This window comes from Glycine soja, chromosome 13 (assembly GCF_004193775.1).
Source record: "Glycine soja cultivar W05 chromosome 13, ASM419377v2, whole genome shotgun sequence".
Classification (NCBI taxonomy): Eukaryota; Viridiplantae; Streptophyta; class Magnoliopsida; order Fabales; family Fabaceae; genus Glycine; species Glycine soja.
Window position 1 is genome coordinate 18,082,073 of NC_041014.1, and position 144,179 is coordinate 18,226,251.

The following is a 144,179-nucleotide window of genomic DNA, read 5'->3' on the forward strand; positions in this document are numbered from 1 at the left end:
ACAACGATGCTCTATTTCCTTCTTCTTTTGACTTTATTTTGTGTTTCCCTTTACAAAATGTTTGATAAGATTAATCTTTTGTTTCATCACAAAGGTTGAATTGTTTGAAATGATGAAGGGGTGTTGGAGTATCTGGAGGGTGAAGAATGTTACTATAGTCAGTGGAGACTAAATTGATGAATGTTTGGATTGTCCATGACCTGTATAAGCTTGCAGTGGATATAATCATTCTCGAAAGGTGTTAAGCTACATTATTAGTGTGGATCATTTTATCATTAAGTAATCTTTGTTGGGGACCATTTTGTTGTTGCAGAACAAAGTATCATCACAAAATTAAAAAGAAGAGTCTTCTCTCAAAATAGTTGTTATCTTTTGTAAATTTTAAAATCAAAGTTTTCAAAAAATAACATTTTAGTATGAAACACTATTGGCTACAACAACCCATGCACACGTGGATTTGCTACATTATCAAAAGATGTGTTGCGTTATTACTTAACTTTAATGAAAATAGATGATACTTGAAATTAGGATTAAATTGCTGATATATTTAGATAATTGTAGACTAAATTGATTATTTCTATGATATAAAGACAAAATTTTCAACAAATATAAAGTAAAAAAAATGAAATTTCTCATTTATCTATTTTTAAGGTAGGAAGTTAGAAAACGATCTACAAATATTGATATTTAACAACAAAGTATTTCTGGACGATTGGTTTAGGTACCTATACGACCAACCGACTTCATGAGTTGGTTAGTGATAAAGTTTAAAATCATAAAAAAGATTTTGCCTAGATTTCTGTAATAACTAAGAAGATTACCAACATTGTTAATGACTTGACAGATAACTTTGTTCTCTGAAAAAATCAACTCACTTAAATAGATATCAAAATCTTAGGTTGTATTTATCTTTTTAGAGATAAATAATATAACCGAGAAATTTTATATTCTATTTTATGGAATTTATATATTTTATATTCTACTTTAATTTTAAAAAATTCTTCTATTTCTTTTCTCAAAACTAAACATAACCTTAAAGAATTAGCCATCATGACTATTTTAATTTCACCCAACAAAAATTGAGAAGTTAATTGTAAAATAAATTAATTCAAAATATCTAACTTATGATAGAGCAATTTCTGTTATCAAATACCTAACCGCAAGAAAGATATTCATGTTATAAACTTACAATACACCATGTAAGGTTAAGAGAGCCCATTATACTATTAGTACTGAAAATTTGGAAAAAGATTATTCATATTGTTCGTAATTCGTATTGTTTGTTCCTTGTTAAAATTATTGACTTTTTGTATTTATTTTAAAATACTATGTGATGCAAATTCCACTTAGAATAGCATCTTGCAGACTGACACTTTAGTTACATTTTGGAACTTAGTGACGAGATGATTTGTTTCATAGCACTTTTATAAAAAAGGTTGCACTTATATGTTGTTCGTTCATCGTGGGTGGTTGGATGGTTGGCTTTGTGTATATTTTGTATACTCTGTCGTTTGTGTTCTGAATAATTAGTTTCACAAAAATATAATAATCATATTTCTTTTTACCAAATAGTAATAATTAGAGTATTTTTTTAATTTTAAAGTTTAATTGTTTATCTTAACCATAGTTTTTCTTGTGTGATTTCACTGCAAGGGCTTCTCCCCTTTCTTTCATTATAAGTATTGAACTTCACACAAGGGGTTAACTTCTTAAATTGAAGGCTGAAAACTATAATTTACATTACAAAAGCTAATAAGATATGCAGCTAAACGTAATCTGAATTTTGATAAATCGACTCAATAGTGGTTATTGCATAAAGATGGAAGAAATCCCACTCTGTTCCCATACTCAAAATTATGATGAAAATTAAATGTGGAAGTGTACCTCAATTAGTCATAATGGAATGATGAAAGGTTGATAAGGATCAAGATTGATTTTATGATCTTTGAAATGTAAAGAGTTTTATGTTCTCCTATGAATTTTCTCTTTTGATGGGGATAAAGAGAAAGAGAATTCAAATTGTACGTGTTGTTACTTCTTTCCACAAATGGGGACCATAACCTCTTGTATTGATAACTATCATCGGTTATCCCAAATTTGATCATTATAATTTGACCCCTTATCAAATTATAATATCACTAATGGTATCTACACAATTAACCTTTCATAACATACATGTGGTATGTTATGAAAGGTTAACAAGGGGTTAACTTCTTAAATTGAAGGCTGAAAACTATAATTTACATTACAAAAGCTAATAAGATATGCAGCTAAACGTAATCTGAATTTTGATAAATCGACTCAATAGTGGTTATTGCATAAAGATGGAAGAAATCCCACTCTGTTCCCATACTCAAAATTATGATGAAAATTAAATGCGGAAGTGTACCTCAATTAGCCATAATGGAATGATGAAAGGTTGATGAGGATCAAGATTGATTTTATGATCTTTGAAATGTAAAGAGTTTTATGTTCTCCTATGAATTTTCTCTTTTGATGGGGATAAAGAGAAAGAGAATTCAAATTGTACGTGTTGTTACTTCTTTCCACAAATGGGGACCATAACCTCTTGTATTGATAACTATCATCGGTTATCCCAAACCTTTCATAACATATGCTATCATGAAGTTTTTCTCTAAGTGTTCTATGGAAATTTGTTCACTCCGTACCTTTTCCTTAACAACTAGGAATTTGATGTCAATATTCTTCGACTTGGTCGAGCTCCTATTGTTGTTAGAATACAATACAATTGATTTGTTGTCACAATATAACTTAAGTGGTCTTTCAATTCCTTCCACAATTTGCAGCCCTATGACAAAATTTCTCAGTCATATCCCATGATTTGATGCCTCATAGCATGCCACAAATTCTGCCGCCATAGTGGATGAAGTAGTAAGGGTTTGCTTGGCACTGCGCCAAGAAACCGCACCACCAGCTAACATGAAAATGTAACCTGAAGTGGATCTCAAACTATCTAGGCATCCTACAAAATCCAAGTCAGAATATCGAGTGATCTCCAACTGATCTGACCTCTTGTATGTGAGCATATAATACTTTGTTCTCTTCAAATACCTCATAACTCTTTTGGTTGCTTTCCAATGATCCATTCTTGGATTGCTTAAATATCTGCCTAATACCCCAACTATGTATGCTATATCCGGACACGTACATACTTGGGCATACATCAAACTCCCTACAGTTGATGCATAGGGAATCTTCTGCATTTTCTGAATTTCCAAATTTCCTTTTGGGCACTTTTTGAGACTGAACTTGTCTCCCTTAGCAACTAGAGTATCCTCGGATTTACATTCCTGCATGCCAAACTGATGTAAGCTCCATTAGAGCTTGTAGGCCTAGGATCTTCTTCATCAATGGATTCCTTTGCTTCTTGGAAGACGAATGGCAGTGGAATGGAGAAGGAAGATAGAAAGGAGACGCCACTTCAAGGAGAAGATGAGTCTAGAAGAAGCTCACCACCATAGGGGGCCATGGATAAGAGCTTGGAGGAAGAAGGAGATGAATGAAGGGAGAGGAAGAGAAGCGCACGAAATTTTGTGCTCTAAAAGAGCTCTGAAATCTTAAGTTTAATATTCAAATGATCAAAGTTGAAAAAATGCACACACATGACATCTATTTATAGCCTAAGTGTCACACAAAATTGGAGGAAAATTTGAATTTCAATTCAAATTTCACTTGAATTTGAAATTGAATTTGTGGAGCCAAACTTTGGAGCCAAAATTTCACTAATTATGATTAGTGAATTTTAGTTATGGTTCAGCCCACTAATCCAAGATCAATTCCAAGATTCTCCACTAAGTGTGCTTAGGTGTCATGAGGCATGTAAAGCATGAAGGACATGCACAAAGTGTGACTATATGATGTGACAATCGGGTGTAGTAAGCAAATGCTCACCTCCCCCTCTAAAATTTAATTGGATTGGGCTTCTACCAATTCAATTAAATTTTATTTCCCAACATACACATCAAATATTCACTTAGTGCATGTGAATTTACAAAATTATCCCTAATACAAAAACTAGTCTAGGTGCCCTAAAATACAAGGGCTGAAAAATCCTATATTTCTAGAGTACCCTACCTACATTATGGAGTCCTAAATACAAGGATCAAATAGAATGACATCCTAGTCTAATATGTACAAAGATAATTGAACCCAACCTTGGCCCATGGGCTCAGAAATCTACCCTGAGGTTCATGAGAACCCTAGGGCCTTCTTCAGCAGCTCTAGCCCAATCCTCTTAGAGCCTTTTGCTCATGGCTCTAGTGACTAGTCACTTCCTTGGGAGGATTGCATCACAAACCTTTTAATTACCTTTTCGATATAGCTCCTTTGTGATAATCCTAGAATACCTCGAGATTGATCTCGGTGTATCTGAATTCCTAATACAAAGGAGGCATCACCAAGATCTTTCATTTGAAGTTTCTTGATAGAAATCTCTTAGTTTTATGCAACATGCCTATATCATTAGGGGCAAGCAGTATGCCCATATCATTAGTGGCAAGCAGTATGTACGTGCAACATGCCTATATCATATAAGACCATGAAAATGTATTTGCTCCCACTGAATTTGTGATACACACAATCATCAACAAGATTCATTTCAAAACCAAATGAGACAATTACATGATGAAATTGGTGGTACCATTGACGAGAGATGTCTGTTTTAGCCCGTAAATGGATTTTGTCAGTTTGTAAACCATATTCTTTAGGTCTCCTGACACAAAGTTTTCTGGTTGCACCATATAACTTGTCTCATCAATGTTGCCATTGAGAAATTCAGTCTTGACATCCATTTGTTGATGAAGCTCTAAATCATAATGTGCAACAAGAGCCAGAATTGTTCTAAAAAAGTCTTTCGATGAAACTAGAGAGAAAGTCTCTTTAAAGTCAATCCCTTCCTTTTAGGTATAGCCCTTTGCCACAAGACAAGCCTTATACCTCTCCATATTACCTTTGGAATCCTGTTTGGTCTTAAATATCCATTTGCAACCAATGGGTTTCACACCTTTGGTAATTGGACAAGTTCCCAAACTTGTTGTCTTGCATGGACTTATACTCCTCATTCATTGCTTCAATCCACTTTTCTGAGTTGGAATCTTGCATGGCTTGATGGAAGTTGACTGGGTCATCTTCCATCATACCATTATTTTTCTCATGTTCCTGGAGAAATACCACATAATCATCTAGAATAGCACTTCTCCTTTCTCTTGTAGATATCCGCAAAGGTACTGACTCATGAAGCATAGGTTCTTGAGGATCTTGAGTTTTTTCTTTCATGAACGATCAAATTATCTTGAGTGGGAGATTCAATAACAATATATTGTAAAGGTTCTGAATTTGTTTTATCAAAAGCAATTGTATGAATCAGTTCTGGAATTGTTTCTGATTCTTCCTCTAAGACAAAGTCTCTAACCTTATTCTTCCCCCCCAAACTCAATATCCTCAATGAATGTGGTAGTTCCCGTCTCAAAAATTGTCTTTAATTTGGGATCATAAAATTTATAGCTCCTGGATCTTTTAGAATAACCAATAAAGTAGTTGCTCATTGTTCGGGAGTCCAATTTCCTTTCATTTGGCTTATAAGGCCTTTCCTCAGCTGAACATCCCCATACATGAAAATGTTTTAGACTAGGTTTTCGCTCAACCCAAAGCTCATAAGGTATTTTGGCAGCTGCCTTGGTTGGCACTCTATTTAGAATGTAAGCTACAATCTTTAGTGCCTCTCCCTAGAGTGACTTTGATAAGTTAGAATGACAAATCATGCTTTTTACCATATCCTTAAGAGTTCTGTTTCATCTTTTAGGCACACCATTCATGCTAGGTGACCCTGACATGGTGTACTGTGCGACGATTCCACATTCCTCCAGGTACCTAGCAAAAGGCCCCGGATGTTGTTCACCTAAACCATCATATCTGCCATAGTATTCACCACCATGGTCAGATCTGATACTCTTGATTCTTTTGTTGAGTTGATTTTCAACTTCAACTTTAAATGTTTTGAACACATCCAGAGATTGTGACTTTTCATGTATAAGAAACAAGTATGCATATCTGAGTAATCATCTACGAATGATATAAAATATTGTTGAGCATTCCATGAAGTTGTATGAAAGGGCCCACAAATGTCTGTATGTATCAATTGCAAGACATCTGTAGCTCTATATGCACCTAATTTCTTGATTTTGGTCTGTTTACCTTTAATGCATTCAACACAAACATCAAAGCTTGTGAAATCAATGGAATCCAAGATTCCGTTTGACACAAGTTGTTCAATTCTGTTCTTAGAAATGTGACCTAAGCGCTTATGGCATAATGCTTTTGAGTTTGCATTATCAATTCTACGCTTAGTACCACGTAATTCCGCATTAAAGGATTCATCATAGGAAGCTATAGTATCAAGTAAATATAGATTATCATAAGCCAAGAGTGAACTAGTTCCAACAATATCTGAATTAAAAGACAACCTAAACACATTGTTTCCAAATGAACACAAATAACACAATTTGTCCAAATAAGAAATTGAAACCAAATTCCTTCTAAATGACGATACAACAAATATGTATTTCAAATCCAAATAAAAACCAGTACATAATAATAATCTAAAATGCCCTATAGCTTCCACCTCCACCAATTTACCATCTCCAACATATATCTATATTTCACAATCAATTGGCTTCCGGTAGCTTAGGTAACCCTACATTGAAACACTGATGTTTGTAGTGACACCAGAATCTAACCACCAAGTGTTTCTAGGTACTGAAGCTAAATTGACCTCATAATAGATCAAAGAAAGAAACATATCTTTCTTTGCATGCCAAGCATGATATTTGGTGCATTTCTTCATTACATGTCTAGGCTTACTGCAAAAGAAACAGTTCTCACCTTGATTTTGTTTCTTTTGTGTTGGACCCTTAGTAGCTTTATTCTTGGGCTCCTCGGTTCTTTTTCTTTTGCTCTTGTCTTTAGAGGTACTTACAACATGAGCACTTTCAGTCCTTTCTTGCTTCAACCTTTCCTCTTCTTGCACACAGTATGAAATGATCTCATTAAGAGATCTTAAATTGACTAAATTGTGAAGGTAGAGAAGTTAGCACTAAATGAATAAGCAAGTCTTCTGATAGCTTAAGCTTTAGTGCCCTTAATTTTGAAGCAATATTTGATTCCCATAATGTATTCCCTGACATTTCCTTTGCCTTGATACTTCATGGAAATTAATTTCCGAAGAAGAGTATTTGCCGCCTTATTGCTTTTTGCAAAACGATTTTCAATTTCAGCAAGGAATTCTTTGGCACTAGTTATATCATCTGAAACAGTACCCCTAGAGACCTCAGGAATGTCACACTTAATGATCATAAGACTCATGTGATTTGAGTGATCCCACTTCTCATGAAGTTTCCTCCGTTAAGAGGTACTGAAATTCGTAGGAGAAGGGGGTTTCTCAATCCTTAATGCAAGGTCTAGATCCATGTAGCCAAGAACAATTTGCATGCTCTCTTTCTAGTCCTAAAAATTTGTACCATTAAGAACCGGAACCGAATTCAGATTAGTAGATATAGAAACAACAATTGAAAAGATCAAAACAAATAATACAATAAGTTCATAGAACAGTCATTAGTGCATTTAAATAATGGTATAATCCATCTCAAGATATCTATTGCACCATTAATATCAAGTCTTTGGACAGTGGTATTAATTGTTAGTGAAATCCTTGTTGTAATGTTCAAACATTGATAATAAAAACATATCAAATAACAAACCCATCTTTTGATGTGATTTATCATTCACATGCAAAACCTCATAATTATCATACATTTAATGTAACAACCGTCCCTTTACTTCCTTTAAATAAATAAATAAATAAAATAAAATTAGGTCATCAATTCCCTCATTATATAAATTCACTTTTAACCCAGAGAAGCCTTTACAAAAACACATTCTCTTCTTTTCTTTCTTCTTCTGACGCACAATAACCCTAACAGAGCAACTGGAGGAGGAGCTCTAGAGAGCACTAGAAATGCCATCATTGCTAACAGAGAACGGTTGAGCGACTATCTCGAGGTAAGGGATGAGTTACTCACGCTTGAGGATTAGAATGAACATGTATAGGGATCCCTAGAGGATTAATTTTGGGTTATTTTGGTTTTTTTAAAAAAATTAAACTCTATTTTTCCTAAATTTTTTCACTTGTCATTGTGATTGAATTTCACTTGTGCAAATTTGATTTATTTACATAGATTGCAAGTTTTGATTTTCATGTGAATTATTTGCCTGTTTCAATGCTTTGATTTCAAATTGAATTATACAATAATGATCATATATGTAGGCAATCAGATTATATGAATTGTTTGCAGATGTTTCCTGAATGCGTATATGGCTTGTTTTGAATGATATCTAATCACCACGTGAAATCATATTTCTTTTTAATATATATATATATATATATATATATATATATATATATATATATATATATTCCTAAATATTAATGTGCATAGTTATTATTATTATTATTATTATTATATCATTGTTCATGGATAAAATACTGATGCGTTTTGTTTCTTTTCTTTTATTTTATTTTTAATAAACCAATGTTAAAATGACATACAACATCAATTTTATTTAAAAACCAATGTTGTTTTTAGGATTTTTTAATATATTGTCTGTTTTTTCAATAATCCCAAAATTAACCTGCAAATTTTAAAAACAGGCCACACTACATATAATTTTCATTCTGTTTTGAAAAATTACTATGAATGAAAAGAATATTTAATGTTAAGGAGACATAAATTGTAAAAAATCTAAAGTAACTAAACTACAATTACTAAATTGCCTAAACATCCTAGGTTTCATTTTTAACTTTCATACAATACTTTTCCCACTGGATGTGAAGCGCCTTCAATCTCTTTGGTTCCAATGGTTTAGCATTATTGAAATACTGCATGATATAATAAAACATAAGTTAATAATATAATACGTACCAATCATAACAAAATGAAATTTTTTTGAATTAAACAATTATCATTTCCCAATTATTCTTGAAATTTCCTAAGATTATAGTTGACATCCAATGCATGATGTAATACCCACACCCAATGCTTCCTTTCTGTCTATTACACTAAATACATTATGAAAGTTAGATATTCAACATTAAGTACAAATTAGTCTACACAGAAGCATTGTTTAAATGACTTACTTTAACAACAATCCACCTAGCAACAGCCTTGGATTTACTTTGTGGAGTATCGTCAAGTCCTTTCAAAGAACTGTTGAATTCAAACATGGATGCTTATTGTACAATTAAAATATTGATGTTTCCAACTAATGCTAATGCAAATGCATTGAAAAACAACACTAACCTGTTAATTATTCCTTTGAGGTAGTTGTCTGGCCTATTATGCAACAAACAAAACCAAATGATAACATTTTCCTTAGGCAAAATGACAACCATTTGCCAATGTGCACTACAGTAGAGACGAATATAGGTTATTATACTATTATACATTATTTAAATTCATTTGTTCAGTTTAACTTACCCATTCAAGTAGGCTCTTAGGTACACATCCAGTTTTGAATTCTGCATCCAATTCTTAAAGTAACTTTCTGATTCAAATTGTGATTGCCCAGGTCTCTGGATAGACTATGGCTCGAGGAATCCATACACATTGGCATTCCCCACTCATATACTTGTCTCAGTCATATGCCTATTGTTGTTAACATAAAGTAAATTATGTATGAATTTAAAACAATAAGTTAGGTAATAAAAAATAATGTAAATTGACTTACAGAATCTACAATTGTATAAAAGAGATACTGAGACATTGACCACCATGTTCTATTTCAGACAAATTTTCATGCTTTATGTACAAGGGTAAGTTCTCATTAACATGCAAAGGCTTCAAAAAAAGTTGTGGGATGGTCAATGTCATCAGATATAGGGGATCGTCAACATCATGATCCAGCCTATCTGCAGGTTTCGCCGGTCCCACAACTCCCTGTTTATCCAACATAGTTAATTAACATAATTTAATAATGGTCCAGCTAGGATCATATGTCCAAGGATCAGTAGTATAGCCTTAACACCGTAATTTAATAAAATCAACTCCTTCATAGCATAAAACAAGAAAAAAAAGAACAGTTACATTGATGCCAATCTTCTAAAATTCCTTAAGCTTATATAGAAAGCCAGACCAACAAAAATCCTTAGGAATTCAGCAGAAGAAGTAAGATCAAAGGAAAATTATTTTCCAAAAAATCACCTTTACATTGAAATCCTATTGCAACCCATTAAAATTCAGACTAGATAGTGCTTCATGAACAACAAGACAAATAATAATCACTAAGAACAAAGGGGTCACTGCCGATAGGCTTACTCACCTCTGATATAGCGCAGATCAAAGGGCCTGAGCCTAGTCTTATGGTATTTGAATCTTAAAACAGTAAAGGTTTCACCTTCACCAATGCCCACTTCATTATTTGCAGAGAAAAGGCAAAAGGAACAGGAAAAGAACACCAAAACCCTGAGAACTAGATTAGGATGATGACACCACATAATCAAATTCAAATCCATGTTGGAGTGATTTTGAGGCAATTCTCACTCTCAGATCATGCAGATGCCAGAAAGTGAGTGACAAAAAAGGGTGTTAGTGGATGATTAATTAATTAGATAATAATGAGAAATCTTTGTTAATGGGGAATGTGGTAGAAGACAACTAAAGAGTGGGAATTATGAGTCAGGGGTTATGTACTTAAAAAAAATAACCACACAATTGACACAAAATCTATGATTTGTTATGTATTTTAACATTAACAATGCATTAAGTGCTAGAAATCAATAATAGTAGAGAGAACTGGTCTACTGTAGGAGATGAATTTAGAGGCAAAGCAGCCTTGCAAGGATAATTTGGGTACATAAACTATTCCTGATTGTTTGTGTATTTTGATGTTAGATTGTTTTGAGTTTGGTTGTAACTTATAACAAAACTTGATTAAAAATTTGTTCATACTACTGATTTGGTTTAAGAAATCAGATTCGGGTTATTAAACTGTTTAAAAAGTTTGGTTATTTTGTGGTGTGCTTCACACCAATGATCAAAGGCCTTTTTGTTTCATCATGCATATACACACTTCTATACTTTGGTATCAAGACCTGTACATTGTGTGTTTTATTTCTTATCGTTTCCTTCCTTGAGTGTACACTATGTGTTGCCACACGGTCTCATATCTCAATGTCCACACTCCACACTCCACACCTCTTTATCTCTATCTGTTACTATATTTTTATTATACCCTTATAAAGCACAATGACCACTTCAAACCTTAGCATATCCTAGCATATTGGCACAACCCCATCATCATCATCCATGGACTGGTTCTCTTGGTTATCCAGAACCACTCTTGAGCCTTCCTTAATCTATGACTATGGCCTCACCTTTTGAGCCATTAGCCAGAATAACAACTTGAATCACATCAACTATGAAGGCATTTGTTTAAATGGAAGCATATAGTACATATGATATAGGTTAACAAAAAATAATTAAATAATGTGGTAATATGCATACTAGTAACTGCTTTGGTGATTGCATCTTTGTCAAATTTGAAGTCATAAATAACTAAAGAAATGGGCAACAGTGTCAAGAGTCTAGACATGCAAGTTAAATATACAATTAAGTTATGCAACATAGTCTCTAATATATTATTGATTGAAGTTTGTTGAAAAGCATAAAATAAATCATGATTGAGAGTCATTAAAAAAGATATTGCGATTTTTGGTAAAGGAATGAAGCATTGATAGTAGTATGGATAGGAATACCTCAAGCAGCCTTCAAAGAATAGGGAAGTCCTGATGGTCTTGTTCTATAGCTTGGGATTGAGAATGACCTAGTGAAACAATAACAAGAGTAATAGAATTGTGTAAAACCCTAATTATAGCATAGCAAACTCTCTGGGTGATTGGAATTAAAGGGGAAATAGTGAAACACCATCGCAAAGAGGTAGAACTGCTTTTTCTTCCTATAATTATTATTCTTTTAACACAATACTAGTGTTTATAAAACTGAATCAGACCAACAATGACCTTGAACCAGAGTTGGTTTGAAGTTTTCAAACAGATCATATGATAGATAATAATAACATAGCATGCCACCAAGCGAATGTATTATAACAGTGAAAGTACAACTTTCCTAAATAAATCACACACCAGTTGCGACCAATTAAGGGAAGTTAAAATCCCAATTTAAGGAGATAAAAAACTTGTTCACATAATGGCAAGCACAAGAAAATCTTACCATGTGATTGCAAGTACAAAGAAGAGCAAAGAGTGCTTTGGTGCCAATGGAATGATTGCAAGGAAAGCAACGAACGTCATTCAAAGACAATGGCAATGACAACATGAATTTTTCCGAAGCAACAAAATTTACCAAGACATGGCGATGAACGTCACAATAGACACAACCAGAGTGTGATGACGACCTGAGGGTGGGTTTGCGAGACTGAGCGTGGGGGGTAATGGACAATGGCAGTGACGAGGGTGGGTTTGCGAGACTGTGCGGGCAAAAAAGGTTTTGGGTTTTTAATTTAAGTATAAGCACAACATCGGTTTTTTAAAAAAAACTGATGTTAATGGGGTCATGTTAACATCGGTTTTGTCAAAACCGATGTTAATAAACTCATCTTATTTACAAGTATGCCAACACATTTTTGTTAACATCGGTTAGCAATGTTAAATGTATAATTTCTAGTAGATGACTTACCCATTGTGAGGCATGTCCCGTCATGTACTCCTAGGCGCTCGACGAGGTTTTTCACTAAAAAATGGTACCACATTGCATGTAGGCTTGAGTCTAGTATATTTGTTGCATAACGCTTGCGTTTGACTTTCATTGAGTTAACAATTGTGATTTGATGTTATTTTCTGGAGTGTGTGAACTTGAGTGAGTGTGATTTTGTGAAGTGAGGTTGTTTATATAAATTAAGCTCTAAGTATTATATGTTTCATATGCTCTAGTGCTTTATTATATACAAATGTGATGACTCACTCCTTATGTGTGTTTGTGTTTGAGCTGATTGCCATTTTGTTTCAGGTGAGCCAACATATGATGAGTTCCATGCTGGAGATGGAGAGACTTAGCCTGTGATAGGGATATGCTCTGATAAGTGTGACATTGGGGCATAGGATTTTACTTCATGTGTTATATTTTGTGAATGATATAATTGTGTTATGTTTTCTATTTTTTTATTTATTCAGAATGAATGACCTTGTTTTGAACCGAGATAACTTTATCTTTTATTCGAACAATTTCTACTATGATTTTTCTAAGTGGATGCGAAACTTTACCCTTTAAATTGATTTAAATTAAACGTGTTTTAAAAAATAATTAATCCCGCATGGTTTTGTTTCCTTTTATTATTATGTGTTTAAAAACTTTTAAATAAATTTTGTATGATTTTATTTCCTTTTATTATTTATTTATATTTGTGAGGGTAGAGGGTGAAACATTTAACATCACAGGTGTGTATGTAAATTAGTTAAATGGTAACTTTCCTTTGGACCAATCATCACTCATATGAATAATCATACACGTTAACATTTCTTATGAATCATCTACACAAGAGAGGTCACTTTGGTGATATCTTGATTCAATTAGCTCATTTAAATGCTAAACAATTAAAATGATATGTTATAGCTAAATTTTGAACATTGATGCACCAAATCCAAAAATAAAACATTTCTAGAGTAAATTATTTTAACTATTTATTTATTTTAAAATTTAGAACCCATGATTGTTATTTTAATTTACTGTAGTGGCCTCTAAAAGTAAGAACAAGCACAAAGTTATATTATATTATATTATATTATATATATATATATATATATATATATATATATATATATATATTAATGGGTGGCTCTGATACCAATTTGTAGGGATTCAATCAATCAACCTAATTTGATTCTAACAGTCGATAATCAATCTTAACCACATGCTTTTTATCTATGTAGAGAGAAATTATTGCATAAAGATGGATGAAACCCCATTGTGTTCCTATACTCAAAATCATGATGAAAACAAAATGCGGAAGCACACCTGGATTAACCATAATGGAATGATGAAAGGTTGATGAGGATCAAGATTGGTTTTATGATCTTCCAAATGTAGAGATAAGGAGAAAGAGAATTCAAATTGTATGTGATGTTACTTCTCTCTACAAATGGGGACCATAACCTCTTGTATTGGTAACTGTCATATCCTAATTTCGTCCGGGGACTGCCATTCATTGATGTTTTTGATTCTTGCTAGTCAAACTACGTGGTCCGACACCTGTTACCGCACAAAACGAAGGATCATTCAATGTTTTGATCAAGAATACGAAATATACCAAAAGAAGGGGGCAAAAGGGTCTTTTCATTGAATTTCCTGGCCCCTAGCTCGCCCATGCTAGCCTCTAGCTCACCTAGGCTACCCAAAGACTTCCATGTTAAGTAACTAGCACGCTTGGGCAAGCCAGTTGCTTCATGGCTAAGTCTCAGCTCGCCTGGGTGAGTTGCCATGGTCCCAAATGCTTGTTTTTCCTATAAATAGGCGTGAAGGGAGGCTGATCAAGGGGTTCGAAGGTCCAAAAGGTCAAGAATTGGGAGAAGAGAGAAAGAAGAAGAATAAAGAAAAGGAAACGAGGCTGAAGCGCTACCGAATTGCGACCACGCTCATTCCTTACTTCGTTTCTTGTTCGATGTTCTTCGTGCGATCGCCAGCTAGTTTTTATTTTTGAGGATTGAATGTGATCTATGTACCCTTAGGGGTTCCCCTTGTTGTTTTGTGCATATTCATCTTCTCCATCTATCATCGTCAATCTCATTTTTTTGTAAAGTTCAATCTTAAACCGATCGCTAAGTGTTGTGAAGTTGTCTTTGAAAAGATTGAAAGTTAATAAACAAAACCAAGATAAAACCAATGCATACCTAACTTCTTTTTTTATCAATTGTCACTTGAGATCATTTCAAAGTCCAACGCCTTAACGATTCTCTCTGCTTTTCATCAAAGATCACTTGAGATCATTTTCAAGGCCCAACGCCTTAACGATTCTATCCGCTTTTCAAAATTTAAAACATTGTTTCAAGGTCCAACGCCTTAAACGACTTTTTGTTTGCAATTAAAATAAATTTTTCAAAAACATAAAATCAATTTAACACACAAACTTTCAGACTTAAAAAACTACATATGTCTGAATTCCTCATCGCACCTAAGGATATGTAGGAGCAAGGACAACACCCTTGTCGACCCCCAAAAAAATAAAAAAATATATAAAAAGGGAAAAATACATAATTATGAGGTCACGTTACACATACTCTATTAAAGGCTGTCGTTCCTTGTGATGCACACGTGAGGTGCTAATACCTTCCCCCATTCGTAAACAACTCTTGAACCCTTATTTTCAAAATTCTCAGACCTATTTGTTTGGTTTTTCTTTTTGGAAGACGCATCATTGGCTTTTTGCCCGTACTCCCGTCGTAGGGTAGGTTGCGACAGTAACTGTCATCAGTTACTCCAAATTTGATAATTATAATTTGGCCCCTTATCAAATTATGATGTCACTAATGGTATCTACACAATTAACCTTTCATAACATATATGTCCTTAGCTATAATTTTATATTGATTAGACCACTTTAATATTTTGACTAATAAAATAATGGGTCTAACTCATTCAGTTATGTAATTTATATATGTATGACCCAAAATTGCTAGCAGGTAGATGACGAGAAGTCATGATCGATGAAGGCAAATGGCAAAATAATACTCTGACTCTCCACTTATAGTGTGTTTGGAAATCTTTTAGAATCAATTCTGAGTGCGTGTTTGGAAACGTTTTGACAACGCACGTAATTGTATTTTTCCATTTCCAAACTTTACGCCTAAGCAAACACATGGGTGTCAAAATTATGATGAAAAATTGAAAAAAATTTAAAACAACTATTTAGGATGTGCTTGAATTAGCATTGAAATATCAACATCCACAGTCCGCATGCTAATTGTCTATACAATTTGGCCATGTGAATTGGGTTTGATCTTGATACAAAAGCATACATCACCACTGAATTAACATTGAAATCATGTTGAACAAAGAAATTGTGTGTTTCAATGAAAAAATTTCAAAGCAACTATCTTGTAACTTTTAGCTTAAAGTCTGTTGTTAGATTCAACTATTTCTCAAACGCAATCTAATGTATTGGTCTAAACGTGACTTTAGAATTAACTTTGATTAATTGAAAGCTAATCTAAACACATTATAATATATGTATAGGAGAGTATAATTTAGAATGGATATCCACCATTTAGCAGTGTAATTACCGTTACGTAAATGTGTCATGACGCCTTATTTAATTAAGGTCCTGTTTAGATAAAAAAAAATTATAAACTCTTTTCACAAGTTATTTAGCTTATACACAAGTTAAAATTAACGTTTTGTTAGGAAAGTTGGACAAATTGTTGAACTAATGAACTTCGCCGACTAACTCTGTGCCATTATTGGACTTCAATTGGGCCAAAATTTGGTTGAACAAAAATAGACTATGGCTAGATAGACTTTACTTGCAATGCCAGGACTGAAGTCCTAAAGTTGCCAATTTAGAGGAAAATTTACTTGACATTAACATCTATCCTTGACTCAAGTATTATTAATTTCACAGCTACATAACAAATGGTCAAGAAAGACCAAAATATTTTATAAATGTGTGCATCAAGGACATGCTCTTGTTCTCAACCCTAAAGGGCATTTAGGGCAACCCGTTTGGTCTTCCAGATATTGTAAAAGACAAACTGTTTTATGGACATGAGTCCTACACCTATGTATGCTTCAAAAATAGTTCTAACAAAAGAACATGCCGGGTTCTTACTTCTTGGTAATCCTTTCTAAGCATATGTAGGTGCAAGCACCTGGACACTCTTCAACATATTGTTTTTCTTTCTGTTTGTTTTTCAATTCCAAATCGAAGCAAACACCATATGTTTGTCCACAAACATGCATGACGATATATTAAACAAATTGAAAGTACTTAAGAATAAAACTAAAGTTTAAATATAAATAAATAAAAAATCAAGTACAGAGTGACATCTTTCCGTTGCTTCTTGGAGTGATTGCTTAACTTCAAATAGCTAGAATATATATATATATATATATATATATATATATATATATATAAATAAAAGAGATAAGAGAATTGACAATCATTCACTAAAGACTTATTAACTCAATGATTTAGAGAAACGTTGCCTTTTTTTTTTAGTAGATATCTTCAGATTAGTTAGTAGCGAAACTGAAATGGCGTCATTGATTACTATTAATTAAGAAAAAACACAGAATTTGGCACATTATTGAAAAGCAAACTTTCAATATAAACTTATACTTCTTTCATCACAATTCTCTTAGTTAAACGGAAAGTCTTTCTCAAACCCTCCTAACAGAGCCTCTATACCTTATTGCTTTTGTTTACTTTATTTCATTCTCATAGCAAAATTGAACATGTGACTCCATCTAAATTTATCATCTTAAACACATAATTTAGTCCCAATGCGTTTAGTGGATTTTCAATTTGGTTTACATACGAAAAAACATATTAAATTGGTTCTTATACCTATAAATATTGCTGATTTAGTCCTTATCATCATGACGTTATTTCTAACCGTGCTACAATAACCTCTTTATTCATTCTTATTTTAGTCCTTATATATATAGCACAATTTTAATTTTGTCTATATACAATACATTCTTAATTAATTTGTAGCATGTTTTTAATGTTGTTCATATATGTGTAACGTACACATTCTTAGCTTACATATATAAAGATCAGCTTAATAATTTTTTAGATGTAGAACCAAATTAAGAATGTGCGACATCAGTAAATTATATGTTTAACCAATTTATCATAAGTTGAAAGAGGTCGTACTTTATCTGTTCTTCAAAATTGTGAGCAACTTTCTCTTTCAGCATTGCAAAATCATAATTTCATTTTAACATTGAGTTTTACGGCGGTTATAACTATTTCTTTTCCCCTTTCACCTAAATTATCTCTTTTCATTAAAAAAAAAAGGTATTACAAGATGAAATAGTAATTCTAAAAGCGTGAAATGTCAAATTTCTGAAGTGACTACTTTGTTGATGTTAATTGCTTATAAGATTAATAGAAAGATTGGCCAGTAGATGGCTTCAAACGATGTAACCCGACAACCCTTTCTGCCAACACGAAAAGGTGAGTTGTTTTTTTGGTGCAAATAAAAAAGGTGGTTTAATTTTGCCACATTACTTAAAGGTATGCAGGAAAATGGTAAAGAAATTGAAAGAAAGGAAACAGAAAAAGTAAGATGTCATATACGAAAATAAAAGTAATTGAAATTTGAATTCTAATTTACCAGTGCTTTGGGTCCTTATTATAAAGACACTTTAGACATAAATCATGCAGACCAATAAAAAGAGTTCATGTAATTGGTTTTTTTTTTTTGAAAAAAGTTACTAATTTACCAATTTTATCCTTATTAATAATCATTAATTTGTTATTGATAATGTGAAAATGTTCAAGTCTAGGCCAAATGATCTATTTGGTCTTTATCTTTATCTTTAAAAAAAAAATTAAAATGATTCTGCTGTCAATGTAAACTTATCGTCGTTAATATAATTAAGATAATGATAATTTTTAGCCGTCACTATAACATTTACAAATTTGAAAAACGCAACCATGTATCCTCCATATTGACAAATGCATCCTCCCATCCCCACCTTTTAACAACACTCTCACACCAAATCTCATATCTCACAAATTGCATAACAAAGAACCTCCTAAACCCAATAAATCATAAAAACCTTCAAAAACCCTTTCGATACAAGAGGAGCAAAAATTTGACACCAACCAACTGATATAGCTTGAGTAGAGGTTAAAAATCTAAATCTTCCTCAGACCCATGCGCAACATCAGCATCCTCCTACACACATCAACAACATGAAGTTTTGCCTCAAATGAACAAATTTTTGGTGTGGATAGTTCGCCTTTCAACTCAACAGAGATTTGCACACACATGTGCAAAGCCCTTCCAAATGACATCGTTCTCTTTCAATCCGCGGTTGAAGCACATCCATCGCAAATCTATACAGGCGGCCATGTCGATGAGATTTGGTTGGGGTAGAGCTCTACTACTTGTCTCATCAACAACCTCACGTGCCATGGTGAGGCCAAGCTTTGTAAGTGAGAGTTCACATTGTGCTAAGGTTTGTGAATGTGAATCTTGCACGTGAGGAATTCCTCACAGATGTAAGGGAGGACAAGGATGTAGTGGTTGTTAGAGGATTAAGAATCAAAGGGCTTCAAAAATGAAATTAGATTGAAACCAAATTGAGGAAATCATGGTTTTTGTTTTGAGTTAGTTTTCTACCATTTTGAGATCATTCATTCTCAATTTTTGGATTGTGGGTGTCATTGATATTCTCACTACATGAAAAGCCTAATTACTGACGACCAAAAGCTGTTGGTAACAACAAAATTTTGGTTGTATGTTGTTGAGTTGGAGATGAAGATGGTAGAAGATGAGGGACGAGGAAGGAGAAGAAGATAAGGAAGATGAAGGGAAAAACATTTTATTGTGAATTTTAGTCGTCAATATCTTTTTTCATTAACACGGTTAAATTTAGATGGATGGAAAGACCATTATAAAAAAATTTAAAAAGATGAGGGTCAAATAGCTGAATCGATGAAGGGCTCTTCCACCACCACAGCCGCTGCTGGCCATTGACGCCACAGACCATCTGAAGCACCCACAGCACCAGTTCCTCCTTCATTGTCATCTCTGTTAGTGCTTAGCTCTACTGAGTTTTAAAAGATTGGCTAAGATTTTGTTAAAACATAAGCACTTAGACAATGAAGGAAAGCTGGAGTTGCTGCACATGATGTCCAACGTTGTGTCAAGGAATAAGATCGGGCTGCACAATGCACAAGGCAAGATAAAATGTCAAATGAAGAATTGAAGCTGCAGGATCCACGATGTCGGATACAATGTCCAGGACATCCTGCCCGAAAATACTAGAGTTGCTGTACAATGCACAAGGCAAGATAAAAGAATTGAAGCTGCAAGATCCACGATGTCGGATACGATGTCCAGGACATCTTGCCCGAAAATACTGGACACATAAATCTGTTATATCTTTAACAGATTATTGTGCAGTTAGCAACAGATTAGATGATCTATCTTTAGGAACGAATTAAAAGATAATTAAAGTTCGAATTACAAACTAGAAGAGTTCGTTCAGGGAATAAAGATTAAAGATAAAAACTAAAAGATCAAACTGTATCTTTTAGATCTTTAAGTGCAGATTTTTCAGGAGAATGATAGATCTCATCCAGCACAAGTTGTTGCAGCCCAGATACGCACACTGCTATATAAACATGAAGGCTGCACGAGTTTTCTACCAAGTCCGGGATTGAAGAGTTATTTTGTGAGTTTTGGGACTTGAGTGTTTTGTGAGCCACCTTGATGGTACCCTAACATCAAGTGTTGGACCTGAGTGTGTAGAGTTGATCTCTAGTGTGTAGAGTTGATCTCTTTTGTTCAGAGAGCAATCTCTGGTGTGTCTTTGATTTATTTGTAAACACGGGAGAGTGTTTGAGAGGGAGTGAGAGGGGTTCTCATATCTAAGAGTGGCTCTTAGGTAGAGGTTGCACGGGTAGTGGTTAGGTGAGAAGGTTGTAAACAGTGGCTGTTAGACCTTGAACTAACACTATTTTAGTGGATTTCCTCCCTGGCTTGGTAGCCCCCAGATGTAGGTGAGGTTGCACCGAACTGGGTTAACAATTCTCTTGTGTTATTTACTTGTTTAATCTGTTCATACAGTCAAATATAATCTGCATGTTCTGAAGCGTGATGTCGTGACATCCGGTACGACATCTGTCATTGGTATCAGAATTTCAATTGGTATCAGAGCAGGCACTCGAAATCACTGAGTGAGATCTAGGGAGATAAATTCTGATGAACATGGAGAAAGAAGGAGGACCAGTGAACAGACCACCAATTCTGGATGGAACCAATTATGAATACTGGAAAGCAAGGATGGTGGCCTTCCTCAAATCACTGGATAGCAAAACCTGGAAAGCTGTCATCAAAGGCTGGGAACATCCCAAGATGTTGGACACAGAAGGAAAGCCCACTGATGAATTAAAGCCAGAAGAAGACTGGACAAAAGAAGAAGACGAATTGGCACTTGGAAACTCCAAAGCCATGAATGCTCTATTCAATGGAGTTGACAAGAATATCTTTAGACTGATCAACACATGCACAGTGGCCAAGGATGCATGGGAGATCCTGAAAACCACTCATGAAGGAACCTCCAAAGTGAAGATGTCCAGATTGCAACTGTTGGCTACAAAATTCGAAAATCTGAAGATGAAGGAGGAAGAATGTATTCATGACTTCCACATGAACATTCTTGAAATTGCCAATGCTTGCACTGCCTTGGGAGAGAGGATGACAGATGAAAAGCTGGTGAGAAAGATCCTCAGATCCTTGCCTAAGAGATTTGACATGAAAGTCACTGCAATAGAGGAGGCCCAAGACATTTGCAACATGAGAGTAGATGAACTCATTGGTTCCCTTCAAACCTTTGAGCTAGGACTCTCGGATAGGGCTGAAAAGAAGAGCAAGAATCTGGCTTTCGTGTCCAATGATGAAGGAGAAGAAGATGAGTATGACCTGGATACTGATGAAGGTCTGACTAACGCAGTTGTGCTCCTTGGAAAACAGTTCAACAAAGTGATGAACAGAATGGACAGGAGGCAGAAACCACATGTCCGGAACATCCCTTTCGACATCAGGAAAGGTAGTGAATACCAGAAAAGGTCAGATGAAAAGCCCAGTCACAGCAAAGGAGTTCAATGCCATGGGTGTGAAGGCTATGGACACATCAAAGCTGAATGTCCCACTCATCTCAAGAAGCAGAGGAAAGGACTTTCTGTATGTCGGTCTGATGATACAGAGAGTGAACAAGAAAGTGATTCTGACAGAGATGTGAATGCACTCACTGGGAGATTTGAATCTGCTGAAGATTCAAGTGATACAGACAGTGAAATCACTTTTGATGAGCTTGCTACATCCTATAGAGAACTATGCATCAAAAGTGAGAAGATTCTTCAGCAAGAAGCACAACTGAAGAAGGTCATTGCAAATCTGGAGGCTGAGAAGGAGGCACATGAAGAGGAGATCTCTGAGCTTAAAGGAGAAGTTGGTTTTCTGAACTCTAAACTGGAAAACATGACAAAATCAATAAAGATGCTGAATAAAGGCTCAGATATGCTTGATGAGGTGCTACAGCTTGGGAAGAATATTGGCAACCAGAGAGGACTTGGGTTTAATCATAAATCTGCTGGCAGAATAACCTTGACAGAATTTGTTCCTGCCAAAAACAACACTGGAGCCACGATGTCACAACATCGGTCTCGACATCATGGAACGCAGCAGAAAAAGAGCAAAAGAAAGAAGTGGAGGTGTCACTACTGTGGCAAGTATGGTCACATAAAGCCCTTTTGCTATCATTTACATGGCCATCCACATCATGGAACTCAAAGTAGCAGCAGTGGAAGGAAGATGATGTGGGTTCCAAAACACAAGACTGTTAGTCTTGTTGTTCATACTTCACTTAGAGCATCAGCTAAGGAAGATTGGTACCTAGATAGCGGCTGTTCCAGACACATGACAGGAGTTAAAGAATTCCTGGTGAACATTGAACCTTGCTCCTCTAGCTATGTGACATTTGGAGATGGCTCTAAAGGAAAGATCACTGGAATGGGAAAGCTAGTCCATGATGGACTTCCTAGTCTGAACAAAGTACTGCTGGTGAAGGGACTGACTGCAAACTTGATCAGCATCAGTCAGTTGTGTGATGAAGGATTCAATGTAAACTTCACAAAGTCAGAATGCTTGGTGACAAATGAGAAGAGTGAAGTCCTAATGAAGGGCAGCAGATCAAAGGACAACTGTTACCTATGGACACCTCAAGAAACCAGTTATTCCTCCACATGTCTATTCTCCAAAGAAGATGAAGTCAAAATATGGCATCAAAGATTTGGACATCTGCACTTAAGAGGCATGAAGAAAATTATTGACAAAGATGCTGTTAGAGGCATTCCCAATCTGAAAATAGAAGAAGGCAGAATCTGTGGTGAATGTCAGATTGGAAAGCAAGTCAAGATGTCCCACCAGAAGCTTCAACATCAGACCACTTCCAGGGTGCTGGAACTACTTCACATGGACTTGATGGGGCCTATGCAAGTTGAAAGCCTTGGAGGAAAGAGGTATGCCTATGTTGTTGTGGATGATTTCTCCAGATTTACCTGGGTCAACTTTATCAGAGAGAAATCAGACACCTTTGAAGTATTCAAGGAGTTGAGTCTAAGACTTCAAAGAGAAAAAGACTGTGTCATCAAGAGAATCAGGAGTGACCATGGCAGAGAGTTTGAAAACAGCAAGTTTACTGAATACTGCACATCTGAAGGCATCACTCATGAGTTCTCTGCAGCCATTACACCACAACAAAATGGCATAGTTGAAAGGAAAAACAGGACTTTGCAAGAAGCTGCTAGGGTCATGCTTCATGCCAAAGAACTTCCCTATAATCTCTGGGCTGAAGCCATGAACACAGCATGCTACATCCACAACAGAGTCACACTTAGAAGAGGGACTCCAACCACACTGTATGAAATCTGGAAAGGGAGGAAGCCAACTGTCAAGCACTTTCACATCTTTGGAAGCCCATGTTACATTTTGGCAGATAGAGAGCAAAGGAGAAAGATGGATCCCAAGAGTGATGCAGGGATATTCTTGGGATACTCTACAAACAGCAGAGCATATAGAGTATTCAATTCCAGAACCAGAACTGTGATGGAATCCATCAATGTGGTTGTTGATGATCTAACTCCAGCAAGAAAGAAGGATGTCGAAGAAGATGTCAGAACATCGGGAGACAATGTAGCAGATACAGCTATAAGTGGAGAAAATGCAGAAAACTCTGATTCTGCTACAGATGAACCAAACATCAATCAACCTGACAAGAGACCCTCCATTAGAATCCAGAAGATGCACCCCAAGGAGCTGATCATAGGAGATCCAAACAGAGGGGTCACTACAAGATCAAGGGAGATTGAGATTGTCTCCAATTCATGCTTTGTCTCCAAAATTGAGCCCAAGAATGTGAAAGAGGCACTGACTGATGAGTTCTGGATCAATGCTATGCAAGAAGAATTGGAGCAATTCAAAAGGAATGAAGTTTGGGAGCTAGTTCCTAGACCCGAGGGAACTAATGTGATTGGCACCAAGTGGATCTTCAAGAACAAAACCAATGAAGAAGGTGTTATAACCAGAAACAAGGCCAGACTTGTTGCTCAAGGCTACACTCAGATTGAAGGTGTAGACTTTGATGAAACTTTCGCTCCAGTTGCTAGACTTGAGTCCATCAGATTGTTACTTGGTGTAGCTTGCATCCTCAAATTCAAGCTGTACCAAATGGATGTGAAGAGCGCGTTTCTGAATGGATACCTGAATGAAGAAGCCTATGTGGAGCAGCCAAAGGGATTTGTAGATCCAACTCATCCAGATCATGTATACAGGCTCAAGAAGGCTCTCTATGGATTGAAGCAAGCTCCAAGAGCTTGGTATGAAAGGCTAACAGAGTTCCTTACTCAGCAAGGGTATAGGAAGGGAGGAATTGACAAGACTCTCTTTGTCAAACAAGATGCTGAAAACTTGATGATAGCACAGATATATGTTGATGACATTGTGTTTGGAGGGATGTCGAATGAGATGCTTCGACATTTTGTCCAACAGATGCAATCTGAATTTGAGATGAGTCTTGTTGGAGAGCTGACTTATTTTCTGGGACTCCAAGTGAAGCAGATGGAAGACTCCATATTCCTCTCACAAAGCAAGTATGCAAAGAACATTGTCAAGAAGTTTGGGATGGAAAATGCCAGCCATAAAAGAACACCTGCACCTACCCACTTGAAGCTGTCAAAAGATGAAGCTGGTACCAGTGTTGATCAAAGTCTGTACAGAAGCATGATTGGGAGCTTACTATATTTAACAGCTAGCAGACCTGACATCACCTATGCAGTAGGTGTTTGTGCAAGATATCAAGCCAATCCCAAGATAAGTCACTTGAATCAAGTAAAGAGAATTCTGAAATATGTAAATGGCACCAGTGACTATGGGATTATGTACTGTCATTGTTCAGGTTCAATGCTGGTTGGGTATTGTGATGCTGATTGGGCTGGAAGTGCAGATGACAGAAAAAGCACTTCTGGTGGATGCTTCTATTTGGGCAACAATCTTATTTCATGGTTCAGCAAGAAGCAGAATTGTGTGTCCCTATCTACTGCAGAAGCAGAGTATATTGCAGCAGGAAGCAGCTGTTCACAACTAGTTTGGATGAAGCAGATGCTGAAGGAGTACAATGTCGAACAAGATGTCATGACATTGTACTGTGACAACTTGAGTGCTATTAATATTTCTAAAAATCCTGTTCAACACAGCAGAACCAAGCACATTGACATTAGACATCACTATATTAGAGAGCTTGTTGATGATAAAGTTATCACACTGGAGCATGTTGACACTGAGGAACAAATAGCAGATATTTTCACAAAGGCATTGGATACAAAACAGTTTGAAAAACTGAGGGGCAAGCTGGGCATTTGTCTGCTAGAGGAATTATAGCAGCTACAGCTATCTGAACATGCTCAAACGTCTCACTTAACATTAATAGCACGTTCACTACTGAGCCAAAACAAATTCGACCGTTGCTTCACACGTCCCTCTACATTCCTCATTCAAACTTATATTTTCGTGGTAATCTCGTTTTCAGCATTCCCCAACAGCTCTCAGAGATTTACGAAATCATTCCTAAGGCTCTGCATTTCCATGGCTACCTCACCAAAAGAAACTTCAGCTCCTGGTTCACCCTCTGTACCATCATCTCCTCCATCCACCAAAGCACCATCAAACCAGGAACGACCTGAATTCAATATCCAGCCCATGCAAATGATTCCTGGTTCAGCCCCTGTTCCTGAAAAACTGGTTCCCAAACGACAACAAGGTGTGAAGATTTCTGAAAACCCTAGCCTTGCAACAAGTCCTAGGGAAGTAGACACGGAGATGGACAAGAAGATCCGCAGTATTGTGAGTAACATTCTGAAAAATGCTTCTGTCCCTGATGCTGATGAAGATGTTCCAACATCTTCCACCCCAGATGTTGCTGTTCCTGATGCTGAGAAAGATGTTCCAACATCTTCCACTCCAAATGCTGAAGTCGTCTCTTCACCCAGCAAAGAGGAATCAACAGAGAAAGAGGAACAAGCCACAGAGGAAACCCCTGCACCAAGGGCACCAGAACCTGCTCCAGGTGACCTCATTGACCTAGAAGAAGTAGAATCTGATGAGGAACCCATTGCCAACAGGTTGGCACCTGGCATTGCAGAAAGGTTACAAAGCAGAAAGGGAAAAACCCCCATTAAGAGGTCTGGACGAATCAAAACTATGGCACAGAAGAAGAGTACTCCAATCACTCCTACCACATCCAGACGGAGCAAAATTGCAATCCCTTCCAAGAAGAGGAAAGAAATTTCCTCATCTGATTCTGATGATGATGTCGAACTAGATGTTCCCGACATCAAGAAGGCCAAGACTTCAGGGAAAAAGGTGCCTGGAAATGTCCCTGATGCACCATTGGACAACATCTCATTCCACTCCATTGGCAATGCTGAAAGGTGGAAATTTGTGTATCAACGCAGACTTGCCTTGGAAAGAGAACTGGGAAGAGATGCCTTGGATTGCAAGGAGATCATGGACCTCATCAAGGCTGCTGGACTGCTGAAAACAGTCACCAAGTTGGGAGATTGTTATGAAAGCCTAGTCAGGGAATTCATTGTCAACATTCCCTCTGACATAACAAACAGAAAGAGTGATGAGCATCAAAAAGTATTTGTCAGAGGAAAATGTGTTAAATTCTCCCCTGCTGTGATCAACAAATACCTGGGCAGACCAACAGATGGAGTGGTGGACATTACTGCTTCTGAGCATCGAATTGCCAAGGAAATCACTGCCAAACAAGTTCAGCATTGGCCAAAGAAAGGGAAGCTCTCTGCAGGGAAGCTAAGTGTGAAGTATGCAATCCTGCACAGGATTGGCGCTGCAAACTGGGTACCCACCAACCATACCTCCACTGTTGCCACAGGTTTGGGTAAATTTCTGTATGCTGTTGGAACCAAGTCCAAATTTAATTTTGGAAACTATATTTTTGATCAAACTGTTAAGCATTCAGAATCTTTTGCTGTCAAATTACCCATTGCCTTCCCAACTGTATTGTGTGGCATTATGTTGAGTCAACATCCCAATATTTTAAACTACACTGACTCTGTGATGAAGAGAGAATCTCCTCTATCCCTGCATTACAAACTGTTTGAGGGGACACATGTCCCAGACATTGTCTCGACATCAGGGAAAGCTGCTGCTTCAGGTGCTGTGTCCAAGGATGCTCTGATTGCTGAACTCAAGGACACATGCAAGGTGCTGGAAGCCACCATCAAAGCCAACACAGAGAAGAAGATGGAGCTGGAACGACTGATCAAGAGACTCTCAGACAGTGGCATTGATGATGGTGAAGCAGCTGAGGAAGAAGAAGAAGCAGCTGAGGAAGAAGAAGAAGCAGCTGAGGAAGAGGAAGATGCAGCAGAGGATACTGAATCAGATGATGATGATTCTGAAGCCACCCCATGACCATCAGACCTTTATTTTTGCTTTTACTAGCTATAGGGGCATGTCCCTTTGAACAATGATTTACTATTGGTCTGTAATATTTGCACCTTAAGATTCATGCATTCTACTTTTGTCAAATTCTGTCTAAAAAGGGGGAGTAATAGTATTATATGCATGATTTTGAGTAGTAAGATAGTAGTAGGATACGATGTATGCATGATTCATGATTTTGAGGGGGAGTTGTATGTATATATTTTGAGGGGGAGTTGTATGTATATGATTTTGAGGGGGAGACTGCTGCTGCTGATGATGACTGATGTAAGCTACTGTAACTACTAGTAGCTGATAGAAGATGCTGCAGTAAGAGCATGGAGACAGGGGGAGCAGAAAGTTGATGTCACGCGAGATGTCTTGACATCCTGGAAACGACTTGCAACTTGCAGAATTCCGCTGTGCTTGATTACTCTGATAATGAAAGTTGCTGATCCCACTTGCATAACTGCTCGTACCTGCTCAGGAAGTGTCTAAGTATGTTTTAGACAAAATTTGCCAAAGGGGGAGATTGTTAGTGCTTAGCTCTACTGAGTTTTAAAAGATTGGCTAAGATTTTGTTAAAACATAAGCACTTAGACAATGAAGGAAAGCTGGAGTTGCTGCACATGATGTCCAACGTTGTGTCAAGGAATAAGATCGGGCTGCACAATGCACAAGGCAAGATAAAATGTCAAATGAAGAATTGAAGCTGCAGGATCCACGATGTCGGATACAATGTCCAGGACATCCTGCCCGAAAATACTGGAGTTGCTGTACAATGCACAAGGCAAGATAAAGGAATTGAAGCTGCAGGATCCACGATGTCGGATACGATGTCCAGGACATCTTGCCCGAAAATACTGGACACATAAATCTGTTATATCTTTAACAGATTATTGTGCAGTTAGCAACAGATTAGATGATCTATCTTTAGGAACGAATTAAAAGATAATTAAAGTTCGAATTACAAACTAGAAGAGTTCGTTCAGGGAATAAAGATTAAAGATAAAAACTAAAAGATCAAACTGTATCTTTTAGATCTTTAAGTGCAGATTTTTCAGGAGAATGATAGATCTCATCCAGCACAAGTTGTTGCAGCCCAGATACGCACACTGCTATATAAACATGAAGGCTGCACGAGTTTTCTACCAAGTCCGGGATTGAAGAGTTATTTTGTGAGTTTTGGGACTTGAGTGTTTTGTGAGCCACCTTGATGGTACCCTAACATCAAGTGTTGGACCTGAGTGTGTAGAGTTGATCTCTAGTGTGTAGAGTTGATCTCTTTTGTTCAGAGAGCAATCTCTGGTGTGTCTTTGATTTATTTGTAAACACGGGAGAGTGTTTGAGAGGGAGTGAGAGGGGTTCTCATATCTAAGAGTGGCTCTTAGGTAGAGGTTGCACGGGTAGTGGTTAGGTGAGAAGGTTGTAAACAGTGGCTGTTAGACCTTGAACTAACACTATTTTAGTGGATTTCCTCCCTGGCTTGGTAGCCCCCAGATGTAGGTGAGGTTGCACCGAACTGGGTTAACAATTCTCTTGTGTTATTTACTTGTTTAATCTGTTCATACAGTCAAATATAATCTGCATGTTCTGAAGCGTGATGTCGTGACATCCGGTACGACATCTGTCATTGGTATCAGAATTTCAATCTCCATGATCATTTACTCTATTTTCTTCAGATGATCAACGTCTACGGTACTCTTCTCAATTTTCTACTAGAATCATATTAGACCCTAAGTACCTAGACATAGCTTTCTTTGATGATGAGACATTTGACTGCTATCAAGTATTTCAAAACTCTGGCTTAGTTGATTTTATGTCTTTAAAGTTGCCTCATTATCCTAAACTAGTTAGAGTCTTTTACAAAATTTTATATTTGTTCTTCTATTTACTTATTTATTAAATTTTAAATAGGCATAAGAGTTTGTTTTGAATACCATAGTTCTCCTCTTTAATTTAGAATTTTCCTTAAAAATATGAGTCTCGTGATATTATGGATTGTTGTTGTATGAGGTTTATGCTGCTTGAAGACCTGGGGATGTGAATCCCAGGCATGAATTTATATGTATGTATGTGGAATGTGATTGATTGTGATGTTGATGATGATGTTGAGATGAGATGATGTTGATGTTGATAATGATACTGAGATGAGATGGTGTTGATGTTGATAATGACATTGAGATGAGATGATGTTATTGTGATGATGTATGTTGTGTATGTACATGAAGGATGTGGTGACCATGTTGGATATCCCTAGAGGGGGAAATAGAGTGTTTTAAAGAGTTTTAAGCATCCCTAGAGAAAGAAGGGGATGGCTTAGAATCCCTAACTATCCATGGTTAGTGCATTGATGATGCTCATGTGATGATCTCGAACTTTCATTCGCGGGAGCAGATGAGCAGCAGTAGGTGACTTGGAGGGAAGTCTTTTGTTGGAGCCGCCAAGCCGACATGATAACATTGGAATTTATTTTGGGGGAAAGTTGTGTTTTTTTATGAACTCTTCCTTAGTTGGTTCCTTGACCCTTTTGATTGGGCATGTAAGTCTCAAGTTTAGATATATGTAAAAATTAAATTTATGTTCTGACATTTGAAAGATGCGTAGTGGTGTAATATATATGTGTGTGTGTGTATTTGTTCACGTGTTTGTGTGTTGTTTGATGAATGTACATCGTAAAAAATTTACCATCGTTTTCATAATCAAATTAATGGAGCTTTCACTTAAAAATTGAAATGTCACATTTTATAGTAAGTGATATCGTAGCGACGAGGCAGGTTGTTACACTCTACCTTGACATACATATTTATATACATGAAAATGTGGAATTAATTAAAGAGATTTTATTCAATAAACATTAAAGAGTTCACGTGGGTAAAAGGTTCACATCCTCGTTAATCATCAAATTAAAAACTTATCAAATAATCATATGAAAACATTTCCGACTCAAAACAAGGCCATTCAAGTTTGCGAAAGAACTCAAGTTAAGTAGCAGAATAAAATAAAGTGAAATGACATGTTTGGAACATCATGTAATTAAAATAAAAACTCATGCCCCAATGTCACATCCTATCAGAGCATTGTGTCTCGACATCCTCTAGCACGAGATTCCTTAAAGCAATCCACCTAGCCATTTGTTTCCACGAACACAAGGTTTGAGATCATCACAAGATCCAAACACAAACAACGCAAGAGGGATGAGTCATCACATTCTTAAACAGATAGAGATAAACGAAGACACATATATATAGTATAAGTATAACAAGCTCAACTTAGCACAATTCACACCATTTTACCACTCATTGTGTAACATCAGTTGTTCCAAGGATTTAATGACAAAATTACATTCCATACCTTCACATTAATCACGTGTTCATAATAACAAATTTCAAGTACAACACAATATCTCACACTCACATAATTCATTACCCACCATCACGTAGCAAGTCACAATGATCATTACACGAGCGTTATGCAATAGATACACTAAGACTCAATCCTATATGCAATGTGGTACCATGTTAGTAAAAAACCTCGTCGGGCACCTAGGAGTACATCACAAGACAAACCACACACTGGTAAGTCAGATCACTCTCACTAGGTAAAATCATAAGGAGACCAGTCAGGGTCACATTGTTTTGCGAGAATTCTCCAACCATATGGGATTGGCACATGCTAAAAAGAGCACTCAAATCGGGTGTATTTACCCCCAAGGCCTAGACTCCAAAGAGTCCATCAGGGTCTCTACCTTCTAATTTAGGTTCAGCCCATAAAACATTTTAGCATGCCAACTTTATCTACGAACTGTACAAAACACATGACTCCTCAATTATTCTCGAAAGAATTTTAACTTGTCGCGCCTCAAAGTGATTAAACTCGTCGGGTTCCCACAGTGGATCTCATCATAATACTCATCATGCATTAACTCGCCACCCTTAAAGGTCTTACATCATGTAATTGTACGATTCATAGCTCACAACTCAATGCTCAATGCACACAACATCTCAATATATATGTATCTTACAATTCAACACATACTTAATATATCACATACACCAAATCTGAATCACAATGTTATAATCCCAAAGCAACATGTTATCACACCTCATGAATCATATACATTTCACACAGTATTAATATATACATGATACAAACACAGACTTCACCTATGAATATGCAATGCACACAACTACTCAATTGTTTTCAAAATCATTTTAACTCATTGCGCCTCAAAGTGATTAAATTCGTCGAATTCCCACAGTGGATCCTATCACAATACTCATCATGCATTAACTCATCGCCCTTAAAGGATCTTATAGTTGTGTCATTGTGTGATTTCACAGTTCATAGCTCACAACTCAATACATACAATATCTCAAAACACGTGTATCTCACAATTCATCACTTACACACAATCTCAATCACAATTTCATGATTCCAATATAACAATTTATCACGCTAATCTAGTAAATCTTGTCCAAAACACAAAATTTTATACAAAAATGCTTCTCACAACATAGGGATTAAACCCCTCAAATGATTTCACATAATCATATCAAAATCAAATGAATTTAAATCATAGGCTCAAAAACACAAAAAAAACACCAAGAGCACTCAATTTTATCAACCGATTTGCATTAGGACATCAATTGGCATGTCAAACATAAAAATCTCGTCATTATAATCATAAAGGCAGAATTATAATCATAAACATCCCAAAATAGACCCCTATTTGATCCTCTAAGGATTCCTACACATGTCCATTCTAACCCCAATTGCGATAAATTCATTCCTTACCTCTAAGCAGGCTCGGGTATGTAGATCGGTAGTAGTAGTCACATCTCTAGCAGTTTCCTAAGATTCCTCAAGCTTTTCCTCTGGTTATTCTACTAGGGTTTCCAAGTGTTAGATAGAAGGAGAAGGAATTGGCGCCTCAATTTTACTCTTCCTGTGTGAGGGGCATTTCTCTTTCCACATACATTATTTCACAAATCCCAACGGTGAGGATATGTGATAATGAGTTTTGAACCTGATGTTCAAATTTCACAATGATTCAATGGTTAACGAGTCCAGAATCGTAGTTTTACCAGGACTGATTTGGGTGTATGCGGGAAAAAGAGAAGGTTTTGGAGAGGAAAAAGGGAAAATGAATTTGAGAGGAAGAGAAAGTTTAAACACATGTCATAAATATAAAAACTGACCTAATATGTCTTTATTTATAGCTAGGGTACTTTCAGCCTATTGTTTACTCTATTTTCTTTATTTTATTATTTTATAAAAAGGAACTCTATTTTACTCCCTCTCAAATGAATAAATAAAACATCCTTTTACATATATTTATTTTATTTATCTTAAAACCATTATTTTAATTAATAAAACTATTTTTCCTTATTTATTTAATTACAAAAACCTTATTATTTTCATAAAACTCTATTTATTTTTAAATAAAATATATTTTAATTTATTTTATGAAAAATGAGGTCTTACACAATTGAAGTAGAACTTCATATGGGAAGTGTTCCATGTTCTTGGAATCACTTTCCCATCTAGTTTGTGTAGTTTGTACGGGCTTGTTGTGACCCTGAATGGGCCTTCCAATTGGGACCAAGCTTTCCCATTTGGAGATCTTTCGAGCTTCGCCTCAAAATCTCCACATGAGGTCACCGAGTTGGAAGGCTTGTGGTTAAACCTGGGATCCACTCGAATTCATCAAAGAAAGAATGGATCCCGGGTGAGTTATTAATAATTCTAATCTTTTTTTATTTATAAATTGGACTCTAGGAAAAGACAAAAAATCCCCCCTAGAGCACCTTTTCCATATTTAAATTGATTTTGTTTCAAATTATCTATCTATATAGATATCTATTTTATGTTTAGTATCAAATCCAATTTTATTGTATTTTACAATTGAAATTTAAATTCCTTGGTTCAGACCGAAGAAGCAATGTCACTCAATCCTTATCAGACCAACTTCAATCTTTTTCTGTACGTGAGGATCCCATCAGTGCGCCTTCTACTTCTAACAGGCCTTGTCTCACTCCGCTCACTTCGACATGATCAACCTCTTTGCACCCTTCTCACTTCGTATGTGTCACTCCTCCTCTATCAGCATTGCCATCGTAGGCTGGACCATGGCTCTGTCACCTTTGAAGTCGTCGTTGTCGTCGTCATTGTCGTGAGGGCATATTGATGTTACTACATTTGGTATGTGTCTATTTCTGTTTAATTCATTTTTCACTTTTTATTGTCCAATAAAATCACTCCAACAAAAGCTTGCTTAGATTCACTTGCACAATCTAAGGATACAAAGGAGGATACAATGACAAATTGTTGGAGGTTGATAAGTTATTAGTGAAAAGTTATGCAAAGAAGCCATGTTAACAATAGAACTTTATTAAAATTGATATAAATTTAACTTCCAAATAGGAAATGTAACTAGCAAAACTTACCCACAAGCCACAATAGGTGTTGTGTCTTCACAATTCTAATCAAGACAATGCTAATAACTTTCTTTGTCGTAAAATTTATCTAACATGATATATTTAGAGTCCGAGGAGATTTCATCCTCACAGATACCAAGAGATTCTGAAGGATTATATCGATCTGAAAATGCATTATTTGGGAAAGAATCTGAAATGTGACTCCCGTGAGTGTCCTTTTGCTACCCATCCCTAATTCTAGATGAGTTATCATTCTTCTTTCTATTTGAGTAGTAATTTTGTTTGTTATGATGACTAGTATGCTCATGAGACCGGCTCTGACCTGAGTGCTTTTTTGGACTTATAGAAGGATGGTCTCTATGAAATTTCCATCTTTGAATACTTGAAAACGATGATGGTTTTCCTAAATAGCATCGTCGTTTTGAGGTTTCAACTACATTTTAGCATAAACCATCGTTGAAATATTGGCTGGATTTACAAAATTGCCACTGCTATTCAAATGGCGATGGGTTTTGGAGAATTGTCGTTGAGCTCGCGTCGTAAAAAATATTTTTTTTAGTAGTGGTTATTACTATTATTGCCATAATAATACAATTTATTTGTACATTTATTATACACTCCAATTAAGGATTAATTCATATGAAATATTACAAAATATTATTTTATACAATGACTAACTACGAAATTGCCATGAAAATGAGCAGGGAAAAAATTATTTGCATCTATTATTCCAACTCACCTCTCTTTTTATATATAAAGATATAAAACTATTTTACACAGTTAATTCATCGCTACTAAGGCTATGTTCGACAAAAATAAATAAAAAATTAGCTAGAAATTGAAAACCTAGTTAGTAGTTGAAAGCTGAAAGGTAGTAACTGAAAGCTATAAAGCTAGCTTATTAAGTTATAAGTGTTTAGGAAAACTAATTATCAAAGTAGTTAAAAAGTATAAAATGACAAAAAATAATAAAATAACGATTATTTAAAAATGGTAACTAGGAAATTGGATAAATATATTGAGGATAAAAATAGAAGAAAATATATTAAAAAAAAAAACTAGAAGTTAGAAGCTAACATTTTAAAAAATGTTACTTCAAGTACCATTTTAAAAAACGTTATAAACTAGTAAAAAAACTTGTTTACTAAACAATCAAACAAGTTTTTCAGCTAGCAAAAAAAAAAACTTAGAAACTAGCTAAAATGTCTTGATGAAAGATTCAACAAAACGAGCTGAAAAACTAGCTGGAGGCTGAAAAGTTAGTTGAAAGCTGAAAAACTAGTTGATAACTGAAAGGTGAAAAGCTAGCTTTCTTCAGCTAATTCAACAACTAATTTTTCAGCTAGTTTCTATCTTTCTTTATTAACTGAAAAGTTTGCTTGACTGTTCAGTTAGCAAGTTTTTTTAGTAGTTGTTTAATAGCTTCTAGCGTTTTCTAGCTTTTTATATTTTCTTTCATTTTTACCCTCAATATATTTATCCAATTTCCTAGTTACTCTTTTTAAATAAATCATTTTTCTATTATTTTAAACTTTTTAATTACTTCAACGGCTAGTTTTACCGAACACTTATAATTTAATAAGTTAGTTTCTCAGTTTCTAGCTTTCAGTTATTAGTTAGCTTTCTAGCTTCCAACTAGATTTTTAGCTTATTTTGCTGAACATAGCCAAAAATAAAAAAATATATAAAAAAAGCTAGAAACTAGAAGCTAAATTTTTTAAAAAAATACTATTAAAGTAGCATTTCAAATAACACTAGAAGCTACTGAAAAAGTTTGTTTACTGAACAGTCAAACAAAATTTTCAACTAGTAACAAAAAATAGAATCTGATTGAAATATCTTGTCGAAAATAACTTAAACTCTTAATGTATTTTTGCCTTTATACAATTAAAAAACAAACAAAAAAAAAACTAACCACTGATGTCGGATACACTAACAATAAATATATCTCCACTTAGAAGTTTGAATGATAAATTGTTGTCATTTGTAGATGTATTAGCTGGACGAAAATTTTAATTCCAATTGTGAAATATATTTTTGTAAATAAATATTATTAACATTCATAGTTGAATAAATAAAATATTTGTCAAAATGAAATTTAATTTTATTTTAATATTTAGATATGGATTTGCTAATGTAGACCCACTGGTTTTTAGAAGGAATATGTTAGCCGCTTGCACCTTGATGTATTTAAAGAATAATTGTAATTATAGTTTGTCATACACTAAATCCCACAAGTATCGGTAAACTTACACTTGTTTTTTCAAAGGTAAACGCTAGCAATTTGCACTTAGAAGTATATTAAGAACAATTGTAGTTATAGTTTGTTAACATACACTTTCAAAAAAAAAAAAAGATAGGTCTACATTAACAAATTCTCCACACACACACATATATATATATATATATATATATAAAATTTAAAAATGTAAAATTAAAACATAATATCAATTCAACATTCAAATTTTAATCAAATAAACACTATTCAACATTCTTTTGATGTGTGTATTGTGGCTAGTTTCAATAGTGTCTATTTCCTAGCATCTTTCCTGTAAGCCCGCAAGTTAGTGCATCTCTTGGGATTTTCCCAACTTTTTGAACAGCCTCAGCAAAAATCACACCCATTCCCATGTGCAAATGGGGTTCAATGTGGCAATGGAAAGCCCAAACTCCTGGGTTATCAGCCTTAAACCTCAAAGCAGTCCAACCATATGGAAATATTACTGCAGTGTTTCTCAGCGGTGCATGTGTCAAATTAAATTTCTTCTCATCACCTGATTTGAATTTCCCTTCTCCATACCCCAAAATCCAAAAGTCATGCCCATGCAAGTGCCAAGGGTGAATCTCACTACCACTCCCAGATAATTGGTTTGCATTTTGCAAGATCACATCAACAACTTCATTAAGGTTGAACATGTACACCCCATTGCCAATAGATGCATTAGGGTTCACGGGAGGGTTAAAGATGTCATAATCTTGTGGGAAGGTAACTGGTGGGGGTGTTTTGTCAAAGGCATTCTTTATTTTGAACTTGATAGAACCCAAGTAAGGGGTTGGTGGCAATGTTAGGGACACATTGTTAATGGCCCATTTGGTGAACCCATCAACCCGATTTTGGGTGTTAAGGAGGAAAATTGTACGGTCGGACCGTTTTGGAGGTTGTGGGGTCCCCATTTTGGCAATGATTTTCTTGGTGAATGCTTTGCTACGCTCAAAATCATTCCAAAGAGGTGTGATGGGTGGTGGAAAAGTTGGAAAAACTGAAGCAGATATAGGCTTATAGTTTAGAATCGTTAGGCCTTGAGGGGTATTGGGCTTTCTTCCTCTCACCCCAATTGAAAGCCAATAATTTTTGTTTGGATCTTGGTCCGTGCGAAGGAGCACTGAGTAGCTCTCACCAGAGTAGATGTCAATATCATCAACCGCAAATGGTGTAACATAATTTCCATCAGCTTCCACAACTACAAGTTTGTGATTCTGCATCACATAAAGAAATTACTTGGTAATATTAATTGATGCATGAAAATGAACAGTGATTTAATTTCTTGTTAAGCAAATTTATAATCGAAGAAACAATATTTATATAAGAATGTGTTAAAGTAAAAAATTATAAGATTAACTTGATGGTAAAAAAAAAGTTCATGGGTTTTCTCTAAGAATAAGAATGCGTATTTGCCATAAGTTGTAAAAGAAGGAAAATAAGATTTGATTAAATTGGTGAGGACTTTCTCAAAGCGCTTATTTGATTCAGATGATTTATAAAGAAATAATATTGTTTATTTCCAAAGAATTTACATTTTTCATCCTTTTTTTCTATTTTATCTTCTTTTTATCTCTTTTCTTCTTCTCATCATATCAGTCACTTAGGATTTATTATATACATACGCTTACTTTCTTTTCCTTTTTACTTTTAGGTTATTCTATTTCTATCTTTCTTTTTTATATCATTTATCACATTTGCAATTTTCTCTTTCTACTATTACTTTTTTTTTCTATTTCTCTCTTTTCTCTAGGCTAATCATTTCAAAATAAAATAATATTTAATTATTTCTCATTATTTAATATATTTATCATTTTTTTGCAATTTCTTTTTTTTTATTCTTGTTCATACATCTCAAAAATTGAGGTATATACGAAAATAAGTGCTCAATTTCAAATGTCAACTGAGTTGGCCAGATAATTGACGTGCCAATGTGCGAAACTTGACTAATACCTTATTACCATGATAGCATTGGGTACGTAATCATCAAATCACTGGCCACAACCCTTTCGTCCTTTCATTCAGAAAAAAAAAAAAAACCTTTCGTCCTTTCACGACGTGCTGGGTCCTACCATTACCAAGCCAGTGGAATCTCAATGAGTGATAATTTTGTTTTCGTTTTCCTATTATTTTTATATTAGCCATTTATTTCAAATATTATACTGACACATTTCATTTTATCTTTATGTTACATCTTAAATTCTATAATATCTATATTTTTTTTCTATTTTTTCTTCTTCTCTCACCTAAGTGTCTAATAATATTTAGAGTGTCTATTTATTTTCTTGATTTAAATATGTTTTAAATCTTTTAAATTTAAATAATTTATTTCTTTAAAATTAATCCATAACGGATTGGATAATAGATTTTAGTTTTTTTTAACTCCATTTAACTCAATTCATATCATATAATTTAATTTATTATATACAAATTTATTATTAAATACAAAATAAATTTTTAATTTTAACTCACATAATTTATTAAATAATTAAATTAAATCACTAATTATTTTTTTAAAGTTATTTTAATCTTTATTTTAACTTTATTTATATTTTCACACATCAATATCATATTTTATTATTATCTAAAATAAAAATATCATATTAATATTGAAATTATCAATTATATTAGTCAAATATTTTTACAAATAAATTTCTTTTGAGTATATTTAATCATATATACTTCAGAGCTTTAAACCAAAACAAATTATTATTCTAAAAAATATCTTTAAAAAATAAAAATATTTTTAAATATTCATATCTAATTAATTTAACCCGATCCAACATATCTATATTTAAATTAAATCAGGTTGAATTTGTAAAAAAAAATACTTAAACCCAATCTAATCTAATCTATAAAATTTTAATTAGATTGAGTATCGGGGTCTAGCAAACCCCCTAAACCCTCCGATTTTGCAAGCGTTCTGGAGAACGACAACGCAGTGAGTCCACTTAGATACATTGTGATTCAAATATCCAAACAACGTTAATTATTTCGAGAGCAAATCATTGCCGCTATTTTGTAACATTATCTATAATTATCTCTACTTTTACATTTTCTGCAAGTATTTAATATATGTTTCTTCATAATTAAGATAGTTTCCTTTCTAGCTACCATCCCGATTTTAATGTCATTGGCACTTTCTTTTTTAAGTTTTTTTTCTGTCATTACCTTAACAATACTTTAATATAAAAGACTAAGGTATGTAGAGCAGTTATTTTTCGACAATAATACTACTTCATATTTTTTAGTGTATATTTAAGATTTAATCCATTTTTAAAAAAATATAATTTTTTATTTTTCTACATATATAAATAAAATAAATAAGAGTGCAACTATATTTTATCAAATTTCTAGTTTTTATGTCCTCAATCAGAGTCTTCGGATATATACTTTAAAAAAAAAAGTCTTCTTACATACAACGGTCTAATTGGGCTAACACAAAAAAGTCACGGATTTCCACATCTATTATATATATATATATATATATATATATATATATATATAAGGCTAACATGAGAAATTTACTAATTTACTTACTTTTAAGAATAGTTCTTTTAAGTTATTTTTTTATCATTTATTTTCTTAAGATATAATAATTAAAATTAATTTCTTACTACATTATATAAAAAAATAAAATAAAAAACTTAAAAAATTTACTTTTAAAGTAAGTGAGTCTATATATATATATATATATATATATATATATATATATATATATATGAAAGATATATACCGTTGAAACCATCTTTCTTTATTATATGAAAGATATATGAAATATCATTTTCCAACTTTGTTGACGCATTAGTCATGTTTTCCATACATTAATTAACACCTAAATTATTCTATTGTTAGTAAACAACCAATTAATAATAGATGTAATAAATCACCGTGGATTTCTCCAATAGGTTTCTTTTTGGTTTTAAGCGGGAAGTGATAGCAATACAATATTTTAGATTAACCACATCACACAGCTAAGGGTCACTAAGATGCACATACGCGTATAAGTGATGACACTTCCACAATGGCATGCTGAATGGACACACAATAGATTTGGAACAAAACCGAAATGATAACAAAAAAATAAGGATTAATTACATACTTTGTCACTCAACTATTATTGTTTTACAAATTTTCCTATCCAGGCCAAGTTTTTTTTTGCCAATTTTAAAATTTCCAATTTTTACACATTTTATTATTATATTATTAACAAAATGATGTTGTTTCTTAAAAAATGATGATTTTTTTTAGTAACATGTAAATACCAATAAAATGCACACAAAATAAAAACTTAAATAGTAAAGTTCAAAAGTGATAAAATTTATAAAATAATAAAAATTAAGTGATAAAATGTGAAATAGGGCCAAAAAGTTAAAAAACAGAGGAGTAAAATAACACATAGATAATTAATGAAATGCAACCTGCTATATATAGGGTCATATAGAACTTACCGAAATGGCTAAGTTGAGTGAAGCTAGGGCAGTGGTGCTAGCAATCCTGATCCTGTATGTCTTGTTTGGCTCCACATGAAGAATCTGAGGGGCACACTCTTCACCACCTTTAAGTTGGCACTGGGGTAGGGTTGTGTTGATGAATTTAGATGCAAGAGAACAATTGAATTGCCCTCTTCCATTGATGAGCAGAGTCTACAAATTGGAAAAATGAGTAAAGGGTGAGAAAAAGGTGAAAGTGAGATGCTAAAAGCTACCCGACAATTAAGGAAAATTAGTTAAGTGTGTATGCTACTTTTCCTTTGTATCAATGTATGTTTCTTTTCTTTCTCTCTTTACAATCAATAAAAAGCTACTATTAACGCGTAATGCACCAGAAAATTCCACACTTAAAGATAGTCCTTTAGATTTCTTTTTTTCAAAGTAATCATGGTCATTGCATGCTATCAGTTATTTTAGATTTTGTCATGTAATCAATTAATAATTTAAAAGTTTGACATATCAAGAAACGACTTTAAAAAAGTTTGATAACTTTTGTATATTTTGTAGAATCTAGTTATAAAATAAAATCATTAAGAATTAATTCGACAACACATCAACTTTTTTTTACAACACATAAACTTAAAGCTTACTTTTCTTTTAGGTGAAATACTTAAAGCTTAATTGTAAAACAAAATATTGTAACATGACTATATGTTCCTGTCCATTTTTTACTGACAATACAATAGTAAGGAAAAGTTGAACTATTTTTGTTATAATTGAGTTATTGTACGGAAAATATTTTCTTTTAATAATTAAAACCAGGCAACTTTTAATTTTCGTTTTTTTAAATATAGAAAAAAAAATACAATATTAAATATGACATTAATTATTCAATATTTAAATAATGAAACAGTAAATATATAGAGTCGATATGTGTAAGTAGAAAAAGGATATCTTAATGTCTATACCTTTATAAGTGATTTTTGAAAATTTGAAAGCCTAAGTTAACTTCCAAGCCTAAACTCATTTTATTATAGTATAAAAAAAAATTTCACACTATCCCGAAAGACAAAAGAGTAACAATGTTAAATACTGACTAAATAACGAGTTTGAATTTATTTATTCTTGCTTGTGATTTTTTTTTAAGATTAAAAACTAACAAAATTCTTACTGTAAACTTAATTGAGATTTAATTTTAAAACACAAATTAGATTATTTCTCTTGGTGGCAATTACAAATTTTTTTTAAGGGAATTACAAACAGCTAAGCCATGGAGTATTATCATTCAAACACTGAAGTTTTATTTAAAACAAAGAGACAGGCAAATGCGTTTCATACTAAAATATAGACATTACAACAGAAAAATAAAAAATGATTAATTACTTTTTAAGTAAACTTATAATATGCTTGAACGAGATGAAAATATTAAAAAGAGAAAAAATAAATAGGTGAATTTTTATTTAATTATTAAAATGAAAGAAGAAAGAAAAAAATCTTTTAAAATAAAAATCTTTTTTTTAATTTATAATTGAAAATTTTCTCAGTCTTCCTGTTTTCTTTTTCCTGAATCAAGCATAGGGTTAAACTCGATTGTCTTGAAATATGTGTTAGAAAAGAAAAGAAAAAAGTAGTAGATTGAAGATTTCAAAGATGCCCCTATTATAAAAATCCAACACCACTTGCCCAGATGGGACACGTGTGCAGGCTTTTCTAAGCTACTTTGCAGAATTTGATATGATTTCAATCTGGAAAATGTATCTTTTATATCCCAATATACTATTTTTATTTCTGTCACATGTGGGAGGTAAGTCAAAAAGTTAAGATGAGTTGTTTCAATTGGTTCATTCCTAAACCTTGAGATCGAATGCCTCTTAAAAAATGGAAAATAATACTTGTGTGAAGGTTATCTTTTACATTTTGTCTAGTGTTAAAGTTAAGATAACCTTGAAAATAACACAAAAGTAAAAGATAACATTTTTTATTGAAAAAAAATTGCTGACAGCGTGGAAATAAACATACTCTACATACATATAAATATTTTTCAACACATCATGTAAGTAATATTATTCAAAACAAAATTAATGTCTAGTGTGAAGGTTATTTTTTATTTTCTCTTTAATTATTGAAAAAGTAATAGTGACATTTCTGTTTAATGAAATTACCTGAGCTTCACCAATCCACTTGAATGGTTTGGAAGAGAGGCCAACTTCTTGTTCATGTGAGCTGGTGTGCCACAAATCACTAAGAAGGAGGTTAAATTCACCATCGTAAGGAAACGGTTCGTTTTGTCCCTTTGGCAAATCTACTATCAATGAACCATATAACCCAGCTGATCTTTGCATACCATGGTGTCCATGATAGAAATATGTACCAGGCTGCACCATAGAAAAACCCATGAATACATCATTACACGAGAGAACAACAAATGCATAAAACACACACAGAAACCACCAAAAGAGAAATCATTGCCGGACATGCCTCTTGTGGTCTCTATTTAGACGAGAGAAAAGAAAATAATAAGAAATAGCAGGGATAATGTTTTCATGTACACCAATTAAAGAATTTCACATTACTTAAAAATCAAAGTAAAAAACAGTTTATAATATTCTTCTCGATTAACCAACAGACACCTTTTAAGAACAAATATGCAAAGACTCACAGAAAACTAAAGCAGACAATATTTCAAATGTGATAAGTTGCAGAAAATTTTAGATCCCAATAGATATATATTTCTATTTGATAAAAATATATAAAAAAACAACAAAAGTAAATTTTTAGAAATATTCTTTTCTTCTTATTTTTTGTTCAATTCAAATTTTAAAATCTTTTCTCCCTTCTTATTTTCATTTCTTTGAAACAAACAAAACTCTGGACTCAAATATCAAAGGATAGGACACGGGAAATCAATCAGCACTGTTTTTTCTCTATAACTGAAAATAGAAATGACAAATGCCTTGATTCAAGTGAAAAGGAGATTATAAAATTTGTAATTTGATTTTTTTTTCTTTGACTCAACCAATCTTACATGACTTGAAGCCTATTGTGTCTTCTTAACAAGGATTAAAATTTAAAAAACAAAATGAGAGAGAAATGTAATTACCCTGTCAACTGTAAACCTGTACTGAAAAGTCTCTCCTGGGTTTATTGCACACTGTGAGATGGCAGCAGTACCATCTGCCCAAGGAGTTCCAACCTGCATAACCAAAAGAACAAAAATCAATAATAAGGCATTTTAGGTCGTCAGCACTAGGCATAGTAAAACTATATTTTTCTTGATATATTTGATATTACATTGATTAACTGAGCTGGACCCTTATATGATAATACAATGTAAACACTAATATTTGATATTTCTACACAAAAAGCGAGTGAAGAAAAGAACCTGTCTGATTCCATGCCAGTGAATAACAGTTCCCTCGGTGAAAAGCTTGTTGGTGAGAGCAATGTCAAGGATGTCACCAACTTCAGCCCTAATAGTTGGGCCTGGAAACTGGCCGTTGATTCCCATCACAACGTGTTCCAAGCAATCTGGCTTTCTGATCATGTACTCCACATCAAACTTGTAATGCCTCACTCTTCCTCCTAGTGACAACTGTGCAAACGCCAACCATATTATGCACCAAACAAAAAGTGCTTTCAAACCCATTGTTACCATGCTAAGAGAGAACCTTTGCAGCAAGGTCTCTAAAGTAGCAGAAGAAATTATTGGAGAACAAAATGAACTGAAATATAGATATAAGAATAAAGGAATTAGTAGAAGATGGTGGCACCATTGCCTAGGTGTGCTTATATAGAGAGAGGGAGGGAGGGAAAAGGTGATTTGTGATTTCACATCGTGCTTGCTGAGTTGTTTTTTGATTATATTAATCTTCCAAAATACCGCGTGCAACTTATTTTTTTAATGTATCGACTAGTTTCTTCGTATAATTATTTGTTTAAACTAAAAAATTATTAGGTTTGGATTTTTATCAAAAGCGCTTGAACCATAATACATAATTGCTGGCCATCTCTCGCAAAAGCAAGTTGACAAAGCAATAATACAAGGAAGTCATTGTTTATAATCTCAGGGAACTGATTTCTTTAAATATAAAAAGGTTAAAATACGTTTTTATCTCTCATAAATTTTATATTTGTTTTCTGTATTAAATTTATAATAAAATAATAATTCATTTTTATTTTTGTTACTTTTTTTAGTCTCTAAAAAATTAATGAATTTTATGTTTTTTCCTTGACATCTGTTATTAGTCTTTTTTAAAAATACTAATAACAAATAAAATTATTTTATCAGGAACTAAAAAATTTATTAACGACCGAAAATAAATTTTTTACTTTACCATAAAGCAAAAATATTCTTTTTATTAAGAAGCAAATATAAAATTTAAGCATTTATTAGAATATTTAAGCCATATAAAAACTATAAACTAAACTTATTTCATAAAAGTATTTTTGAAAAATTAGTTTGTGTATATAAATTAAAAAATATTTATTTTTCAATTTGTAAATAAATTTATTAAATATATATCAATAATGTAGATGTTTTAAAGCAAACATAAAACAAAGTACGTATCACTCGCAACTTGTAATATCACAATTATTGGAAAAAAATAGAATAAATAAAAATACTTATTAAAGAATTAAAAATACTTATTGAAGTACGTATCATTCTATTTTCGGCTGCTTAGTGCATTTTTAGTTTACTATTAGATATATTAGTTGTGTTCTGTGTTGCACAGAGTTTTATTTGAAAATGATGAAAAAAAATGTTAAAGAATAAAGATTTTATAAATTTATAATTTTTTCTTATTAATAACATTTTTCTGATACTATAGGTATTTTTATATTAAAATTAATTCATTTAATAATATATATTTTATGCATATATCATCTTTTAAAATATAATATTTAATAAAATTATAGAAGATAATTGTATATTTACTTAATAAAAAATAAATGACATTATATATAGAAAAAAGATGTTTTTATATATTAATATAAATATATTACATTAATACCTTCAGTCAAATATATGTTTTTTAATTTGACCAATTTTTTTACGAACAATAATAATTTTTTTCTCATATAATTAAATTTAAAATAATTTTTATTTATTTATAAAATGTTTTTAAAATAATGACAGAATAAAAAAATTAACGTACATTTTATTATAGATGTATATTTTGGTACTAATTTAAGCAATAATTATTTTATTTTAATATAAATTTAATATAATAATTTTATTAAATATATATTTTTGATAAATATATTATGTTATATAATATAATATTTAATAATATTATTAAATTTTATTTTTTATTATATCTAATAAATAAATTCTCATAGTAATTAAAAATACTAATAAACATTTAAGTTTTAAACTTTAAACTATATATTTTTTTAAAAAATATTAATTAAAAATTTAAATAGGTCAAGTTAAAAAAATAAAACCGTATTTGATTGTTGGTATTAATATGATGTAGTACATGTCAAGAAGATTTAACTCAATTTATTGAATAAGATGTGCGAGTTATTATAAATCTTTTCACATTTTCTTTGATTCCCATGAGATAAAAGAAAATTTAATTCTATACATATTAAAAATAATAATTGTTTAATATATAATTAAATTTAGACTAACTTATAATATTATTTAAAATAATAATGAGAAATTAAAACTAAGAGATAAATTATAATTTGACTTTTGATATTTAAAATGTGTGTGGGGGTATAAATTTTGCAATCATAAAATTTTATTTTATAACTGATTTTTAATGTCTTAATTCATATGAAAATCATATATTTGTAAGCATGTATTATATTTATTAAATTTAGTACATATATTATATTTAATAAATATAATGAACAATAATATTTAATATTTATGTATACTATATTAGTAACATTAAATACATATGCTATTAATTAGTCTATTACACTTAATTTTTTTATATAATTATTACATTATTTTATATATAAGATGGATATACGGATAGAAATGGTCAGTCATTAGCTTATACATTGTACTTTTAACTTTCATAGAATTAATAAAATAGAATTTGTGCATTTATTTTTTTAACGCCATTGATCATTCAAATTTCCTATTATTCAATTATATGATTATAATAGAGGCTAGGCTTTGTCAGCTTGTCTCATACACTAGAGACATGGAAACAAGAGAGAGAGAGAGAAGAATAAACATGTGTAAAAAGCAAAGTCCACCAACCATGGAATGAAACCACTCAAAATAATAATTGAACATATTAATAAACAAATGGGCCATTTTAATAATTATGTCTATACAAAAATGAAACTCTAAAAATAGTTCAAAAGTCGTTTTATATATAATTGAAGCTCCATTATCACATGCTCTTATTCGATCTAGATATTTTATGTTGAGATGCTTAAAAAATCATAAAATACACGGAAACAGCAGCATACCCCATTTGAATATTCTTCCCATTGACTAGACTTCGGGAGCGGAAACTGTTAAAAAAATAATAACGAAATCAAAATTATAAACATACTAGTTAGGTAGTGCTGGATAGTAGTTAGGAAGAGGAGGGTTAAAGTGTACTACGCATTATTTTTAGAGAGAAAGATGCTCTCACCTGCTGGAATAAATTAATATGCATGTCCTCCTTTATTAGGATAATCGAGTACAATAAAAGAATTATGAATCAAAGAATACCATGAGTGCAATACAAATCATGAATGTGATATTTCTGTTTAGTATATATGACAATGTCCAGAATCTCCTTTGAAAAAAATAAAGTTTTCAATCAATAATATAGAATTCTCAATATAATGACATATTTTATCATGCTTCGAACCTAGCCAAACTTTCATTAATATATAAGAAATAATTTATGAAACTTTGTGCGTACATGCATAGCACGACCTTATGTGCTTGTGCCATTGAGAATATTATAACTATCATGATACATTGATATGGAACAACATGAGTTGCTTATTTAGGAATTCTAATAGATTGCATATGAATAATTCAATATGCACACTACAACATAAAACAACCAATACAACCATGCTATTATGGATAAATAATTTAAAGAAAGCATAGCTGGGAGCACAAGCTTATACTCATTGATAATTAAATACATAAGAACTATAATAATATGTTCAAAAAGCATAATAAAATTTATACATCAATAAAGTCATAACCTTTAATTCTATACTCAATTTAACTTTATGAGCATAACTTAATTTATGAATTGGTGAACACATCAAACTATAAGTTCACCTAAATGAAATATTATAATTCAAGTTTTAGAAATAAAGAGTGTCATTGAACATATTAAATTAAAAAAATGCCAAATAGATTGAAAAATCATAAAAAAAAAAATTAAATGTTATTCGTGTCACCAGATTTGACAAGAATTGTCCTGAACAAACCAAACGGAGAAGTCATCATTTCACAATCTTGATATCATCATACATGCATTAAACTAAAGGTCAGGCAATGGACGATCCTTGCCTCCATTTCCTTATCATTAATTTGTCAATAAAAATAGTCAAAAATTTTAAGATATTCAGATGCACTTCAATTTATGAACACAAGACTAAGATGAACTCATCTCTCCTAAACTATAAATTCAAACATAATAAGATGGATAAAAAGTAATACCAAGTTGTGACTAAATAAATTATTGCATCATTTCACACGGGTGATAATCACTAACAAATTAGGCTTGACTAAGACATTTATGCAAATGATGATAGCCCATAAAACTTTGAGTAAGTTCATGAGGATCAAGTCATAACAGTAATAAAAAAAAAAAAAGAATAGACAATATTTTAACTTAATAACTCAAAGCCATAATCTTTTAACACGATTAACAAAATAAAAACAATTCACGTCATACAAAGCCTAGCAATTCAGATTTATTGTAATTTGGTAGTTTTTATTGTCAAGCAATATAAACTCAATACTTACCTTTAAAACTCGAACAACTAAGTCGTAGCTCCATGGATTAAATTGGAGGATATTTTTCAACCAATTAAAATCTATCAAACTTCAAATCAACTTAAAGCAATATCACATAATTAAAAGCGTAACACAAGACACAGAATATTTCATTATGATAAATAATGATATTATGGCATGAAGGATTTAATAATTTAGAGTATGTTTGGATAGAGAAATTTAATAGGGTAATTCAATTTTTTAAAGGATTTTAATTACTTTTCAATTAAATAAGATGTTTGGATAAAAATTTAGAAAGAAATTGAAATTTGAGGATTTGAAATTCTTTCATTTTATTAGTTAACTTAAATATTAGCATTTTAAATTCTTTCATTTTATGAAAGAATTTGAAATTCTTTTCTGATGTAGCTTCTCCCGAAATCATTCATTCTCTGGCTCCTTCATTCTCTTGCAACAACTTCTTTCGAAATCCTTTGTTCTCTCTCTTGCAACAACTTCTCCCGGAAACCTTCGCACTTGTTCAGCTGCCGGCGGTGGTTTTTGGTGACTGCATCGGAAAGGAAGAAGAAAAAAAAGGTGATTGTGTTAGGATTTCGATAGGTTCTCTCTCACTCCTTCATTCTTGCAAAGTTTTTCACTCTTCTCTCTCTCTTGCAACAGTTTCTCCCTCTGCATTATTCCGAAAAAGGTGTCGGTCACAAGCAAGGTCAGTTCTCGCCTCCACCAATGCACTTTTCAAATAGATGGTTCATTTTTCATTATTCCTACGATTATTATTTCTATCTCTATCTTTATTGTTCAATCTAAGCGTAATAAGGCGTAGATCTAGAAATCACGGTGTTCATTTATTTCTTGTCTATTTTCATATGATATGTAGTTTGTGCTGGAATTTCTAATTCTTATTGTGCCTTGTTCGTGCGCAGATTCTGTGTTTCGTATGAATGATCTGTCTAAATGTTATTTACTAGTTGTTTATGATCTTCCTGTTGTTTTTGTCTTGTTCTTCTTTAGAGTGAGAAAATCTTATCAATTTAAGAATTTAGTTGTTGTTAAAACAAGACATTGAGACATTTAAGATTGAACTTTTTTATGTTATTATATGTTTTCATTGTATTGAGGTTTTCTCTTGTTTTTGTGCGAAGTGTGTTCAATAAACAAATATTGATCACTAATTTATACATTGCTTCAAGATGTATTCTATAGGACTTAACTTGAAAGCTCCTTCAAACTCTTTTAAGTGCCTGTTCTTGGGATCATTTGAAAACCAAACCAAAATAAAATTCATGCATGTCCCCACTACACTTCATATAACTTAACTTTACTTTCTATGAGATTGTAAGTTTTGAGCTGAGAAGATTCCATCCTTTCTTGAATTGCTCGCAGCTCGGAGGCTGTGTGAACCCCAACACTGCATGCAAATACAATTGAGACAACAAATACTATGGCCCACCTTGACATAATACAAGTTGTTAACAAATATTTGCACTTGAGAAAATGATAGTCAATGAACACTAATAAATTGGGACAGAGAGATGTCAATATTTAGGCAACATATTGCTTTTTAAAAATTGATTGACAATGGATAAAGAAAAAATGATTAGGCAATTTTATGATTTCACTTGTAAAGGACAACTGCCTTCTCATTCGAGTTACATCTATATTTGAATTTTGTGACGTTCATCTGCCCCACCTGCCAGACAAGATAGAAAATAAGTACAAACATGAAGAACACTTATAGACATAGTGGTAAAGTAGCAGACATACTAATTCATAAAATTGTTTGAAACTTCCAAGCTCCTCTGCCATAACAGTTGCCAACGCAACCTCTTGTTTACGACCAATATTAGCAAGTTTAGTTACAACCCGAAGTTTATCAAAATTCATGTTTGCTCCACTGGTTATTACTATAATATTTTCCCCCTGGAGCTCATAATGCTTGCAGTATGCCTCAGCTCCAGTTAGTGCAAGTGCTCCTGCTGGTTCTAATATGTTCCATTTTTCCTCGAAAACATCATGCGACAAGTTTTATTCTTGTCATATCCCAAAAAATTAAGTCATATAGAATATGTACTGCTTTTCATTGACTGCAATGTGATAGGAAATTAGTCACAAATTTATGATGCGTGGTATAGTTATGTTTTTCATTGACTGCAATGTGATAGGATTCTTGGATCCTTTGATTTCTAGAAGGTTAAAGGTTGATGGTGCATGGTATAGTTATGTTTGTAGTTATGACGCGTGTCCTTAATAAACTGTGTGTGGTTGTTAATTGTAAGTTTTGTTGGTGGCTGGTTCCAGGCCCTGAGATTCGGTGGAAGTGATCGAGTCTCGACAATTTGAAGTCTGCAATCCCTGAATGGGTTTAGATTCAGAGGCCTCGAAACCAACATTTTTTTCGTTTACTGTGAGAAAGGATTTAGGATTGTGCAGCCCTAGAGTACATTTTTTTTCCTATATAGAAGAGAGGTTTGAGGGCGAGCCCTGTTGTAGCGGTAAAGTTGTGCCTTGGTGACTTGTTGGTCATGGGTTCGAATCCGGAAACAATCTCTTTGCATATGCAAGGGTAAGGCTGCGTACAATATCCCTCCCCCATACCTTCGCATAGCGAAGAGCCTCTGGGCAATGGGGTACGAAGTTATAGAAGAGAGGTTTGGGAGTGGGAACAATTACCATCTATATATTCTCAAGAACAACTGGAGGTTTTTTAGTGAAGTCCAAAAGAATAATGTACATAATGCATTTGACACGTCTATCAAATTAGGCTTCAATCTTGATCCTTATATTGTCGGGGAAAAATAGTTTCTATTACTTATTTAGGAAGCGAAATAAAGAAGCACATGAATGCTGTAGATGCTATGTCTGCCTATGGGAAACATATGGATACTATGGACAATATAACACCTCTTGCAATAAATTTGCCTTCCCATTCTTGAATTTTTTTCCAAAGACCACCAAGCAAGATAACTGTCAAGAATCATGATTGCAACATGGCTGAGTTTGGGTTATTAATTCTGGTGTCACAAGTCACAACACTAATCTGCAGCAAATCATAGGGACTTGAACAGGCTTTAGTACCATAGAATAGTTTTTGCTATTCTAGTATGAATTCCCCCTTTAGTCCTTCTGTTTCCTTTTTACTCATGATTTATTGCATGTTCCATTAATCAAATTGATTAGCCAAAGGAATTACTCTGATTTGGTACATAGTTTGAAGAGAATTGATTGGTGACAAAATAAGTTGTGTGATAGTCTTCTTTTATTGATAAATATTAGTTGTTAAAATGTTGATTTTGTTAGAAGGAGAGATAGAATTCATTATCTTTCTCTCCTCTATTTTTTTTCCTTAATCATTTAATCCAATTTATATCTCCATTGTGTATAATAGTATATGGTCTAATGATAAAAAGAATAAATAAATGAAGAAGTGATTGGAGAAAAAAAAATGATTTTGTCTGAATTGAAGAAGAGAGAAATAATAATAGAGAAGTGTATGTTGTGACATTACAAGTTGTTTGGCGAGTTGGATTGCAGCGTGTTGGTAGCTGGGGTTCTTGCCATGGCTGGTGTCACAAAACACACAGATTCGTCTGAACCTAGACGACTTCATCATTTTCATGGCTTGTTGTTAAATTTCCATAATAGGAAAATAAATTAATAATAAAACTGAACAATTGTATCTATTGATTTTGGATAGCTAGAGGGTGGGTGAATGAATATGTTATGCTGGCTAAGCTAAGAGAAGTGGATCGAGTAAAGGAAAATTAATCAGAGAAGAATTGAAGAATCGAGAGGGAGCAATCTTTTTTTCAAAACAAATGCAATCTTTTAATCAGATCCATCTTCTATGCCCCCTTCCTTTGGCTAATCAAATTATTTCTTTTGTAAAGACATAGTTCACTCAATTTAATCTTCAACACCATCTTAGTTCCTCCTCTCATTTTCTGCAGCAATTTGTAAATTCTGTAAAAAAAAAAAAAAAAAGTGCTACGGTGCTAGCTTCAAATTATGTTAATATCGTTAGGACTAACCTAGGACTAGCTAGGACACCCTACATCTGCAACTCTATTTAAGGGTAAGACCATAGAGAAATACACCCCTAAGACTAGTTCCCAAGAAAGGACTAGCAACATTAAATGCTTCAAATGTCATGGGAGAGGTCACATTGCCTCTCAATGCCCCACAAAGAAAACCATGATCATGAGGAGTCAAGACATTTATAGTAGTCAAGAGGAGATGACTTCTTGCCCTTCCTCTAGTGGAAGTGAAGATGAAGTAAGGGGTGAAGAGTCTAGAGGAAGTCTACCCCCATGAAGAAGGTGACCTCTTAATGGTTAGAAGGCTCCTTGGAGGTCAGTCTTGTGATCTATCTCAATCCCAAAGAGAGAAAATCTTTCATATAAGATGCAAAATTTTAGATAAAACTTGTTCTCTCATTGTGGATAGTAGATCTTGTTGCAATTGTTGTAGCACAAGATTAGTTTCCAAGTTGAACCTCACTATCATTCCCCACCCAAAACCTTATAAACTTCAATGGCTCAATGAGAAAGGGAAAATGACAGTTAACCAACAAGTGAAGGTACCTTTCTCCATTAGGACATATAAGGATGAAGTTAATTGTGATATAGTTCTCATGGAGGCAGGACATATTCTTTTAGGAAGGCCATGGCAATTTGATAGGAAGATCATTTACAATGGCCTAACTAATGAGATTACCCTCACCCATCTTGGCACTAAATTTGTGTTGCATCCTCAAACACCTTCACAGGTGGCCAAAGATCAACTAACTATGAAAGATAAGAGGGATGAGGAAGAAAAACTTGAAAAACAAAAGAAAAAGAAGGATAGTAAGGCATTGTCTTCAAAGGCCAAGGGGAAGGAAAAAGAGGAAAATGATTCCTCCAAGAAGATTGCTAAGAAGAAAAATCATTTTGCAACAAAAGGTGATATTAAAATAGCACTCCTTCTTAAACAATCGTTCTACCTTCTCCTATCAAGGGAAACATCCCTTAGCACTGCCACAATTCCTACATTTGAGACCTTACCCCCAAAGGTCCAAGAACTCTTACATGAATTTGGTGATATATTTCCCAAAGAGATACCCATTGGGCTACCTCCTTTAAGGGGAATAGAACACCAAATAGATTTAGTCCAAGGAGGAAGCCTTCCTAATAGGCCAGCCTATAGGACTAACCCTCAAGAGACTAAGGAGATAGAGTCTCAGGTTAAAGAATTGTTGGAGAAAGGCTGGGTCCAAGAGAGCCTAAGCTCATGTGCTGTGCCAGTGTTGTTGGTGCCCAAAAAGGATGGTCCGTGGAGAATATGTACAGATTGCAGGGCCATCAACAACATCACTGTAAAGTATAGGCACCCCATTCCTAGCCTTGATGATTTGCTTGATGAGCTGCATGGTGCCAATATCTTTTCAAAAATTGATCTTAAAAGTGGTTATCACCAAATCAGGATGAAAAAGGGTGATGAGTGGAAAACTGCTTTCAAGACCAAGTTTGGTTTGTATGAATGGCTAGTGATGCCTTTTGGGCTCACTAATGCACCAAGCACCTTTATGAGGCTTATGCATCATGTCTTAAGGGATTTCATAGGTAGATTTGTAGTTGTTTATTTTGATGATATTTTAGTGTATAGTAGGAGCCTAGATGATCACTTAGGACATCTCAAGCAATTTCTTTCAGTCCTTAGGAAAAACACCTTCTATGCAAATATAGAGAAGTGTACTTTTTGTGTAGATAATATAATTTTCTTAGGGTTTGTAGTTGGTAGAAATGGGGTCCAAGTGGACCCTGAGAAAATCAAGGCCATCCAAGAATGGCCCACCCCAAAAAGTGTGGGAGATATTAGGAGCTTTCATGGGTTAGCAAGCTTCTATAGAAGATTCGTTCCTAATTTCTCTACAATTGCATCACCTCTCAATGAGCTGGTGAAGAAGAATGTGGCATTTACCTGGGGTGAAAAACAAGAGCAAGCCTTTGCTTTGCTCAAAGAAAAGCTTACTAAGGCACCTGTTCTAGCTCTTCCTGACTTTTCTAAAACTTTTGAGCTAGAATGTGATGCCTCTGGAGTGGAAGTTGGAGCTGTATTGTTACAAGGTGGGCACCCTATTGCTTATTTTAGTGAAAAACTTCATAGTGTCACCCTCAACTACCCCTCCTATGATAAAGAGCTTTATGCCTTAATAAAAGCCCTCCAAACTTGGGAACATTACCTTGTTTCCAAGGAATTTGTCATTCATAGTGATCATCAATCACTTAAGTATGTTAGAGGGCAAAGCAAGTTAAACAAAAGACACGCAAAATGGGTAGAGTACCTAAAGCAATTTCCATATGTTATCAAATACAAAAAGGGAAAAACAAATGTGGTAGTTGATGCCCTCTCTAGGAGACACACATTGTTTTGCTCCCTAGGAGCTCAAATTTTAGGATTTGATAATATTAGGGACTTGTATGCTTTAGATGAACATTTCTCTCCCATTTACGAGAGTTGTGGGAAAAAGGCCCAAGATGGATTCTATTTGGCTGAGGGGTATTTGTTCAAAGAGGGAAAACTTTGCATACCCCAAGGATCCATTAGGAAATTACTTGTGAAAGAGAGCCATGAGGGTGGGCTCATGGGCCACTTTGGGATAGACAAGACCCTTGTCTTACTCAAAGAAAAGTTTTATTGACCCCATATGAAGAAAGATGTCCATAAGCATTGCACTAGGTGTGTGGCTTGTTTACAAGCCAAGTCTAGGGTGATGCCTCATGGGCTATACACACCCTTACCCATCCCCTCTACACCTTGGGTAGACATTAGTATGGACTTTGTCCTTGGGCTTCCTAGAACCCAAAGAGCTGTAGACTATATCTTTGTGGTGGTGGATAGGTTTAGCAAGATGACACACTTTATACCATGCCACAAGTTGGATGATGTTTCCCACATCTTAAAACTCTTTTTCAGGGAAGTTGTGAGACTCCATGGTTTGCCTAGGACCATTGTGTCAGATAGAGATGCTAAGTTCCTTAGGCACTTCTGGAAAACCTTATGGGCTAAGCTAGGAACTAAACTTCTTTTTTCTACCACTTGTCATCCACAAATTGATGGGCAAACAAAGGTAGTGAATAGGTCTTTATCCACCCTTTTAAGGGCTCTTCTGAAGGGCAACCATAAGTCTTGGGATGAGTATCTTCCTTATGTAGAATTTTCCTACAACAAGGGGGTTCATAGAACCACCAAGCAGTCCCCTTTTGAGGTTGTATATGGGTTTAATCCCCTAACACCGTTAGATCTCATTCCCCTCCCACTGGACACTTCTTTTATACATAAAGAAGGGAAATCTAGGTCAGAGTTTGTAAAGAAGTTGCATGAGAGGGTTAAGAACCAAATAGAGAACCAAACAAAGGTGTATTCAACTAAAGGCAATAGAGGAAGAAAAGAGCTAGTTCTTAACGAGGGTGACTGGGTTTGGCTCCATCTTAGGAAGGATATATTCCCTACTAAAAGGAAATCCAAGCTTAGCCCTAGAGGAGATGGACCTTTTCAGGTCTTAGAGAGGATCAATAACAATGCCTATAGGTTGGACCTCCCAGAAGAGTATGGAGTCAACACCACTTTTAACATTTCTGATTTAATTCCTTTTGCAGGTGGAGCTGATATTGAGGAGGAGGAACTAACAGATTTGAGTTCAAATCCTCTTCAAGGGGGAGGGTGATGTAAGCTCTATTTGAGCTTGTAGGCCTAGGATCTTCTTCATCAATGGATTCTTTTGCTTCTTGGATGATGAACGACAACAGAATTGAGAAAGAAGAGAGAGAGGATATGCCATTTCAAGGAGAAGATGAGTCTAGAAGAAGCTCACCACCATAGGAGGCCATGGATAAGAGCTTGGAGGAAGAATGAGATGAATGAAGGGAGAGGAAGAGAGGAGCACGAATTTTTGTGCTCTAAAAGAGCTCTGAAATCTGAAGTTTAATATTCAAATGATCAAAGTTCCAAAAAAATGCACACACATGACCTCTATTTATAGCCTAAGTGTCACACAAAATTGGAGGGAAATTTGAATTTCAATTCAAATTTTACTTGAATTTGAAATTGAATTTGTGGAGCAAAACTTTGGAGCCAAAATTTCACTAATTATGATTAGTGAATTTTAGTTATGGTTCAGCCCACTAATCCAAAATCAGTTCCAAGATTCTCCACTAAGTATGCTTAGGTGTCATGAGGCTTGTAAAGCATGAAGGACATGCACAAAGTGTGACTATATGATGTGGCAATGGGGTGTGGTAAGCAAATGCTCACCTCCCCCTCTAAAATTTAATTGGATTGGGCTTCTACCAATTCAATTAAATTTATTTCCAACCACACACATCAAATATTCACTTAGTGCATGTGAAATTACAAAACTACCCCTAATACAAAAGCTAGTCTAAGTGCCCTAAAATACAAGGGCTGCAAAATCCTATGTTTCTAGGGTACCCTACCTACATTATGGAGCCCTAAATACAAGACCCAAAATTAATGAAACCTTAATCTAATATGTACAAAGATAAGTGGGCTCATACTTAACCCATGGGCCCGAAATCTACCCTAAGGCTCATGAAAACCTTAGGGCCTTCTCTTGCATCTTTGGCCCAATGTTCTTGGAGTCTTCTATCCAATGCCCTTGTGGCGTAGGATTGCATAAGAGGGGATGATGCAATCCTCCCTAGGAAGGGACTAATCACTAGAGCCATGAGCAAGAGGCTCCAAGAGGATTGGGCTAGAACTGTTGAAGAAGACCCTAGGGTTCTCATGAACCTCGGGGTAGATTTCTGAGCCCATGGGCCAAAGTTGGGTCCAATTATCTTTGTACATATTAGACTAGGATATCATTATATTTGGTCCTTGTATTTAGGGCTCCATAATGTAGGTAGGGTACCCTAGAAATATAGGATTTTTTAGTCCTTGTATTTTAGGGCACCTAGACTAGTTTTTGTATTAGGGGTAGTTTTGTAATTTCACATGCACTAAGTGAATATTTGATGTGTGTGTTGGGAAATAAACTTAATTGAATTGGTAGAAGCCCAATCCAATTAAATTTTAGAGGGGGAGGTGAGCATTTGCTTACTACACTCCATTGTCACATCATATAGTCACACTTTGTGTATGTCCTTCATGTTTTACATGCCTCATGACACCTAAGCATATTTAGTGAAGAATCTTGGAATTGATCTTGGATTAGTGGGTTGAATCATAACTAAAATTCATAATCATAATTAGTGAAATTTTGGCTCCAATGTTTGGCGCCACAAATTCAATTTCAAATTCAAGTGAAATTTGAATTGAAATTCAATTTTTTCTCCAATTTTGTGTGACACTTAGGCTATTAATAGAGGTCATGTCTGTGCATTTTTGTCAACTTTGATCATTTGAAAATTTAACTTCAGATTTCAGAGCTCTTTTAGAGCACAAAATTTTGTGCTCTTATCCATGGCCTCGTATGGTGGTGAACTTCTTGTATACGCATCTTCTCCTTGAAGTGGTGTCTCCTCTCTCCCTCTTCCTTCTCCATTCCGCTACCATTCATCTTCCAAGAAGCAAAAGAATCCATTGATGAAGAAGATTCTTGGCCTACAAGCTCCAATGGAGTTTACATAAAAAAAAAAACTATTACAAGTATTATTTTATATGATTTCTAAGTATAAAATGATTTTGTGGGATTTCAAATAAAAATAAATATTTTTGAGTTTTTATTTACAAAATTGTTAAATATTCATAAAAGTTTTTCTTTTCATAATATGGTTTATTAGAATGGTGTCCCTTATGGTTATCTCCCGCAAATGATAATTGGGATATTTATGATACAAAAACTAAAATTAATTTAATTTATAATAGTGTTGAGTATGTAATTTTAATATAAATAATCGAGTATAAAATCAAATTCTAATGAAAATAGTAAGAAAAAGATATTATGATAATCTAAAATGAACAAAATACATTATTAAATAATAATAAGTAGAATTAAAAAATATATTGATCATAATCTAAAATGAACCTCAAAAAGTAATAATATATAATCAAATATAAAAACACATATAATAATTGTTACAAAATAAAGATATTTACTCTGGTGCGGGCATGAAATAGGAACAAAGTATAGTTGTTAATTTTTATGGAGAAGATCGGTGTCAATAGAGAACAATAAAAATAATTAGACTAACAAACAAAGAGTTTAATCTTTTACTGTTTACTTTGTAATTGAAATTCATGGAAAACTCGTAAAATGAAAAGCAGAAGCTACTACCCACTTATATTGGGAAGAGAGAGAAATAATCAACAAAAGCTTGAGACAAAAGCAAGCTGTACACGTGGGTTTATTTTCTACTATAGAAAAGCGTATAATTAGCTGTGCTGCGGATCAGTTTTACATACTTTTATCTCAGCCACCTAAAGCTAGCCCCCAGATCTAACGTCTAATGGTTTTTGTTAACTGTGTATGGTATAATACCCTATAATCACAGTCGTGAACAAAGGTGAAAAAACAATGTCTCACTGTGCCGCAAGGTGTGCCACAAGGAGTGCCACGAGGCTTCTTAACCTAACGCGCGCTCTCTCCACGGAGGCGCGTGGGCAAAAGATCGAGCGCATCGCCACGGAGCTTCTCGACCTCAACAGTTTCGAGAGGCACGATTTCACGGTCCTCTGGCGGCTCAAGATGGGTCTGCACCGCTACGGCGCTCCTGTGGCTGGCATGACGATGCCGTCCGTCGGGGCGGCTGCCCGGGCTGAGGCCGGTGCTGCCGCAGTCGCGGAGAAGATGGCATTTGACTTGAAGTTGGAGAAGTATGATGCTGCTGCCAAGATCAAGATCATCAAGGAAGTGAGGTCTTTCACCGATTTGGGGTTGAAGGAAGCCAAGGACTTGGTGGAGAAGGTTCCCTGTGTTTTGAAGAAGGGTCTCACCAAGGAGGAGGCTAATCCCATCATGGAGAAGCTCAAGGAGTTGGGTGCTGCTGTTGTCTTAGAGTGATTATGAATTTCTGTCTTTTTTTTTGTACTCCAGAGTTTTGTGTTAGTTGTAGAATAATTGACACTTTTTGTGGCTATTGAATGATAAAAATGATAAGTTATATATATTATTACCCCACTTCACTATTTTTTTTATGTTTTGTTGGTAGGTTGATGGTTTTTGTTATATGACATTCTTGATTTTAATTGAAGTTTGATATTGGTAACCACTTTTAATGAGTTAAAGTTGTGTTTGAGCTGGTGTGTGGGTAGTTGAAAGAAGTGTATTGCCGGGTTTCTTTTCAAAGGCACACTTGGTTATTGTTTTATTTTTACCGTCTTTAGCTTGTAAGGTTGATGATTGATATGGAGGGCTTGGACATTTGTGAGTGAAGTCAGTTATTGATTTGTGAGTGAATTGCTTTGGAAAGTTTTATCAGAAAATGGCCTAATTTCATGTTGTGGAATGGTGTATCGGATATTGGAAGAAATATGCCATGTCTGTTCGGGTTTTGGTGATATCCTTTTGCTGAAATTTGGAATATTGAGCACTATCATATGTTGCAGAAAGCATTTTGTTAATTAACTTGATTTGATTAAGAAAAAAAGAAAACATAAAGTATATAAATGATCAAAACATGAAATCAGTTTCAAAATAACTGTTTATACTTATTATACAGCAGACCATCATCATGCTAAAAATTGTGAGTGTACATGAGATAATTCCTAATCAAGCAGAACACAGAACTAGTTATTCTTTCAAAACAATTCACTCAATATAATATTCACCTAAGACAAACTGCATAAAAATCAATATATCAATATATACTAACAATACATTACCCCATCTACACACAAAAATTTAAACCAAACTTAAAGAAGTCTCATGCATGAAATGAAACCTCTGAGCATGTAGCAGTTGTTTCATGCATTTGTCTTGGGCAATGTCACTGGTTTCACGACCAAGGCAACACATGTATTTAACAGAAGAAACTTCCATTTCATGTCCACACTTATTTGGACATGGTATGTGAGCTAGAATGTCAGCGGGGTAGTTAGCAAATTCCCTATGTTCACATTTGTGAGGAACACTTTTAAACTTAAACTTCTCATAGTAGTCCTTGAAAGCTACATCAAAGCCCACTTCATTGTTCAATGTCCCTTTCCAAGCATAAAAGTCTGAGACAGTTTTAAGCATAGCATCACCATGACCTAGAAGCTTCACATGAGACCCTTTTGTAAGAATGGCCCATCCAAGTGGATCTTGTTTGAGGAACATCAATTTCTGAATCTCTCTTGTTGTAGAATCTTGCACTTGTTCACCACCCCTTTTTGTTAGTTTCCTGCTAGCAAGCAAGTTGTCTATGGCGATCCTGAAGCGTGGAACAATCTTGGGGTTGTCCCTTCCCAATGAATAGGACTCAATTGTGGTTTCTTCCTCTTGGGTCAGAGTTTCATTCTTTTCCAATTTCTCCACAGCTGTGGTGAAATCTTGGATCCACTTAGTGTTGGTGCCTCCATAGATGAAGATGTAAGAGTCCCTTTTGATCTTATTTGTGGACATGAAAAGTATAGATCAGTTTATTTTAAAGTGCTATGCCAATTTACAAGACAAAGACAATGCCAAGAAAACTTGGGGTTGCAAGCACAAGTCTTTGAGTTTGCAGAAGAAACTACCACTACAGGTTCACTGATACACAGTAGTTGTATTTAATTAAATAGGATTTATTTTAAATTCCCTGATAGTATAATAGGTTTTTTCACTGTCATCCAATAACAAATTGTACAATAAGTTTGTTGATTCATATAATAACTATTTCAAAAGTATACCTAACATGATTTCTGATTGGTTGACACTGTAATTTTTTTTAGTATGATAGTGCATATGAATTTAATTCTTAATTAAATATATAGATAATATGCATGATATCATGATTTCATTTTGTGACAGAATAACATAAAATACTTATTTGGATGCTTTTCACAGGTTCAGTTACTACTTGGCACTCGATTTGGCAGAATCCAACAATGAAAAAACAATCACCAATGAATTATGTGAATAACAGGACAATAATTAGTTTGTAGTGTTTGGTACTTACCAATTCTCTTATTATTGGACTGAGGGTGATCATTTCATTCCAAAACCAGTTCCATTGCTGAGTGAGTCTGGTTTGATCAGAGGTTCTGAAAGGGAAGCCATCAATATCCCATTTGGAAATAATCTGCTTTGCATCAGAGTTTTCCACTTTACCCTCAGGGCTTATGAGCATGATAATGGGGTTACCTTTGTAATTGAATACCTCTTTTATCAATCAATACCTGTTTGGTAATTGAATTCCTTCACCACATACCACTCAACCTTAGTAACATCTAACTTTTTCTTTTGTTCTTCATCCCAAACTCCTACTATGGGGATCCATAAAATCTTGAAATCCTCTTTCCTGTAACTCTCTAGCTCCTTTGGTTCCTCTTTCAATTTCACATGGATCGATTTTAAAAGCTGAATCTCATTGTCAATGTGGTCAAGGCCCGAAATGAACAGTAAGACATGCTTATTCTTAAACTCTCCTAATGCAGCCTGTAAAAGAGTCAAGGAGATAATAATCAACAATGGATATGTTATTTTTCTCTAGACTAGGACATTTAAAAGATTAAACCCTTTGTTTTATGGTCAAAGTGCATTGGATTAATACTTTGCATAAGGACTAGTAGTAGCAGAGATTTTACTATAGTTGATACCTGTGGTCCTGTAAGGCCATTATACACCGATGGTCTTGAATCCTGGGAATCACTGGGACAACAAGAGCTTCCAAAAACTTTACAATATAAATTTGTGTATCAGTTTGAATGGAAGTGATAATATCCTTGCGCCTTGAGTAATCTTCTATTCGCCCTGCAAGTAACACAGAACTTTTACCTCCTATCATCATTTTAGTTCAATTCCACACCTTCACTAGTTCAGAGAATTTAAGGGAAGCACACTTCTAATATTCATACAAAAGATTTGCAAAGCACTTAACTCGTAACTAACCTATCTGTGTGCTGCACTTGTCTTGATGGTCCTTGAAATTTTTGAGAATGAAATCAAGCCTATAGTCAAATTTGGATAAGTCGTATCTGTAACCCCTGAATCCAAGCAATTGCAACTATGAATCATTATACAAAATTTTAATATAAAGACAGCGGATTTGGATCCCCTCATGTTAATAAGTGACATCACAATGACATGTTACAAGAGAGACATAAAAACAATGTGAAGTAGTACAGACCTGACCCTTACTTGTTAGGGCCTATAAAGCACCGATATTTTTTTAATTTGCTTCAGGTATTTGTATCGGATACGTATTTTATACGATATTCTTGGATACTTCACCGATACGTGTGGATGAAGTATTCAAACCTACGAAAACTGAGAATTCAATTTGCTTTACGTATCCTATCCCGATTCTCTTTAGGATACTTCAGTGATACATATCAGTGATGTATCAAGCTTTCTAAAAATCCAATACAACTACATGAAACATATAATATGTATAATATAGAAACATTGTGCCTTAGTGAACACAAAATGAAAATTGTTCTCTTTATAAATGAGATTTTATAAAAAAGAATTACTTTTTAGTAATGTCCAAGAAATATGTTTTTAATTTGGATTTGTAGAATTGAAATTATATATATATTTATTGTGTTTTATGCATTTTTATAAATTTTTAAATCCGTGTCTTACATGGATCGTATCCTATTTGTTTTTAAAATAACTATGATTACCGCATCATAGTTTAGGGCTCATTAGTTTTATTTTTGTGTCTTTCTCTCTTATAGCATCGCGGGTTGCATACAAGAAGATATTAGTATGACATTGATTGAGGAAATTAGTTAAGATGGTTTGGACACATACAAGGAAGACTATTGGAAGCACCAACGGGAAAGCAAATTACATGGATTTTAGTCTTATGAAAAGGAGAGTGACCAAAAGAAGCTTAAAAGAAGTCGTTAAAGCAATCTCATGATAAAATAATATCTCTAAAAAGTTTTGGTCTTTAACCGAGCCTAATGATGTCGTATGATTTTAACTGACTTCACTATTTGAATAAGACTTTTGATGTTGTTGTCTCTTTTATAGCATCACATAATTATCCTACTTAGTAGCACAAGAAGATTCAAATTTTATGAAAAATGGTATGCAAGAAACAGTATGAATCAATTAAGCTCACTTATCACCCTGGAAATCAATGTGGCAGGTACAAGTGACCAAGAGGTGCTGATTGTCCAGTATGCAAGAACAGGAATCAAGTGCAAAGTGTCCGTCAAAGAAGGCACATCCTTTACGTTATACTCCACAGTAATCATCTTCTTCCAATCAGTGATGCATTTAACCACTTGCTCGATCTTCTGCACCAAACTGTTGAAGTTAGCTAGGTGCTGTACGTTTCCCATGATGCTTTGAAGTCCGTTCAACTCTGCCAATGATTTTCCAAGTTTAATGTCACGTGGGATATGGGCAAGTTGCCAAAACTTGCCATATTCCAGAGCAAAAGCTCCTAGTACTATCACTGCTTTTGCATCCCAGGAATAGTCTCTCAGCTGTTCAAGTATCAACATTGTTGTTTGATGCGCGTATTGCTCGCCACGAGCTGTGCATATCATCTGCATCCAATTGTTACAATTCAGTTTTTACCCGTTTAATCAGTATTCTCGAGTTCAAGTCTTAAGCATATTATTACTTCTTGTGTAAGTAGTACTGAGAACTGTTATCATATTGATATTTTATTTTCAAGTACTGGTATCTTGATAGGTTGTGAAACATTTATATAATCATAGGACTGCAGGCTTAAGAGAAATTATTATGTGGTCAGGTCTGGATCAGAAGATGGTCCCTCCAATCTCCATGTGATACACTACCACATTTTATAATTTATGAAAGAGTTAATAACATGTCATATTGAGATTGGACCGGGACATGCTAGGTGCACCCAGCAATTAGGTGAATGAACAAAATTGTCCTTGTGCCAATTTGTTCATCCGGAAGAACTTTCTTTCATATGGACTTTCGGAAGAAGTTCTTCCGGCACAACGCTCTAACCAACTAAGCTAATGAATCAATTACGCTATAAAATAAATAATATTAGTATACATAAATTATTACTATACATAATTATCATTAACATTTCTAATGCGTATTTAATGCGCATGTAAATTTGAATAATAAATTTTGTGATAATTGAATTTAATTTAAATCATACGAATTATGTAATCCGTATATTTTTTAAAAATAAAAAATATTTACTATCACAACATTTTATTTGTATTACAAAATTTAATATATATTAAATAAATATTATTTATTTTATAACAACGTGAATTAAATATGCATTAAAATTTATAATAATATCTCGAATTAAAAAAATATTTAATGCATATTTAATGACAATTTTGCCCCTGTCTTGTTTTTCTTTAAATTTACTGCGCCTGCTTCCTGTCTAACACTTCCTTTGTTTCACTTTCACTTTCGTCCTGTGCTGGGTAGTTTTTGCAACTTTTGGTGGTTTTTGCAAGTTTGTTCGAAGTAGTTGTTCGGTGAAGGTTAAATATTGGTGGTTTCTGTCGTAGTTGCTCTTCTTATTCCATCGGAGGTATGCATTTTATGGTTTTTTTTTTTTGTGTTCTTTTGTTACAGAAGCAGTAAAATGTTGAGGAAGGTTATTTAGTAAAAACTTCTTCCGGAAGAAGTTCTTCCGAAAGTTGATACTGCTTATTCTAGAAGAAGTTCTTTCGTAATAAGGTGTGTCAACTTCCGGAAGAAGTTCTTCCGGAAACTGTATTTTTTTAATTTTTTTTTGGAATTGTATTTTTAAATTTGTGAAAAAATTAATATATATGAATATTATAATTTATAATATTTGTATTTCATATTTTTGAAATTTTGGATAATTGGTTTAATTAGGTATAATAATTTAGGTATAATATTAAATGATTTAGGTAAAATAATTGTATTTTGTTGTAGTAGTAAAATGTTTTATTAGTTGTTAGTTATAGTGTTACCTTTAGTTTAAGTAAATAATTTAGTTTTAACTTTTGTATTACTTGTGTATGATGCATAATTTAATAATATGTTGTTAAGATGGACGAAGATCAATGGACGTATGACTATACGATGTCACAAGAAGTTCATATGGATTATGATAATGAAGAAGAATGTGGTGTGAATGAACCACATGTTGAATGTTCGAATGCTTTTAATACCTGTCAGGTAATCATGTTCATTAGTTTGAGTCATTTGGTTGAACGTATGTTTCATATAAAAATTAATATGTCAGAGTTGCGTTGTAGGTCTTTGGTACTCGAAATGATGTTTTGTAGTGGGCTCGAACAGTTGCCCATGAAAACGGATTTGTTGCAGTGATTATGAGGTTTGACACAGATACTAGTAGCAGAGGAAGAAGTTCATTTGTGTTAATTGGGTGTGAAAGGAGTGGTCTGTACAAGTGTAGGAATAAAGAATTCATTAGAAGAGACACTAGGAGTAGGAAATGTGGTTGTCCCTTCAGGCTTCGTGGGAAACCAGTGCATGGAGGGGAAGGTTGGATGGTGAAGTTGATTTGTGGGTTTCGCAATCATGAATTGGCCAAGTCTTTAGTTGGAGATCCATACACTGGGCGATTGACTAAGAATGAAAAGAAAATTATTGTTGATATGAAAAAGTCGATGGTGAAACCAAAAAACATCTTGCTAAGGTTGAAAGAGCACAATGCCAACAGTTGCACCACGATCAAGCAAATTTACAATGCAAGTAGTGCATATCATTCTTCAATAAGAGGAGCTGATACCAAAATGCAACATCTGATGAAGCTTCTCGAACGTGATCAATACATTCATTGGCATAGATTGAAGGATGAAGTTGTGGTGCATGATCTGTTTTGGTGTCACCCAGATGTAGTAAAGTTATGCAATGCATATCATCTAGTGTTTTTTATAGATAGTACTTACAAAACAAATAGGTACAGACTCCCACTACTTGACTTTGTTGGGGTGACACCAATGACGATGACATTCTCTGTTGGGTTTTCATATTTGGAGGGTGAGCGTGTTAATAATATTGTATGGGTTTTGAAATGGTTTCGAGGTCTATTTTTAAGAAATGATCATCTCCCTGTTGTTATTGTCACTGACAGAGACCTAGCAGTGATGAATGCAGTGAAAACTGTGTTCCCGGAGTGTACAAACTTGTTGTGCAGGTTTTACATCGATAAGAATGTCAAGGCGAAGTACAAATCTTTAATCGGTCAAACAAATGCCTGGGACTATGTGATGGATAACTGGGGTACTTTGGTTGATTTTCGTCTGAACAGCAATTCCCTGAGTCCTTTCAGAAGTTTCAAATTGCTTGTTCACCTTGACCAGTGTTCGTTGACTATGTTAACAACACATGGATTATCCCCCACAAGGAAAAATTTATTACAACCTAGACGAATAAGATCATGCACCTAGGCAACACAACAACAAATAGGTATTAAAATCTTATTTTTTTTCTTGTAAGGATTATTAATAAATGGTATTTAATTGTTGTATATTTTTCATGTTTGTTTTATATTTTAAATGTAGGATTGAATCAGCTCATTGGGCTCTAAAAAGAGTATTACAAAATAGCCTTGGAGACCTGTGTAGTGTTTGGGATGCCATGAACAACATGATCACGCTGCAACACGTTGAAATTAAAGCATCCTTTGAAACCAGTACGCATGTGGTTGGACATGTATTTAAAAAACCCTTATACAAGAGGCTTGTTGGAATGGTTTCAAGGAACGCTTTAAATGAGATTGCTGCCAAGGTTGAGCGTCTACGTTATCTCGGCAACAATCCCTCTTCTTGTGGTTGTGTGATGAGAAGCACGCTCAGTCTTTCTTGTGCATGTGAGCTTTCTAGGTATACTGTTGGCAACATCCCAGTGGATTCAATCCATATGTTCTGGAGGAGACTTTGCTTTTCAGACCAAGGGTTATGTGAGGCTGAAGTCAGCACCAAGGAAGAGATTGAGACCATATCTAAAATATTTGAGGAACTTGATGTGTGTGGCAAACTAACTCTCAAGAGTAAACTTTGGGATATTGCATACCCTGATCATAACTCTATGTGCCCTCATTCGTCAAAGGTCAACACTAAAGGTGCACCGAAGAAACCAATGAAAAGAAGTCAAAGATCCACAAAGCGTGATCCGTCTTACTGGGAGTATGTTGATGCTTTTCATTATGTTTAAAGCAGCAATGCTTCAGTGAAACGTAGTGCATCACTCTTATCCAAAGAAAGACCAAGGTCAAGGCATCTTTGCTAAAGTACAAACACTTCTCTATAGTGCCTCACAAGTACCTCAAAATCCACTTAAGTGCTTCCCAATGAGCTTTACCTCGATTTGACATAAACCTGCTAACAACTCCCACTGCATGGCTAGTATATGGCCTCATACAAACCATTGCATACATCAAACTTGTAAATGGCTGGAGCATACAAAACCTTAGCCATGAATTATTTTTCTTCCTCTATTTGAGGTGACTGATCCTTGGATAGGTGAAAATGATTGGCTAAAGGTGTGCTCACAAGCTTGGCGTTTCCCATGTTGAATCTTTGCAAAACATGGTTGATGTACTCTACCTGAGATAACTGCAAAATCCCTCTTTGCTAATCTCTCGTGATTTGCATACCGAGGATCTTCTTTACTGGACCTAAGTTCTTCATGTCAAATTCTTTTGACAACTGCATCTTTAAGTTTTTAATTTCATCCATATTTGATCCAGCTACTAACATATCATCGACATAAAATAACAAAATAATATGACTAGATTTATATCTCTTGAAGAAAAAAATGGTTGGCGTTGCACTTCTAGAAATTTTCCTTAAGCATAAAGCTTTCAAACTTCTTGTACCATTGTCTTGGGGCTTGTTTTAGACCATACAAGATCTTCTTCAATCTACACACCATATTCTTTTTCCCTTCTTCTGAGAAACCTTCAGGTTGGTGCATGTAAATCTCTTCATCTAAGTCTGCATGAAGAAATACAGTCTTCACATCCAATTGCTCAAGGTAGAGCTCTTCATTGGCAACAACGCTTAAGACAAACCTAATAGTATTAAGTTTCACAACAAGAGAAAAAATTTCAATGTAGTCAACTCCTTCTTTTTGCTGAAATCCTTTAATAACTAGATGAGCTTTTTATCTTAGAGCAGTCATGCTCCTCTTTTACTCGATACACCCATTTATTGTGAAGTGTTTTCTTCCCCATGGGTAACTCAACTAGTTTCCATGTTTGATTGGTGATTAAAGACTTCATCTCGTTTTTCATAGGAAGCTCCCACTTGTTGGAATCTATTGTCTGACATGCTTCCTTATAGTTTTTAGGTTCTCCTTGATCAGTTAATAATATATAATTCAGATATTTCTTCTTAGGCATATGAGGCTGGGAAGACCTTCTAAATACAAGAGCGGAAGTAGAAGACTGGCTCTGGTGTGTCAACTTGTTGCTGGCTATTATATTCAATTGATTCCTCTAACTGAGAAGTCTCAATCATAAGGGTTTTTGGGACATCATCCACCTCTGCGTACACTGAACTACTTTGTTCTGAGTTGCTAGTGTTTGTGTTGTTCGTATCCTTGTACATTACTCTTTCATTGAAGATCACATCTCTACTATAGATCATCTTTTTATTTTCATTATCCCATAAGCAGTAGCCAAACTCATCTTCACCATAACTGATGAAAGTGCACTTCTTTGAATTGGGATCAACCTTATTCATACCTTGATCACTAATGTGCACATATGCTACACAACCAAAAATTCTAAGATGTGAGAGTTTTACCTTTTTTCCGCTGTATACCTCATCTAGTATTTTGTGATCCAATGGTACTACTGGACCTCGGTTCATTAAGTAAGTTGATGTGTTGACTGCTTCTACCTAAAATTTCTTTGGCAAGCCTTTCTATAGACGCAAGCTTCTGGCTCTTTTAGTCAATGTTCAATTCATACGCTCAGCAATACCATTATGTTAAGTGATGTAGGTCCATGTGGAGCTTGTAGGCCTTTGATTTTCTTCATCAATGGAGTCCTTTGCTTCTTGAAGATCATGGCAACAAAATGGAGATGGAAATCATCAAAGCAGAATGGAAATGGAAGAAAGATGATTGGAGACGCTACTTCAAAGGGAAGATGAGTCAAGTACAAGTTCACTACAATAGGAAGCCATGGATAAGAGCTTGAATAAGAAGAAGATGAGGGGAGGGAGAAGGACCACGAAATTTATGCATCAAATGAGGTATGAACTTTGAAGTAATTCTCAAATGATAAAAGTTGAAAAATGCACATACATGACCTCTATTTATAGCCTAAGTGTCACACAAAATTGGAGGGAAATTTGAATTTCTATTCAAATCTCACTTGAATTTGAAATTGAATTCGTGGAGCCAAATTTTGGAGCCAAATTTTCACTAATTATGATTAGTGAATTTTAGCTATGGTTCAGCCCACTAATCCAAGATCAAGTCAAAGATGATCCACTAAGTGTGCTTAGGTGTCATGAGGCATGTAAAACATGAAGGACATGCACAAAGTGTGATTATATGATGTGGCAATGGGGTGTAACAAGCAAATGCTCACCTCCCCCTCTAAAATTTAATTGGATTGGGCTTCTCCCAATTCAATTAAATTTATTTTCCAACACACATCAAATATTCACTTAATGCATGTGAAATTACAAAACTACCCCTAATACAAAAACTAGTCTAGGTGCCCTAAAATACAAGGGCTAAAAAATCCTATATTTCTAGGGTACCCTACCTACATTATGGAGCCCTAAATACAAGGCCCAAAAATAATGAAATCTTAATCTAATATGTACAAAGATAAGTGGGCTCATACTTAGCCCATGGGCCCAAAATCTACCCTAAAGCTCATGAGAACCCTAGGGCATTCTCTTGCATCTCTGGCCCAATCTTCTTGGAGTCTTCTATCCAATGCCCTTGAGGGGTAGGATTGAATCATTCCCTCCCCCTTGAAAAGGATTTGACCTCAAATCCAAAGGTTCTTGAAACTCAGGGATTCTTTCCTCATCACCTGTAAAGAGAATAAAAACATATGTATTAGTGATGTTGGGTATGCTAGAGTAGGGTAAGGACTGAAAACCCCTTTCCTGGCCATCTTCCCATGAGAGAACATAGTTTCTCACCTACTCAATGAGTGGTGCTACAAGTATAGAAAAATATGGGACAAACCTTTTGTAAAAGTTTGTTAAGTCATTGAATCCTCAAATTTCCCTTATACTTGGTGGAGTAGGCCACTCAGGAATGACATTTATTCTTTTAGGGTCCATGGTAAGCCCTTGATCACTATTTTAAAAGTTAAGGAAAGTAATGGAATAAAACATACCTTTTTCTTTATTTTCATGTTGATTATTCCTACAAAAAATTACGACAAACCTAAGGTGTCCCATATGAGCACCTAGGTTTGTATTGAAACAAAAAATAAGAACAAACTTATCTAATGAGTCCCTATGTACACAAATCATGAAGATGTTGGGATCATGAGTGATTTTACAAAAGAGGGTTGCACCACTCAACACATTCATCATACCACCTATCATAGGGATTTGGTGCCTCATAATACCTATTTTGGACACCAATAAAATACAAGGATTTAAGCTCTTACGAATCACACCCTCATCCAACAACTCATTTACTTGAGGAATAACCTTAAGCTCAAGAGGTATGGCGGTGCTAACGGATGTTTCCCTTGATAGGAGAAGGTAGAAAGATTGTTTAAGAAGGAGTGCTCTTTTGATATCATATTTTATTGCAAAATGATTTTCCTTCTTAACAATCTTCTTGGAGGAATCTTTTTCCTTCCCCTTGACCTTTGAAGACAAGGCCTTACTATTCTTCTTTTTCTTTTGGTTTTCTAGTTTTTCTTCCTCATCCCTCTTATCTTTCGTAGTACCTGTGAAAGTGTTTGAGGATGCAACACAAATTTAGTGTCAAGATGGGTGAGGGTAATCTCATTAGTTGGGCCATTGTAAATGATCTTCCTATCAAATTGCCATGGCCTTCTTAAAAGAATATGCCCTGCCTCCATGTTAACTATATCACAATTACCTTCATCCTTATATGTCCCGATGGAGAAAGGTATCTTTACTTGTTGGTTAACTATCATTTCACCTTGTTAATTGAGCCATTGAAGTTTATAAGGTTTTGGGTGGGGAATGTTAGAGAGGTTCAACTTAGAAACTAATCTTGTGCTACAACAATTGCAACAAGATCCAATATCCACAATGAGAGAACAAGTTTTATCTAAAATTTTGCATCTTGTATAAAAGATGTTCTCTCTTTGGGATTGAGATAGATCACAAGATTGACCTCCAAGGAGCCTTTTAAGCATTAGGAGGTCACCTTCTTCAAGGGGGTAGACTTCCTCACTAGACTCTTCATCCCTTACTTCATCTTCACTTCCACTAGAGGAAGGGGAAGAAATAGTCTCCTCTTGACTACTATTAATGTCTTGATCCCTCATAATCATGGTTTTCTTTGTGGGGCATTGAGAGGCAATGTGACCTCTCCCAAGACATTTGAAGAATTAAATGTTGCTAGTCCTTTCTTGGGAACTAGTCTTAGGGGTGGATTTCTCTATGGTCTTACCCTTATCTTCCTTGGGTTTTGAAGGTGCAGCCCCCAAAATTCCTTGGGCTTGATCCTTCCTTGGATAAGAGTGAAAGCCATAAGATTTTGAAGAAGGATTTCTTTTAAGTTGTTGCTCCACTCTTATACAAAGTTGGACTAGCTCATCTAGGTCCCTATATGGAAGGGGTTCAACCTTATCCCTCACTTCCATATTAAGCCCACTAAGGAACCTAGCTATGCTTGTTCTTTCCTCTTCCCTAAGTCCAGCTCTTAAAAGAAGTAGTTTCATTTGCTGTCTATATTCTTCAACACTCATACTCCCTTGTTTAAGCCTTTGGAGCTTGTCCATAAGCTCCCTTTCATAGTAGAAGGGAATGTGCCTCTTCCTAAGGGCACTCTTAAGATCATTCCAATACTCTATTGGAGGATCCCAATGAATCCTTTGTCCCCTAACAAGGGAAGTCCACCAATAGAGGGCATACCCTTGAAAGCTAAGGATAACCAATGGAACTTTTCTCTCTTCGCTAATATGATGGCAAGTAAAGAGTTGTTCAACCTTCATTTCCCAATCTAAGTAGGCCTCAACATTATCTTTTCCATGGAAATATGGGAGGCTAATCTTAACCTCTTGAGGCCTTCTATCCTTTTCTCTTCTTTGGGAGTGAGGTTTAGGATGTGACCTACGTCTTCCTCTATAATAGTCACTAAGTTCTTCACTTAGGCTCTTGCAAAAGTCATGACTACTATAGGAGGCATGTTTTTCTTTTTCCATTTCTTTCATTATTTTTCTTCTTTCTTCCTTTCTTATTTTCTCTCTTTCATCTTAACTTATTTCTTTCACTCTTTTTTTTTATCCTTTTTCTTTTCTCTCTTGTTTTTATTTCCACAACATAAGGGATCTCAACTCATCTAACATCTTATACAAGGGGTCCTTAGTAGTGGAACCCTCACCATTAACACTAGATGAAGAATGAAGACTCATGTTGATTCCTAAGTTGTGATTCTTTCTTGTTGGGGGTTTGAAAACAAAAGGTAAAAGAAACTATAGTTCAAACTAGCCAAAATAAACACTAAAAGAGGTGTGAAAGATAAGGTAAAAACTAATTGGTAAAAGGCAAGCTATCTAGGCGGTTTGATAATGGAAGGTAAAGGAAATAAGCTATGAAAGTAAGCAAGAAATTAAAGTGCAAGAAATGCAAATTAGACGGATCCTAAGAGTGTTTGGATGACCTCATTTAAGGTTCCCTACAAAACACTAACTATCCTAAGGGGAAATTGCCTAAAATTATTACACACAAATGGAAGTAGGGTGACCTATTGGAGGCTCCCAACTTACTTCCAATGAAAGACCTTTTTGTTACAAAATTTGAAAGCAAAGCAAATTGCCAATTACAAAAAAAGTCCTCAATTTTGGTGGCTATTCTCTCTTTGGTGTTTCACTCAATTTGGAGTGCTTCTTAGTCCAATGGCTCTTAAGGTGGTTGGCCCCTTGCTTCTTGACTCAAATTCTTCAAGGGATGACACCAATCCTCCTTTCCAATTCCCAATATGACAGCTCACAAACAAGGAAACAAAGAGACAAACAATTATAGAATTGAAATTTCAAGAAACCTCTAGTTTTGGCACTTGTTTTCATACTAATTTTGAATTGAAATTTCAGAACTAAGATTGGTATAAAATAGGCACCAATTGTAGAACAAATTTTGAGCCAAAACAACACGCACACTTCCCTTTCACTTTTTTTTCTTTTCTGGACACTGAATTTCCTGCCAACTTGTGTGATTTTTCTTATTTTTTCCTTTTGTCCAAATCAATTGGTTCTTTTTTTATAACTTTTTTCCATATGTCTATAAAATTCAGCAAAATTTAAGCTCAAAATTCGCAGTGACCCATTCTCAGTAATTTTTACAAATTCGTATGTTCAAGCTGTCAGCACCAGCGATTTCAACCTAGAAATTAAGAGTAGTCTTTATGTTGCTTAAGGCTTGGATAATTACAATTTATGTTTAATTATGCTTAAATGTCTTGAATAACACAATTCAAGAGAGTTTAAAACTTATTTTAATTCACAGATCCAGCCACAACTCAACTTCTTCATAGGCATCATATAGGAAACTTAGAAAACAAAACAAAGTTCAACAACAAGACTACTTCTAGGAATTGATTTAGAACATGTTATAAACGAAATAACATGCATGAATTAGACTCAAAATTAAAAAGATAAGCTAATAATGACAAGAATACATGAACAAATGTATCTAAAATTCAATCAACAAAATCAAAATTCAACACAAACTTAGAACATAATGTGACAATTATTATGATTAAACATGACTCTAAGACAACATGGATTAAGTGATTTACACTTCGATTTTTGTGTTTTTTTTCTAATCAATATTTTGGAAGAAAATTTAGATCTAAAGGTTCAGCACAAGAAGATTATGACTAAAAAATTATAGAACCTAAAATCAACACAAAAACGTGATTCAAGAGTAGATCTATAAAATTTGAACCATATAAATGCAAGAACAAGTGTAGATCTAAGATTTAATCGGTTTATTTTTTTAATCTACTTTAAACAGCACCAAACCACAAGACAATGAAGGATATACAGGGAGAATAAGATGAAGAACAAGTAATTAAAGTGAATTGACCGAACAAAAAGATAGAGGAAGTAAAAGAACATCACCTAGACGAAGATGCTTTTGATACCACATGATGTAGCTCCATGTGGAGCTTGTAGGCCTTGGATCTTCTTCATCAATGGAGTCTTTTTCTTCTTGAAGATCATGTCAGCATAATGGAGATGGAAGAAAGATTATTGGAGACACCACTTCAAGAACATCACCTAGACGAAGATGATTGGACACACCATCTACAAGCTCACCACCATAGGAAGTCATGGATAAGAGCTTGAAGGAGGAGAAGATAAGGGGAGGGAGAAGGAGAGAAGGAGCATGAAATTTTGTACCTCAAACGAGGTCTGAACTTTGAAGTGTAATTCTCAAATGATTAAAGTTGAAAAAATGCACACACATGACCTCTATTTATAGCCTACGTGTCACACAAAATTGGAGGGAAATTTGAATTTCTATTAAAATTTCACTTGAATTTGAAATTGAATTCGTGGAGCCAAAATTTCACTAATTATGATTAGTGAATTTTAGCTATGGTTCAACCCACTAATCCAAGATCAAGTTCAAGATTCTCCACTAAGTGTGCTTAGGTGTCATGAGCATTGTAAAGCATGAAGGACATGCACAAAGTGTGATTATATGATGTGGCAATGGGGTGTAGCAAGCAAATGCTCACCTCCCCCTCTAAAATTTAATTGGATTGGGCTTCTCCCAATTCAATTAAATTTATTTTCCAACACACACATCAAATATTCACTTAATGCATGTGAAATTACAACATTACCCCTAATACAAAAACTAGTCTTGGTGCCCTAAAATACAAGGGCTGAAAAATCCTACATTTCTAGGGTACCCTACCTACATTATGGAGCCCTAATGCAAGGCCCAAAAATAATGAAATCTTAATCTAATATGTACAAAGATAAGTGGGCTCATACTTAGTCCATTGGCCTAAAATCTACCCTAAGGCTCATGAGAATCCTAAGGCCTTCTCTTGCATCTCTGGCTCAATCTTCTTGGAGTCTTCTATCCAATGCCCTTAGAGGGTAGGATTGCATCGTTAAGGCATACCTAGCACGGTCCTTTCCATTCTGATCCCATGCTCATAGCAAAACTTTTTAAATCTAGTGTCTACGTATTCACCACCATTGTTAGATCTAAGCTTTTTGATCTTCAACCCTGTCTCGTTTTCTACCATAGTTTTCCATATCTTGAAAGCCTCAAATACTTATGACTTATATTTTAGAAAGTATACCTATACCTTCCTAGAGTGATCATGAATAAAAGTTACAAAGTATTGTCTCCCACTAATGGATGGGACATTCGTTGGGCCCTAAGCATCAAAGTGAACAAGTTTGAGTCTCTCTTTCTTTGGAGTTCTTCCACATATCTGAAAGCTAACTCATTTCTTCTTTCCAAGTTTAATATCTTCACACATGTGGATTTCTACCGACTAAAGAGCTAGTAATTTATTCTTTAGGTGCATGATTTTCATCCCTTTCTCGCTCATATGGACAAGTCTCTGGTGCCATAGATTGGGAATTTTTGTTGCAACAACTGCAATCAAATGACATGCTTCATCTGTCATGCAAAGAGTTCCACTCTTATTACCATGAGCAACTGCCATTTCACCTTTTGAAATCTTCCATTGATTGCCATAGAAGATTGTTGTGTAGCCATAACTGGCCAATTGGACTATAGAGATTAAGTTCTTCGTCAAGTTGAGAATATGTCTATTATTTTTCAATCCCCATACAGACCTGTTTAACTTAATCTTCATTGCGCCTTTACCCACAATCTCACAAGATTGTCCATTACCAAGATAAAATTTACCAAGGTTTCCAAGGACATAATTCTCAAAGAATTCTTTCTGAGAAGTGGTGTGAAAGGATGCTCTAGAGTCTAATACCCAAGACTCTTCCTTGCTCTTTAAAGAACATATTAAAGCATCATGTACTTCTCTAGAGGTGGAGGCAACATTGCCTCTACCCTCGCCTCTTGATTCTTTGGTGCACTCTTGCACTAGTTTTTATAGTGTTTCCACAATTCCAACACTCGATAGTCTTCAAGTGTTGGGAACTTTGGTGATTCTTGGATTTGGGTCTTCTTTCCTTTGATTTTCCACATCCACATCCTTTGGTTGGATTTCTTCCTCTTGACTCTACAAATCTGAAGAGGTTGATGATTCACCCGACTCTCTCCGTCGAATCTCTTCACTAAGAACCAAATCATGAACATCATTGAATTTCAACTTATTGCTTCCCAACGAGCTACTCATAATTGTGACAATAGCATTCCAACTTTCTGGTAGAGAAGATAAAAGTATCAATGCTCGTACTTTTTCTTTGAAATCAATTCCAACTGAACTCAATTGGGTTGTGACTATATTGAGTTCATTAAGATGTTGCCCTATTGATGCACCTTCTGTCATCCATAAATTGAACAACTGCCTCATCAAATGAACTTTGTTTGAGGTTGATGGCTTTTCATACATGCTAGAAAGAGCCATCATAAACTCGTTGTTGTAGTTTCTTTTGCAATGTTGAAGCAACGTTGCGGGATAATGTCAAATGGACAACTCTAAGGGCTTGTCTATTGAGAAGAAATCAATCTTCATCCTTCATACCCTCAGGTTTATTTCTTGAGAGAGGTTGATCCATTTTTTTCAGATATAAATAATCTTCTATTTGCATCTTCCAAAAGCTAAAGTTCGCACCATCGAACTTTTCAGTTTTCACCTTTACATCTTTTGTAGCCATTGCTCCCACTCAACTCTGACTCCTTCTGGATCATTTATAACACCAATGCTTTGATACTAGTTGTTGGAAAATTATGCAAAATTTTCTATAATCAGATTTGTAAGAAACAAAATATATGTGGAATATTTGCACACACACACACACACACAATTGATAACGGAGTTCGACCAATTATGTTTATGTCTTCGGGTTGCTGCAGATATTTTATTGTAAAGAGAAAATTATAAGCAAGTGTTTACAAACACTCACTCAACTCAACTCACAACCCTATTATATCCAGAAAATATTAAAATAAATATTTTTTCTCTCTCTTTATTTTCTTGAAGCTGGAATATTTATTAAGGAAAATAAGTAACCTATTTATACAATTTCTCCTTCACTTATTCAACTTTGCTTGCTATTTCTTCTATTGCTTTTCTTGAATTTCTCTCATTATAAGCTTCGCTTTAATCGTTTACTACTAAAAAACTTGTTTTTTACGACGTACATTCTAAGACAGTTATATGAAAACCGTCTTAGAATGTGACGCGGTGGCATTTTTGTAGTTAAGATCATTATATTTTATTTTTACGTCGCACATTCTAAGACGGTTATAAAATAGCTGTCTTAGAATGTTACACAGTGACATTACTGTAATTATTGAAAACTTAAAGGACGACGGGTTTCTTAAAAAACCACCTTCGTATTCGTTCCTAACCCTAGCTTGTTCTCATTCATTTCATTTTTTATCGTCCTTTACTAACCCGAGCCACAGCAACAACTCTCCCCACCCTTCGTATTCCTTCCCTCTTTCTTTTTTCTTTTCTCCTCTTCCTCCCTCTAATCAAATCTTTCAGAGCATTCTCTTTTTGAGTGATGTAATAAGTGAATGGATCTATTTTAAAATAAAAGAAATTATGGTTTTTTAATATTTTTTACTATGTGAATATATATATATATATATATATATATATATATATATATATATATATATATATATATATATATATATATATAGTTTAATTAATTATTTTTTATCGACTAATATTATTAATTTTTGTTAGTGTGAGGGTTTCGAATTTACGATCTCTCCTCTTTTCTTTTTTTCTTCTTTTAACAAGTCAATTTTATAATCGTATAATTTCTTATTCAGCTGTTTATCTATTGGTTATATTAATAATTTAAATTTGAATTAATAACATAGGTTATCTGTTAAATCCTAAGAGACTGAAGCTGCTATTGCAGCTGCATTCATTTCCAATTGTGGTGCAGGATAAATGTTTGTGATGTCCTAAATTGCTTTCTATTAATAATTGTTGATTGATTATGAAGTCTATAAAGTTTTGTACTTAAAAATTTGTTGCAACGTTAATAGTTTGGTTTATTATATCTTCTATTTTCTTTTGTAATTTGTATAGCTTGTTGTGCTACTGTTATGCTCTGATATTGTTAGCATGTTATTGATTTGGTTTTATTGATATTGTTAAATGTAGGCTTGAACGTACTGTTCATGAATTGATAATATCTCAACATAAATTATAAGTTGCTCTAGAATCTGCATTTTGTTTTCAAGCTGTTAAATGCTAGTTTTGGTTTTGGTCCTCACCCATTTATTTTAGCTGCTCGGGAATTTAAGAATCTGAAAGATTTTCACTAGCTACAAATGAAGATGAAATGTGATGGACCAAAACATCTGCAGTTTCTTATAGAATAAGACTGACAAATTTAAAAAACATTGATCATTGGTACAATTAGGTTGGGAATAATGATAGTGTCATTTTCTAGCAATTAGGTTGGGAATAATGAAGTTGCCACCACCTTGATGCAAAGATTTTGGGATTCAGCAATGGCCTTAACTCCAAATGATGATGACGATGATATTCAAAGGTTATATGCATTTAAGTTGTTTGGAGAAATATTTCCAATTTTTTAATATACTTACACACTATTTATTATGCATTTAAGCTGTTAAATGCTAGTTTTGGTTTTGGTCCTCACCCATTTATTTTGACTAATCAATGAATTAATTGTCAACTAAAAAATCATTTGACCTTCTGTCTTTGAGATGTGGTAGTAGCATATGTTCATATTATATGAGAGCCTTTAAATTGAGTCAATGTTAAGTTTTATTGCATATGATGCTACGATGGCCTTTCTTGATTAATCTTTGCCTCTTCCTAGTTGGAATACTTGTTGTTGTTAGATCGAGTGGCCTCAGAATAATTAAGAAGGGGGGTTGAATTAATTATTCCTAAACCTTTACTAATTAAAAATTACTCTTTTAAGGCTTTTACTAAATTGTTAAGAGAATGAGGAGTAGAAGAGAAAACTTAACAGAAAGTAAAAGCGGAAATTAAATGCACAACGGAAAGTAAAAGAGTAGGGAAGAAGGAAACAAACACACAAGGATTTTTATATTGGTTCAGCACAAACCCGTGCCTACCTCCAGTCCCCAAGCAACCTGCGGTCCTTGGGATTTCTTTCAACCTTGTAAAAAACCTTTTACAAGCAAAGATCCACAAGGGATGTACCCTCCCTTGTTCTCTTTGAACCTAGTGGATGTACCCTCCACTAGAACTGATCCACAAGAGATGTACCCTCTCTTGTTCTCAGTCAAACCCAAGTAGATGTACCCTCTACTTGTGCCACAAAAGATGTACCCTCCAATGTGTTAAGACAAAGATCTTAAGTTGTTACACCTTTGATACTTTGTGAATGGGGATACAAAAGAATTCTCAGGCGATTAAACCTTTGAACGCTTTTGTATTAGGGAATGGGAAGAATCAAAAGAATTCTCAGACTGTGTCGTTTTGAATTCTTTGACAAGGGAGAAGGGAGACACAAAAGAATTCAGGCGGTTAGTCCTTCCTTCTTTTGGAAAAGAGAGAAGAGAGACACAAAAAGAATTCAGGCGATTAGTCCTTGGCGAATTCTTTTTGGCAAAGGGAGAAGAGAATGAAAAGTATGAATAGCACAAGTTTTCAAGGTTTAGAAAACCAGAAAACTTCAGAAAGCTTTTGGTACAAAGAAGAAGAAGTTCGAAGAGATTCAAAGAGATTCAAGGCTTGTAAAGGATTGTATAAGACTTGTTAGAAAATGCAAAACAAAGCCTTGCTTTTATAGACTCTTCATGTCTGGTCAAGAAAGCCATTCAGAAGAGTTATAACTTTTTAGAAAAAATTAAAAACCATTTGAAAGAGTCAAAACCTTTTTGAAGAGTTACATCTTAAGATTTTTCAGAAACAAACACTGGTAATCGATTACCAAATAAGTGTAATCGATTACACAAAGCTTTTGAGTGAAAGGATGTGACTCTTCACATTTAAATTTGAATTTCAACGTTCAAGGGCACTGGTAATCGATTACCAAAACATTGTAATCGATTACAGCCTTTTGAAAATATTTGGAACGTTGTAAATTCAGTTTGAAAACATTTTCAAACTCATTTTGCTACTAGTAATCGATTACAACAATATGGTAATCGATTACAAGAGAGTAAAAACTCTTTGGTAAAGGTTTTGTCAAAAACTTATGTGCTATTCAAAGTTTTGGAAAAACTTTTTAATACTTATCTTGATTGAGTCTTTTCTTCATTCTTGAATCTTGAGTCTTGAATCTTGATCTTGATTCTTGAGATCTTGAATCTTGAATCTTGATTCTTGTTTGTAGGCTTTCTTCTTGAATCTTGAATTCTTCTTGATTCTTGAACTCTTGACTTGTTCTTGATTCTCTTGAGCTTTTTGTTCATTATCTTTTGTTGTCATCATTGTTATCATCAAAACATCTTTGAATCATTGTTGATTCATCATGAAGCTTTGCTTCCACAGTTGTACTTTATCTTTTAATAATACAACAACAACAACAAAATCTTACATCTCTATTTACAGCTTTCGTGTAACCTTCATTTTGATGGTGCGTCCAAAGGAAATCCTGGACTAGCTGGTGCAGGAGCTATACTGCGTGATGGGAGCAAGGTGTTTCCTGTCTACAACAATTCATGTTGTTAAGTATATTTTCTTACAAAATATAGCTAACTAATAGGTTTCTTAGGTCTATCGATTGCGTGAAGGAGTGGGCATTCAAACAAATAATGTTGCTAAGTATCGAAGTTTAATACTAGGATTGAAACATGCCCTTAAGAAAGGAAATAAGCACATTGTTGTCCAAAGAGACTCTCTGCTTGTTTGCAACCAGGTTTGTTATATTTTTAAACTTTTCATTTTTAGTACTTTCCAATTCCTCGCCCCCCTTTTCCCTACCTCTCAATCTGTGTTTTTTTTACTTATCTGGATGGTGATAAAAAGAAAACATGTTGTAATTTAGAAAAAAAAATTACATGGATACTTGAAATTTGAAGTAACAATATAGTTCCCACTTTATGCACAACATAAGCACCTCCCCTGCCCCAAAAGAAAGGTTCTTTGATTCATTAATTCATATCCTTCCTAATGGTCAGATAGTATTAAGTTGAGTTGAGATTTACCAAGAATTACTCTTTAGCTTTTTGAATGACAAAAACTTATCCTTCAGCTTCTTATAGGAATATTGTCAATTAAATAAGGTTGAAATCTATAGAGAAAAATTTACATACACAGCTTCATGTATGCATCCAAAAATGGAAGGTCATCATGATCATCTTCTAGGACCAAATTTTCATGGTTTGTGGTGGCTGTAGGATTTCTTCCAATTACCATGTTAAATTATGCTAGTAAATCTAACAAATAAAGTAGAATTAAGCAGAATAATCACTAAGAAATAACTCAAAGAAGGGCTATGGAAGTTGCGGGAAGAAAAGGGGCCCATGAATAGGAAACGAGACAGATCTCATTGATAATTAGAAAAAGAAAAATGTTAGAATAAAAGAAATGTTAAAGACTCCCACACTTACTCTGCTATACATTCTTATATTGAAAATTATAAAACTTTGTGAGTCTTATGTCTTATTTAATAAATCTCTCGTAATTTTATAGTTTTGAGTAAATTTTTTAATATACTTTGTGAGTCTTATGGTACCATCTTGAATTTATATATTGTTATTTTTCATTGCATAAAATTTAATTAATTTCATATTCTCACGTGTTTCTTGCAGGTATTTGAAGAACCTAACTTTCAATTCTGTAAAAAAAAAAAAAAGTAGTTCGAACTAAAAAAATAAAAAAAGGCATTCTACATCGGTTCTGAGACGACCGATGTAGAATGCTAATCAGTCTAAGATGATCACGTGTCAAAGACCGTCTTAGAATGCAATGCATTCTACATCGGTTCTGGGAAGACCGATGTAGAATGTTCAGCATTCTAAGACGGTTGTTCGCTACCATCGTAGAAAAGGCTTCCCCTTTTTACAATGTTCCCTACGATGACGGTCGTAAACCGATGTAGTATGCTTCAAATAATCGATGTAGAATCCCATTTTTCTAGTAGTGGTTTGACCATTTCCAACATCATTCACATTTGGCACGAAACCAGCAAATCCTTATTGTAAGCCTTCAACCATGACCATAACACAAACAGAAAAATTTGCCACACCTCCCTGTCATAAGATGCTTCTTCCAAAATGATTTTGTTTCTCTGACTCCAAATGCTCCACCGGATAGCACACCAGCCAGCTTGCCACCAGCTTCTCATGGAACCGGACACGCTAAGATCATGTTGCCATAAATGATGCTTTGAATCTTTGGACTCTTAACAACTTGACAACTATCCCAAGAAGTTTTATAAATTTATATACGATAGATTTGAATAATATTGTGCTTTGAACTAGGGGTGGGAATAGGCCAGGCCAGACTTTAAAATGCCTGAGCCTAACCTACGATGAATTTTTAAGGCTTGAGCTTGGCCTATAGCCTATCCAAGGCTTTTATTTTGGCTCGACTTGACCTTTTTAAAAGCCTAGTCTGGCCTGATAGCCTTTTTAAAAGCCTTCTTCACATTAAATCTTTAATGTTCCTTTGTTTTAGAGTAGGAAGTAATAGGAAAGTTAAAGAAAAAGGAAACGTCAACCGGACTAGGAAAATCAATAAAAATAATGAGAAATATAAAGGGACACATGACTCACACCTAAATTGTAATTAAAGTTTTACTTGATTATAGGAATAGAAGTTATAGAACAGTAATGTATAATCAAAGTCTGATAGTTTTAAAAAAAAATTATTTGTACCAAAAAATAATATATATATATATATATATAGTAGACCGGCCTATCATGCTTATAAGGCTTTTTAATAAGTCTAAGCCTGGTTTATTTAATTTGATAGACTTTTAAAAAAGTTTGAGCCTAACCTTTTAATTAAACATATCAGTTTAGGTCAGACTTTATGTAGACCAGGTCGTAGGCCTCTGTAGACCGGTCTAACTTATTCTCACCCCTATTTTGAACAAACTCCGAAGACAAAATAGATTATGATATATTTAATATGATTATGTTATATTTAATATTTTTATCAATCCGTTTTTATCAGCCTAATTGACTCTTTTGTTTCGTTTACGTTACTAATTATGCTTTTTTTTGGGGTACAGTTTTCCATTTTTATTTTTTGGAATTAGTATGTTGAGAAATTTAGTTTCCTAGGTTTGATATGAATTTTAAAAAATATATATTTTTGAAAAAGAATGTTTCTCGAAAATATTTTTTAATTAGTTTGCCAAAAAAATAACTCATAAAAAAATGTGAGAATCTTATTTTTTTTAGTTTAATTTTTATTTTACTTTAAAATATCTTGTTATTGTTTATTAAATTATATAATATAATAAATGATTATATAAAAAATATGCATCACTCATTTAGGAAGCTTATATAAAGATTTCAAATGATTAATCAAATAAATTTTATTTTCGGTTGTAAAAAATTATTCTCCTGCCAAATGTTCCTTTCAAGAAAAGAAAAAAAAAACGTATAAATGAATTTTGTAATATAATATGGAATTATGGAATATGTTGACGGTTGAGATTGTATACTTTTAAAAATAAAAAAGGTCATCTAGATACTTCGCCTTCAATAAATTTGCTGACAATGTAGATTAGAGGGATGAGTAAGTGAAATAAATTAAACGGAAAAGCATGCATGCATCTCTTTTAGTTTAGTTTAATTGAAGAAAGGAAAAATATGACTTATTTTATAAGAGTGTTCGGACAACATTTATCTTTTTAGTCTTTTGTAACTAAACCCCGCAGAACATGTGTTTTGCTAACATGCACTGTACCCTCTTCTCAAACTTGTACTACCGAACAAAGCAAAGCATGAATAGGGAAAAAGTGTTACGAAGGATAATGCGTGTTATGCACTTATGTCTATTACATATCATCACTCTCTCACTTTAATCACATAATCAGTATCTCACACGCTAATGATGCTATATACTTTAGTAGATTAGCACTATTTAATTAGGAGATTTGTTTCGGCCCAAACCAATATGTATATTTAACATGTCAATCAATAGAATCAACAGTTTCCTATGATTTTATTAGTTTATTTTTTTAACAGCCAATGAGTTTTATTAATTAAATGGAACTTACTGTCACAAGTTTCCTACATGCATCAGACACTGCATTAGAATCGCGTGCTATGTTGTTGAATCTGATATCGTTACGGTGTTTCCAAGTTTCCCAGATTACTGAAGCCCACACTTCCCACCAAAAGTTCATAGCTTATTAGTTGTACATGACACAAACATTTTTTTAATCAGTAAGTAAGAATTGAAGATAGATATTAAAAAATTTATAATAACTTCCTTATCTTATTCAAATATTTGAGTTAGACTCCGTTTACATCACACAAACATCCATCTAGCTAACATTTATAAGATAGATTCTAATCTCTCCACCAATTTAGTTATTCTTTACTTTAATTTCATCTTATTAGTGAAATATATATTAATAAAAAATTGTGTTACCTAAATGGATCAGGCCTAACATTTCAAATTGCATTATTTTTTTTTTAAATTTAATTACTAATTTCCTTTTAATAGTTGTACAGTCTTTACATTTTAATGTCTACATCTATAAACTATTTGTTTTAGTTACCACATATATACCTTTTAATTCGTTTTAGTTTTTGTTGTTCCAAATTGTAGAGGGTAAAAGGAATACAAATAGTATATATGTAATTAATAAAATGAGTTAAAAACAATATGCATAGGAAAAAAAATAATTTCTAAGTATAAGAAGTAAAATGTAAAGATTGTGTACATATATAAAATCAAAATGAATAATTAATTTTTTTTAATTAAAAACATAGAGGAAGTATTTGAGTCTGGCTTATATATCCATTCTTCAACCACACAGAAAGGAACTTAAAAAAAACACACACCCAAAAGAAATCGCTTAGCCCATATAATTGCACTTGATTTAAATTTTGAACTACTCTATGTTTTATAGAAATATAATATGATCTTAATAAATTATTTTTAATTAAAATTGTAATATTGTTACCTAAATAAAGCTGTGTAACTTTTTAATAAACAATATTGTATTAAAATGACATGCATGACAGATATTTGAGTGTCACTAAACCATCATTCCACAATATCAAATGAATAGATCAAACTAAATAATCAATTAAAAAATCCAAATAATTAGTTACACACAAATAAAGTAATATAAGATAAAAAAAAATTCTTATCACTTCTATTTCTCGTAATGTACAAAAGTATAAATTATTTGAACTTTTGGCCTATGCATTTAAAACTTAAGTTTAAATATCTTCTTAATTCTTGAAATTTAGAGTATTTAGAGTTTATTTCTTTTTTTGTCTTTGTAAAATTATTTATTTGTTTTTAGTTCTTGTAAATTATAATTGTTTTATTTTTAGCTTTTAAAACACTTTAAATAATATTTCAAATAATGAATTTTTTTTATCTGAAATGTTATAAGAATAAAAAATAAAAAAAAACGCAATTTTTAAGAATTAATTTTTTTACGAGGAAAAAAAAAATATTAAATTACATGGATTAAAAAAAGATATTTAAGTTTTAAAATTAACTAGGTATTTTTGTCAAGAAATATTTAAAAAAAAAAAAATCTTCAGAAAACCAAATCCAAAAGTGAAATTCACTCTCTTTCTCAATCTCATTTCACTTGTTGCTTTTGGGAAACATGTCAATACTTCAATTATCACAATATTATGCTGTTATTTCTAACCTGATTGCTATGATTGCATCTTTCTAGGCAATTGAACGTACTTTATACTTTATTGGATGTTTCAGAGTATATTATATTTACAAACAGTATTTGTCAAAAAATAAATAAATTACAGACAGTTAAGAATACATTTTTTTAACATATTTTACTATTAATTAAAATATATTAAAAATTATAAATTAACGAGAGACTCATTAAATAATTAGAAGTGAAACATTAAAATTATAATTTTCAACGACATTCAATTAATAATAGAGATTATATTTAAAAGAGTGTATTAGAGAATTATTTTAGTAACACTTTATATATACATACATATATATATTACTAATATTATTTTATATATTTAAATTTATTCATCCGTATGTTTCCGTTATCAATACAAGAATATATCCTTGTATAATGTTTACAAATTACACTGTTATAGCACGATTCTTTTCTTGTAGGCATGATCGATCCTAAAAGTGCAACGTGTTTTTATGACCTCATTTTTTCCCTTGAAAAATGTCTAGGGAATTGTAAGTCGTAAACGTTGCCCATCATTTTTAATACCATCAAGAAGGCACGAAGGAGTACATTATAAAATTCCAATGATAGCAACATTATTCATTTTCAACTTCATCTCATAGGGATCATACAGGAGAAAAGTTAACAAGTTGCATAGATAGATGATTTCTTGTTATGATAATCATAATCATAATCATTATCGTAATATATTATCAATGCTTTTAGTTCCTTCTACGCTTAAGCGAATCATTTTATTGTGCTATATGGGCCCTTACCTAAGCATCGTAAAGTCATGCTCTATGCTTTTTGCTAATTATAAATAAGCTAATGCAAGTGAAAGAAGCATCGTTTACCTTGAAATTGACCTGTAGGATACCTATAAGGTGAATCGCACACACCTTCATGTCCAAGTCACTTTCAAGCACTAATGTGCAGCAAGGGAAGACTTTGCTTCAAAACCCATTTGAATTCAGTGACGAACAGATTCTGGATAATGTTTACCGAACCCATTTTCATTGCGTTGAGAAGTGCGATGTAGCATCTCTTCACACCGTTGCCTCGTGCGTTATCAGCCACTCCATTGAAATCACGGACACTGTGATTACTAAGGTAATTAATTTTGTTACACCCTTTACTACGTCTTGCAAGAATCAAATGGAGTAATAATTCGTCGTACTTGATTACTTTATATTTTTTGAATAATTTAAATCTGGTTTATGTTTATGTCATTTTTATGAAACCTTCCGTATCTAAAAAACACGCTAAGTTTCTACTAATGTAAGCTATAAGTAGACTTATTTAAGGGAATAAAGCCCTTCTAGTGTCAACCTTTTTCATCTACAAGACTCAATTCTTACCACTTGGACCAACATATATATATCCATTTATCCTATCGGCATAAATATAATCTAACCTTCAGTGTTTATTTGTAAAGTATACTGTGTATTTGGGCTTGGTACCCCTGGTACGCATTTAATATATTCTCTTTTTGCTGATTTAAAAAAAAAAAAAAGACATATACATAATATATACATTGAGTTATGTCTATCTAATTGAAAATAAAAAATTATGTGTGACTTAATTCCGAAAATATTTTAAAAAAATTCATAGTAGTTCTTTTATAAAATTAAACAAGTAAATTTTTATTAATTCTAATGGATGAGTATCTCAATAAACTGTAAGTAATATTTATCAATGTGTCGTTAGTTTACATGATTTTATGACACAGGGTAGCCAACTCAGTGATCGGTTCAGAGAAGACACGACCATAACTTCCCAACAGCTTACTGCCAAACTGAAGCGAATTGCTTGCCAGGTTGTTGCTAATTTTCTACTTGGTGTTAACTAGAAATTTAATTAGACTAAAGTTTAATGGTGTAATTATATTATTATCCAATTATAAATCATAAATGATATGATTTTGAAGATATTTTTTAAAAAATTAATAAATTTTATTATATAATATAAAATTATAGTAATGAATGTAAACGCATAACATATTGTTATACACGTAAACTATAATCTTTTATTCCTCTAGAACGACAAATTATTATTTTTCCTGACAGAATTGTGCAAAGTTGAGATATATAATATATATATATATATATATATATATATATATATATATATATATATATATATATATATCATACGAATCTCTTCAATAGATTCCACTCTGCAACAAGGAAATATTCCGTTCTCTTTATTAACCTTTACAGTCTTACAGATCTAAGTAAAAATCTGGCTGCATGCAACTACAGACGCTACTTATAGAAGAAATTTTGATTTTTTTTTTTATCTAAACAGTGCTACCTTAAGCAGTTTTCAATTAATTAATTTTTTTTAATAATAATTATGTTTAGACAAGTTTTTAATTGATTGATAACATAAAAAAATTTATATCAACAATATGTCAAAATTCAAATTCATTTGGACTTGTAGATGGTGTGCACAGCTCGTGGTGATCATTACGCGCACCACACAACAATGTTGATTCTGGAACAGCTGAAAGCGTATTCCTGGGATGCAAAAGCACTTATTGTTCAAGCAGCTTTTGCCTTAGAATATGGGAAATTCTTGTACCTTCCCTTGACCACACAATATCAGATGTCTGAAAAATCATTGGCTGATTTGAATGGACTTCTAATGATTCAGCACAACACACAGCATCTAACTTTCTTCAACAGTGTGGTGAAGAAGGTGATGCAAGTGATTGAGTGCATCACTGAGTGGAAGAGGCTTACCAGTGCAGGGTATGACATAAAGGATGTGCCTACCTTGGCAGAAACTTTGCATGAGATCCCTGTTGTTGTGTACTGGGCAATCTTCACCTTTGTCACTTGTACCGGCCAAATTGATGACTTTACCACTGATCATAAGTAAGGCTTAATTCATATTATCATTGTTTGCGCTGCCATTTTATGTTAAAAAAATTTAAAGATCATGCATATCATATATTTTTTTAAAATTATTTCTTAGTTTCTCAAATTTATATTAAATTTATTTTTAGTTTTCCAAATTTAAAATCAATCTTTTTATTGTATCTAATATTTTTTAAAATATTCCATTTTAGTCTTATGTTCAAATTAATGTAACATTTATTATTCAAATAACAGATCGAACAAATTTAACTGTTTTTAAAGTGAAATTTAATGATTGGAATTGCTTTATTCAGGATTCACAAACATGAATTATCAAAAAACTTTGAGAACAAGCTTGACCTTATTCTAAGAAATTTTAAGGAACATCTGGAAATGTGTGGCAGGGAGATAGGTTAGTTATGTGCTTGCTTCGTACCTTATTCTCTTCCTATTAGAATTTCTAAACTAACAAACATGCTGAATTGAAATTCATCTGTAATAAGATATTATGCGTGCAAATTGCAGGGAGAATAGAAGACTACACCAGGCGTAAGAATATTGTGATTCATACTGGTAAAGATATTGTAAAGGTTTTGAAAGCACTCATCATCTCCGGAGAGAACAGGGAATCAAGACAGAGTGTTTTTAATGTTCTCACTGGAGAACAGGTTAGCAACTTGGATAGTGTAAAATCTGCATTCTAATTAAAGTAATAAAGTCTTCTTGAGTTTAATGTATTTTTACTGTGACAGATTAAAATTGAAGAGTTCAAGAAGAAGCATGTCTTGTTATTTATTTCTGGCCTTGATAGCATTGAAGAGGAGACTCTGCTTCTAAAATCGATATACGAGAAATTGAAGGAGAAACCAAGAGAGGTAGAAGGTTACAGGAAGGAGGATTTCAAGATCTTGTGGATCCCCATTGTGGATGAGTGGAATGAGGAACGCAGAAAAACATTAGAAACTAAATTGCAGCGTACTAAGTTTGGATGGTACGTGGTTAAACATTTCAGTTTCGAAACTGGCTTCAAGCTGATCAAAGAGGTGTTTAACTACAAGGAAAGGTCTATTATCCCATTGATAAGTCCTGAAGGTAGGGTGGAGAACATTGATACAAAGCAAATTATATCTGTGTGGGGCATCGATGGGTTTCCTTTCAGAACCTCTGATCACACCCGGCTTACTCAGCAATGGAACTGGTTCTGGTCTGAAATGACCAAGCTTAACCCAAGAATAGGGGACTTGGTAAGTACTAAATGCTGAAATCATCACATATAGTAATATATGTGTGTGGATTAATGGCCCAATACAATTGCTATGGATAGCTATTAAAATAATTATTATAAAAGTTAATATATCATGTGATTTATAATTGATTGCGAACGTAAAATTACTTTGGTAAATGCTCAATAGTAAAAAAAACAATTTCATAAAATCTATATTAAGGTGTAATTTGTGTAAAAAGTGTATTTTTTATTTAAATATTTAATGTAGTATTTATTTTCAAAAAAGAAAAAATTAACCCACATAACTTATTCGTGCAATTTGTGCAACCTAACATTCATACTAAATAGCATTGCTTAATTTCTTTATATTATTAGTGTATAGTCTCTCTCCACTCTATCTATATATATAGACACATAATGTACTTATTCTAAGTATAAAATTTTTATTGTTTAGTTAGCGGTTATAAAAATTTTATAATCACCGAAATTGCAAACATATATCATTCAAATTGTAATGATTTAATACATATATATAATGTGCAAAAATTAGATTGAGGAGGATCGTTATCTCTTCATCTATGGAGGCACGGACGCAATGTGGATCCAAGAATTCACAACAGCCGTGGAGAAATTGAAGAGGGTTGTTGACTCAATCAGCTTGCAAATAGACATCACAATAGAGTCATACCAATTAGGAAGGGAAGACCCTAAGGTTGTGCCACGCTTTTGGATTGCTATTGATAGCTTGCTTGCAAACAGGAAACAACAAATGATGAAGGGTGGTGATCAAGGGGTGCAAGACTTTGCAACAAGAGAGATAAAGAGGTTGCTTTTCCTCAAACAAGACCCCAAGGGATGGGTCATTCTTAGCAAAGGGTACAATGTGAAGCTCCTTGGTCAAGGTGAGGCCATGTGTCTCTCAGTTAGAGATTTTGGCATATGGCATGGGAAGTTGCATGAAGAAGTGAGCTTTGATGTGGCCTTCAAAGAGTACTATGAAAGCATTAAGGTTAAGGATTGTCCTAAAAAATGTGAGCATAGTGAAATTTCTAACTACCCCACGGATATATTGGCCCATATACCGTGCCCAAATATGGATTGTGGGCGTTCAATGGAGGTAACTTCTGTTAATTATAGGTGTTGCCATGGTCTTGAACCATAGACAATGTTCAATGGGACTTCACTTGGGCTTAAATTTGTGCCTATATGTTTATTATATATTTAGGTTTTTCAATGTATCTTAGAGTACAAGGTATGTAGCTACTTGCTTGCCAAGTACTAGATAATAATGATATTAATGCAGCTTTGTTTGTTTGCTTTTGAATGCATTGGTTTGAATAAAAATACGAATTTTTATATTTTATTAAATAGCATGTTTGCTTTGGTGTTGCACCCTATAGATATGCAACTTTCAGATGTATTTTATTTTAAGCTTTTGTGTCATTTTGCCATCTTTGATGTGAAAAATTGCATTTAGGTGCATATTTATAACACCCTAAAAATTATGACTCAACAAATTCGTGCTTGTGATATAATTATCATTTAATATGGGATTTATTCATTTTAAATAAGGAAAATGTGTTTTGTTAATTAATATGGCGAAACTAGGGTGATGCTGGAAGAGCGGGCTAATGAAAAATTGAAATTGTCCCCAAACAAAGATCATGGAAATGAAGAGCTCATATGTATGTGTTACGTGAACAAGAAGTTAGAGTATGAAATGAAATATCTACATTAAGAGCTTGGAGAAACTAATGTGAGGAAATACTTTACCATTGTAAATGTTGTGTAATAATAAAATAATTTATTTTGTTGTTATATACGTTAATAATGATATATATGTAAACTTTTTAAATTAATTTTTTTACGACTTTTGCATCTCCTAACTTAAGAAAGTTATATCAAATTGTTTCTGTCCTCTTAAATATTTTTAAATAATAAATAACCATAGAAAATAGATATTGTATTTACAAAATTACATTTGTCATTCACATGAATTTGTTAATTTATTTTCTCTTAATATTTTGCTTTTAGTATAATTACTTTCTTTTAACGTAAAACACTATATCAGCTATTTATTTTACTATCGAATACAAAAAGTATACAAATGAAAAATGTATAATAATATATAAAAAATATATACAAATTAATACATTTTTTTATACATTGACATGTGTAGCTAAATATATTAATATAGAAAAATTATTCTAACATTTAACATTTGGATGAATAGTAAGATTTACATTTAACTTACGGATATTAACATTTTTATCGAAACCAGACTAAAATCTAAATTATTAGGGCGATATTATACTATTTTAATTTTTTGATACAATCATTTTAACATAATTTATTTTTCATGAACTAACTAATTTATTAAATATATTATAATAAATGGGTATGAACATTTTTCATGAAAATATAAAACAAAACAAGAAAATAAATAAGAAAATTTATATAAATAATTTACTCTAATGTTTTAAATCTTTGGGAACCACGTACTCTCTTCTTTGATCACGTTTATTCCTTGAATTTTTATCCACTTTAAAGATTACAATTAGTCATTTTAAAAGGAATGAAGTTATTAAATTATCGCATATCCACTTTGATCATTTCCAATTGTTTTTCTATGGCACTTAGTGTTGGGCTTTAAATATTCTAATTTTTTTCTTATAGGCATAAGACATTAATCATGGTTGAAATTTTTTTATAGAACCTCAGTTTTTGAATATTTATTGGTTAATGGTATACTAATAAAGTTTTAGGTATTCTTTTATAAACTTCTCATATATATATATATATATATATATATATATATATATATATATATATATATATATATATATATAAAATGATATTACTTTTGAAGATTTTTAAGTTGATGCTCATTTAAATAAATAGCTATAAACATGTATAAATATGATGAGGTTTAGTTAGTCTTATTTATCTTTCTTAGCAAAAATTGAACATAACAAATTTATAAATCATAAAATTATCATCTTATAATTTCTAATTTTGAAAATAAAACATACAAAATTATACCTATAATTTTTTTCTGCATCATCGTACGGGTCACTAAGCTAGTAACTGTTCAATGATATATTCGTCATTGTTTTTGGAGGACCGAAATATATTGCATGGTGTAAATAGTTGGAAAAAAATAATGATTATTACTTTGGTATGATTTTGAAATAAGTCATAACGATATGATTTATATATTGTTTGATTATATAATGTCATATATGACTTATTTTGTCATACCAGATTATTAACTTTAATTTTTTATTTTTTTAATTAAAATATAAGGATCTTTTTTAAAATTGATTTTTATTTTTAATTTAATACTTTAAAAAATATTTTTTTTATCCTTAATTAATTCCTAATTTCTTTAATTTTAAACCTAACATTTTTTTCCTCCGTCACCAAGGAAAAGAGCACCGACTCCACAAGCAGAAGAGAACTTTCCGCATTCCCAGCATATCAATTCTTATCACGTTTATCGGCATGTTCCCTCACTCCGCCATTGAGCTCAACAAGATTGTAAAAATATATCATTTCTAATCTTCTTGATTCTAAACCTAGCATTCTTTTCCACCGGCATCAAGCAGAAGAGCATTGACTCCACAAGCAGAAGAGAACTTTCAGCATTCCCAGCGTATCAATCCTTATCACGTTCAGTATCGGCATGTAGTGGTCTTGTTCCCTCACTCTGCCATTGAGCTCAACAAGATTGTAAAAACATATAATCTTTTTCTCCTGGTCTTGGATAAAAAACCTGCAAAATATTTATCATGGCTCCTTCTCCCAATGGCAATCCCAATTTGGCTTGTGTCTGCGCCAGCTTTTATATTTTTTGAAGCCAACCAGGGAGTAACAAGTTTCTGTTATCTTCATCTTTGATGTCTAGATGAGCATGAGTTGGAAATCCATGCATGACAAGATAGGGGAATGTGTAGATGTCAGTAAATATTTGTTGATATCAATAAAGGATGAAATCTATGGTGTGTGCGGGCTGGACATAGAAGCGGCGCAGGAATGCTAGGTTTAGAATTAGAAAGATTAGGAATTAATTAAGTATAAAAGTGTTTAATTCTTCAAAAATGTTAAATTAAAAATAAAAATATCAAATTTGTAAAAAAAATTCTTTAAGCTTTAATTGAAAAAAAATAAAAATAAATTAATAGTGTTATGGATAATACATAAGTTATATTGGTGTGTGATTTATTTTAAAGTCATATTCCACTAACAACCAAAAGAGATATATTTAAATTTTTAAGTTTAAGAAATTTAAAGTTAATTTAATAAAAAATATTTTATTATATTTTGTACCTTATATGCTTTTAGATTCATTAAAAATTTTATTTTACCTTTAAATTTAATATAAAACTAAAAATGATATTGATCGTAAAAGATATTTTATATAAGATATTAAAAATAGATATTTTTTTAGAAAATATAAGTTAGTTTATGATGATTATTTTATGTTTAGTTACAATAAATTAAAATACAAAAAATGTAATTGATATTTTTCATTTTAAAAAATGATAAAACTCATTAAATTAATAAAAGTTACTTTAATGATAATGTGTTACTTATTTTTGTATTTCTTATATATTTTACAAACAATTAAATTTGGTTCTTGAATCCCATTATCTCTATTTAAAGCTTTCCTAACATGGAGGTAACAAATTTTGATAGTATAAATTACTCAAGTTGTGATCATAGCGTCAGACATAAGTTTCAATAATGTAAATAAAAAGTACATTTTTTTATTTTTGGTATTCTTTGTATTGAATTTTGAATAATTATCTTCAGAAGTAGTTTTTGTTTTCAATTTAATTTTTTTCAAAAAGAATAAAATAAATGTTGTTACTTTACATGAGATGAAGTTATATGATAATATGTTATTAAATGTTAAGTAAGTCGTTTTGTAATGGGTTTAAATATGATTCTCATACATGTAATATATTTCTTTTTCATATTATTACTTATTAATTTTTTTTTATTTTGTTATTTGATCTTTATAAATTTTTGCATTTAGTATCCATCGCTAGTCTCCTTTTATTAACTGGTGATCTAGTTGACGAAATAGAATGTTTCATCTCATTATGATACCATTCTTTGCTTTTCCATGTTACTAATTTCTTTTTAATTATTTTAAAAGCATACCGTTAGGGTCAGCTTGGCCGACTCTAAGAACAAAAAACTGATAATTTACACTAGTGACATTCACGACTTCACTTTCTTCTCCAAACACTACTAGAATATGGGCTTTTTATGATGGTTAATAAGGGATTTTAACGACGATTGTCAACCGTTGTTGTATATGGTGTCATCAAAAGTAAATATTTTTTACGACGGTTATTTTAATAACCGTCTTTGAAAATTATCATTCAAAGACGGTTATTAATCCAGAACCGTCTTTGAATGTTGCATCGACTTCGACATTCAAAGACGGTTATTAGTAAAGAATCGTCTTTGAATGTCTTGTATATTATTGCGTTGGCTTCGACATTCAAAGACGGTTATTTGCTAATAATCGTCTTTGAATGTTATGATATGAACCCTCATGGCACAAGGGTTGACTTAGAATCGTCTAGGATTAAACCTTGATGAAAAATGCGGAAAATTGATTAAGGAAAGGATGAAAAATAAGGTGGATAATTTCGTGGGTCTTAATAAGGTGGTTCTTGGCATAAAATGGATGAATGGGATGGTAAAACGAAGGTTAAGTGGTGGCTGGACAGAAATATAGAAATGACAATAACTCAAGCTACAAAGCTCCAAATGAGATGATTCCAAAACGAGGTGAATGGTCTTGTTTTGAAATTCAATTTAGGCTAAAAAATCACTTAATTTGAGTGCGTAAAATGAGAGTTATGACTACGAGATAATTCTGGGCAGAAGTGAATTTTCTGGAATTGTGGTTTGAAAGAACAAAGTTGAAGATGAAAGGAAGGAAAAAATCACTCTTTCCGGGGAGGTCAACACACAAAGGTTGTAAAAGTCCTTTGATACAGCCAGGGTGTTCTTGAGTCACTCAAGAATTTAGGAGAATCACTCTCACTAAGATAAAAGAGATAAACTCTAATTTTCTGAATAAAACTCAACTTGTCTTTATTCATAAAATGGTTCAGCTTATATAGAAGCTTTACATCAGATTTTAGTAATGACCCACTAACCTAGAATTAAAAGAACTTAATGTCATTAACCTAGGGAATTAAAGAACTTAATGGCTGAGTGTAACTGAAATTGTGGCAACCAAAAGTCACCCCAACAACCATCAAGTCAGCCACCATTTGGTCTCCCAAAAGGTAGATGCCTAGGTTTCCAATTGGGCTCTTATTACAACTTGAACTAAACCTAACTAAAGCCTTTTTAGTTGATTAACCCAAAACATATTTTTGGTCAGCCAACTTTACAAGGATTGGGCCATTATTTAGACAAACTAAACACTCTAAAATTCAGACAAAGTGGTGCCACTTAGTCTTCCTCATCATTCTCTCCCTCTTGAGAAGGATTTGTCCTCAAATCGGATTCTCCATGGCAACTCAACTTTGTAAGCATTGTCATTGATTCTTTCAAGCACTTGAAATGGTCCATCTCCCCTTGGTTGAAGCTTTAATTTCCTTTGTTCCGGAAACCTTTCTTTTCTCATATGCACCCAAACCCGATCTCCGGGTTTGAACATATTTCAGAGAACTACTAAGCTGGAGGAGACCTTGACTCAGTTTATGCAGGTAACAATGTCAAATCATAAAAGTATTGAGTCATCACTGAAGAACCTTGAGGTCTAGGTGGGACAACTGGGCAATCAGATAGCTAACAAGTCATCCAACAGTTTTGTGGCAAATACATAACATAATCCCAAGGAGGAATGCAAAACTATGATGACAAGGAGTAAAAGGTTTATGGAGTTTAAGGTTGAGAATAGTGTTGTGCATGAGAAGAAAACTGCTGACAAGAAAAGTACTGATGGCAAGAAAAATGTGGTGAGAGGTGAAAGTAATCAAGAAAAGGAGGAACAAATAATGGTCAAGAATAAAGAATGTTAGTCAAGTGGCCTCAGATATCTTAAGAAGGGGGGGTTGAATTAAGATATTACAAACTATTTCCCCAATTAAAATTCTATTTCACTTTCTATTCAAGTTACAAATTCCCTTAACAATGAACTTCTTAAATATTGATTCAAATAGAACAATCTGAATATAAATATAAAACAATAATAAATAAAAGAGTTTAAGGGAAGAGAAAGTGAAAACTCAGATTTATACTGGTTCGGCCACACCCTTGTGCCTACGTCCAGTCCCCAAGCAACCCGCTTGAGAGTTCCACTATCTTGTAAAATCCTTATACAAGTTCTAAACACACAAGAACAATCCTTCCTTTGTGTTCAGAATTCTTTTACAACAAGAGACCCTCGGTCTCTTAATCCCTTAGAGAATTAGAAAAAAGAGAAGAATGAATCTCTCTTGAAAGAGATAGATTTTACAATCTGAGCACTCAAATGATTCCTTAATGAATTGCAAGTGGATTGGCCAAGGAATTCTTAAGAGGATAAAAAGATTTTGCTCTTTGAGAGAATAAACACTTGTTGTTCTGAAAAACTCTGAGCAAATTCGTGTTCTAAGTCACATATATATAGACCATTGGTGGTCATGTAAAAACCATTTGAGAAGTTGTGACTCTTAGAAATATTTTTCTGAAAATCTTGTCTGATAATCGATTACAGGATTTGCGTAATCGATTACAACTTTTAAAATTTGAATTAAAACATTTATTAACTGCTGGTAATCGATTACCAACATTGTATAATCGATTACACAGTCTAAAATTTGAATTCAAATATCTAGTAGCTGTTGTAAATCATTTTTGGCCACTGGTAATCGATTACCAGAGAGTAAATCTCTTGAAAAACACTTTTTAACTTAAATTACTTGGCCAAACCTTTTGCTATATCAATTAGGAATTCCCTTCCTAAAATACTAGTGATCATCTTGATGTTGAGGCTTGTAATCTTGAATCATTGTCTTGCATTTAAACTTGAAAAGCCCATTTGCATCATTTGCATCAAATCATCATGATCATCATCAAAACACCAAAGTCATTTGCTTCTACAAAGAATTGAGGGACCAAGAAAAATAAAAAGAAATAGAAAATGAAAAAAATGAAAAAGAAAAAAAAAATATGACTGCAAAGAAGAGTAGGAGTGAAAAAGCTGTGGATGAAGGTGTGGAAGTACCGTACTTTGTGGTACCTTCCAAGAAACAAAAAGATTGTCATTTTGGCGAGATTTTAGATATTTTTAGGAAACTAGAAATAACCATGCTCTTCGGAGAAGCTTTGTAGCAAATTCCACTCTACTCTAAATTTTTGAAAGATATGTTAACAAGGAAGCACAAATATATTCATCAGGAAAAATCATAGTGGAAGGAAATTGTAGTGCTATGATCTAGAAGATTCTTCCACCCAAGCATATAGATCCTGGGAGTGTAACTATTCCTTGTTCAATTGGAGAAGTCAATGTGGGAAAAGCTCTTATGGACTTGGGAGCCAGTATCAATTTGATGCCACTCTCCATGCACAGAAAATTGGTAGAGTTGGAAATAATGTCCACTCGAATGAGTTTATAATTAGTTGACCGCTCCATTACCAGGCCATATGGAGTAATAGAAGATGTTTTAGTTAGAGTAAAACATTTTATCTTCCCGACAGACTTTGTGGTAATCGATATCTCTGAAGATACTGACATCCCTGTAATATTGGGAAGGTCATTCATGTTGACCGCAAGCTGCATAGTTGATATGGGGAAGAGGAAGTTGGAGCTAGGTTTTGAAGATCAGAAAATTGATTTTGATTTGTTTGTTGAAGACAAGCCTGCTCCAGAACACAATGTTTGCTTACAGGTAATGGAAGGAGGTCAAGAGGTTCTGAAAGTAGGAACCAAAACATAAGATCACCCGGTGAGGTAAAAGCGTCAAGATAATGACGTTAAAGAAACGCTTCCTGGGAGGCAACCTAGTTTTAAATTCTATTATCTTTGTTTTTTTTATGCATTTAAATCATTTGGAACTTGCTATATAATTCGTACATAGGAGTATATCAGCCAATCTTTGAATGCTTAACATAAGGGTTTCAATTTCAATGAAAAAGGACTGAAAAATAACTTGGAAAAATACTTTTTTCTGAAAAAAAAAAAACAGTCCTTTCGCTAAGCGCAAGCCTCGTGCTAAGCGCATCTCTGTTCATGCGCTAAGCTACAAGTCTCAAGCGCTTAGCGCCCAACCCTTGCATCTGAGGCTGATTTGGTCCGCTAAGCTGGCCAAGGTTGAGCTAAGCTAACTTAAATTCGATATGAATTCGGCTAAGCTTTAGCCTGATCGCTAAGCGACAGCTTATCCATGGCTAACATGACCTATTGTCGCCAAGCGCAATTCCTTATGGCCATAATTGAGGTCCATGAAGCTATGCACCAGTCATGGTAGCTAAGCGAGATTCATTGCGGCAATGTGAGCGCTAAGTGAGTCCATCGCAGCTAAGCGCATGCTCCTCTGTACTTAAGATGCATCATTTTAGCTAAGCTGGCCAGAACCAGGCTTAGCGAGAGTTGCAGCTTTTCTAATCTGTAGACCTCGCTAAGCGGACTCACCCTCGCGCTAAGCCAGTTCTCTGTTAAAAAAAATTGATTTTGAATTCGAGATGTCGGCTAAGCGCACGGGTCCGCTAAGCGAGCCTTGTTGAGAAACCAAATGTCTCTCTTGCTGGCTTAGCGCAACGGTCCACTAAGAAAAAGTATCGAAAAACTGTTTAAGTCAGTGTAATAGCAGTTACACTCACATTTTCCAGATTACAGAAACCTCGTCTCTGCATTCTCTCTCTCCAAAAAATTGCACATTTTCCATCTATGCTTTCTTTGTGCATTTTCGACTTTGAAGCATCAATCATACACCATACAAGTAAGTTCCTTGATTCTTTTTCTCTTTTTCTTGTCTTAACTTTAGGGTAGAAGACTTCAACTGTAGCTTTAGATTTTTAGGGTTTTTATATTTTGTTAGATTTAGTTTAAGATTAGGGCTATATACGCTTGTATACTGAATTGAGTATGACACACACATTGCATGTTTGATATGCCTTTTAGAGGCTTGAAAAGTGCGAGAAAACGAACTGCATTTTCTGGAAAATGCGATGAACTCGCTAAGCGAGTTCATTAATACTCAGTGTATGTAAGTGTTTCTCTGAAGAACTCGCTAAGTGCGCTTACCGTGCTAAGCGAGTTCATCCTTTGAGGATGAACACTCATCCTCTTGCTGAACTACTTGTGGCTAAGCGAGGTTGAATTGCTAAGCCCAAGTAACTTAATCAAATTTTTTTTGTTGATAGCTGCGCGCTAAGTCGAGCTTTCCTGAGCCAAGCGCAATTGGTTGCGGCATCTGCTGAGCTAAGCGAGTTTTGCTCGCTAAGCTGCCAACACTTAGTGAAATTTTTTAAGAGGTTGTGCTGCTAAGCGCAACCTTTAAGGAGCTTAACGCAAATCCTTGCGGCACATGTTAAGCTTAGTAGGCGCTTTCCCGCTAAGCCAATTCTGCAAAATCTAAAAATTCTACAACCTCCGCTAAGAGGCTCCACATGTCGCTAAGCGATAGTGTTTTTCTACAAAGGCCAACTAAGCGGATTATGTCTCGCTAAGTAGCCAGTTTCTTTTTTAGTTTTATTTTTCAGTTTTTAAAATTTGAATAACTGTGTCCGGATTAATTGTTGGGTTCCTCTGTCTACAAATGGCTTCTAGAAAGAGAAAGAGCATTGGTACAAGGCCCACATCTCAGTATGACACAAGGAGATTCTCTTCATTAGATGCTTGGACCAGATACACTGATAATGTTCTAGGAAGAAACATTTTACCTGAGAGGAAAGTAGAGCTATATCAGACTGAGCTAGATGACTTTGAGGCCGAGCTGGAGAGGCATAATTTCCATAAACACCTCACCAATTTAGCCGATGGGAGCATAGACCTGGCTTTGGTGAAAGAGTTCTATGCAAATTTATTTTGTGAAAATTGATTCTGGCAGTCTCAACACATTCCTGGAGACACCTGTCATATTAGCTGAGGGAGAGACTCTACCCGCCTACTCCAGATACTGCAGGTTGCCTACAAACTTCAGAGAGATAAAGGCTGCCTTATGCATACCTAGCCGAGGGTTCATTTTGAACTCTAAGGGCCAACCTGGGAAGATTCTCAGGAAGGACCTGACTACACTGGCTCAGGTGTGGAGTGTCCTCTCATACTCCAACTAGGCCCCCACATCACATACCTCTGATTTGACAGTTGAAAGAGCTAGGTTGATCTTTGGCCTAGTCTCTCACTTGGATATGAACATAGGAGCACTGATCTCTGACCAGATGACCTCTATAGCTTAGCCTAACACCTCTAGACTTGGGTTCCCTGCTCTAATCACCGCATTATGCAGAGCCAGAGGGGTTGTATCTGACAGCCTTACCTTCGAGTGCCTGAGCCCGGTCATTAACCTAGCCTACATCAGAAAGAACTTTTGGAACCCTGAGGATCTAACAGTCTCTATCCGAGGGGCTAGGAGGGCGAGGGCAAGGCCAACTGAGCTTCCTTCTACTTCTGCAGCTCCTACTCCAGCATCCACTTCAGCAGCCCCTTCTGTTCCAGCTCAGACAAATTCTCAGCGCTTTGAAGCCATGCTCCAAAGCATTCATCAGGGACATATCATTTTACTATAGAGTTTACAGATGATGGCACCTCCATACTCTATTCCTACAGTAGAGCAGTTTAGTGAGATGGTAGCCTGGCCCAGGACCCAACCTTCTCTTCATAAGGAAGACGAAGGTCCCACAGCCCAGGTACCTCAACATATGGAGGATGAGTCATCTGAGGCCACCATCCCAAAGCCATTTAATATAGGAGAAGAGGCAGAAGAGACACAGGTGAGACAGGTAGCTGCTACCACTCCTGAGCGATCCCTTGAGGCTACTTCAGAGCCTTCTGCACTAGTGGTAAACCTACCCTTACCTCATCCTGTAGCAGACCCCTCCACTCCTCTTCTACAGATGCCAGAGGACCCAACTACACCAGTCCTAGCTGTAGACACTTCTCCTCCCACTATTGTAGTGCTTCAGTTGACAGATGAGGAGGATGGTCAGACACAGGACACGCAAGATCAGTCACAGGAATTTTGATTCCTGATGATACTTTTTGCTTTTTGATTTATTATTATTATAATTTTGGTTTTCGTACAGTATTTCCTTTATGTCTACATATACTGTTAGTTTCATTTATGGGTAATTAGTTTGCTCATCCTGAAGCATTTTGAACAGTTTGACTTGTTTTTGATGACATGGCAGTGAAACACTTTTATCTTTTTGGGAAAATTGGATGTATGTTTTCATTTTGAATTGAGTGCATGATTGTGATGGAGTTTGTGTTTCCTATCATGAGTTTGATCAAGTGTGTATGTTAGACAAAAAAAGAACAAGAATGTGAACTTGTAATTAGAATTGTTAGTCAGTAGACAGATTGATTGTGAAAGAAAAGCTTGAACCAAAACCGGTGAGAGTGTGACCTTACTCTGTGAGTGAACGACTAGCTGTGAGTGATAATCTTTGCATAAATCTCTGAATTTTAGAATGAAATGTATAAATGAGGACATGATGAAGGCCATGATTGTACATACATATGCTCTTTTGACCAAACATCTTACCTTGAATGATAATTGCATTCGTTTCTCCCTTTTTGAGTTGAACGATATTGTCAAAAATTTGAACCCTGAACTTAAATATTTATCTCCTGATACCTTGTTTAGATTTTAGGAAAGCATATGGTTCAAGGCAAATTTACTCTAAATTTGGGGGAGGGAAGTCAATTAGAATAAAAAGAAAAAGGTTAAGCATCAGCACACACAACAAATAAGTTGTATGTTATAAAAAAAAAAAAGAAGAATAAATTGTGCTGTTACAATAAGGTCAAAAGCAACTTAAAAGGAAAAGATAGTGAGAAAGCTACTTGTGTAATACAAGACCATTGGGATAAGTCAAGGATTTGTGCTCTCTTAGAATCTAAGCCTTTGAATCCTAGAAAAACCAATGAATTTTTGTAGCCAAGCCTCACTACAAACCTGAGAAAGTCCTTTTGATTTTGTTTATACATTTCTGACATTATGGCATAAGATGAAATTCAAAGATTGGACCTCTTGCTAGTTGTTATTAATGAATAGCTTAAACACTTTTGCTTGAGTGAAACAGTAGTCGTGAGACTGTGATTTAAGCTACTTTCCTTGATATCTGTCTTATGCCTAACTCCATCTATTTGTTCAGGTTACATTTCATTCTTTTCTTTAGATAACTACATACCTTGTGAAAGACAAGTGATGAGAGCATTTTACTCCATTCTCTTATCATGCAATCAGTAACTTCGTAGCATACACCTTTGTACATAGTCACTGCATGTCATTGTCACTTGAGGACAAGTGAGCTGTTCTCTTTTTTCTTGAGGACAAGTGATCGAGGCTGTACCCGAATCAAATAAACATTAAAAATGCAGTATCTAGGAAGTGATCCTAGGTCGTCTCCCAACGCGCAATGGTTAACCAACCGTTCATAACAGATAGTAATAAAACATTAACTAATTGGGAGGGGGTTTGATTGTTTTTGTAAATTAAACCGCAAGCAAATTTGAATTAAAGAGATAAGAGAATTAAAACATGTTGTTTCCCCTTGATTCACAAGCAAGTCTCTTATCCTAGTTTACGAGGATTTATCCCTAACCAGTTCAACCACTTAATCCAACCCTAAATTAAATTACTAAGTGAAAATTAACATAAGGCTGTCATTATGTGATTAAGCAACACATACACCAATTAATCATGAACGAAACTGATCATTAAGCATGAACATAAATTAAGTGCAGAGACAATTAATCAAGCATGGATTAATAGCAACAAATACAGAGCAATTGGTGAAGAGGAAAAACTGATCAGAATTCAATAGTAATAACAAAACCTCAAAGAGAGTTGTGCTTGATCCTCAAGAGAAAACAACGCTGGAGACTTAGCCTTCCATTAATCAGCAGAAAACGAAATTGTAAATTGAAGCAGAAACGAAATTGCAGAAAATGAATTTTATTCTACGTGAACAGTGCGCATGAACAGTACAAACTAGAATTACGAAACCCTAAAATTATTCTCCTCTCCAAAAACTCCCAAAACTAAAACCCGGGTGCTGTTATATAGGTCCTCAGCCCCAAAGCTTAGAAATCTATTTTAAGTCCAAGCCCATAAACGAAATAAAATAAAATCTGGACAAGATAAGGTAAGATTGGATGAAATACAATCTGGACGAAATAAAATCTAAATAAAATAAAATCTGGATAAGATAAGATTGGATAAAATAAAATTGTATGCTCTCTTCAAGTCCAAGCCCAATTTCAGGTTCAAACCCAATTTCTTATAATTCTCCTAAAATTAAATTAAAAACACAAAATTAGTCAAGTAGGCCCAAATGATAAAACTGCATAATTAATTTGACAATTAAGGCTAATCAGTAATTAAAATGGTGACAAAAAGGGTTAAGAAATACGAGCAAATAATGACACATCAAATCCCCCCACACTTAGCCTTTTGCACTCCTAGGAAAAATCAAAAAGCAAAGCAAGGAACAAATCCAGAGACATTAAAGAGAAACAAACAAACACAAAAACAATTACATATTTCTCAATGAATATCAAGGAATGAAAGGAATGGGCAACATCCAACACGTAGATAGTTAAAGAATCAAGACAGTCATGAAAATCATCCAAGCATCTCAAACATGGCAAGATAGTCAATCAGCTCAAGAATGAAAAGTGATAAAGCCTCATAAGATATGCACTCTATCTCTCAAGTGTCTAGGCTACTGTTTACTCTAAGAGCACCCATGAAAACAAACACCACATAGACTTGGCAAGACTCTAAAATTGACAACCACACCACAAACACATGCACATGAGGATCAAAAGGTCTTTTAAGGTTGTAATGGGGCCAAGGTTAAGGTAGAGGAAAGTATGGGATAAGCGGTCCATATGTGCGCTAAGCGCACGAGCACGAACAAGGCCATCTATTTAAGCCTGAAATCAGATTTTGTGAAGGGAGTTTGGACTTGGATTCAGAGCTTTGCATGTCTAGGGTTTCTAGAGAGAGAAAGGTCCAAGTTCCATAGAGTTTTGAGAGATTTTGCTGTGTGAAGATCTACAAAGACCAGAGCTTGAAGCAGGAGCCGGTTTGAGAGCTTGAGATGAGTTTGTGAGTGATTGTGAGATCCTAGAGGTGAAGGAGACATCCTCACCACTTGTATTTTAGCAATCTTTCATCTTGTTCTTCTCTTTGTTGTTAAGAAGGCTTCCTAGTATGGAAAGCTAAATCCTCTGTTGGATCTTCCCTGTAGGTACCTGATGCAAATATATTTCTATCTATTTAATGATGTTTTGTGTGTTCTCTGTGCTATCTACTTTTCATTCCAGTGTGCCTTTACCTTGATCACGCAGATGCATGCTTTGTTAGGGTCATTCAACAGTGGAAACTGGTCTGACTCTAAAGTCCTTGATAGTGTAGGGCTGAGTTGTCGTGCTTTCATGAGGAATCAGGGTGCGATAAGTTAGTTGAGTATGTGTGTCTTAATGCGGTCCCAGCTGAATTTAGTCTTACAAGAGGAATCTACGGACGATGCTTGATTAGGATTAGGCTAAACTATCATGAGGAATCGGGGTTTAGTATCTCAGGAGACACCATAAGAACACATGAGCGTTGTTCATATTCACACTTACTTTTACACACTAGACGCTTATTTGCTGAAATAGCTTACCAAATAACACAAGTGCCCCGGGTGTTCGATACTCGGTTCTTACCATCTTATACTACTTGTGCGATCCGGTGCACTTGCCGGAAGCCGAACAAGTTCTTGGTGTCGTTGCCAAGGAACTTATTTTTATTTGGGAAGTTAGCTTGTTTTTAGGTGTCTATTCTGTATTTTTTATTCTTTGATTGGTTTTGTGAATATTCGTTCATAAATTTCTATTTCTCTTTTCCTGTTTAATTGGATGACCGTTGTTCTGTTAGTATTGTATATGCATAGATCTCCCACAGGCAATTTAGTTCCTCTGGACTTAGAAATTGAAGCTATGTTGCGAAGGAATAGGGCCGAGAGGAGAAGGAAACTTCTGCAAGACAGAACAATTGCATCCATTCTTGAGGAGGAAACTCATTTCCCCGACTTATTATGACCGGATTCACCATCATCAAGGGAATCTGCCACTTAATTACCAGAAGCCATTACCATGGCAGAAGAGCATGATCAAAGGATTACCCTTGAGGATTATTCAAGTAGCTCAGTACCACAATTTTTTACCAGCATTGCACGTCCTGAAGTGCAAGCTAACAACATCAACTATCCACATTCCTTAATTCATTTAATACAGGGGAACTTATTTCAAGGATTACCTAATGAAGACCCCTATGCACACTTGGCAATGCTCATTGAAATATGTAACCCTGAAAGATAAAACTTAGTTGGCAGCTTACAAAGTGTTACATATTTCAATGAGCGTTGCCAAGTGTGCATAGGGGTCTTCATTAGGTAATCCTTGAAATAAGTTCCCCTGTATTAAATGAATTAAGGAATGTGGATAGTTGATGTTGTTAGCTTGCACTTCAGGACGTGCAATGCTGGTAAAAAATTGTGGTACTGAGCTACTTGAATAATCCCCAAGGGTAATCCTCTGATCATGCTCTTCTGCCATGGTAATGGCTTCAGGTAATTGAGTGGCAGATTCCCTTGATGATGGTGAATCCGGTGATAATAAGTCGGGGAAATGAGTTTCCTCCTCAAGAATGGATGCAACTGTTCTGTCTTGCAGAAGTTTCCTTCTCCTCTCGGCCCTGTTCCTTCGCAATGTAGCTTCAATTTCTAAGTCTAGAGGAACTAAATTGCCTGTGGGAGATCTATGCATATACAATACTAACAGAACAGTGGTTATCCAGTTAAACAGGAAAAGACATAGAATTTAGGAACGAATATTCACAAAAACAATCAAAGAATAACAAATAAAGAATAGACACCTAAAAACGAGCTAACTTCCCAAATAAAAAGAAGTTCCCTAGCAACGGCGCCAAGAACTTGTTCGGCTTCCGGCAAGTGCACCGGATCGCACAAGTAGTATAAATGGTAAGAACCGAGTATCAAGCACTCAGGGAACTTGTGTTATTTGGTAAGCTATTTCAGCAAATAGGCGTCTAGTGTGTAACAGTAAGTGTGAATATCAACAAGTGTATAAACTATCTGGGCAAAAAGAAAGAAAATCATGCGAGAGAAATGATGTGTAAAAACAAGTAGAGAACACGTTGGTCTTCCTAATAGGTGCCTGATGCTAAAAAGATATTCTCTATCTAACAATGCTCATGTGTTCTTATGGTGTCTCCTGAGATACTAAACCCCGATTCCTCATGATAGTTTAGCCTAATCCTGATCAAGCATCGTTCACAGATTCCTCTTGTAACACTAAACTCCGATGCACTCAGTTCAAAATGAAAACATACATCCAATTTTCACAAAAAGATAAAAGAGTTTCACTGCCATGTCATAAAAAACAAGTCAAACTGTTCAAAATGTTTCAGGATGAGCAAACTAATTACCCATAAATAAAACTAACAGTATATGTAGACATAAAGGAAATACTGTACAAAAACCAAAATTATAATAATAATAAATCAAAAAGCAAAAAGTATCATCAGGAATCAAAATTCCTGTGACTAATCCGGTGTGTCTTGTATCTGAACATCCTTCTCATCTGTTAGATGCCATACTGAGTAGCTAGAGGAGAAGTGTCGCAACCTACCCTTTTGCGGGTGAGTGAGGCGAGGCTCACGGGTGAGTCTTCCATAGGAGGAAAAATGAGCGGAGTCGCCACCAACGTTTATTGAAAGGAAAACGTTAGAAAACCCAAAGGAAACCGGTCAAGAAGAATATTCCAGATTCGGGAGTTATCTTTATGTTTGAGGAAGGTATTAGCACCTCTCACGTTTGTCCCAAAGGACAACAACCTTTGATTAGAATTGTGTGAAATTATGTATCAAAACTTTTATTTCTTTTTATTTTTGAGGTCGACAAAAGCGGGGCTCTTTCTCCTACGTACCCTCCATCGAAGAGGAAATCAGACCTACGTAGTTCTTTCAAAAGGCAGTAAAGTGATGTGTTGATTTTATGCTTTTGAACGGTCCATGTTAACCGATAAAAGCAAAGAGGACCGGTTAAGGCGTTGGACCTTAAAACGGTTTTCAGTGATATTTTGATATTTTGATTATTTTATTATTATTTTTCTTTATATTTTGATTATTTTATTATTATTTTTCTTTTTTTGGTTTAACCGAGGTTACAACGTAAACGATCAGTTAGACTTTGTTTTAACAGTGATTAAACGAGATTCAACGCAAATGATCGATTGAAATTCATTTTATCATTTATTAGGCGAGATAACGACTTAAATGATCGGTTAAAACTCGTTGAAAACGAAAGAAAATAAAACCGAAAGTGAACGAAATAAAGATGAAGGCCAAAAAACAAGAAATGAATTAAAAGTCTCGGATTTGGAAACTTACCCGTTGAAGAACGAAGAACAGATGAAGAACGGTTGAAGAACGGTGAAGAACGGAGGAAAACCTTCATGAATTTACTTACGAAAACATCTCGGAAGCGTTACGAAAGCACCTCGGCTTGGATTTTCTTCACGGAAACAATTTTTTTCACCCAAAACAGCTGAAACGCATAGCCAAGGGGATCATGGACCCTTAGAACAACCTCCTTTTGCCTTCTTATAGGAAAAAGGGGGAGGAGGTTACCGCCCAGCTCGCCCAGGCGTTCGAAAAACAGTCTGGAAGGCCCAATTCAATATTTCAAAATTGCTATTTGCACCCCCCCATTTTGATAACTTCACCCCATTCTTTCGTAATTTACGAAAAGTTACGGAAGCCTATAGGACTTGATTTTGTTCTTTTTCCTCTTCCTTCTCACCAATATTAAGTGAAATATGCTTATTTAGGGTTATGAGAATTTTATGGATATGGGAATTTTTTAACAAAATGGGGGAATTTTTTATGCTTATTTAGGTTGCTTCCACCTTAAGCAAAAAATTGCCCAGAAACCTCTAGAAGGACCCAGGTTTGAAAATTAGTATTTGCACCCCCATTTTACTAAATACACCCCCATTGCCCTTTTTTTGCTGATTCTTTTTCTATAACGTTACGGAACCTCACGAATTACGTAACGATACTTGTTTTCTTTCCGTAATGTCATGAAACTTTACGAATTACGCAACCATCCCCTCTTCGGCTTCTGGAATATTACGGAACTTTACGGATTGCGCAATAATGTTTCCTTTCGACTCCCGACATGTAGCGAAACTTCACAGATTGCTTAACGATGGGTGCCAAGTTCCTCGAAGCGGTCAAGCAAAGGTTGCATGCCATCAAACAATGGTCCCCGGACGAAATTAGGGTATGACAATTGCCCCTCTTTACTTACCTTTTATCGGAGATAGGAGGAAAGTAAAGATAAAACACTAATTTCGTCTGTCTTAGCCCTTTTCCGTAATTAATCTATGATGACTCCCGAAGGCCATCCTTTGCCCATCATGGGGATTTAATTGATCTCAATCACAATAGTTCAAACCCAAAACGATTTGAAATAATGGACTCCCGTCTCTTCTTCTTCTTTCTCTGCACAACACAAAACAAAACAAACAAACAAAAAATAACATAATATATACATATACACATGTTTGGTGAAGGAACCGATTGGGAAAATAACAAAAACCATATTTTCCCCTCACCGGAGGCTCCGTACTTGATAACGGAGGATGCATGAACAGCGCTAGGCAATCAATTCGTGGGGCTCCAGACTCGATGGTGGAGGATGCATGAATGGCAATCAATTCATGGGGCTCTGAATAAGATTTGATGGTGGAGGATGCACGAACAGCGCTAGGCAATCAATTCATGGGACTCCAGACTCGATGGTGGAGGATGCATGAATGGCAATCAATTCATGGGGCTCCGACTAAGATTTGATGGTGGAGGATGCACGAACAGCGCTAGGCAATCAATTCGTGGGGCTCCGGACTCGATGGTGGAGGATGCATGAATGGCAATCAATTCATGGGGCTTCGACTAAGATTTGATGGTGGAGGATGCACGAACAGCGCTAGGCAATCAATTCGTGGGGCTCCGGACTCGATGGTGGAGGATGCATGAATATCAATCAATTCATGGGGCTCCGACTAAGATTTGATGGTGGAGGATGCACGAACAATGCTAGGGAATCAATTCGTGGGGCTCCAGACTCGATGGTGGAGGATCCATGAATGACAATCAATTCATGGGGCTCCAAATAAGATTAGATGGTGGGACCGAATGATCCATTAGATTCTTTCACCTAAAAGGCAAACATGCTTTAGCAAAGAAAAATAAATCATTCACAAGAGCACCATGCTCTTTCTGGGGTGTGGGGAAGTTTTTACTCGGACCCCATAGAGGACGCCAAATATACCCGCACAGGGGTAGACAAATAATCGTTTCTCCTAGCTTGCGTATTCTCAAAAGTCTTCTTTCTTCACTATTTGATATTCAACAATCCGAAAGGGAGGTACCTATAGGTACTCTGACGCTCAAGTCAGATCGTGGTCAAGAGTAATAAATGAGTATTTAATACAATGAATAATGTCTCACCTTGATATTCTTGTAACTGTTTATACATATCTTAACAGGCCTTGGACCTATGGGTTAGTGTATGTCATTACCATATTTGGTAATACTCATCTAATCACTATTAAGGACTCTTCTCATAGCCTTAATAACTTTCTTTTAAGATAATCATACTTTAGGCCTTAATAATGATTTAAGGCCTCTGGGATATCTAGGTACTCAACCTAGTCGAATACTTGAGCACCAAGGGAGGGATACTGTCGTGTAATAGTATAGGGGATATTTCAGGTTCATAGCTAGGTCAAATATGTGAGTACCTTCCAAGAGAACTTCTTTTAGGACATCAGCAAGCGCTGTATTCAAGTACTCGATTAGGCCGAGTACCCTAATACTCTTAAAAGAAGAGTTTCCTGTTACAACAGTGATGGAGACATTCGGGTATTCGACTAGGCTGAATACCTGAGTACCCGAGCTCACGTGTACCTCTTTTATGTTAAGGACGAGAGTACTCGGGTATTCGACCAAGTCAAATGCTTGAGTACCTAAGGCTTTGTGTGCAGTTGACCTTTCCTGGTCTTGTTGGTGCTTTAGGTACTTGGCATTGTCGGATACCTGAATGCTTTCCAACGACAATCATGCTTCAATATCTTAAGACTTTCAGGGTCATATTCGAGTTTTCGGCTAGGTTGGGTATCCATACAATATAAGCCTTATATCATAATACAAATTATCCTTAATAATTTAAAAATACTTACTTATTAGAAATTTTAATTATAGTAAAAATAAATATTTCCTATTCACAATTTCCGTGATAAAATACTAGTGCTAGTTTTTAAAAATCAATTCAACCCAACTTATCAACACCATCATTCAAACGTAACTGAAAAAGTAATAGTAACATCAAAATGAAATACTAATTGGTTAAGTAATCAATGATAAAAATAATTTGGATAAGTAATTTAAATATTTTTGAAGAAAAATCTTTATCAGTTTGTTTATTGTTTTGGTAGTAGAAAATCTTATCTATTATCAGTAGTAACTTGTTTTGTTTGACAATTGAACTTATAAATAAGAAAGAGGAGTCACATGCAAGCAGCCTTTGATTTAAACCATCGGCATCTGAGAAACAAAGTGTTGTGAGCGCGCTTCGTTCAGAGTATCAATGGCGCATCATAACAATATTAGGGTTTCGATTTGCTTCCTCTTCGCGTCATCCCTTCTTTCTCTCTTCGCTCAGATCTCCTCCGGGAAGGAGTTCGTTCTCACTTTGAATCGCTCCAACTTCTCCGACATTGTCACCAAACACAACTTCGTCGTCGTCGAGTTCTACGCGCCTTGGTAATATGTTGTTGATGTTCTTTTTGGATTCCACATCTCCTGCATTATTGTTCCGCAACATTGCAGATCTCATTTTATTTTTTTTAGCTGTTGTTTTTATTGTAATTCCTTAAAATTGAATCTCGGAATGCATGAGTATGGGAAAATAAATATTCTTTGGTGGACCCCACCTGGCTATTCCCGGTGGGGACACTCTGAGAAATAAAAACTGTTTAATTTAATGCTGCTCAAGATTATTTGGATTTTTCAGTGAGAAAGAATAATTTTAAATCCTTATACAAGTAAGTTTCTACTAATGAAAACTCATTAGAAAGAATAATTTCTAATAATTTAATAATTTTAAACTGATCACAGAGAGAATCAGAGAGAGTGCCTTTCCTACTAATTCTTCTATTCCATAATAAGTATTGAATGGGTTTTACATTTTCAGCACGTTAAAATGCATTTATTTATTTGTCTATTTTTTTTTATAGTTTTACATAATGAACAATGCTATCAACTCATCTTTAACACTCTTTTTTTATTAATGGCTATTAATATTGACTGAAATTTATTAGAAACTGTATTTTTTTTTAACTTTTTTTTAGGGGACTTACTCCTTATTTATAAAGTCTTACTCATGGTTTTTTGTATTTTTTTAATAAAGTTAATCCAACAGTAAAGAGTGTTAGAGCGTTGCACCCTTGTTTAGTGTTATATTTTTAATACTTGGAATTTTTTTTTCTGCCTGTGCTATATAGAAAGTGTTGCTAAGTGTTGTTAGTACTCTTCTGTGATTCACTATGAGGTCACAATCATTGAACTTATTATTCTGGGCAATCTATTCACTGATGCTGTATTTTAACAATTTTCTTTCTCTTTACTCATAGCATTTAATATATTATTCATTTTTGTTTTTTTCACTTTCTAGGTGTGGCCACTGTATGAAGCTTGCTCCAGAGGTAGTACTTTTCAGCTTTTATTTTGGGTTTCGGTTTAAGTTCACCTAGTAAGATTTTATGAATACTGATTTTTCTATAATGTTTTGTTCCTGCAGTATGAGAAAGCAGCCTCTATCTTGAGTAGCAATGATCCTCCAGTTATTTTGGCTAAAGTTGATGCGAATGAGGAAAAGAACAGAGAACTTGCAAGCCAATTTCAGGTTCAGGGATTTCCAACTATTAAGATTCTGAGAAATGGGGGCAAGGTTGTTCAAGATTACAAAGGTCCCCGTGAAGCAGATGGTATTGTTGACTATTTGAAGAAGCAAAGTGGTCCTGCAACAACTGAAATTAAATCTGCAGATGATGCTAGTGCTTTGATTGACAAAAATAAAGTTGTTATTGTAAGTGATCTTCTTCCATCATGTTTTTATGTTGGCTTTTGTTAGGAAACCCCACATCACCTACCTCAATTCTCGGAATGCAACTTATATATATCTATTGTACAACTTCACTTGCTGCCAATTGGTTTTAAGCTGAGATGTAACAGCTTGGATTTGTATTCACATTGTAATTTTGTTCTCCAATATTATCAGGTTGGGGTCTTTCCAAAATTTTCTGGGGAGGAGTATGAGAATTTCAATGCATTGGCAGATAAATTGCGTTCTGAATATGATTTCAGTCACACATTGAATGCCAAACACCTTCCACGTGGAGAATCATCGGTGACTGGGCCTGTAGTTAGATTATTCAAGCCATTTGATGAACTTTTTGTTGACTTCTATGTGAGTGTTGAATTCTTTAGATAGATAAAATGCTTTTTATGAAGTTTAATGTGTTTATCTCATTTGGTTGGGTATAACTGTTTCATGCTTGTAGGATTTTAATATGGAAGCCTTATCGAAATTTGTTGAAGAATCTAGTGTCCCTATTGTGACTGTCTTTAACAATGACCCAAGCAATCACCCTTTTGTTGTCAAATTCTTTGACAATCCAAATGTAAAGGTAATATGCTATCTAACAATATTTTAATCGTTCAATATTAAGGCAGAGGGTTCGTCTTAATCATATTATTGTGGCAATTACCCTTTTTGTTATTATCATCTCCATGGTGTTACCTTCTACTTTTCCATTATTTGCTTGTTTTCATGACATTTTCCTATTTCTAAATATTTATTATTCTCTTTTGCTTTTGTTCCCTCACCCCTACTTAATATCCACATTTATTATCATATTGGATTGGCCAAAAATTTATAATTAAATAAAATCCAAATTTTCATTGGCAAATACTTCTTTCATTATCTATGTCACTCAGGTGTAATAATATGTAGTGTTAAACCATCACTCCTGAAATAAGATTGGTTTTAGTTTACTCTGCCATCCCACCTAATGAGTCATTAAGATTTGTTTTTAATCAAATCTTTGGTATGAATAGGTTCTGTTGTTCTCATTGCCTCTCTATTAATAGTTAGGCATGAATTCTGCAATGAAACCTCCTAAGATTTTATTTTTGCCAAAATCTTCCGAGTTTTTATCAGCTTGAGGCTTTATTTGTTTGTTTATTAGGAATATATTCATCTATATATGGATTTACTAATATTGTTTTTTTATTACACTACCTTTTTTGAGATGACCCATGGATCTCTACATATTAGAATTTTATATCATTGATATACTTTTTCTCTCTTTCACCCTTTTATTTTTTGGTATATACATATACATTTTACAATTCATAATCAGATTCATCTTTTTTTTAATGCATCATTTCAGTCGCTATAATTTTATTGCTGATATAACATATATTTATTTAGATTTTCTATTTTGACTACTTTAAATCCTGATAACTTTAACTAGTTCTCTAGTGTTCTAGAACTCTAAACTCATAATTTGAAATTGTTAGGCAATGATGTTCTTCAACTTCACTGTTGACAATGCGGATTCTCTCAAATCAAAATTCCGTGAATCTGCCGAGCAATATAGACAACAGGGCATAAGCTTTCTAGTGGGAGACCTTGAGGCTAGTCAAGGTGCATTCCAGGTTTGCATCAAAAGAGTTTGCACTCTGATTCTATATTTATCATTGCATAATATCAATATTTGACATTGTGAATTTGGCTTGTCCTGGCAGTATTTTGGCCTTAAGGAAAACCAAGTGCCTCTAATTGTCATTCAACATAATGATGGGAAAAAGTTTTTGAAAACTAATGTGGAACCTGATCACATTGCAACTTGGTTGAAGGCGTACAAGGTGATGCTCATTTCAATAACATATATCTTTTGCTTGCTTTAATTTGGTTGGGTCTTTATATTTAGTACTTTCCAGTTAGGAAGTTTAGTAATATCTTTAGTTTTAAAATTTTAAAATAACTGCATTCTTGCTGTTATTTGTCTTTCAGTTTGTTTCTTTTTATCTAATCAAACTAAATCTTTGTATAATTTCAGGATGGAAGTGTTGAACCATTCAAGAAGTCTGAACCTATTCCCGAAGTTAACAATGAATCTGTTAAAGTAGTAGTTGCAGACAATCTTCAGGACATTGTTTTCAACTCAGGGAAAAATGGTATAACATTTTGCTTCTGTTTGTATAATTTTTATTTCTTTCATGTGAAGTAATAATAGTCTTTTTTGAACTCATTTTTTCTAGTTATGCTATTAGCATAAAAAGAAAGGACTCTGGTCATTGAAATAAAAAGTTTAATTATAAACTGATTTGACTATTCCTTATTAAAACCATAGATTTTGGCATAATAGAATGGTTAATATTACTAGAATTATAATGGTTGTACTGTGGCATCTTTTGTTATACTTGGATCTCTTGTGGATTCAATATTGTGTTAACCGATGCTAACTTCTATTTACTTGAGATTAAAAGCTTTCATTTAAAACTGGAAGTCTTCTTGACTGTCTGAGCTGGATTTGATTGTGGCTTACAGTATTCATTTTTTATAATTTAATTTGCTTGGCCTCTTTTTTTGCAGTTTTAGTTTGTGAAACTCATCTATCTAATACCAATTATGTATCTGTGGTTGTGTATAAATTCTACATCTAAATTATTGTCCCTCATACTTGTGTGTTATTCATTGACAATGAATTTATTAACTATTAAAACAATAATAACTTGCAGTTTTGCTGGAGATTTATGCTCCTTGGTGTAGTCACTGCAAAAAGTTGGCTCCGATATTGGAGGAAGTTGCTGTTTCATATCAAAGTAATCCTGATGTTATTATTGCAAAACTGGTAAGAAATGTATATTTATAAGTTGAGGATTGTGCTTGTGCCTATATTTTAATCAATTTGCACTATGGTGTAAGCAGCTTGAAGACAGATTTGATACACTATTAGTCACCCAACAATGACTAATTGTGAATACAGATTTTACAGAAATAAATTTTGATGAATTTACTTTTTTTTTAAAAATAATTTCTGCTAAAAAATCGTATACACCTCTTTTCCAGGATGCAACTGCCAACGATATACCACGTGATACTTTTGATGTACAAGGTTATCCAACAGTGTACTTCAGGTCAGCAAGTGGACAGATATCACAGTATGATGGAAGTAGGAAAAAGGAAGACATCATAGATTTCATTGAAAAGAACCGGGATAAAGTGGATCAGCAAGAATCAGTAAAAGATGAGCTTTGAATAAGGTAAATATGTGTATATCATTAGTTCATCTTCCCTTTCTCTCATTTGATATCCTCGTAACCAAACCAAAAAACATGTCTTCCAGAGTTCCTCATTCGCGTTTTGATTTTGTTTTCCCTTTGCAGTGATGCAGCTGTTACTTTCTAAGGATATAAACAGTTATATTTTTGTAGGTTTAAATTAAGTATCTTAGTTAGTTTCTTTGCATATCTTTTATCCTTTCAGTTTTTTCTTCATTTATACGTTTTTTGTCTTAATAAAATGGTAGGGTTTTTTTTTTTTCCCTTGGCGTAGTGTAGTTTGATAATAAAAAATTGTGGCTGTAAAGTCCTTTGATCCTAGTTAAATCAGTAGATGCGTTTAGATCACCAATGAATTTTCCATATCTCTTGGTATCCTTGTGAAATTCTACTTGTTCTCAATATCTTGATCTCCAATTTTTAAAGGATGCATGAATATGATTTTCAAACCGTGCTTAATTGCTCGTTGTTTCCCTGCTTATGGTTCTTGCAATAATTGGGCCGTGTTTGGCAAAGCTTTAGTGCTCTATGCCTCAACAACTTAATTTAAATCCAAAAACTAACTGTTTTATACTCTGATTTAATTTTGATTTATTGTAACCTTCGGCTATGATAAAAGTTGAGAGGTCAAATTCTTTGTTGATGTTGTTGTCATATGATCAAATAACGGTTAAACAAATTTGACATTAATATATGTATTTGGAATTTTAAAAGGGATATAAAAAATGTAAATTCAGAGTTTTTTGGTTGACTAGTGACATGTTTAGCAAATTCTTTTATGTGAAATATAATTTTTTTTATTCGTAAAAATTGAACACAGTCCCAGATTTCATACACTCTATTCAATCAACTAAGTTAAATTCTGGTATGTGAAATACAACTTTAACTACCTATATCAACATTTTTTAATTAAATCCTTATGCCAATTTGCCAAAAAAATGAACATTTTGTTCCCCTGAGCTGAGTTTAAGGCAAATGAGGTAAATATAATATGTATGCAGTGGTGACACAGGAATAGATAGAGTGCAGGGGTTAGTTATGGCATAGAGGTCGTAATTCATTAACTGTGGCAGGAAAAATATTTCCTACAAACAACTATCGTGGACGCCAAAAAAAAAAGGGATTGCTATTCTCGCTCTCCACGTGCTTGAAAATGAAAACACTCAAAGCCATATGCTCGTCAAACTTTTGTTTTCTTTTCCATAAAATTGAAAACACTCACAATTTTAGCATTGCCAATAATCATTCTCTCTGAAGCAAAAACACTTTGTGTTTCACCAACAAAAGATAGGAGCAATGCTGTGAAAATTGGTCTGGCCATCAATTTGGTCAAGACATTGAGTTGATAGATAGATTAGTGGTGAGATCGGTGGGTCACTAGTTAAAAGAGAAAAAAAATACTACTTCGATGTAAATTTTGTTGCTTAAAAGATGATACATCATGATAGCATACAATTGCAACATTGAACAATTCAAAAGAAATAAAAAAAACCAAATAAAGAGTGTATTTGTGAATCTTTATGTCCAATTAGAGTTGTTTGTAGGAAAAAATTTCCCCTTTGGGTCAAACACCCAATTGTCATGTGGGTGATGCTAGGTGCATTAGTATTATTGTTTGTGCACCCAACATTTTTTGGTAATTCCAGAATTATTCCTGCTTCTTTTTCTTCGTTTTTAAAGTTGTTTTTACTGGTTTGTGGCATTTGCACTTCGCTTTCTGCTTTGTTGGTTTTTGTCGTTGAGTGAGGTGTCGCTTGGATGGAGGTGAAAGTGTTACTGGTGGGTGGTGGTTGCTGCGGTGATTGGTTTGTCGTCGAAGGTACACCAAGTACGCGAGTTGGTGTTGCTGGTTTCCCTGAGTGAATTGATATGTATGTTTAATTTCAGCATACGGAACAAATTGATCTGTAAGGTTTATACGGATTAAGTTGATCCGTATGGTATACAGATTTTGAAATTTATAAAAAATGTTTTTGAAGTTTAAATTTTTTTTTTAATTATAAATATGTTTGTATGTAAATTTGTAAAAAAAAATTATTTGTTTATGTGTACTTGAAATAATTCGTATGTAGATTGATATGGGGTTTTTTTATTTTTAATATATATGGTTATGAATTGTAGTGTTTATAAAATGGTATGCAGTAAAAGATTATGTTGAATTTTGTATGATATTATATGTATAGTGCGGTTAGGTGTTGTTTGTTTGTCATGTGGAAATTTTTAATTTGTTGTTAAGATGGACGAAGATCAATGGATGTATGACAATATAATGTCTGAAGAAGTTGATATGGATAATGAAAATGAACAAGAATGTGGTGTGAATGAACAACATGTTGATTGTTCGGATGCCTTCAATACTTCTCAGGTAATAATCTTCATTATTGTTATTAAATTGATAAAATGAATGTCCCTTTGAAGACTAAAATTATGTGGGTTGCGTTGTAGGTGTTTACTACTCGAGATGATGTTTTGCAGTGAGCTCAATCAGTTGCTCATGAAAATGGATTTGTGGTGGTGATTATGAGGTCAGACACAAACACTGCTATTAGAGGAAAGATTTCATTTGTGTTAATTGGTTGTGAGAGGAGTGGTCAGTATAGGTCTAGGAAGAAAGATTTTGTTAGAAGAGATACTGGGAGTAGGAAATGTGGGTGTCCCTTCAAGCTTCGTGGGAAACCAGTGGTTGGAGGGGAATGCTGGATGGTGAAGTTGATGTGTGAGAGTCATAATCATGAATTGGTGAAGTCATTAGTTGGACATTCATACGTTGAGCGATTGACTAAGGATGAAAATACAATTATTGTTGATATGACAAAGTCAATGGTCAAACCAAAAAACATTCTGCTAACATTGAAGGAGCACAATGTCAATAGTTGTACAACAATCAAACAAATATACAATGCAAGAAGTGCATATCGTTCTTCCATTAGAGGAAGTGATACTGAAATGCAACATCTAATGAAGCTTCTTAAACGGGATCAATATATTCATTGGCATAGATTAAAGGATGAAGATGTGGTACGTGATATCTTTTGGTGTCACCCTAATGCAGTGAAGTTATGCAATGCATGTAATTTGGTGTTTTTGATAGATAGTACCTACAAAACAAACAGGTACAGATTCCCACTACTTGACTTTGTTGGTGTGACACCAACGAGGATGATATTCTCTGCTGGTTTTGCATATCTGGAGGGTGAATGTGTTAATAATGTGGTATGAGCTTTAGAACGTTTTCGAGGTTTTTTTCTAAGACGTGATGTCCTCCCTAGAGTTATTGTGACTGACAAAGACCTAGCATTGATGAATGCAGTGAAAACTATATTCCCTGAGTGTACAAACTTGTTGTGAAAGTTTCACATTGACAAGAATGTCAAGACAAAATGTAAATCCCTAATTTGTCAAAAAAAATGCTTGGGAGTATGTGATAGATGCCTGAGAAAGTTTGGTTGATTGTCCTTCGGAACATCAGTTTGATGATTGCCTTAAGAAGTTTGAATTGCTTGTTCACCCTGGCCAATGTTTGTTGACTATGTTAATGAAACATAGATAATCTCCCACAAGGAAAAATTTGTTACAACCTAGATGAATAAGGTGATGCACTTAGGAAACACAATAACAAACAAGTATGAAAATGTTCAAGTTTTTCTATTATGGTTGATGAATTGATGGATTTTAATTATTATATTTGTTTATTATTTTTTGTGTATTTCAAATGTAAGGTTGAATCTGCTCATTGGGCTTTAAAAAGAGTATTACAGAATAGCCTTGGAGACTTATGTAGTATTTGGGATGTCATGAACAACATGATCACGCTGCAACACACTGAAATTAAAACATCCTTTGAAACAAGTACGCATGTGGTTGAACATGTTTTTAAAGTTACCTTATACAAGAGGCTTCTTAGCATGGTTTCAAGGTATGTTTTAAATCAAATCGCTGCTGAGTATGAGCGTGTACATTATGCTGGCAAGAATCCTTCTCGTTGCGGTTGTGTCATGAGAACTAAGCATGATTTCAAGGTCCTCAATGCCAACAACGAAGCACCCAATGCGCGGCAAACGGACCTCCAAGGAAAGCAAATAGCACCGGGAGGAGAAGAAGCTTGAACCTCATCGCGAAAACAACCAAATGACGCAGGTAAGAGGAATGTACGAAATGAGTGAACAATGTTGGGTGTACAGGTTTTATATTTTAAGAGAAGGACATTTTCGCCTATTCACTTAAAATGTTGGGTGCACCAGTCATAATGTTGGGTGCACCTAACAACACCCTTGTCATGTTCTCACCAAACTGATGCAAAAGGTAAGGTGTTGGCTCATTAGAAGTCAGGATATTTACAACATAGGCAAAATGCTGATATAAAAATTGGAAGCGTCTTTAAAATAGTGCCTCAGTTATATATATGGCAATATTTGAAGTGTATGCATAGCTTAAAATTTTTAAAAGGGATCTTATTAAAAAAAATAAGATAAATTTTCTAAGAGATTGACTCATTGAAATAATTTCGAAGGCACCGCAGACAGTGGATGAAACTTTAATATTAATTTGTTTACGTTTCTTACTTTGCATAGAACGAAAGTCACTTTGCTCCTTTAAAATTTCAATCTCAATACCAAGTAACTATGAACTACATAATAGAAATTTCAGAAACTCAGAATTTCAGAGATGTGCTGGAAGAGGGGGGTTTAGAGGATGTGGCCTCAGTATTCCTTAAAGTTGTGAATGAGGAAGATGATCCAACTTGTTTAAATAAGACTCTTACTATGTGTTTGGATGGGGAATTTAAAAATTTCTAGGAAATTCAAATTCATAGCATTTTGATTGCCTTGATTTAAATTCCTTTCATTTTGTAAATATTTTGTTTGGATGAGGCAATTCAATTTCTTGTATTTTAATTTCCTTGTTTGGACAAAGTAATTCAATTTCAATGAAATTCAAATTTTCCATTTTTAAATATTTATTTTAAAATTAAAATTTTAATATTGAATGAAAATAAACATGAGTCATTTTTTAAATAGTTAAATGTTCAAAATAAATTTAATGTTATAAAATATATAATAATAAATTTTTTAAATATTTAATAATTAAATAATCAAAATAATTTTAATGCTAAACAATTTTGAATCTTATACAATATTCTTGTAGTAACACAAAAAAAAAAAACTTGGATTAAACAATACTGCAAAATTAAAAGATGAATGATATGTAATTCTTTATTCTTGTTAAAAAAATTAATTACCTAGTATTGCAATAATTTTTAAAAACATATTAAAATTAAATAATTATGTAATTTAAAAACAATTATCTCGTACAAAATTTAAATGATATTAATTTCATTGTTAGTACGGGAAGAAAATTCAAATTGTTAATAACGCACCAACATATAAACACGAATCAACACAAGCATTACAAGGTCCTAATTAATCAAGTTCCAAACAAAGATCTTAAACAAGAATTACAAGGTCCAAATTAAAAAAAAAACAATGTTCATCATTCCTTAATCTTCATTCATCATCAAGTGTAAAAGGTCAATGAACCTGAATAATTAACATCCAATGCTGTCATTTAGGGGAGAAGAAACAAGATAATATAAGTCAGAAGAGGAAAGACAAATAACTATAGTGAAAATATGAGCTCAATTAGGCATAAAAAAGACACAAATTTATAATTTGAAAGTTGAAATGGGAAATGTAGACAAAAGGTTACTCACCAAGTTTCATTCTCCAAGATGTGTTAAAACATAATTTGTCTTTTGGTGAATTGGAAGGACTTTCACAATAGCTAACTGCTTTGGATCGTCAGCTAACCATTTAATAGCTTTAGCCCATTGTTGTCTATTAAGATCTGGTATCAAAGCTAATACTTCTTGAATATCTTCATCATCACCTTTACCATCCATTTGTTCGGTTAAAAGAGTTGGTCATTTTATCCAAAGAAGCTGCTATTCCTTCTTTTTCTCTCATCTTTCTCTTGTGAGGATGTGTGCGAGACGAAGTCGAACCTTGTCTTTTTCCTTTTTTATTAGAGCTTGGTTCTTCTAAATCTATGGCAGTAGCACCTAACCCCATGAATTCCACTTCATTTATTTATCTACTCATCGCTTCATCAGCATCCATAGCAGTTTCAGCTCCATGACCGGTGGCTCTATCTTTAGCACACAAATCCACTCTATCATCCCAATTTTGAATCACCTCGAATCGAAACGGTTTAGCCGATATATGCGACTGAAAAAAAAGTTAAATCCAATCTACTTGGAATAACAAATAGTAACATATTAAAGAATACTTACAGTGCAATATTCATTCCAAGCATTTTCATTCTCAACTGTGATCATGTGCTTAGTGCCATCCCAATCAAATCCACTCTGGCCAAGGATGTCACTTACAATGCCATACCACGATCTCCATAATTTGATACGGTTTTTGACATTATCTTATGAGACATTAACATTGAAGCTTGTAGACAACATTGCGGCTGCAACATTCAATGCTGACCTTTTCCAACCTCCATCACCCTTGTTGCCCAAATTCCTTTGATCTCTAAGTACATCGGCCAATACACGTTCCATTTCCAAATTCCATGTAAAATAACTTCTTGTTTCCTCATCATTTTTTCCTAAAAATTTTCTTTTGTCCATCATTTTTTCATTAGATGACTCCATTGAAGTTAATGTCACTTATTCAACTTATTCAACCTGCACATGACAAATATTAGATATAACCTACTTTATTCATTTGACTGGTCCACTACACAATCATAGAAAATATTTCAAGCAAAGTTTTTATGCAATAGCAAAGTACATAAAAGTCTATCTTCAATAGAAAAGTACAATAGTAACAAAGCACACAAAGTTTGCCTGCAATAGCAAATTACATTTAAAAAAGAACTATCCCTAAGCAAAGTTTCTCCTAACTTGATAGTTAGCAAATATATTCATAGCTAATGTATCTCGAAATCTTGTCCATTCCTCGGTAGTTTGAATAGTTGTGATATCATCTATGACATTATTTTGAACTCCTTCCCTTGATTGATGGACAAATTCTTCATCAACAACAGATAAGAATTCTAAGTCTTGAACTTCTAAAAGTTGATCAATTTGTTGTTCGTCTCTTATGAAATTGTGTAACACAAAACAAGCATTGATAATTCTTATTTGTGTCTTTATATCAAAAAATGAAGGAGTTCTTAATATACTCCATCTTTTTTTCAAGATCCCAACTGACCTTTCTATTACATTTCGGGCACTTGCATGACGAAGATTAAATAACTCCTTGTAACTTTGAGGGGTGTTTCCAATCCACTCTTTGAGATGATATCTAGTCCCTCGATATGGTGCTAAAAATCCCGGACCATTGGTATATCCCGCATCCACAAGAAAATACTTACCTACAATGTTTAAAATAACAAACATAGACTTAAACTAGACCCAAAAAAAAAAAATTACTTCTAAGAAATATTACTAGTTGGAATTTCAAGTTTGTTTTGACAACGTAATGCATCTCGTAATACTCGAGAATCTCCTGTAGACCCTTCCCACCCAGGTAACACATCACCCTTTCTATTACGATATCTAGGTCTCTCATCAGGAGAAACTGTAACCGGAATATGAGTCCTATCAAGTACTTCAATACATCTCTACAAACAAGACAATTTTTTTAGATTCTAAGAAAATTTTATAATTAACTAATCTCTTCTAACAATTGATAAACTTACCTCAAACCATCTCCACTTGTTTGCTTCCGCACCTTCTAAAGTACAAGGTTGAAAATTCAAATAGTCCTTGCTCACTTTCATTACTGCTCTCAAGACATCATTGAATTGCCTACTTATGGTTTCTTTAGATCTACAATAACTAAATTGCACTACCCTATACTTTAGGTTGTGAGTAAGGATATGTAAAAACATTGCTACTGCTTCAGTTGTTGGAACATTTCTTGTTCTTACTAATCCACCCTTTTCTTGTAAAATTCTACAAAGGTTAAAAAATGCATTTTTACTAAGCCTCAATTGTTCAATGCAATCTTTATTTGTTCCTCTATAAAGACGATTAAGGAAGCTATGACGTTCTAGTTCCCAATTACGGGTTGGTTCCTTAACAAAAAAATTATTATGATACCATGTCACTACACCAATGACCATATGAACAACACAAGCAGCAGCTAATAAGATTATCTTCTTATACTCTTCTCTTTTACGTTTTCTTGAAGTCATTGCAGTGTCAACTATGCTAGGATCCATTTCTTCTCAATCCAAACTGCATGATAATGATATAAGATAATATTTTGAGATTTAAAACAAATATGTAAGATGTAAATAAGCTCTAAATTTTAATGCCCATATTTTTCTACATTAGGCTGTCACAAGCAAGAGCCTAGAGGTTAACTTTAGCAGAATATAAATTGGATGACAAGAAATGTCTCTTAACTATATATACACAACAAAAAAAGAAGTTTTTTTTTCTTTTTGGGTTTGATTAGACCCTTGTAATAAAAAATTAAACTCGAGACATAGGGAGCTTAAGAAATTCAAGTTTAATTCCACTCATATTAATGATCTGTGGCTTTTCCATATGGAAGCATCGACCAACTTGTTACAGATTTGTGGCTGATAGATAATAGATGTATCACATACAAGTTTCATTCATAAAAATCGGATACTAGTAAGGTTCCCTATCCCGTACGTACAAATCATTGTTGCTACTTGCTAGTCCCTTTGATCCAACCAATACACTTTAGGCAATTGCAAAGGGGATGAGATTGATATGGTATATATGATTGTACAAGTTTTAGATATACTACTTTTAAGATTTGTTAAAATTATCTGTTAGAATTAAAAGTATGTAATTAAAGTACTAATTAATTAATTCTATAATGAAGTGCTTTAGATTCAGCATATGTAAAAAATTATAAAAAAAATAGTACTATTATGCATATAAAATATACATAAACAAGGGCATAAGAGATACCCAAAGCATTATGAAAGTCTTGTTTCGGATTGGCAATAGCATTGTATACATGGTTACAGTGTATTTGATTAAAAACAACAATCTAGGGGCATTTTCACGGTACTTACTTTCTACTATATCTTTTGTTATAATCCAATATCGATATTGAGACCTAGTTTCTTAATGTGTTTACACATTATTAGTTAGTGTACATCAACTTAAGTAAAGAGTAAAGACTTTTATGCTGTCAACTAATTAAGTTTAATTTTTATGTTTCGTAAGTGTAAATTTTTTTATGTTATCAGCTAATTAAAAATCATAATAGATATCAATTTTAAGGTGACTATTATAAAAGTTGGTACACTTATCATATAAAATCTCTTTATACTTCAATGTATATACTACCTCCTTATAACAGTTTGTTTGACTATTGACCAAAAGACAAAGGGAGTAAGTTCAAAATATATGAAATGCAATTTACAACAGTTTAAGAACATATTGTAAATTGATTCACAGGGGAATCCAGAGTACAAAGAAAATAAGATTTGCCTGTGTGAACAAGAACCTAATTTACATTTCACTAAACGCACTATCATTATGTTTAACTTGTAAAAACGTTTAGTTTAATAAAGAAAATCCATGTAACTTAGTTAGAAATCAAGAAAGAAAACTTTGTTACCCATTATAAGCGCACCAAAATCTTTAAAAATGTCCAGTATAACTCCAGTAAAACTATTTGGATTTGGTCTTGCTTGATATGGATACATGGATCTACGAATCCATAAAAAAATATTTAAATCTAATTGTTCTTGTTAAGGGCTGCCTCTAAAAGGAGAAATTATTTAATGTACACAAAGAGCACTACGCACTATCCTCTAAAACCATTACATGTGAATAGCATACCTATTCATACCATTGGATTAAATTTAAAATATCATATAGTAAAGTTTATATCAAATCTGAACTGTTGAAAGTATAACTCTTAGAGAACATAGGAACTTTCCCAACTAAAGCCTTTTGAGAGAGCAGAATGAAAATAGTTCTATTTTGCAAACTAATTATTTGGAAACAAAATGGGTTAATTGGATAATACATTGTCCAACCACTATTAGAAAATACACTTTCAACATCGGTTATTTAGAACATTCTACATCGGTTCTAAAATTGATGTTGAATGTATCAATGTTAACATCGGTTTTGTAAAACTGATGTTAACATATATATGACAACATCGATTCTCTGAATACCCGATGTTAAACACAATGAACAACAGCAAAAAAAGTGTACGCACGATGAACGTTGACATCGGTTTTGCAGTAAAACCGATGTTAATATGTTATATTAACATCGATTTTCTAGAAAAACCGATGTTAATGTAATATATTAACATCGGTTTCCTACGATAACCGATGTTAATATATTCCATTAACATCGGTTTTTCTAAAAAACCGATGTCAACGTTGATGATGCATACACTTATTTGGTGTAGTTCTTTGTGTATAACATCGATTATTTGTAGATAACCGATGTTAATATTCAAATTTTCACATCGGTTATTTATAAATAACCGATGTTAATATACAAGAGTTGACATCGGTTATCTACGGATGGCCGATGTTAAAATACAAACGCTGACATCGATTATACACAAATAACCGATGTTAATATACAAACGTTAACATCGGTTGTCTATTACAACCAATGTTAAGGTTCATGTCGACATCGGTTTTTGTAAATAACCGATGTTGTTTATCATATTAGCATCGGTTTTTGTTAGTAACCGATGTTGTTTTCAAGTATTTTTTTATATATACTTTTTGTTTTTACAGTAAACCCAAAATTGTACTTGTCAAATGCAATTTCAAGCCCAATTCACAGTAAATAAACATTTTATTATGCTTTCAAGCAGTTTTAATGATAATAAACATCAAATAATTGATTTATCAGAAAGAACAATCATCAAATGAATTCAATGTTCATATTACATAGAAAATGTCAAAAATGTTAAACCAAAGTAAACTAAGGAAAAAATCAATGTCCCTAAATCCTAGGCCTGATCTCTAACTCGGAGATAAAACTGTGCCCACTGAATCCGCAATGCCTTTAATATCTCTGGCTCCAATGGTCTAGGATTGTTAAAATACTGCATGATGAAATAAATCATAAGTTAATAATGTAATAAAAATTATAAATAAATCGATTTTGTTTGAAATAAACTTACCGCTTCCCAATTATTCCTAAAAGTTCCTAAAATGATGGTGGACATCTAGTGCATCACATAGTAGCCGCACTCAGTACTTCCTTTTTGTCTATTACACTAAATACATAATGAAATTTGGATATTAATTAAACAACTAGTGTACAGACACATAAAGAAATATATTTAAGTGGAAGTTTTAAGTAAATGACGTACCTTGACGACAATCCACCTAGCAGAAGCCTTTGATTTAGGCTGTGGAGCATCACCAAGACCTTTTAAAGCACTGTTCCAGATGAATAACAATTAAAAACTGGTGTTGTACGTTGAGGTATTACAATGCAAATGTATTGAAAAGAACATTAACCTATTAATAATCCCCTTAAGGTAGTTGTTTGACCTGTTATGCAATGAACAAAACCAGACAACTAGGTGTTCCTTGGGCAGGATGACCACCATCTGCCAGTGTCCGCTGCAGTGGAACCTAAAATGGGTTAGTACATTAGTAAATATTAATTAAATTTAGTTATTTTGTGACTTACCCATTTAGGTAGGCTCCAAGATAGACATCGCTTTGTGAACTATGCATCCAACTCTTTATGTAACTTTCAGACTCAAACTGCGATTGCCCAAACCTCTGAATGGACTGTGGCTCGAGGAATCCATAGATATCAGAATTCCCCACTCGCATACATGTTTCAGTGAGATGCCTGTTTATGTTAAGTCAAAGTTAAATATTTATGTATTGAAAGCAATAACTTAAGTAATTAAAAGTAATATAAAATGACTTATAGAATCCACAACTGTAACACTAATATGCTGAGACATTGACCACCGTGTGCGATTTCGGAGAGGTCTTCGTGCTTTATGTAGAAGGGGAAATCTGGATTAAAGACCCCAAACACGGTGGCATCCCATCTAACCTAATAAGGCCTCAAGAAAAGCTCTAGGATGGCCAATGTCATCAGATAAAGCGGATCATCGACCTCCGGATCGGGCTTTGGAGGTGGTTTTGCCGGAGACACAGCTACATGTTCATGAAACAAAGTTAAATAGCCTAATTTGAGGCACGCTTAATGAATTAATTTAAAAAGAAGAAACATATAGTAAGGACAATAAGTATCTGCTGTGATAAAGACTTGACTAGATGTGTCGGCCAAGCAAGGAAGGTGTGAAGTGTCTGCCCCACTAAGGAAACCTCATCAGTGGGTACAGGAACTGGAGCATCTGCATTTGTAACCTCCTCCACACTCACCTTTACTTGGCCAGGCAGCAAAGGAGTGTTATGAATAACAGTGGATCCCTCATAAACTCTCCCCATGGCAACCAGGCGGGCAGGATCTGCTTCTATGTACAAGCCGCACCTGTCAGAGTCACCCGTCTCAGGATCGTTTCCTGAGGGATCAACACAACTTCCCTTTGTGCTCACTCGAGGATCGGAGGGACCAACCAGAGGGTCAGGAGGCACTGCAAGTCCCTGAGATTGCATCTGCGACTAAAACTGAGACTGCATGTGGCTGAAGGATGCCATGACCTGCCGCGTGACTTTCTCTGTGATGGACTCCTCTAGCTGGTCCCCGATTTGCTGGGTCAGCTGCTGCAATTTGTCAGGAGGCAAGGAGGAAGAGCTGCGGGACGCCCGTGGAGTCGATCCAAAGTATTGCTTGATGGTGACACCGACTCCAGCAGCACGGACACGTCCAGGGTGCTCTGGACGTCCAATAGCAGCGGCAAGAACATCCTGACGCCCATGGGGGACGAAGGATCCCTGTGTGCCCTACTCCTTAGCACCAATCCGTGCATGTTCCTCCTCTACCAGCTCAATATCTTTCGTTTCACCTTTGCTTTTGTAAACTACATTGTAATTTACAAAACAAAAGTTGAAATGAAAGATATTGAGCTGGTAGACGAGGAAGAAGCACAGATTGGTGCTGATCGTTCTAGTGCAACCTCGAATAAATCTAAGATTTATAAGGAGGAAGCACGAAATGCAGCACAGAAGCATAAACCAAACTTTGGTGATCACTGGAAAATTCAGATTGTTATATGCATTCTGAAGCTGAAGCACTAGAACATATGAAGAAAAGAGATACAGGCCATCAAAGTGTGTCATTGGAGAATAAGACAGGAGATTCAACTATGCTGAAGATAGGAGATTCGGCTAAAGTTTTGATAAAACAAGACATGAAGGGAAGAAAGCATAAATATGGGTTTAACAACAATAAACGTGAGAAGACAGAGAAGAAAATGGTGGTGGATGATGAAACTAGCGACAAACATGAGTTGTAAGAAGTCTTAAGGATACCATCTAAAACAAAATACCGATGCCTCAATCAAAGAAAAATGTAGCTGTCACTTACTTGTTTTGGTGACCTCTGTCTCTGTAGAAAATTACATTAGACGATGTTGATCCATTCTCCTTCATCATGATCATTTCGATTAGCATGAACGTCGTCAGCTTCTTCTTCTCCGACAATGTTAGGAGTGATTTGAGCGGTCAAAGGACTAACATAGGTGTCCATGTATGAATCATCATCTTCTACATTAACACCAATTGTTTTGCCCTGCAGAACCACGCACCACCTTTCATCACAAGGGTCTTGCACGTAAAATACTTGTCTAGCTTGTTCTGCCATGATGAAAGGGTCATTGTGGTAACCAAGTTTCTTTAGGTCTACCAACGTAAATCCTATATCATCGGTGCACACACCGGTGTTGCTGTCAACCCATTTACATTTGAAAACACATACCGTAAATTTCACATAGTTAAGCTCCCAAATTTCATCAATGAACCCAAAGTAAGGGATGGAAGCTACACAGGGATTGGCGTCATTGACACTTGCAAAGTGTTGAGATTCAGCCCTTAGGGTGACCCCACTGTTCTGCATTGTACTTTTGTCATCTTGTGCTTTTGTGTAAAATGAATACCTGTTTATGTCGTATCCTTGCCAGGTTATAACATTTCTTTTAGGCCCATCTGCTAGCTTTCTTAATGTTTCTGAAGCATTCTCATTTGCAAAGATTGTATCTTTAAACCAATCACAGAAAGTCTTGTTATGCTTTTTCAACACCCAATTCTTTGACATTTTCGGATTATTCTATTTGACTAAAGCTTCATGCTTAACTATGTATGACAAAAATTTATTACTGTTGTTCAAGACATACAAGTGAGCTTATAACAAATCTTCTACACTTGGAGTGATCACATGCAGTCCTCTTGAACCCTTACCACCCACTCTGTCATCATGTCGAGACTTTGGAAGCCCAACAGGTTCAGCCTTCTCTAAGTATTCTGAACAAAATTCAATGGCTTCTTCTGCAATGTACCTCTCAACAATAGATGCTTCTGGACGATATAGATTCTTTGTATACCCTTTTAAGATCTTCATGTATCACTCAACCGGGTACATCCACCGTAGATAAACAGGACCACATCATTTGATTTCTCTGACCAGATGCGCAATCAAGTGAATCATGATGTCAAAGAAAGCAGGGAAAATACATCTCCAACTGGTACAGTATAATTGGGGCCTTATTTTCCAACTCATCAAACTTGACTGGATCAATGACTTTGCTACATATAGCATGGAAGAAAAAGCACATGCGAGTTATCGCTAACCTGACTTTGTTTGGCAAGATGTCTCGTATAGCCACGACTAACAATTGTTGCATGAGCACGTGACAATCGTGAGACTTTAACCCTACAAGCTTAAGCTCCTTCAACTGCACAAGGCTCTTAATATTTGAAGAGATTCCTTGTGGAACCTTCACCCGACGAAGACACTGACAAAAACTTATCTTCTCCTTCTTGGACAAAGTATGGCAGGCTGGGGGCAAGTAAATTTTCTTCCCATCAGACCTTGGATGCAACTGTGATCGTATACCTATATCAGCTAGATCTTGACAGGTATTCAAGCCATCCTTCGTCTTGCCTTGAATGTTAAGGAGCATCCCAATCACACTGTCACAAACATTTTTCTCCACATGCATAACATCAATACAATGTCTAACGTCAAGATCACACCAGTACGGAAGATCAAAGAAAATGGACCTCTTCTTCCATATGTAACTCTGACTTTTATCCTTTTTTTGGGTCTTCCCAAATACAGTATTCAGGTGTTGAACCCGCTGATATACCTGCTCACCAGTCAATGGTATTGGCGCAATATCATGCTCTTGACTTCCATTAAAAGCTTTTTTCAGTCGTCTGTAAGGATGATTGGGTGTTAGAAAGCGGCGATGCCTACTGTAGACAGTTTTTCTCCCATGTTTAAGTTGTATGTAACTTGTATTTTCTTCACAGATGGGGCATGCATGATGACCCTTAACACTGTAACTGCTGAGATTCCCATATGCTGGAAAGTCATTAATGGTACACAAAAGCATTGCACGCATTTCAAAGGTCTCCTTGCGAAACGCATCAAACACTACAACCCCCTCGTCCCATAACTTTCTCAGATCTTCAACCAACGGACTTAGATAAACATCAATGTCATTTCCTGGCTATCTTGGGCCCGATATCATCATAGACAACATCATGTATTTTCACTTCATGCACAACCAAGGAGGCAAATTATAAATTACTAGCAGAACTGGCCATGAGCTGTGTTGAGTGCTTAAGGTGCCATATGGATTCACTCTATCACTGGCTAGTCCAAGTCTAAGATTTCTTGGCTCTTTCCCGAAATCTTGATACAAACCATCAATCTTCTTCCACTGTGAGCAATCAGCCGGATGACGGACCATTCCATCAGAAATCCTTCCATTTGCATGCCATGTAAGGTCTTTTGCGTCATCCTTATTAGAAAAAAGACGCTTAAACCTTGGAATGATTGGAAGATACCACAAAACCTTCACTGGGGGCCCTTGTTCGAGTTTTCATCAGAACTGCTTTCTTCTTCATCCTTCACTTTGTACCGTGAAGTCACACAGATAGGGCATTTCGACATTTCTTGGAATTCATGCCTGTACAATATGCAATCATTGGGGAAAGCATGAATCTTCTGATACTCCATACCCATCGGACACAATATCTTTTTCGCCTTATAGTAACTTTTAGGCAATGTGTTGTCCTCTGGAAGCAGATTGTGCACTACCTCAAGTAGTGAGGTGAAACTTTTGTCACTCCACTCATACCTGGCCTTCACATTAACCAGACTTAACACAACAGACAACAGGGTTAAGGAATTCTTGCACCTTGCATACAAAGGCTTCTTAGAATCACTCTGCAATCCTTCATACACAGGGGCGTGTGCTTGCTGGAAAGACTCTTGTCCAAGGTCACGAATCATGTCCTCTAATCGATCTCCCATTTCTACATCAAACGGTTCAGATTGGGACCCACTCTGCATGTCTGTGACTTCACCATGCCATATCCACATCGTGTAATTCTTCTTAATCCCATCACACAATAGATGGTCCCATATGTCATCGGGTAATTATCGTCTTCCATTCAAACAATTGATGCAAGGACAATAATATTTTCCTTCTTCATTCGGTCGACCTCTTTCTAAAGCAAATTGCAAGAACTGTTCGACACCATCCTCATATTCTGGCCTCATGCGACTTTCATTCATCCAACTTCGATCCATCTAAGCAATTCCATGCATGAAAATCTCACTTTTTTATTTATAGGTGTGACCCTATCCCATTTAGGAAAACTGTCTTTTATGTTAGCTTCAAACGTCAGGGTTACCATTATTTACAAAAATTTGACTAAATTTCGGCAGCATTTCGCATTGGTCTCCAAGTACACGACATGACATCGGTCAAACGAATTTCTCGATAATCAAGTATGCACTCAGAGAACAATATGAAATGCATTGAACCAAAATTTAATCAAATTAATGAAAATAATAATAACCTTCACAAATGAATCTAACATAAAAATATCAGTCTCCCCAAACTGTCCAAACGGACAATTCAAGACTAAATACAATGACTAAAGCAAACTGTCCGCAAGAGTCATTACATTCAGTCTCAAACGGGAATCTAAGGTTTACTCAGCATGAACAACAGTTGTTTATATAGCAAATTACACTGATCACATACAAGAACATACAAAAGGTAAAATTCAATTACAGACAAATATAGACATCAGCAGTTGATTATGTAACTAATTTAAAATGTTGGGTTTGAAGGGTGCTTATGATTTATTATTGTAGTTGGGTATATGTGTGTGTGTGGGTGTGTCTGTGGTTCCTTCAGGTTTGACATTGCACAAACTCTTGTGTCAAGGTTCCTTCAGCTTTCTTCTTTTTTCGAGGACGACGGTGAAAGCCCCGTCGAGTCTGATGAAACAAAAGTCCAAACTTGGAGCAGCCAACACTACAGGAACGAACCTGTGGTTGTTGTTGCGGCTCCACGGTTGCAAAAGTATTCTAGTTTTGATGACCAGAGTGGGGATAAGCCTCTACTTTTGCCCATTTGAAGCTTGAAATCTCGCTTATCTGAAGAAGATATTGATGTTCAATCTCTGAACATGTCAATGAGTTCTAAAAGATTTTCAAGCTATTCGAATAGAAAAGCAGAAGTTGAAGCTGTTGATGTTGATGTTGATTCTGATGTTCAATATCTAAATAGGTCAACAACCTTCAAAAAATTTTCAAGAAATTCAAATAGAAATGCAGAAGTTGAAGCTGATGGTGTTGATACAGATGTTCAATCTCTAAATAGGTCAACAATTTCTCAAGGATTTTCAAGCAATTCCAATAGAAAAGCTGAAGTTATAATGTTGTCTTGAAACACTTATGTTATAATGTTGTCTTCAAACGCTGAGAAAGAAAGCCTTCTTGTGGAATCTGACGATGATGATGACGACGATGACACAGAAACTGAGGACCAAGACGTTGAAGGAGGAAGAACCGTTGCTCAGAACAATGACAGGGGAAAGGGTCCACCTGTTATTGGTGGAGAAAGTTCAAAAACAGATGGTAATGAAGGACCACAAGTGGATAAGAAGGCTGATGAGTTCATTGCTAAGTTTATAGAGCAAATAAGGCTTCAGAGAATTGAGTCAATCAAGAGGAGTACAAGGAGTGCAAGAAACTCTTCAAGGTAATAATATTGAAGATGGATACATATCATATCCTTCTATTTACTACATTAGTTAAATGGAATGTAATTAAATTGACGTGGATGTTTCTTTCCACAGCTTAAGGTTGTAATTGGATTGATGTCCTCTTCCCCTCCCCATAAATATCTATGGTATAGACAGATTTACTGATTTTACCTGTGCTTTGCTATAACTTCAAAATTTTTTTGTGTATTTTCAACTTTCTGCTGTGTGTGTGTGTGTGTCGCAGTCTGTGTGTGTGTGTGTGTGTATGTGGGTGTGTGGTTGTTTTTCTGTGTGTGTTTGTGTGTTTGTGGCTGTGTGTGTGTGTGTGTGTGGGTATGTGGGTGTGTGTGTGTGTGTGTGTGTCGCTGTGTGTGTGTGTGTGGTTATGTATGTGTATGTGTGTGTGTGTGTGGTTATGTATGTGTATGTATGGGTCGCTGTGTGTGTGTGTGTGTGTGGTTATGTATGTGTATGTGTGTGTGTGTGTGTGTGTGGGTCTGTGGGTGTGTGTGGTTATGTATGTGTATGTGTGTGTGTGTGTGTGGGGGGGGGGGGGGGGGGAAGGTCTGTGGGTGTGTGTGGTTATGTATGTGTATGTGTGTGTGTGTGGGGGGGGGGGGAAGGTCTGTGGGTCTGTGGATGTATGTGTGTGTGTGTCTGTGGTTGTGTGTGTGTATGTGGGTGTGTGAACAACACAACCTGCATTTCAAAGATAGCTTTAGGGGAGGACTATTCACAGATACTCATTAGATGTTAGATAAGTTAGTCAAACAAATACAACAATTTATCTACCAAACAATGGTATTGGGCTTGCAAATTCATTATTTCTTATTTACTTTCTAAATTTTTCAATAAATACTACTTTCATGGCATTGCAATTTATGCTGTACAGGACTAACAACTGGTGATCCTATATCAAACAATTCTAAAAGTATATCAATAATGCATACAAACAATTTGACAGTAGTTTTCGAATAAAACATATAAATACATGAGTTCGAGGCTTCAGCACAATTCACTTTCCAGCAATGACCGCAAGACCAGTTTTAATTAATTTTGAAACAACAATGACCTCTGGCTTCTCAACAATGCCTATCACCACAGGATAATTTCAAAGTCAACAGAAGCACAATAAATCTTATCATAATAATAATAGGAAGAATTTTATAGCTTTATATCAACTTAAGTGAACTCAGAAACATCAATGACTGTTCACCAATCAGACCAGCTTTGGAGCAGAATCGTATTTTCTAAGTACATGGGAAGGGCCTAATAAAATATGAAATGCAATTAGTAGCTAACAAGACAAGGTGATTTGATAGCAAGCTGAACCTAAAGACCTTAAGAGTATTTATTTTATTTAACTTTATTTGTCATTAGATATAAAAGTTCAACCTTAAAATATGAATCATTTAGTACTCACTGCATAAAAAATTAGATTTCATCAATGCTCCCCCATCACCCAAATCCAAAAATTACTTCAACATCGTTCACAGCAATATAATTTTTTCACAAAAAGAAAGCAATATAATTCTTTCTTGTCCATATCATCCCACTTCACCAATTTGTGTTGTCCCAATGGCCAGATACTACCCAATTTGTCCTGGATAGAGATTTTTCTGATCATTGCCCCATCCTTTTGAGGTCCAGAACCATTGATTGGGGGCCTAAACCTTTCAAGATAATGGATTGGTGGCTGAAGGACAAAGGCTTTCAGAATATGGTGGCACACAACTGGGGTAATTATCATCCTAGTGGTTTGGGTGGTTATGCTCTCAAGCAGAAATTAAAGTTCATCAAAGACAGCATAAGGCAGTGGAGTTCACAAAATAGGGTTATTACTGCTAATAAAATCCAGAATTTAAAGAAGGAGCTAAATGCTCTAGAGGCTGGTTTTAATGTTTCAACCTTATCCCAAGCTGAAGTGGAGCTCAAGAAATCTTTGCAGGAACAGCTGTGGAGTGCAGCTCTTGCTTATGAATCCATGCTGAGGCAAAAATCCAGAGTGAAGTGGTTAAGAGAAGGGGATAGAAATTCATCTTATTTCCACAGATTGATCAATCATAGAAGGAGGGCCAATGCTTTTCAAGGTCTGTTCATTGAGGGTGGGTGGGTCCACAAGCCTAGCAGTGTTAAGATTGTAGTCTTCAATCATTTTAAAGATAGATTCTCAGAGCAGAATCCCTCTAAGCCAACCTTGGATGGGGTCCAGTTTCCCTCCCTTGGCCAAGGGCAGAAGGAAAGCCTTGTTGCTAGATTCTCTAAAGTGGAAATGAAATCAGCAGTGTGGGCTTGTGGTGGAGATAAAAGCCTTGACCCAGATGGCTTGAACTTTAATTTTATCAAGCAATTTTGGGAGATTCTAAAACCTGATTTTATTAGGTTCTTGGATGAGTTCTTCATTAATGGCATATTCCCCAAAGGAAGCAATGCTTCCTTCATAGCCCTTATCCCCAAGATCATTAACCCTCAATCTCTTAATGATTATAGACCCATCTCTCTTATAAGGTGTGCTTATAAAATAGTGTCCAAAGTCCTAGCTATTAGGCTGGCTCTTGTTTTACCTCACCTCATTGATGAAAGGCAAACTGCTTTTCTGAAAGGAAGGCATATTCTTCATGGTGTGCTGATTGCTAAGGAGGTTATAGCTGAAGCTAAATCCAAAAATAATCCTTGCATGGTCTTCAAAGTTGACTTTGAAAAAGCTTATGATTCGGTCTCTTGGGGATTTCTAAACTACATGATGATGAGGATGGGGTTTTGTGAAAGATGGAGAAAATGGATTTATGGATGCTTTTCTAGTGCAACCATATCAATTTTAATCAATGGCAGCCCAAGTAGAGAGTTTGTGCCCGAGAGAGGCTTAAGGCAGGGAGACCCCCTTACACCTTTCCTATTTAACATAGCAGCTGAAGGCCTTACTGAATTGATGAGGACAGCTATCTCTAAAAACATGTTAAGCAGTTATCAAGTGGGGAGCCAAAAGGAGGAGATTAATATCTTGCAATATCAAGATGAAGTCAAAATTAAGAGGGAGCTGAATGCTTTGGAGGATGGTCTCACCAACAAAATTTTATCTCAAGATGAAGTCAAAATTAAGAAATCATTCCAGGAACAACTCTGGAATGCAGCCTATGCAGTTGAATCTATGTTGAGACAAAAGGCTAGAGTGAGGTGGTTAAAAGAAGGGGACAGCAAGTCCAATTATTTCCATAGATTGATCAACCATAGAAGGAGACGAAATGCTATTCAAGGGCTCTTCATAAATGGCGTGTGGGTGCATGATCCTAGCAGTGTTAAAAATGCAGCTCTTCACTATTTCAAAAGTAGATTTGCTGAGGAGAATACTAGTAGGCCAACCCTAGATGGTGTACAGTTCCCTTCTCTTCCTTAAAGAGAAAAGGAAAGTCTTGTAGCTAGATTTTCAGAAGTGGAGATTAAATCAGCTGTGTGGGATTGTGGCGGGGATAAAAATGAAGAAAAGTATACTAATTCATTTTCACTCTATGTTAGAAATCTACCAAAACATGCACACAAAATTTCGTTGAAAACAAAAATCCACGCCTCCAAACAACAAAAACTGGATACAAACTTAAACCAACAAAAACTGGATACAGAAAGAACATTGTACTTACCTAGGATCAGCTCTAGACAAGGATAGATAAACCCACCCAGTTGGCTTCACGAGTTCCACGGTCTTAATCTCCTAAAAATGTTCCCAAAGTCAACACCAAATAATTAAGCATAATCATCCCAATCAAACCCAAACCAATAAAATAAAAATTTACCTTCAAGTTGTGAAAACCATCACCGGCACGGATGGAAACTTTGCTCGGCGTGTAACTCTCGTCATGCTTGAAAACCACGTAAAGCATAATCAACTACCACAACAAAATGAAACCCCACATTACAATTCTTATTGATACTTTTATATGGTTAGCCAAGTGGACAAAATGACCCAATAATTTGATAAGAACCTTCGGACAATGCCACCGCATTGATTAAGAACTTACTAAGAAGAGCAACAAACTAAGGTAGAGCTCATACCTTGTTAACTGACAGCGTAGAAAGCTTTGAGCACCCACAACTGTTCCAAGAGCAATGTAGGGTTTTCTTCGACCCACAGTTCCAGCAGCAATGCAGGGTTTTCTTCGACTTTTCTTCGATAGGAGGTTCTGTGGGTTCCAGCGAGCGGTTTTCGACAGTATTGAAATGAATGTGGGGCAATGTGGGTGTCGACCAAGCAGTTTCCGACAGATTTCAGGTGAGAGGAGAAAGAGAAGAGAGAGTGCAGCAGGGTTTTCGAGCACGCGAGTTGTGAAATTTCAACACGTTTTAACTTATTAACATAACATCATCAACATCGGTTTTTTAAGGATAACCGATGTTAGGATGAATCTGTTAACATCGGTTACAAGGTAACATCGGTTTCTCAAAAAACCGATGTTCAGTTCAACTCCTTAACATCGGTTTTGTCAAAACCGATGTTAACACTATGAAGTTAACATCGGTTTTTACAAAACCGATGTTAACATATTCATCTTAACATCATGTTAACATCGGTTATTTAAATAACCGATGTTAACATTAAGTAGTTAACATCGGTTTTTATAAAACCGATGTTAAGTAACTCCATTTATTTACAAAAATGCCACCGCGCTTTTGTTAACATCGGTTTTTGCAATAACCGATGTTAATTGACCGATGTAGAAAACCTTTTTTTTTTAGTAGTGAACCCTTGCATTTTTCCTTGGTTGTTGTTCAACAGTAGTGTGACTTTTTATATTATATGATATATTTCTTTTATGAAAATATCATGAATGTTGATAATAGGAGAATGTAATGGCAAACTTTAAAGATTGCTCCAAAAAGACCAGAACCATAAATCTTTAAGACACAAGAAAAGAGAGACACTCACAGTTGCAGGTTCCAGCAAGCATCCAGAGAGGTTGAATAGATCTCTGTTGTATAAAATAAATTGTATAAAAAAATTGACATATATAGAACAAGAATTTCAATCATATATAATGCCATTAGAAAAATATGGATGCAGTGAAAAAAAGGAATACTTGAATGATTAATGCTAAGTTAGACATGCACATGAATCTCACTCGTGTGTGTCTCATCACATGCATGTGTGTATATCCGAGCTAGGCAGACTCATTTTCCTACTTTGAACTATTAAAAATCTGCTATGGATCACTCCTCAAAATAAATAGAAATTTAAATTTGTTGTTATGACAATCACCATATTTAATGATGTTTTCTTCCCTTTCCATTTCAACTAAACCTCTTGATTCTTCTAATGAACAACAACTAGCACTCAAACTAATCAAGAACCTGCAACCTCACCTTCCTAATTGATACTTCTTGGGGTCAGAGGTAAGGGTCTTTAAAAATGAAAGTAGATATGATTTTATATATAAAAATTGTATATAAAAACTCTTCCTGAAATTCTCACTTCACTTTTAGGGGGATACCAAACAGATTCTTAGAACATAATCTTCCCTTCATCCATATTCCTAGAATGAGTTCAAACATTGAGTGAATATGCTAGTTGCACATATCACATTTAGTAATGAGATCTCAGATATCGCAGACTCTACTTAAGGTTGAATAAATTATACTAAGTACCAAAGCATGCTAGACATTCAAATAGACCAGCAGAAAAAAAAAACAACAAACAAGAACACAACTAGATTGAATTAAATAATAAAAATGCAAGCGGCCCTTAGCAAATTTTAATGAAAAACTAGATTCAATCTATTAGCAGCCCTTATAGATTGAATTAAATAATCTATTGTATGTTTCACTATCCAAGTGTGCTATATTAGGATGAGAATCGAGACTCAATTAGTAGAGGAGCTCACAAAAACTTGAGACATGCCAAATGTACCCGTATAATGGTCAGTAGAATGCTAGGTACACACATAAGATGAAAACATATAATTTGGACCAATTGGCAGCAAACACACTATGCTTACAAACAATTCACAAAACCTTCTTTTGCTCCTAAGTCAGAGAACCATTTGGGAAGAAGGCACATCAATCCCTATTCACATTTTCAATCCCCCAATAAGACAATTGTGACATAAAATAGCTCAACAGATAATAACTCCCAGTTTAATAAACACAAACCCCTTCATTGACAAAAAACAAACAACAACAAAAAAAGCAGCTACACTACAGAGGGTGATGAACCCTAAATGAGACATTGAAGGAAAAAATCATAATACAATTAAAAGAAGACTCACCAGAAAGTGATGAACAAAGTGTGGAGAACAAAACCCTAGAGAATAGAACAGAGCATGTGAGGGAGAACGAGAATGAGCCATTGCGAGAGAGAAGAACCCACCACGGAGAGAGCAAACCGAGTGAGGGAGAACGAGGCTAGAAGGGAGAACGAGAGTCACGTGAGAGAAAGGGTCGTTGGAGAGGAAGTGAGGTCCATGAAAGAGGAGAAATGAGGTCAATGAGAGAGAAGAGTCACTGGAGACGTGCGAGAGAAGAGTCGCAGGAGACGTGAGAGAGAATTTCAAATTCTCTTTATTTATGTGTAATTTTAATTCTCACCTTTTGAAGTGATCAGAATTCTTTTCCAAAATGGCGTGAATTTAAATTCTCTCACAATACTTTATCCAAACAGCTTAACAAATTGCATAGTAATTTAAATTCATTAAATAATTGATTTGCTCCGTTAAATTACTGTATTCAAAGGCACAGTTATTGCATTGATCCCAAAGGTAAAAAATTCCTATGCATGTTTAGATGTATTAGCTTTTGTAATGGTATTTTTAAACTTATTACAGAAAACAATTGGTAATAAGCTAAAGTGTGTTCTCCCATTCACATATAGTTTTTTTTTACACCAATGAAAATCATAGTTATAATTTTATCACATTATATTATCTAGCATATTTTTTTTTTTATCTCTCCCAAGATTTCGTGTTGGGTGTCAAAATACTATTTTTTTTCTATATATATATATATATATATCAACCACTCTCTATAATATCAATTTACTCCACCACTAGTCCTCTACATTTTAAGTCTTGCTCTATATATTTTTTTCTTATTGGTGGGAATCAAAAATAATGTTTGTGGGTTTATAATAACTCATACATTCCTACTCAAATAATTGAGTTAAACTTTGGTGATGTCTTACATGTAATTTTAAATTGTGACAGTTATGTGTTACAGAAACAAACTGTGTACAATTACTGGAAAATGTACTTGACACAATTACATATATAATTGTGTAGCAACTATAGAGACTTCCAAAATCGCAATATTGTAGTTGCAATTGTCGATACAAATTGCAGTTTAAAACCATGCTCCGGACACAATGCCTTAATGGTATCGATATAATTGTCATTATCGTGAGAAGCTACAGATCTTTCAGCAGATTGGTCTTGTTCACTAGAATTATCAGAGGATTTGAGAAAGCATGGCTGAAGCTTTTCTAAATCTGATTGCTGAAGAGGCTTCAATAGAAACTTCTCTGCCCCTCCTTCCAAGCACCTGCCAAACACATGCCAGTTATAGAATGCCCAGTATATCAATGTGTGTTCCAAAAAAATTATTTTGTTTTCTTATAGCACATTTTTTATTTGAAAGGTTATAGCACATTTTCTTAACATTAGTTAAAATAATAATTGAGCTTATAACTAATTATAATTTTTTTAATAAAATGTCCTTTAATATTGCATTATTTATTTTAATAAAACATTTTTTCTTTGAAAAATGATAAATATTCAAAGTCAACTAAAAAGACTAAAATTATTTATAATTGCTTAAAATGTACTTTTTATAGAAAATAAAAAATAATATTTAATAAAAAAATATATACACCTAACATTTTTATATCACTTTATATTAAAAAATTAGTTACATTAAATACATTTAATTTAATCAATTAAATTTAAAAAATTTACTATATAGGACTAGTTTTTTTAAGCTTTTTTTTAACAAATATTTTTTTAAAATAAAATAAATAGATTTATGATTTTTGGTGTGTTTATCTAAATTATTTTTACTTAAAATAAATAGTTTTCTATTTTTTTAAAGCAAATCCTATATGTTTCTTAAAAATTATTTATATAAAAGTACCTTTTTTCTAAAATTACTTCTTTTTTAAAAAAATATAAACAAATGAGCCATTAATCAACAACTTTATAT

The 144,179-nt window shown here is 34.2% G+C and overlaps 5 protein-coding genes and 1 pseudogene across 5 annotated transcripts in view; 3 read left to right on the forward strand and 3 right to left on the reverse strand.

Moving 5' to 3' along the window:
- Positions 1 to 36,691: 36,691 nt before the first annotated feature.
- LOC114382306 (L-ascorbate oxidase-like) lies at positions 36,692 to 44,725 on the reverse strand. Its single transcript, XM_028341627.1, has 5 exons — positions 44,339 to 44,725; positions 44,057 to 44,149; positions 43,119 to 43,331; positions 40,975 to 41,169; positions 36,692 to 37,740 (listed from the first exon to the last, which is right to left on the reverse strand). Exons 1-5 carry the CDS (start codon positions 44,609 to 44,611, stop codon positions 36,784 to 36,786), a joined length of 1,731 nt encoding a protein of 576 aa, XP_028197428.1. The 5' UTR covers positions 44,612 to 44,725; the 3' UTR covers positions 36,692 to 36,783.
- A 14,556-nt stretch (positions 44,726 to 59,281) lies between these two features.
- On the forward strand, positions 59,282 to 60,105 carry LOC114381152 (50S ribosomal protein L7/L12-like). Its single transcript, XM_028340336.1, has one exon. It carries the CDS (start codon positions 59,412 to 59,414, stop codon positions 59,895 to 59,897), a length of 486 nt encoding a protein of 161 aa, XP_028196137.1. The 5' UTR covers positions 59,282 to 59,411; the 3' UTR covers positions 59,898 to 60,105.
- Positions 60,106 to 60,601: 496 nt separating this feature from the next.
- Positions 60,602 to 69,661, reverse strand: LOC114381654 (annotated as a pseudogene).
- Positions 69,662 to 87,885: 18,224 nt separating this feature from the next.
- Positions 87,886 to 92,499, forward strand: LOC114381400 (protein SIEVE ELEMENT OCCLUSION B-like). The gene is made up of 7 exons (XM_028340646.1): positions 87,886 to 88,155; positions 88,775 to 88,861; positions 89,488 to 89,924; positions 90,221 to 90,318; positions 90,432 to 90,574; positions 90,659 to 91,150; positions 91,682 to 92,499. The coding sequence occupies exons 1-7, from the start codon at positions 87,949 to 87,951 to the stop codon at positions 92,291 to 92,293; spliced, it is 2,076 nt and encodes a 691-aa protein (XP_028196447.1). The 5' UTR covers positions 87,886 to 87,948; the 3' UTR covers positions 92,294 to 92,499.
- A 20,449-nt stretch (positions 92,500 to 112,948) lies between these two features.
- On the forward strand, positions 112,949 to 118,152 carry LOC114382003 (protein disulfide-isomerase-like). Its single transcript, XM_028341234.1, has 11 exons — positions 112,949 to 113,213; positions 114,124 to 114,154; positions 114,250 to 114,537; positions 114,730 to 114,918; positions 115,013 to 115,138; positions 116,034 to 116,171; positions 116,262 to 116,381; positions 116,576 to 116,693; positions 117,258 to 117,370; positions 117,589 to 117,782; positions 117,906 to 118,152. Exons 1-10 carry the CDS (start codon positions 113,038 to 113,040, stop codon positions 117,775 to 117,777), a joined length of 1,488 nt encoding a protein of 495 aa, XP_028197035.1. The 5' UTR covers positions 112,949 to 113,037; the 3' UTR covers positions 117,778 to 117,782; positions 117,906 to 118,152.
- A 24,936-nt stretch (positions 118,153 to 143,088) lies between these two features.
- The window catches only part of LOC114382082 (two-component response regulator ORR9-like), a 4,201-nt gene continuing 3,110 nt past the window's right edge, over positions 143,089 to 144,179 (reverse strand). Inside the window, exon 5 of the mRNA XM_028341318.1 lies at positions 143,089 to 143,522. Coding sequence (XP_028197119.1) covers positions 143,267 to 143,522 — 256 coding nt within the window. The 3' untranslated portion in view covers positions 143,089 to 143,266. The remainder of the gene's footprint in view (positions 143,523 to 144,179) is intronic.

What these genes read in the sequence shown, in the direction of transcription:
- LOC114382306 (XM_028341627.1), bottom strand. Translation starts at nt 44,611, where the DNA reads ATGGTAACAATGGGTTTGAAAGCACTTTTTGTTTGGTGCATAATATGG. An exon ending in ACTGGCATGGAATCAGACAG is followed by an intron (nt 44,150 to 44,338) that starts GTTCTTTTCTTC and finishes TTGGTTATGCAG; the next exon opens with GTTGGAACTCCTTGGGCAGA. An exon ending in ACAGGTTTACAGTTGACAGG is followed by an intron (nt 43,332 to 44,056) that starts GTAATTACATTT and finishes TCTATGGTGCAG; the next exon opens with CCTGGTACATATTTCTATCA.
- LOC114381152 (XM_028340336.1), top strand. Translation starts at nt 59,412, where the DNA reads ATGTCTCACTGTGCCGCAAGGTGTGCCACAAGGAGTGCCACGAGGCTT.
- LOC114381400 (XM_028340646.1), top strand. Translation starts at nt 87,949, where the DNA reads ATGTCCAAGTCACTTTCAAGCACTAATGTGCAGCAAGGGAAGACTTTG. An exon ending in CGGACACTGTGATTACTAAG is followed by an intron (nt 88,156 to 88,774) that starts GTAATTAATTTT and finishes TTTATGACACAG; the next exon opens with GGTAGCCAACTCAGTGATCG. An exon ending in GACTTTACCACTGATCATAA is followed by an intron (nt 89,925 to 90,220) that starts GTAAGGCTTAAT and finishes TGCTTTATTCAG; the next exon opens with GATTCACAAACATGAATTAT.
- LOC114382003 (XM_028341234.1), top strand. Translation starts at nt 113,038, where the DNA reads ATGGCGCATCATAACAATATTAGGGTTTCGATTTGCTTCCTCTTCGCG. An exon ending in GTCGAGTTCTACGCGCCTTG is followed by an intron (nt 113,214 to 114,123) that starts GTAATATGTTGT and finishes TTCACTTTCTAG; the next exon opens with GTGTGGCCACTGTATGAAGC. An exon ending in CTTGGTTGAAGGCGTACAAG is followed by an intron (nt 116,382 to 116,575) that starts GTGATGCTCATT and finishes GTATAATTTCAG; the next exon opens with GATGGAAGTGTTGAACCATT.